At 44.1% G+C, this 144,179-nt stretch overlaps 1 protein-coding gene across 1 annotated transcript; it reads left to right on the forward strand.

Moving 5' to 3' along the window:
- The first annotated feature begins 9,047 nt into the window (after window positions 1–9,047).
- On the forward strand, window positions 9,048–76,836 carry LOC112235337 (melatonin receptor type 1B-B-like). Its single transcript, XM_024403765.2, has 3 exons — window positions 9,048–9,228; window positions 75,128–75,246; window positions 75,774–76,836. Exons 1-3 carry the CDS (start codon window positions 9,048–9,050, stop codon window positions 76,527–76,529), a joined length of 1,056 nt encoding a protein of 351 aa, XP_024259533.2. The 3' UTR covers window positions 76,530–76,836.
- The last annotated feature ends 67,343 nt before the right edge of the window (window positions 76,837–144,179 follow it).

The following is a 144,179-nucleotide window of genomic DNA, read 5'->3' on the forward strand; positions in this document are numbered from 1 at the left end:
TGACTCATCAGACAGTGAGATAGACGGTGACTCATCAGACGGTGAGATAGATGGTGACTCATCAGACGGTGAGATAGACGGTGACTCATCAGACGGTGAGTTAGATGGTGACTCATCAGACAGTGAGATAGACGGTGACTCATCAGACGGTGAGATAGACGGTGACTCATCAGACGGTGAGATAGAAGGTGACTCATCAGACGGTGAGTTAGATGGTGACTCATCAGACAGTGAGATAGACGGTGACTCGTCAGGCGGTGAGATAGACGGTGACTCATCAGACGGTGAGTTAGACAGAGACTCATCAGACGGTAAGTTAGATGGTGACTCATCAGGCGGTGAGATAGACGGTGACTCATCAGATGGTGAGTTAGACGGAGACTCATCAGATGGTAAATTAGATGGTGACTCATCAGGCGGTGAGTTAGACGGTGACTCATCAGGCGATGAGTTAGATGGTGAGTTAGGCGGTGACTCATCAGATGGTGAGTTAGGCGGTGACTCGTCAGGTGGTAACTCATCAATGGTGACTCATCAGACGGTGACTCATCCATCAGGTGGAGACTCATCAGATGGTGAGTTAGGTGGTGACTCATCAGACGCTGACTAATAAAACGGTGACTCATTAGACGGTGAGTTAAGCAGTGACTCATCAGACATCGATTCATCAGACATCGACTTGACTCATCAGACATCGACTCATCAGACAGTGAGTTAGGCGGTGACTCATCAGACAGTGAGTTAGGTTGTGACTCACACAGACAAAAGCTCTTTCCCTGGCATAAATAGTTATCGGTCTTTTGTTTTTGAATGGTTGTTTAAAAAAAATACATATATATATATAAAATAAAAAGAGTTTGAGAGGGGTAGTTGCCACACGGACACGTGTTTAACTATTAATTAATTGGCTAATAGACATGGCTGCCCATCTGTACTGTTGAGTCTGACATTGAGTTGGTAAGGCAGAGGGTCCTTAGCTAGGACAGGCTTGTCTGCCATGCTCCGATTTGGTCTGCTAAACATGGTCTATTTTTACAGACGATTGTGTCTGGGGCATTTGCTGTGCTGAAAAAGGGAGAGGGAGAGAGCAGAATGTATGCCAAAATAGGAGAAAGGAGTCAGGAAAAACAACCCCTCTCCATCTGACATTTACACAAGTGACACAGCTGCATGGAGCACATATGCATTGGGAAGATGACCATTTAGAGGACAAGGAGAGAGCATGTGCATACATACAACGCACATTGTGTGACACACAAACACACAGATAAATACAAGCACATAATGTATGCAACAAACACACTGTATGAACAAACACACACACTCTCACAGAGGGGGGTATGGAGGCAGCCAGGTACATTTGGGGGTTGGCCTAATCCCTCTCCCTGTTTCTCTTTCACACAGGCATACGCATTCCCTCTACTTTGTGAAGCCAGTGAGGCTAACATCAAAGCAGATATACCTTGGCTTTCACTCAGAGACAGAGAGGCAATTACATAACCTGTGAGCTCCTAAAGAGACACGCACTGGAACAATCAAACTCTGCCCCCGTGTGCTCGCCAACACCAGGCAGGCACTGAGAAAACAACTTGTGCCTCAATCCTGTCTCCTGTCAAGGGAAATATTCAATCTGCCATGTTTTTCCCTATAGTTATTAATGCTGATAAAACATAATAATAATCTAGCCTAAAGAATGGTAGTCGTTCTGTTTCATTCCTGGAGCTGGAGGTGGAGGTACACTTCAAGACCAAAAGTATGTGGACACCAACTCGTCAAATATCTCATTCCAAAATGATGGGCATTAATAGGGAGTTGGTCCCCCTTTGCTGCTATAACAGCATCCACTCGTCTGGGAAGGCTTTCCACTAGATGTTTGAACATTGCTGCAGGGACTTACTTCGATTCAGCCACAAGAGCATTAGTGAGGTCGGGCACTGATGTTGGGCGATCAGGCCTGGCTCGGAGTTAGCGTTCCAATTCATCCCAAAGGTGTTTGGTGGGGTGGAGGTCAGGGCTCTGTGCAGGTCAGTCAAGTTCTTCCACAACGATCTCAGTAAATAATTTCTGTATGGATCTCACTTTGTGCACGGGAGCAGGAAAGGGCCTTCCCCAAACTGTTGTCACAAAGTTGGAAGCACAGAATTGTCAAGAATGTCATTGCATGCTGTAGCGTTAAGCTTTCCCTTCACTGGAACTAAGGGGCCTAGCATGACCTATGATAAACAGCCCCAGATAATTATTAATCCTCCAGCGAACTTTACAGTTGGCACTATGCATTAGGGCAGGTAGCATTCTCCTGGCATCCGCCAAACCCAGAATTGTCTGTTGGACTGCCAGATGGTGAAGCGTGACTTATTACTCCAGAGAATGCCTTTACACTGCTCCAGAGTCCAATGGTGGTGAGCTTTACACCACTCTAGCCAATGCTTGGCATTGCACATGGTGATCTTAGGTTTATGTGAGGCTGCTCAGCCAGTTTGGAACTCGTAGTGGGTGTTGCAATTGAGGACTACACGCTACGCGCTTCAGCTGTTCTGTTCTGTGAGCTTTTGTGGCCTACCACTTTGCGGCTGAGCTGTCATTGCTCCTAAACGTTTCCACTTCACATTAACAGCACTTATAATTGACTGGGCAGCTTTTTTACTCCTATTTTGTGACATCCAATCAGTAGTTACAGCCTTGTCCCACCACTGCAACTCCAGTATGGACTCTGGAGAGGCAAAGGTCGGGAGCCTTGAGTCCTCCGAAACACGACCCCGCCAAGCCGCACTGCTTCTTGACACACTGCACACCAATGTGTTGGAGGAAACATCATACAGCTGGCGACCGAAGTCAGCGCGTGTGCTCCCAGCCCACCACAAGGAGTCACCCTCCCCTAACCCGGACGACACTGGGCCAATTGTGCGCCGCCTCACGGGTCTCCCTGGGATCGAACCAGAGTTTGTAGTGACGCCTTTAGCAGTGCAGTGCATTAGACCGCTGCCCCAATTGGGAGGCCCTAGCAGGGTAGAAATTTGACGAATTGACTTCTTGGAAAGGTGGCATCCTACTGCCAATCTCTGTCTATGGAGATTGCATGGCTGTGTGCCTGATTTTATACTGTGCCTGAAATAGCCAAATCTACTAATTTGAAGGGTTGCCAACCTACTTTTGTATATATAGTGTATTTCCTGCACCCTGAGGGTGCTCAGCGTGAGGCTGCTCAGGTCTGGACATTATAGACACGTGATCGTATACAAATGTAAGCAATGTTTGAAATTATGTTTTAGTCAAACATTACATCTGTTTGGGCTTCTTGCTGTCAATTTGCAGTCTACTAATTATTCTACATTTTAGCAGCCACTCTTATATGAGCAATTAGGGTTAAGTACCTTGCTCAAGGGCACATCTACAGATTGGCCCGCGGCTGAATCTAGTTGATGATCCCTACTGTAACGGCTTTCTTCTGTGGACGAAGGATCGGACCAAAGCGCAGCGTGGTTAGTTTTCAACATGTTTAATAAAGACAATAAACGTGAACACTACAAAATACAAAACAACAAATGTGGAAAAACAGAACCAGTCCTCTCTGGTGCATAGACACAAAGACAGAAGACAACCACCCAGAAAACCCAACACAAAACAGGCTACCTAAATATGGTTCCCAATCAGAGACAATGACTAACACCTGCCTCTGATTGAGAACCATATCAGGCCAAACATAGAAACAGGAAAACTAGACACACAACAGAGAATGCCCACCCAGCTCACATCCTGACCAACACTAAAACAAAGAAAACACAAAAGAACTATGGTCAGAACGTGACACCTACCTTAAAATCTACAACCTTTTACATATGATTCATCCAACAGTTTGTTGATGTAGTCTAGGCTTACTTAACGCTCATGAGAAAAAATAGACCTACAGAGAATGTAAACACATGGCGCAAGGCTTCATGCTCCCTTGAGGCTGAAGTAAGGCGGGAAAGTGGGTGGAAGGAGGCGCCCTCGTAAATAACCAAAGAAATGTATAGCCTATGTATGACCCGTCTTCCAGCACAGTCAAACTAGCACACCTCTTTGTGTCCCTAGACAGCAAACTCACATATATACCATGTGGCCCTGCTGATAAGTCAGAAACACACAGCAGGGCAGCCAGTGGTGAGATGAGAAACACTTTATAGCCACCATATAGGAGAAATGGAAAAGAACCCTCTAGAATTCCAGACGTTGAAGTTTAATTTGGTGAGGATCAGCTAGGCTATATCTTGTGGGCAGGCCTGAAAGGATGTCAAGTATCCTGGTTCTAAAATGAAGTGTCCTCATGGTGTGAGGGCTGTAGCTTGTAAACAATGGTGTTGTGACTCTTCAACCTTATCTCCAAATTAATTTGTTCCTTTAAAATCAGTATGGAACAATATATAGTCTCTTATATCCTAGACCTGGGGAGCATCATAAGCTAGGCAACGGCACAAAGTCTGGGGAGGATGTCATGTTGGACATTTCGAAAGGAGAAATACATTTCTCTGGGGAGGGTCCTCTTCAGATAGACAACTCTCCCAACAAATCACAAGTTTGGGTAAAATGCGAGCGGGAAATGTGCTCATGTTTATCATGTTGAGCTAGCTTAACAAGCGGATATGGAAGCTAAGTTACCAGTGATGTGGTTCCCATTTCTGACTTGTCCTCTCTGTCCCAACCAACGACCCAGGGTTCTAGTCTGGAAGCACGCTTTCGACTGTGCCCAGAGGACATTATTGCAGTGCTTATGTCAGCCTCTACTCTGAGCGCGTACTATGTTAGCTGTGATAGGCCGCTACAGGATAGTCGAGCCGTGCCAGTTCGTTTTCACGCCCTGATAACGTTAAATTGATGTTGTGAGAGAAGCATAATCTTTGCCCTCGTTTTCCTCCAATGGTGTTCAAACTGAGATAACGGAGACTTTAACCTGTGAGTGTGTGACAAATGCTGTGGGCCTGTGAGTCTCTTGGGTGAGAAATTAAGCTTCATCTTGTGCTATCTGCAGTTATCCTCGCACAAATTCTCTCTCTGTCTCTCTCTCTGTCTCTGTCTCTGACTCTGTCTCTTTCATATTCAGTACCAGTCAAAAGTTTGTACTATTTTCTACATTGTAGAATAATAGTGAAGACATCAAAACTATGAAATAACACATATGGAATCACGTAGTAACCAAAAAAGTGATAAACAAATCCAACTTTATTTCATATTAGAGATTCTTCAAAGTAGCCACCCTTTGCCTTCTCCACTGAACAGTTGATGTTGAGATGTGGCTGTTACATGAACTCTGTTGAAGCATTTATTTGGGATGCAATTTCAAGAGCTTTGCACACTCTTGGGATTCTCTCAACCAACTTCATGAGGTAGTCACCTGGAATGCGTTTCAATTAACAGGTGTGCTTTACTAAAAGTTCATTTTTGCAATTTCTTTCCTTCTTAATGCGTTTGAGCCAATCAGGGGTGGTATACAGAAGATAGCCCTATTTGGTAAAAGACCAAGTCCATATTATGGCAGGAACAGCTCAAATAATCTAAGAGAAATGATAGTCCATCATTACTTTAAGACATGGAGGTCAGTCAATCAAGTTTCTTCAAGTGCAGTCGCGAAAACCATCAAGCGCTATGATGAAACTAGCTCTCATGAGGACCACCACAGGAATGGAACACACAGAGTTATCTCTGCTGCAGAGGATAAGTTCATTAGAGTTACCAGCCTCAGAAACTGCAGCCCAAATAAATGCTTCACAGAGTTCAAGTAACAGACACATCTCAACATCAACTGTTCAGAGGAGACTGCGTGAATCAGGCCTTCATGGTTGAATTGCTGCAAAGATACCACTACTAAAGGACACCAATATTAAGAAGAGACTTGCTTGGGGCAAGAAACACAAGCAATGGGCATTAGACCAGTGGAAATCTGTCCTTTGGTCTGATGAGTCCAAATTTGAGATTTTTGGTTCCAGCCGGTATGTCTTTGTGAGACGCAGAGTAGGTGAACGGATTATCTCTGCATATGTGGTTCCCACCGTGAAGCATGGAGGAGGATGTGTGATGGTGTGGGGTGCTTTGCTGGTGACACTGTCTTTGATTTATTTGGAATTCAATGCACACTTAACCAGAATGGCTACCACAGCATTCTGTAGCTATATGCCATCCCATCTGGTTTGTGCTTAGTGGGACTATCTATCATTTGTTTTTCAACAGGACAATGACCCCAAAAGTACCTCCAGGCTGTGTAAGGACTATTTGACCAAGGAGAGTGATGCATCAGATGACCTGGCCTCAACAATCATCCAACCGCAACCCAATTGAGATTGTTTGGTGTGAGTTGGACAGCAGAGTGAAGGAAAAGTAGTCAACAAGTGCTCAGCATATGTGGGAACTCCTTCATGACAGTTTGAAAAGCATTCCAGGTGAAGCTGGTTGAGAGAATGCCAAGAGTGTGCAAAGATGTCATCAAGGCAAAGGGTGGCTACTTTGAAGAATCTCAAATATAAAGTATATTTAGATTTGTTTGAGCCAAGACTTTTTTGGTTAGTAAATTATTCCATATTTCTTATTCCTTAGTTGAGATGTCTTTACTATTATTCTACAGTGTAGAAAATATTAAAAATAAAGTAAAGCCCTTGAATGAGTAGGTGTGTCCAAATGTTTGACTGGTACTGTATATATAACTGTGGGGGTGATAATATAGCATGCTGGAACTGGTTGAGGGAGCTCATATTATAGGAGATGGAGCTCCCCATAAGCACAGAGAGGAGGTGCACAATACCCACTGGGTATCGAAGTCTGTTCAACATCTAGGCCTACAGGGAGGAGGTGAGGGCCCTCAGAGTGTGGTGTCAGGAAAATAACCTCACACTCAACGTCAACAAAACTAAGGAGATGATTGTGGACTTCAGGAAACAGCAGAGGGAACACCCCCCTATCCACATCGATGGTAAAGTAGTGGAGAGGGTAGCAAGTTTTAAGTTCCTCGGCATACACATCACAGACAAACTGAATTGGTCCACTCACACAGACAGCATCGTGAAGAAGGCGCAGCAGCGCCTCTTCAACCTCAGGAGGCTGAAGAAATTCGGCTTGTCACCAAAAGCACTCACAAACTTCTACAGATGCACAATCGAGAGCATCTTGGCGGGCTGTATCACCGCCTGGTACGGCAACTGCTCCGCCCTCAACCGTAAGGCTCTCCAGAGGGTAGTGAGGTCTGCACAACGCATCACCGGGGGCAAACTACCTGCCCTCCAGGACACCTACACCACCCGATGTTACAGGAAGGCCATAAAGATCATCAAGGACATCAACCACCCAAGCCACTGCCTGTTCACCCCGCTATCATCCAGAAGGCGAGGTCAGTACAGGTGCATCAAAGCTGGGACTGAGAGACTGAAAAACAGCTTCTATCTCAAGGCCATCAGACTGTTAAACAGCCACCACTAACATTGAGTGGCTGCTGCCAACACACTGACACTGACACTGACTCAACTCCAGCCACTTTAATAATGGGAATTGATGGGAAATGATGTAAATATATCACTAGCCACTTTAAACAATGCTACCTTATATAATGTTTACATACCCTACATTATTCATCTCATATGCATACGTATATACTGTACTCTATATCATCGACTGCATCCTTATGTAATACATGTATCACTAGCCACTTTAACTATGCCACTTTGTTTACATACTCATCTCATATGTATATACTGTACTCGATATCAGCTACTGTATCTTGCCTATGCTGCTCTGTACCATCACTCATTCATATATCCTTATGTACATATTCTTTATCCCCTTACACTGTGTATAAGACAGTAGTTTTGGAATTGTTAGTTAGATTACTTGTTGGTTATTACTGCATTGTCTGAACTAGAAGCACAAGCATTTCGCTACACTCGCATTAACATCTGCTAACCATGTGTATGTGACAAATAAAATTTGATTTGATTTGATTTGAATTACATTTGGTTGAGTTGTCAACTAACGTAAAATCAACATAAAAGTCACAATGTCATTGACAAAATACGAAATTGCCTCATGTAGATAACTTTTTGCGAATTAAATCAGTTTCCCATGTTGTTTCAACATCATTTTTTGATTGAAATGACGTGGAAACAACGTTGATTCAACCAGTTTTTGCCCAGTGGGTCGGACACATTCCGGTCCCTCATATGCAATTCGCTCCCGGTGGTGCTAGCCAGTCTCCTCTTCATACTCGCAACTTCACACTTTTTGTAGTGAAGAGGTTGGACGGAGCAGGCATCTGTTGTCGAATGATAGTCAATTCAATGTAATACAACATTGATTCCAGAAGGCGTAGCGCAGACAGACAGAAATCTCCTTATAATTAATAAACAGAATCAAACCAATCAAAGAATGGCTTGTCACCGCGCCTGAGCAAAACAATACTCATGAAAAGCATTACTGAGCTCGGTTTCGAAGCACGAGTTGATGAATCCGCCTCTCGGATATATCCTCCTTCTGAATACAAGTCTACCGTCTGGCTCTCGCTATCGTGTCTGATTGCGCGGTGGATTCGCAATTCCGAGCAGCTTTGAAAACAAATCATTCAGACCGCAGCCAGACTTTGCCAGAGGTAAGATACAGCAGCTCACAGCACAGCAGGCAAGGTTCGGTCCGACCAGCATAGACGAGAGAAGAGGGTTGAGAGAAAGCGATACGCGCGTTCACACTGGGATAACAGCTGGACTGGATATTCAAATGTACTGCCAGAATGACGGCACTGAGCACCCACGAGCCTTCTCATGTATCTGATCGATAGGGGATATTAGGGCCAGCTGGCCAGAGCGGGCACAGTTATAAACAACTCGATGACGGCGCGGCTCACTCTGAGCAAGTTGAGAAACAGTGTGCATCACAGACTGTCGAAACCAAGCGCCCACCGCGACGTTAAACATATTCAGCTGTCAAATAGGCTACAAGTCTACTTTCGCAACAACATGTCACTGTTTTGCCAGGACAGCGGTGTTTGAATGACTCGGACAGGGAGGACATACGTTGGCAGCCCTAAGGTTTTCGACATGCCAGAGAATGTTTCGTTCTCCAGGAACCGCACGGTTCTGGACACGCGGCCGGGGACGCGTCCCGCATGGGCTATCACGGTACTGGCCAGCGTGCTGATCTTCACCACGGTGGTGGATGTCTTGGGCAACTTGCTGGTTATCATTTCAGTGCTTAGGAACCGGAAACTTAGAAATGCGGGTAAGTGGATAATGCTTGTTTGTGTCTCTTGGTATGTGTGTGTGTGTTCACTCGCGAGAGAGACGGAGGAAGATGGCACCAGTAGTTATACCTTAATATTGTTTAAGGATTTGGCATGACTTTGACATATCAACCAATGCAATAGATATATTCTAAATGCAATTATAAGGAGAGATTCTGAAAATACGATTTCGTTCTCGTGTGTTATCTGAATCCCTGAGCGATCTCATTCACACCAATAAGCCTACACGCAAGACTCCACATATGAATGAGACTGCTGAAAATAGTGAATGTATTCCTCATATGCAGAAGGATTTAGTTCACTTTATGCACATATAAAATTAAGATTGTATCGAATGTTGACGATTTGAGTTTTAATCACTTTTTGTTATGGGAAAATGTTATATCCATTTGCCTGTAATGTGTTTTAATAACCTATGGGAATGCTTTGTCAGTAATTCATCAGCCACTTGTGAGGATTCTGCAGGCAGTTCTCAGATTTTATGGAGCCACTCAATTCCTACCAAAAAATGTACGCATAAATTGCATAGATTATGAATAGGGTAAAAGATTGCAATCCCATGGGATTATTTTGTTTAGTTTACTTTATTCTTGATAGACCTATAGTTTATGCATTAATCGTTTGTTTTATTCAATATTGATCATATTGTTTTTAGATTTATTGTCTTATTTAGTTTAATAAATAAGTAAATAGCCATGTTTTTGTGTGCATAAACCGGGGCCTAAACTTTTATTTCCAGTGTGAGTTTTGCAAACCTTTTTCATATGCCTGCCGAGTCCATACTGGAAATGCAAAAGAGAAGACGGTATAAAAATGATGGATTCCCGCCAGGGGTATCCAAACAGAGCGGCAAGAAATCCACTCCAACACATCGAGAGCCGTGTTATTGTTGCAAACACATGATGTGCCCATACGGGTGACATACAATGGGTCTATTTTGTTTGGCTTTTTCACAGTGGTCTAGTAGCTGTTATCTAGGTTACTGATTAATATTGGAATATATGTTTGAAAACAGAATGCACATTTAGTTGTGATGGTTTGGGGGTTTAAAGCAGGGACCGGGAATAGTTGTAATACTCTTGGTTAATTCCAGTCTGTTTTGCCTAATACTGAGTGCTGAAATCCCGGTGTTTCTTCCTTATGGCATGGTCCAGATGTTGACTGTTGGAGGTTGGAGCCAATGGCCGACCTTCCGTACCCGCTCTCTGTTTCCCTGTCTCTGTCTCGGTCTCTCTGTAGCACGTTATCAGCAGCCCCAGTCGTTATTTATAAGTCCTCGGTTCACTTGCTTTTATTCTTGCTGAGAAGCATCATCTACCAGGGGCGTCATGTACCCTAAAAATCAGAGGGGACAGCTTTTTCCTGCAATTTAGAGCCATAATCATTATGCTTATTTCTATGTAAAAAAAAAGATGCATATCTAAGCATACATCTTGAGATGTCTGTATCCTACTAACTCGTAGTTCTTAAAAAAAACGAAATATGTTTGCCTGCATCTCTGCTAAAATCTGGGTGAAGATTAAAAGTTATGTGAGTCTTATTCAGTACATTTAGTAAGAACAGTGTTAGAGACTCCTCCACCCTCCACTCATTCAAACGTAGGTGTGGATCCTCCAGTCGGACCCCTCTGCTGTCTCTGGCTCCACACCCACCCTGGCCTTGGCCATCTAGATGTGTGAAGGTTAGTACCTTTTATGTAGGGAAGCTAATTAAAAAAATATATATATTACCATAGCATTTTTGTATGTTCTCTATAATTATGCACTTGGAAATGTATCACTTGACCAATTCGGCCACTTGGGTGCTTTTGGGCAAACTTGTGAGGGACTTGATACAAAATATTATGGATATCTCATATTCTTGAATGTATCAGTCTGAAACTGTGCACACACACACACTGCTGCCCTCTTATGGACGACATTTAAATTACACCCAACTTCCTATGTCAATGTATGGCCTTTTTTTGCATTTCAAAGATGATGCAATAAAAATAGAAAGTGCCAGTTGTTTTGTTTTGTTTATCTTTTACCTGATCTAATGTGTTATATTCTCCGACATTCATTTCACATATACACAAACTTAAGTGTTTCCTTTCAAATAGCATGTCCCTGCTTCAGGTCCTGAGCTACAAGCAGTTAGATTTGGGTATGTCATTTGAGGCTGAAATTGAGATGAAGGGTCGATCCTTATTAACTAGCTAACGTTGCCAATGAAAGGAAGGTTAGTTAGCAAGCAACAACAAATGTAAGTGTGTACTGTAGACCGTTTTGCTAACATGAAAGAGAGAAGGATGGCATTGGCGTATCTCTACAAGTAGAATGAATCAACATGTTAGTTCTACTTGAACGAATGCAACTACACACACGAGCGCGGGCACGCACACAAAAACCAGAACCATGGACAGCCACATCATATTGAGCTTACATTGATTGTACAAAATTATTTTGGGGTATCTTTTAGTTGTCACTGTATTAGACTAAGCATAGATGATTTGATGATGTCGAGCTAAATCAATAGTTGTTTAATAGTCCGAAAATGTCGGAAACATTAACTGTTTGTTACATGCGATATGCTTTGTGCTCTTCTGTTTTGCGATGAAACAAAGGTGTGGTTGAATTTATTCTGCCACTGTGTCTTCTTATTGTCTCAGTTTTAGGCCTACATACCACGGTCCCAAGGTATTTGAACTCCGAGTGTATGGAGAAAACAACGCAATTATCACAACACATAGGTTGTAATATGTTGTTTTTTTCCTGGCTTGGCTTCCCCAGTGATTTTACCCACGCACCAATACTGCACAACACACACATAAACATAATTGATTGTGGATGTGAGTAATCCCATGACTGTATCAAAAGGTTGCGTGTTTGATACCAGTTGTGGAGAGTGTTTTTTATTTTTCGTTTGAACCCTATCCCAAACTTTAACCCTTAGAAAAGTAACGTTATTTATAACAATGGTTACATGGAGAAAATCGGACCTCTGAAATGAAAAATATATATTTTACCCGAACCCTTCCTGAACCCTTGAAAAAAACAACATAAAGTGCATAGCAGGGAACATGTCTACCGTTTACCTTCACTTTTTTTGGAAAGAACAGCGCCTTTTTATAAGCATTTTTAGAAACTGTTCATTGTCCTGTAAGCATTGCATGGCAACGCAGGAATTTTGCCCACGGAGCTGGGGGCCAGAATGTTGTGGTTTTTCGCAGACGACCGTGGACAAAAGTAGAAGTGGAAAGATCTCCTTTATAGTAAAAGAAAGTATTGCATGACTCTATTGTACTGTATCATCGTATTTGCCGAGAAAAAATTGTGTTTTATAAACATTTCATGCAATTCTACGACATTTTACATATTAGCAGAATATGTTATAATACCACACAAATTACCGAAATTACAGACTAAGAATGGACAGGCCTACGTGTTCATCTCATCACATTTATCCAATGCCGAATCAGTGTGTATTGTTTGCAACGAAACTGTCCCTGTTTGCAAATAACATATCTGAGACATCATTAGGAATCTGAGCAAGGTACTTTCAAAAGTTAGGCCTATAGCTTTCCACCCCAGACAGAGTAGGCCTACTGACGCAGAAAAATGTAAGCCGGCTGGCTACTCTTCTTCCACGGCTTAACCCAACGAGAGGTCACAAGTGTTTTCTTAAAAGCCTTCTGGGTTTAAACCTCTTCTATTGTACAGAAAGTGAATAGTTTAATCAATTGATAGTGACATAATTAGATTACTTCCCAAGCAAAGTACATGTTTTGTCTCCTCGGCTACAGAAGGTTGTAGCTCAGTCTCTGAATGTCAAAGAAACGAAACAATGATATCGCCATATACATCGTCATAGTCACGTATTTCCTGTTTTTTTACAGCTTGTTTCTAGCACGGACCAAAGCGCCATTATAGATCACTTTATATAATGGTTCAGTTTCATTTAAAACAAATCTTAAGCGAACAAAGGCCTGTGCTTTTTGCCATTTTCCCTAATAAAAGGTAGGGCTATGGCATACCCTCTCACACCCCCTACATTCGAGTCTTGGTTTTAACTTACCTGCACTTCACTGACACGGAGGCATGCTATTCAAAGAGTGCATGGTGGGTGAAGGAATTTACTGACAAATCTATGGATATAGCAGCCTATAGCCACATTTAGTCTGTCAAACAGGTAGGCCTGCCTATTATTTCGAAATAGGAAGAAATCGGCTCCAACACAAAGCCCTCTTGTTTTTAGTAAAGTCTAATTAAAATGAAGATGTTTGAAATGAATTATGCCTACTCGAATGTGCCTACTTTCCGCACAGTGAGCTGTCGATTTCTGATTGAATGTGCTGCGGCTGCTGCTTCAAGTTTCAGCACCACAATGTAAATTACTCGAATCTGTCTTATTGTTGTCTTACTCTGATCACGGGCAAGAAACATATTATTTTAAATAAAAGCAATTATAGCAAGCTATCAAAGTTGACCTCTGGTCCTGCCTCTTTCATTACAATAGGCTATAGGTAGTCGCGCGCAACATTTTTTGGACTACACTTAATTAATCGACAATTATTTTCGGAAGAAGCCTTTGACTCTCCTGAACTTCCACCATAGGCGTACACAGCACAGCCATTAGATAGGCAGCACAAACAACGTTTTTGATCAGCAAGAGCAGAGCAGGGCTCAGGGTTGGAATAGCAATTGCAGTGTAATGCCTGGTTGTATTTGCACCATCCCAACATCTATCTTACAAATGTAGCTTTGCTCTGAGCTTCTCCAAGTATGCACTTCGTAGTCTATAGCCTATAGGCCATGGATCATTTGATTGAGACCACACTAAATAGCCTGTTGTCGCAATTGATATTGTGTGCCCATCGAAGAATCAGAGATTAGGAACGGCATCGGGCGCACATCGATATATAACCTAATATTGACATTTCATAAATTACAAATTACATGACCCTCCCCTGGACTAGATTTAAAAAAAATAATACTAAACCCTCCATTGACTGAAATTGAAAAAGCATTTCCCTCCCCCATTTTCCTCCAGGTACCAATTCAATTAATGTTTATCCATCCCTTACCTTAACCATTCAGAATGCGTAATGCCATGATGCTGGATCAGAAGGTTGCGTGTTTGATCCTGTTTTTTGTTGTTGTTGGTTGTTTTAACCCCCCTAGAGACGATGTCAGCACCCCACCGGAAATCTAATTAGCATAATACACATCTGTCCGTTTAAGATAGAGATCTGTTGTTTTGCTCTGGATGTGTCTCAATCCACCTCATCTGCCGATGTGGAACACATCTGCGGTGAAAGGTGACAAAACAACAGATCTCTATCACAAAATTGTCTGTAGCATAGGAAGCCCCACAAGTGTCTCGGTATAGTGGATGTTCCAACCTCTTTCTGTAGCGTATGATCAGTTTGGGCTACACACTAATATGACCCCTCTTTGGAAAGGTGAGACTCTCACGAACAGGTACATGATAGTCTGCTCTAGGATGCCCACAGGCCTGACAAGACTCGTCTGAATGTCCCCGGAGCAGTTAAAAAAATGAAAGTATATATGGAGATTGTTTAGTGCCAAAAGTAACGGGTTAAATACATGTAAAAAAAAAAATCTGCAAAAGGTTTCCTAATATTTCTAATATCTCTCAAATATAGGACAAACACTTCAGAACAAACTTCCTTTAGATTTTTTTTTGGGGGGACTATCTATTGTTCCATGTAATTAATCTGTTATTCAATGCATTTGTATGACCAAATAGCAGTAAGGCCAAATGTAATTTTCCGGCTAATTTGTAAATATATTTTATTGATACTTCAAGGGGTCTTAAAATTCAAAATCAAATAACTAATGACCTTCTTAAAGCAATTCCATATAGCTTAGAGGAACCCGGATGGTGTATCAAATCACCAGTCACTACAAAGATACAGTGTCCTTCCTAATCCAGTTGCCGGAGAGGAAGGAAACCGCTCAGGGATATCACCATGAATCCAATGGTGACATTTAAACAGTTACAGAGTTTAATGGCTGTGATAGGAGAACTGAGGATGGATCAATAACATTGTACTTACGCCACAATACTAACCTAAATGACAGAGTGAAAAGAAGGAAGCCTGTACAGAATACAAATATTCCAAAACATGCGTACTGTTTCAACAAGGCACTAAAGAAATACTGCAACAACAAAAAAATGTAGCAAAGCAAAACACTTTTTGTCCTGAATACAAAGTGTTATGTTTGGGTTAAATCCAACACAACACATTACTGAGTACCACTCTCCAAATTTTCCAGCATAGTGGTGGCTGCATCATGTTATGTGTATGCTTGGTTCAGTCTGCTTTCCACCAGACACTGGGAGATTAATTCACCTTTCAGCAGGACAATAACCCAGGGGCGCACCTTTCACTGGGGAATGTGATACAAAATGAGGCAACAGTGTGTTTTAGAACCATGCATACGCTTTCAAGCGGTCGGGTAGGCTGTTTGGAGTGTTTATCCGACTGGATAAAAAGTTATATATAAAAATAAATATGTCCCCCCCACTTCTAAAACCAATGTTGCACCCCTGCAATAACCTAAAACACAATCTACACTGGAGTTACTAACCAAGAAGACAGTGAATGTTCCCGAGGGGCTGAGTTACAGTTTTGACTTAAATCTGGTTGAAAGTCTATGACAAGAACTAGAAATGGTTTTCTAGCAATGATCAACACCCAATTTGACAAAGCTTGAAGAATTTTGAAAATAATCATGGGCAAATGTTGCACAATTCAGGTATGGAAGGCTCTTAAAGACTTACCCAGAAAGACTCATAGCTGTAATTGCCGCAAAAGGTGCTTCTACAAAGTATGGACTCGGGTGTGAATAGTTATAAAAATTCATATTTCTGTACTTCATTTTCAATACATTTGCAAAATGTCTAAAAACATGTTAGACATTTAAAAAAAATGTTGACTCCATTTTGAATTCAGGCTGTAACACAACAAAATGTGGAATGAGTCAAAGCGTATGAATACTTTCTGAAGGCACTGTATCCCCTAACCTTAACTCTTATCTTACCAGAATGAGTGCCTTAATGAACGATACAGAGTAGCAGGAGCAACTAAAACAGAATGTGTGCCTTACCTTTAGAACGAGTGCCTTACCTTCAGAATGAGTGCCTTACCTTCAGAATGAGTGCCTTACCTTCAGAATGAGTGCCTTACCTTCAGAACGAGTGCCTTACCTTCAGAACGAGTGCCTTACCTTCAGAACGAGTGCCTTACCTTCAGAACGAGTGCCTTACCTTCAGAACGAGTGCCTTACCTTCAGAATGAGTGCCTTACCTTCAGAATGAGTGCCTTACCTTCAGAACGAGTGCCTTACCTTCAGAATGAGTGCCTTACCTTCAGAATGAGTGCCTTACCTTCAGAACGAGTGCCTTACCTTCAGAACGAGTGCCTTACCTTCAGAACGAGTGCCTTACCTTCAGAACGAGTGCCTTACCTTCAGAACGAGTGCCTTACCTTCAGAGTAGCAGGAGCAACCAAAACACTTAAACATTTGACGTGTGGAGCAACTTTGAAATTTGGCATTTGGAGTGCGTGGATGAACGTTTCATTCTGCAGAGAGACTGTTGCGTGGTGGCCCAACGCCCTATTAAGACAATTTATGTTGTTGTTTCCTTTATTTTGTCAGTATATCATAAAGGGAATTTGTTCTGTCAAAAAGTCTAACCACCCATGCTGCTTGTGGAGTTAAGCTTAAGACGGATCAAAAAAAGTTCTTTGAATTTGATTTGAATGAAGGAGTTCTGATGATGTTGACTCAGGTGATGTGTGGGGCAGGAAGGGTACACCTATCACCTGGGTCTCTGCCTGCATCTCTGCTCTGTTTCCATCAGGGTCATCTCTCCATCTATCCTGTCCTCCCTCTTGTTGCCTCTCCCTTTCTCTCTGTGGGACTCCATGCCTAGAGTTCTGCATGTGTGTTGAGAGTCGGAGTAGAGACAGAACACAGGTTCTCTTACATGGTGCACAGTATAATAATTAGGGTGAGTTTGAGTTGATTGATTCTTGCTCACAAATCAAACTGGGGAAAAAAGCTACATTTATATAAATAAACCCACTTAAAATACCTAATACATTGCATTAATAGAATAGAGGACACTTAAAACATCACAGGACATGTTTTCATGATAGAAACGGAAATGTTAATAATAAGAGCCAACTGCAGATAGTGGTCAAAAGTCATGCATGGGGCAGCAGCTCCCTGCTTCTGAATTGGATCACTTGATATTTACTTGACAACTTATCATTGTGCACACAGACGTCATTCTTATTTCACTCTATGACGTAGTTCTCTCAGTTTCAATCCTTTCAAGGAATCAGCGCCTGTGTGTGTATTGACCTATAGGAGAACAAATACAATGTTTTATTGCCACATACACCAGATAGGTGCAGTGAAATGTGTTGTTTTACAGGGTCAGACATAGTAGTACAGTGCCCAAGAGTAAATTAGGGTTAAGTGCCTTGCTCAAGGGCAAATCGACAGATAGTTGACCTTGGGTATTTAAACCAGCAACCTTTCGTTTACTGACCCAACACTCTAACTGCTAGGCTACCTGAGACCCCCATAGAAGGTGTGGATGAGGGGGGATCCGTGGGTGACCCTCTCATGGACCCCATTAATATGCTTGGCTCGTTAACACGTCCCAGAGCTCTCCTCTTCCCCACTCTTAACGAACAGGAGCCTCTCTCTCTCTCTCTCTCTCTCTCTCTCTCTCTCTCTCTCTCTCTCTCTCTCTCTCTCTCTCTCTCTCTCTGTATTTAAACTATTTTGGTTTGGGAAATGCTTCAGATTATTATCTGTCTGTTCCGACAGTCACTTTCTCTCTTTGTTACACCTTCCTCTTCCTCCCCTTCCCGTTCCTCTACCTATTTCCCACTCTGTAACTCTCACCCCCCCCTCTCTGTCTGTTCACTCCTCCTTCTCTACCTCCCACCCTCTTTGTCTCTCCTCTATCTCTCCCTCTATCTCTCCTCCATCTCTGTCTCTCCTCCATCTCTGTCTCTCCCTCCTCAATCTCTGTCTCTCCTCCATCCCTGTCTCTCCTCCATCTCTCCCTACATCTCTGTCTCTCCTCCATCTCTCCCTCCATCTCTGTCTCTCCTCCATCTGTCCTCCATCTGTCTCTCCTCCATCTCTGTCTCTCCTCCATCTCTGTCTCTCCTCTATCTCTCTCTCCTCCATCTCTCACTCCATCTCTCCCTACATCTTTGTCTCTCCTCCATCTGTCTCTCCTCCATCTCTGTCTCTCCTCCATCTCTGTCTCTCCTCCATCTCTTCCTCGGTCTCTCCTCCATCTCTGTCTCTCCTTTATCTCTGTCTCTCACTCCATCTCTCACTCCATCTCTCCCTACATCTCTGTCTCTCCTCCATCTCTGTCTCTCATCCATCTCTGTCTCTCCCTCTCTCTACCTCTAAGTGTGGTCTTAAAACTAACCTCCAGACAGTGATCTGAACACATTGGGTCGGACTATGGCCATCTCTTGAAGTGCTATGCCAGTTGGTTGCAGTTAGAGATAGGGAGGAGAGAGGCAGGGAGGTCAGTAAAGGAAGAGGGAGTTAGAGAAAGATAGGGAAAGACGGAGGGAGTGTGTCTGTTTCTTTGTATTACAGTGTGTGGTTTGAGTGTGGCCAGTGGTGTTAAGCTGGTTGACAATTCTGAGAAAACCATGGGGGACAGGCTTTGATCTATAAGGCTCCTCTCCTTTGCTCCAAAGCACAAACTGGTTTTCTGACTGGTTTCTGAGTGCACTAATACTCTTTTCTGATTGGTTTCTGAGTGCACTAATACTCTTTTCTGGTTGGTTTCTGAGTGCACTAATACTCCTTTCTGATTGGTTTCTGAGTGCACTAGTACTCTTTTCTGATTGGTTTCTGAGTGCACTAGTACTCTTTTCTGATTGGTTTCTGAGTGCACTAATACTCTTTTCTGATTGGTTTCTGAGTGCACTGATACTATTTTTGATTGGTTTCTGATTGCACTAATACTATTTTCTGATTGGTTTCTGAGTGCACTAATACTATTTTCTGATTGGTTTCTGAGTGCACTAATACTATTTTCTGATTGGTTTCTGAGTGCACTGATACTATTTTCTGATTGGTTTCTGATTGCACTAATACTCTTTTCTGAGAGAGTGACAGAAGGATTCAGACAGCAGGTTCAAGTGCTGTATCACCAAGAAGTCACTCAAAACAGGCTTTCGGCTCACGTGTCTCGTAATGAAGCCCCAGTGGACGTGTACAGTATGTCCATTTGTGTTTGGGGATTTTTGATCTATAGTGTGTGTGTTTTGACTCATAATGAGTGTGTCTTCTTGTGTACGGAGAGCGCGAGTGTGATGAGACAGAAACAGAGCCAGTGCTGGTGCTGGTATCACTCTCTCACGCCGCTGAGCTCTTCACTTATGTAAAGTGATTTGGTGATTTCCCATGACATTTAGCTATCTGAAAGAGTGCAGGCTCTGTCCCTTCACAGCCGCGTGTGGATATTTTCCGCCAAAAGCCACCTCCTCGTCCTCACCCACCAAACCACAGAGAGACGCTGGGTGGCTAAGGCTTCTGGCTGCTCCACTCCACAGACCCCAATATACATTATTATATGTGACTCACCACTTGGATTCGGTCTTATGTAGCCAAATGTTTTATTTATTTCCTTTTTACATTGGATAAAAGTAAAGACTCAGAGCTACAAAATGGTATACCATACACTACATTTGAGGAACAATGGGAAAGTAATTCTGCTTTGAAAGTTGTTCAACTTGTAAACTCACTTTTGAGAAAATTGCCTTTGAATGTTTTGGTATCTAGTGAAGAGCTCTTCTTTGTCTACACACATTCAGCATCGTTCACACCCTTTTAAGCTTTAGCCCCACCCATCTCGTTTCGCTATTGGAGCATTCTAAGTGCACACCTGACGCTCTGGCCGATGATTTGTTTACCCCTGGATAACATGAAAACTGCCTAACCAGCTCTGCTGGCAACAATTTCATTGTGCTTTTTTGCAGACGTTTACTGACACCAGCCATATTCAACGGGTGTTGTGCACACATCACGTAACATTACCTAACGAGCCAGCCAACTAACGTTAGATAGTTAAACAACAATGAACAGTGCCAACAATGCCACAGTGCTGGGAGATAACCAACCAGGTTCAATGTTAGCTAGCTAACATTAGGCACTAACTAGAAAAGCAAACACCTCTGGGAAATTAATAATAAAGTCAGTTGTTATTGTTTTCTCCATCTCTTCAGCTATCATACTCTAATTCAAACTGATTTCAAAACTTGATCCTCCAGAAAGTGGAGAGCAACACTTATGCAGCTCCACTACACAAGTTTCCTGAATCGGGTCACAAATTCATGAAGTGTACCCAATGGAACCTCTCCAGAGCTCACTACAGAGAGACTGAGAAAGTAGGCATGCAGCGGCCGAGAAGATGACTGCAACGTCCCCCATCCTCCCCGTTATAGAACTATGTGAAAGAGAGAAATTAGACAGTGAGAGAGTATTAGATCATGACTGTATTGGGACTAGAACTGTAATGGGACTAGTGGTAGTAATGGGAAACATAGCTGTACTGGGACTAGTGAATGTATAGGGACTGGTGACTGTATTGGGACTAGAGGTTGTATTGGGACTAGTGGCTGTATTGGGACTGGATGCTGTTTATGGACTATGGGAATTATTGGGACAGGTAAAGTATTGGGACAGGTGCCTGTATTGGGACAAGGGAAAGTAATGGGACTAGTGGAAGTAATGGGACGAGTAGCTGTATTGGGACTAGAGGCTGTATATGGACTGGTGACTGTATTGGGACTAGATGCTGTATTGGTAGTAGTGGCTGTAATGGGACTAGTTGCTGTTTTGGGAATAGTGCCTGTTTTGGGACTAGTGTCTGTTTTGGGACTGGTGGCTGTACTGGGATTGGTGGCTGTATTTGGACTGGTGGCTGTTTTGGGACCAGTGGCTGTTTTGGGACTAGTGGATGTATTGGGAATAGTAGCTCTATTGGGACTAGTGGTTGTATTGGGACAGGCAACTTTATTTGGGCTTGTGTGGCTGTTTTGGGACTAGTGACTATATTGGGAGTAGTAGCTGTATTGGGACTAGTAGCTGTATTGGGACTTTTGGATGTTTTGGAACTAGTGGCTGTATTGGTATCGGTGACTGTTCTTGGACTAGTGTGGCTGTGTTGGGACTAGTTGCTATTTTGGGACTTGTAGCTGTGTTTGGACTAGAATCTGTTTTGGGACTAGTGGCTGTAATTAGACGAGTGGGGCTGTATTTTGACTGGTGGCTGTATTGGGACTAGTACCTGTATTGGGACTAGTTGCTGTAATGGGACAAGTAGCTGTATTGAGACTATAGGCCTCAATGGGACACCTGGCTGTATAGGGACTAGCTGCTGTAATGGGACTAGTGGCTTTATTGGGACTTGAGGCTGAATTTGCACTACTGGATGCAATGTTACTAGTGGCTGTTTTGGGACTAGTTTCTCTATTGGGACTAGATGCCGTATTTGGAGTAGTGGCTGTATTGGGGCGAGTGGATTATTGGGACTAGTGGCTGTATTATTGACTAGTGACTGTAATGGTGACTGGTGGCTGTATTGGGACGAGTGGATTATTGGGACTAGTGGCTGTATTATTGACTAGTGACTGTAATGGTGACTGGTGGCTGTGTTGGGACTAGTGGATGTTTTGGGACTAGTGGTGGTATTGGGAATAGTTGCTCTATTGGGACTAGTGGATGTATTGGGACAGGCAATTTTATTTGGGCTTGTGTGGCTGTTGTGGGACTAGTGGATATATTGGGACCAGTAACTGTATTTGGGACTAGATGCTGTATTGGGACTAGTGTCTGTATTGGGACTAGTGCCTTATTTGGACTAGTGGCTGTATTATTGACTAGTGACTGTAATGGTGACTGGTGGCTGTACTGGACTAGTGGCTGTAATGGACTAGTGGCTGTACTGGACTAGTGGCTGTATTGGGACTAGTGGCTGTATTGAGACAGGTGACTGTGTTTGGAATAGTTTGGCTGTATTGGGACTAGTGTGGCTGTATTGGGACGAGTATCTATGTTGGGACTTGTTGCTGTTTTGGGACTAGTATATGTTTTGGGACTAGAGGCTGTATTGGTAATAGTGGCTGTATTGTGACTGGTGGCTATACTGGGACTAATGGCTGCATTGGGACTAGTAGCTGTATTGAGACTAGTGGCTGTATTGGGACAGGTGTATATATATTTGGGCTTGTGTGGCTGTTTTGGGACTAGTGGCTATATTGGTTGTAGTAGCTGTATTGGGACTAGTGTGGCTGTATTTGGACTAGTGTGGCTGTTTTGGGACTAGTGGATATATATTCAGACCATTCTCTGTATTGGCACTGGTTACTATATTGGGAAAAGTGGCTGCTTTGGAACTGGTGGCTGTTTTGGGACTGGTGTCTGTAATGGGACTAGTGGCTGTATTGGACTAGTGGCTGTAATGGACTAGTGGCTGTATTGGACTAGTGGCTGTATTGGGACTAGTGGCTGTCTTGGACTAGTGGCTGTAATGGACTAGTGGCTGTATTGGACTAGTGGCTGTATTGGGACTAGTGGCTGTATTGGGACTAGTGGCTGTATTGGACTAGTAGCTGTATTGGGACTAGTAGCTGTACTGGGAGTAGTAGCTGTATTGGGACTAGTGGCTGTATTGGGACTAGTAGCTGTACTGGGAGTAGTAGCTGTATTTGGACTAGTGTGGCTGTTTTGGGACTAGTGGATATTTTCAGACTATTCTCTGTATTGGCACTGGTTACTATATTGGGACTAGTGGCTCTAATGGGACTAGTGGCTGTAATGGGACTAGTGACTGTATTGGGACTAGAGGCTGTACTGAACTAGTGGCTGTATTGGGACTAGTGGATGTATTGGGAATAGTTGCTGTATTGGGACTACTGGCTGTATTTGGACTACTGGCTGTATTTGGACTACTGGCTGCAATGTTACCGGTGGCTGCAATGGGATAAGTGGCTGTTTTGGGACTAGTACCTTTTGGGACTAGTACCTTTTGGGAATGGTGGCTGTATTGGGACTAGTGCCTGTTTTGGGACTAGCGGCTGTGTTGGGACGAGTGGCTATGGTTGGACAAGAGGCTGTATTTGGAGTTGTGGCTTTATTGGGAATAGCTGCTGTAATGGGACTTGCGGCTGTATTTCGACTACTGGCTGCAATGTTACTACTGTCTGTAATGGGACATGTAGCTGTTTTGGGACTAGTAGCTGTTTTGGGACTGGTAGCTATATTGGGACAAGCGGATGTATTGGGACTGGTGACTGTATTGGGACTAGTGGCTGTATTGGAACTAGAGCTGTTTTGGGACTAATGGCTGTTTTGCGGCCAAGGGCGGTATTGGGACTAGTGGCTCTATTGGGACTAATGACTGTATTGGGACTAGGTACTGTATTTGGACAGGTGCCTATTTAAGGCAAGTGTGGCTGTTTTGGGACTAGTAACTGTATTTGGGACTAGATGCTGTATTGGTAGTGGTGGCTGTTTTAGGACTAGTAGCTGTTTTGGGAATAGTGCCTGTTTTGGGACTAGTGAATGTTTTGGGTCTGGTGCCTGTATTGGGACTAGTAGCTGTATTGGGACTAGTGGCTGTATTGGGACTTTTGACTGTATTGGGAGTAGTGGCTGTATTGGGACTAGAGGCTATATTGGGACAAGCGGATGTATTGGGACTGGTGACTGTGATGGGACTAGTGGGTGTATTGGAACTAGAGCTGTATTGGGCTCTTATGGCTCTTATGACGAGTGGCTGTATTGAGACTGGAGGCTCTATTGGGACTAATGGCTGTTTTGGGGCCGGGGGAGGTATTGGGACTAATAGCTCTATTGGGACTGGAGGCTCTATTGGGACTAATGGCTGTTTTGGGGCTGGGGGAGGTATTGGGACTAGTGGCTCTATTGGGACTGGAGGCTCTATTGGGACTAATGACTGTATTGAGACTAGTGGTTGTATTGGGAATAGTAGCTGTATTGGGACTAGTGACTGTATTGGGACAGGTGAATTTATTTGGGATAGTGTGGCTGTTTTGGGACTAGTGGATATATTGGGACTAGTAACTGTATTTGGGACTAGATGCTGTATTGGGACTAGTGTCTGTATTGGGACTAGTGCCTTATTTGGACTAGTGGCTGTATTATTGACTAGTGACTGTAATGGTGACTGGTGGCTGTGTTGGGACTAGTGGCTGTATTATTGACTAGTGACTGTAATGGTGACTGGTGGCTGTGTTGGGACTAGTGGCTGTTTTGGGACTAGTTGATGTATTGGGAATAGTAGCTGTATTGGGACTAGTGTCTGTATTGAGACAGGTGACTGTGTTTGGAATAGTTTGGCTGTATTGGGACTAGTGTGGCTGTATTGGGATGAGTATCTATGTTGGGACTTGTTGCTGTTTTGGGACTAGTATATGTTTTGGGACTAGAGGCTGTATTGGTAATAGTGGCTGTATTGTGACTGGTGGCTATACTGGGACTAATGGCTGCATTGGGACTAGTGGCTGTATTGAGACTAGTGGCTGTATTGGGACAGGTGTATATATTTGGGCTTGTGTGGCTGTTTTGGGACTAGTGGCTATATTGGTTGTAGTAGCTGTATTGGGACTAGTGTGGCTGTATTTGGACTAGTGTGGCTGTTTTGGGACTAGTGGATATATTCAGACCATTCTCTGTATTGGCACTGGTTACTATATTGGGAAAAGTGGATGCTTTGGAACTGGTGGCTGTTTTGGGACTGGTGTCTGTAATGGGACTAGTGGCTGTAATGGGAATAGTGGCTGTATTGGACTAGTGGCTGTAATGAGACTCGTGGCTGTATTGGGACTAGTGGCTGTATTGGACTAGTGGCTGTATTGGGACTAGTGGCTGTAATGGGACTAGTGGCTGTAATGGGACTAGTGGCTGTACTGGAATAGTGGCTGTATTCGGAATAGTGGCTGTACTGGACTAGTGGCTGTAATGGACTAGTGGCTGTACTGGACTAGTGGCTGTATTGGGACTAGTGGCTGTAATGGGACTAGTGGCTGTACTGGACTAGTGGCTGTATTGGGACTAGTGGCTGTATTTGGGACTAGTGGCTGTATTGGACTAGTAGCTGTATTGGGACTAGTGCTGTCTGTATTGGACTAGTAGCTGTAATGGGACTTGTGGCTGTAATGGGACTAGTGGCTGTAATGGGACTAGTGGCTGTAATGGGACTAGTAGCTGTAATGAGACTAGTGGCTGTATTGGGACTAGTGGCTGTTTTGGTACAGGTGACTGTTTTTGGACTAGTGTGGCTGTATTGGGACTCGTGGCTGTGTTGGAACTAGTGGCTGTGTTGGGACGAGTGGCTGTGGTTGGACAATAGGCTGTATTTGGACTAGAGGCTGTATTGCGACTAGTGGCTGTATTGGGACAGGTAACTGTGTTTGGAATAATTTGGCTGTATTGGGACTAGTGTGGCTGTATTGGGACGAGTATCTATGTTGGGACTTGTTGCTGTTTTGGGACTAGTATATGTTTTGGGACTAGAGGCTGTATTGGTAATAGTGGCTGTATTGTGACTGGTGGCTATACTGGGACTAATGGCTGCATTGGGACTAGTAGCTGTATTGAGACTAGTGGCTGTATTGGGACAGGTGTGTATATTTGGGCTTGTGTGGCTGTTTTGGGACTAGTGACTATATTGGTTGTAGTAGCTGTATTGGGACTAGTGTGGCTGTATTTGGACTAGTGTGGCTGTTTTGGGACTAGTGGATATATTCAGACCATTCTCTGTATTGGCACTGGTTACTATATTGGGAAAAGTGGATGCTTTGGAACTGGTGGCTGTTTTGGGACTGGTGTCTGTAATGGGAATAGTGGCTGTATTGGACTAGTGGCTGTAATGAGACTCGTGGCTGTATTGGACTAGTGGCTGTATTGGGACTAGTGGCTATAATGGGACTAGTGCCTGTAATGGGACTAGTGGCTGTACTGGAATAGTGGCTGTATTCGGACTAGTGGCTGTACTGGACTAGTGGCTGTACTGGACTAGTGGCTGTAATGGACTAGTGGCTGTACTGGACTAGTGGCTGTATTGGGACTAGTGGCTGTAATGGGACTAGTGGCTGTATTGGACTAGTAGCTGTATTGGGACTAGTGGCTGTACTGGACTAGTGGCTGTTTTGGGACTAGTAGCTGTATTTGGGACTAGTGGCTGTAATGGGACTAGTGGCTATATTGGGACTAGTGGCTGTTTTGGTACAGGTGACTGTTTTTGGACTAGTGTGGCTGTATTGGGACTCGTGGCTGTGTTGGAACTAGTGGCTGTGTTGGGACGAGTGGCTGTGGTTGGACAATAGGCTGTATTGAGACTAGTGGCTGTATTGGAACAGGTGTATATATTTGGGCTTGTGTGGCTGTTTTGGGACTAGTGGCTATATTGGTTGTAGTAGCTGTATTGGGACTAGTGTGGCTGTATTTGGACTAGTGTGGCTGTTTTGGGACTAGTGGATATATTCAGACCATTCTCTGTATTGGCACTGGTTACTATATTGGGAAAAGTGGCTGCTTTGGAACTGGTGGCTGTATTGGACTAGTGGCTGTAATGGACTAGTGCCTGTAATGGGAATAGTGGCTGTATTGGACTAGTGGCTGTAATGAGACTCGTGGCTGTAATGGGACTAGTGGCTATACTGGAATAGTGGCTGTATTCGGACTAGTGGCTGTATTGGGACTAGTGGCTGTACTGGAATAGTGGCTGTATTCGGACTAGTGGCTGTATTGGACTAGTGGCTGTATTGGGACTAGTGGCTGTAATGGACTAGTGGCTGTAATGGGACTAGTGGCTGTTTTGGGACTAGTAGCTGTATTTGGGACTAGTGGCTGTAATGGGACTAGTGGCTGTAATGGGACTAGTGGCTGTAATGGGACTAGTGGCTGTAATGGGACTAGTGGCTGTAATGGGACTAGTAGCTGTAATGAGACTAGTGGCTGTAATGGGACTAGTGGCTGTATTGGGACTAGTTGCTGTTTTGGTACAGGTGACTGTTTTTGGACTAGTGTGGCTGTATTGGGACTCGTGGCTGTGTTGGAACTAGTGGCTGTGTTGGGACGAGTGGCTGTGGTTGGACAATAGGCTGTATTTGGACTAGAGGCTGTATTGCGACTAGTGGCTGTATTGGGACAGGTAACTCTGTTTGGAATAATTTGGCTGTATTGGGACTAGTGTGGCTGTATTGGGACGAGTATCTATGTTGGGACTTGTTGCTGTTTTGGGACTAGTATATGTTTTGGGACTAGAGGCTGTATTGGTAATAGTGGCTGTATTGTGACTGGTGGCTATACTGGGACTAATGGCTGCATTGGGACTAGTAGCTGTATTGAGACTAGTGGCTGTATTGGGACAGGTGTGTATATTTGGGCTTGTGTGGCTGTTTTGGGACTAGTGGCTATATTGGTTGTAGTAGCTGTATTGGGACTAGTGTGGCTCCATTTGGACTTGTGTGGCTGTTTTGGGACTAGTGGATATATTCAGACCATTCTCTGTATTGGCACTGGTTACTATATTAGGAAAAGTGGATGCTTTGGAACTGGTGGCTGTTTTGGGACTGGTGTCTGTAATGGGACTAGTGGCTGTAATGGGAATAGTGGCTGTAATGAGACTCGTGGCTGTATTGGGACTAGTGGCTGTATTGGGACTAGTGACTGTAATGGGACTAGTAGCTGTAATGGGATTAGTGGCTGTACTGGAATAGTGGCTGTATTCGGACTAGTGGAGTATTGGACTAGTGGCTGTAATGGACTAGTGGCTGTAATGGGACTAGTGGCTGTAATGGGACTAGTGGCTGTATTGGGACTAGTGGCTGTATTGGGACTAGTGGCTGTATTGGGACTAGTGGCTGTAATGGGACTAGTGCCTGTAATGGACTAGTGCCTGTAATGGGACTAGTGGCTGTATTGGGACTAGTGGCTGTATTGGACTAGAAGCTGTATTGGGACTAGTGGCTGTGCTGGACTAGTGGCTGTTTTGGGACTAGTAGCTGTAATGGGACTAGTGGCTGTAATGGGACTAGTGGCTGTAATGGGACTAGTAGCTGTAATGAGACTAGTGGCTGTATTGGGACTAGTGGCTGTTTTGGTACAGGTGACTGTTTTTGGACTAGTGTGGCTGTATTGGGACTCGTGGCTGCGTTGGAACTAGTGGCTGTGTTGGGACGAGTGGCTGTGGTTGGACAATAGGCTGTATTTGGACAATAGGCTGTATTTGGACAATAGGCTGTATTTGGACTAGAGGCTGTATTTGGACAATAGGCTGTATTTGGACAATAGGCTGTATTTGGACTAGAGGCTGTATTTGGACAATAGGCTGTATTTGGACTAGAGGCTGTATTGGGACTAGAGGCTCCATTGGGACTAGTGGCTGTTTTGGGTCCAGGGATGTATTGGGACTAGTGACTGTATTGGGAGTAGTGACTGTATTGGGAGTAGTGGCTGTATTGGGAGTAGTGGCTGTATAGGGACTAGTTGCTGTAATGGGACTAGTGGCTTTATTGGGACTAGAGGATGTATTTGCCCTACTGGAGGCAATGTTACGAGTGGTTGTTTTGGGACTAGTGGCTGTATTTGGACTAGAGGCTCTAATGGGACTAATGGCTGTATTGGGACTAGTGATTGTATGTGGACTAGTGCTGTAATGGGACTAGTGGCTGTATTGGGACTAGTAGCTGTATTGGACTAGTGGTTGGATTGGACTAGTGGCTGTAATGGGACTAGAGGCTGTATTTGGACTAGAGGCTGTATTTGGAATGGATGCTGTATTTGGAATAGAGGCTGTATTTGGAGTTTTGGGTGTATTGGGAATAGTCGCTGTAATGGAACTTGTGGCTGTATTGGTATCGGTGACTGTATTTTGACTGGTGGCTGTATTGGGACTAGTTGCTTTAATGGGACAAGTAGCTGTATTGGGACTATAGGCTGTAATGTGACACCTGGCTGTATAGGGACTAGTTACTGTAATGGGACTAGTAGCTTTATTGGGACTTATTGGGACTGAATTTGCACTACTGGATGCAATGTTACTAGTGGCTGTTTTGGGACTAGTTTCTCTATTAGGAGTTGATGCTGCATTGGGAGTAGTGGCTGTATTGGGACTAGAGGCTATATTGGGACAAGCGGATGTATTGGGACTAGAGGTTGTATTGGGACTAGTGGGTGTATTGTAACTAGAGCTGTATTGGTCCTAGAGGCTCTTATGATGAGTGGCTGTATTGGGACTGGAGGCTCTATTGGGACTAATGGCTGTTTTGGGGCCAGGGTAGGTATTGGGACTTGTAGCTCTATTGGGACTTGAGGCTCTATTGGGACAAGCAGATGTATTGGGACTAGTGGCTGTATTGGGACAAGCAACTTTATTTGGGCTAGTGTGGCTGTTTTTGGACTAGTGGCTATATTGGGACTAGTAGCTGTATTTGGGACTTTAGGCTGTATTGGGACTAGTAGATGTTTTGGGACTAGTGGCTGTTTTGGGACTGGTGACTGTATTGGGACTGACTGGTGGCTGTTTTGGAACTAGTGGCTGTATTTAGACTAGTGTGGCTGAATTGGGACAAGTGGGTGTGTTGGGACTATTGGCTTTTATGGCTCTAGAGGCTGTATTGGGACTAGTTTGCTGTAATGGGACTTGTTGCTATATTGGGACTAGTAGCTGTATTGGGATTGGAAGCTGTTTTGTGATTTTGGGCTGTATTTAGACGAGTGTGGATGTACTGGGACTAGTGGCTGTATTGGGACTAGTTACTGTATTAGGACTAGTTGCTGTCATGGGACAAGTGACCATATTGTCACTATAGGCAGTAATGGGACCTCTGGCTGTTTTGGGACAAGTACCTGTATTGGGACTTGTGGCTGTATTGTGACTAGTTGCTGTAATGGGACTAGAGGCTGTATTTGGACTAGTGACTGTATTGGGACAAGTAACTGTATTGGGACTTGTTGTTGTTTTGGGACTAGTATGTGTATTGGGACAAGTAACAGTATTGGGACTTGTGGCTGTATTTGGACTGGTGGCTGTTTTGGGACTGGTGGCTGTTTTGGGACTAATAACTGTTTTGGGACTAGTGGCTGTTTTGGGACTAATAACTGTTTTGGGACTAGTGGCTGTGAACAGTGGGTTAACTGCCTGTTTGGGCAGAAGGCTGTATTGGGACTGGGGGGTTTGAACTTGCAACCTTCCGGTTACTAGTCCAACGCTCTAACCACTAGGCTACCCTGCCGTCCCTATATTGGGACTAATAGCTGTATTGGGACTAGCTGCTATATTGGGACTAATAGCTGTTTTTGAATTAGTGGCTGTATTGGTACAGGTGACTGTATTTGCACTAGTGTGTATTTGGACTAGTGGCTGTTTTGGGACTAGCTGCTATATTGGGAATAATAACTGTATTGGGACTAGCTGCTATATTGGGACTAATAGCTGTATTGGGACTAGTTGCTATATTGGGACTAGTAGCTGTATTTTGACTAGTGGCTTTGTTTTGGACGAGTGGCTATTTTTGGACTAGAGACTGTATTTGGACAAGAGGCTGTATTTGGACTAGAGGCTGTATTTGGACTAGAGGCTGTATTTGGACTAGAGGCTGTATTTGGACTAGAGGCTGTATTTGGACTAGCTGCTATATTGGAACTAATAGCTGTATTGGGACTAGCTGCTATATTGGAACTAATAGCTGTATTGGGACTAGCTGCTTTGTTTTGGACTAGTGGCTATTTTTGGACTAGTGGCTGTATTGGTGTACAAGGGGCTGTATTTGGACAAGTTCAAGCTGTGACAAGGGACTGGAGGCTGTGAACAGGCAGTTAACCCACTGTTCCTAGGCCGTCATTGAAAATAAGAATTTGTTCTTAACTGACTTGCCTGGTTAAATAAAGGTAAACATTTTTTTTAAAGAAATTGGTACAGGTGACTGTATTTGGACTAGTGTGGCTTTATTGGAACTACTTGATTTTTTGGGACTAGTAGCTGTATTTTGACTAGTGGCTTTGTTTTGGACTAGAGGCTGTATTTGGACTAGAGGCTGTATTTGGACTAGAGGCTGTATTTTGACTAGAGGCTGTATTTGGACTAGAGGCTGTATTTGGACTAGAGGCTGTATTTGTACTAGAGGCTGTATTTGACTAGAGGCTGTTTTGGACTAGAGGCTGTATTTTGACTAGAGGCTGTATTTGGACTAGAGGCTGTATTTGGACTAGAGGCTGTAAATGGGACTGGAGGCTGTAATCGGACTAGTGGCTGTATTGGTACTAGTGGCTATATTTGGACTAGAGGCTGTAGTGGGACTAGTTGCTATATTGGTGCTAGTGGCTTTTTCGACTGGTGTCTGTAATGTGACTAGAGGCTTTATTGGGACTATAGGCTGTATTGGAACTAGTGGCTCTAATGCTAGAATAATGTGAACATTTGTCAGAATTTATCTTTAACTGAGAATGAATGTGAGGTGTTTTCTTTTTCAGGATTTAGGGAGGATGAGATTTCAAGATATGGCCATACAAGCCTGTAAAAGAACCAGATCAACACCATCTGTCACTTCCTGAAGGCATATCAACTGTCACCTCTACCCTCTAGCACTATCTTTCACTACCTGATGGTATATCACCTATCACCTCTACCCCCTAGCACCATCTATCACTACCTGATGGTATATCACCTGTCACCTCTATCTACCCCCTAGCACCATCTATCACTACCTGATGGTATATCACCTGTCACCTCTACCCTCTAGCACCATCTATCACTACCTGATGGTATATCACCTGTCACCTCTACCCCCTAGCACCATCTATCACTACCTGATGGTATATCACCTGTCACCTCTACCCTCTAGCACCATCTATCACTACCTGATGGTATATCACCTGTCACCTCTACCCCTAGCACCATCTATCACTACCTGATGGTACAGTGCCTTGCGAAAGTATTCGGCCCCCTTGAACTTTGCGACCTTTTGCCACATTTCAGGCTTCAAACATAAAGATATAAAACTGTATTTTTTTGTGAAGAATCAACAACAAGTGGGACACAATCATGAAGTGGAACGACATTTATTGGATATTTCAAACTTTTTAACAAATCAAAAACTGAAAAATTGGGCGTGCAAAATTATTCAGCCCCCTTAAGTTAATACTTTGTAGCGCCACCTTTTGCTGCGATTACAGCTGTAAGTCGCTTGGGGTATGTCTCTATCAGTTTTGCACATCGAGAGACTGACATTTTTTCCCATTCCTCCTTGCAAAACAGCTCGAGCTCAGTGAGGTTGGATGGAGAGCATTTGTGAACAGCAGTTTTCAGTTCTTTCCACAGATTCTCGATTGGATTCAGGTCTGGACTTTGACTTGGCCATTCTAACACCTGGATATGTTTATTTTTGAACCATTCCATTGTAGATTTTGCTTTATGTTTTGGATCATTGTCTTGTTGGAAGACAAATCTCAGTCTCAGGTCTTTTGCAGACTCCATCAGGTTTTCTTCCAGAATGGTCCTGTATTTGGCTCCATCCATCTTCCCATCAATTTTAACCATCTTCCCTGTCCCTGCTGAAGAAAAGCAGGCCCAAACCATGATGCTGCCACCACCATGTTTGACAGTGGGGATGGTGTGTTCAGGGTGATGAGCTGTGTTGCTTTTACGCCAAACATAACGTTTTGCATTGTTGCCAAAAAGTTCCATTTTGGTTTCATCTGACCAGAGCACCTTCTTCCACATGTTTGGTGTGTCTCCCAGGTGGCTTGTGGCAAACTTTAAATGACACTTTTTATGGATATCTTTAAGAAATGGCTTTCTTCTTGCCACTCTTCCATAAAGGCCAGATTTGTGCAATATACGACTGATTGTTGTCCTATGGACAGAGTCTCCCACCTCAGCTGTAGATCTCTGCAGTTCATCCAGAGTGATCATGGGCCTCTTGGCTGCATCTCTGATCAGTCTTCTCCTTGTATGAGCTGAAAGTTTAGAGGGACGGCCAGGTCTTGGTAGATTTGCAGTGGTCTGATACTCCTTCCATTTCAATATTATCGCTTGCACAGTGCTCCTTGGGATGTTTAAAGCTTGGGAAATATTTTTGTATCCAAATCCGGCTTTAAACTTCTTCACAACAGTATCTCGGACCTGCCTGGTGTGTTCCTTGCTCTTCATGTTGCTCTCTGCGCTTTTAACGGACCTCTGAGACTATCACAGTGCAGGTGCATTTATACGGAGACTTGATTACACACAGGTGGATTGTATTTATCATCATTAGTCATTTAGGTCAACATTGGATCATTCAGAGATCCTCACTGAACTTCTGGAGAGAGTTTGCTGCACTGAAAGTAAAGGGGCTGAATAATTTTGCACGCCCAATTTTTCAGTTTTTGATTTGTTAAAAAGTTTGAAATATCCAATAAATGTCGTTCCACTTCATGATTGTGTCCCACTTGTTGTTGATTCTTCACAAAAAATACAGTTTTATATCTTTATGTTTGAAGCCTGAAATGTGGCAAAAGGTCGCAAAGTTCAAGGGGGCCGAATACTTTGCAAGGCACTGTATATCACCTCTACCCTCTAGCACCATCTATCACTACCTGATGGTATATCACCTGTCACCTCTACCCCCTAGCACCATCTATCACTACCTGATGGTATATCACCTGTCACCTCTACCCCTAGCACCATCTATCACTACCTGATGGTATATCACCTGTCACCTCACCTCTAGCACCATCTATCACTACCTGATGGTATATCACCTGTCACCTCTACCCCCTAGCACCATCTATCACTACCTGATGGTATATCACCTGTCACCTCTAGCACCATCTATCACTACCTGATGGTATATCACCTGTCACCTCTAGCACATCCATCTATCACTACCTGATGGTATATCACCTCTCACCTCTAGCACCATCTATCACTACCTGATGGTATATCACCCTAGCACCATCTATCACTACCTGATGGTATATCACCTGTCACCTCTAGCACCATCTATCACTACCTGATGGTATATCACCTGTCACCTCTAGCACCATCTATCACTACCTGATGGTATATCACCTGTCACCTCTAGCACCATCTATCACTACCTGATGGTATATCACCTGTCACCTCTACCCCTAGCACCATCTATCACTACCTGATGGTATATCACCTGTCACCTCTACCCCCTAGCACCATCTATCACTACCTGATGGTATATCACCTGTCATCTAGCACCATCTATCACTACCTGATGGTATATCACCTGTCACCTCTAGCACCATCTATCACTACCTGATGGTATATCACCTGTCACCTCTAGCACCATCTATCACTACCTGATGGTATATCACCTGTCACCTCTACCCCCTAGCACCATCTATCACTACCTGATGGTATATCACCTGTCACCTCTACCCTCTAGCACTATCTATCACTACCTGATGGTATATCACCTGTCACCTCTACCCCTAGTACCATCTATCACTACCTGATGGTATATCACCTGTCACCTCTACCCTCTAGCACCATCTATCACTACCTGATGGTATATCACCTGTCACCTCTACCCCCTAGCACCATCTATCACTACCTGATGGTATATCACCTGTCACCTCTACCCCCTAGCACCATCTATCACTACCTGATGGTATATCACCTGTCACCTCTACCCTCTAGCACCATCTATCACTACCTGATGGTATATCACCTGTCACCTCTACCCCCTAGCACCATCTATCACTACCTGATGGTATATCACCTGTCACCTCTACCCTCTAGCACTATCTTTCACTACCTGATGGTATATCACCTCTACCCTCTAGCACTATCTATCACTACCTGATGGTCTATCACCTGTCACCTCTACCCCCTAGCACCATCTATCACTACCTGATGGTATATCACCTGTCACCTCTACCCTCTAGCACCATCTGTCACTACCTGATGGTATATCACCTCTACCCTCTAGCACCATCTATCACTACCTGATGGTCTATCACCTGTCACCTCTACCCCCTAGCACCATCTATCACTACCTGATGGTATATCACCTGTCACCTCTACCCCCTAGCACCATCTATCACTACCTGATGGTATATCACCTGTCACCTCTACCCCCTAGCACCATCTATGCTAGGGAGTAGATGGTATATTAACTGTCATCTCTACCCCACTTCCCCTCCCTGGGCTTTTCTCAGGACCTGTCTTGGCTAAATAAATCAATACACTCTCACATCTATCGGTTACAATCCCCCTCCCATGACTCTGTACCATGTCCTCTGTATGTGGACGATTGTCGGTTCAGAAATGTCCTTTGTGTGTGTTGGGGTTTGCTTTCCCTGGAAGGTCGCCTTGTGGCCTACTCTCATTCCCTTTCTCATTCTATGAGGTCATTGCAGAGGGGCTCTAGAGGGTTGGGGGAAGTGGTCTTATAATACACCTGATGAGGGTGGAAATGAATTGAAATAGGAAATTGTCAGTGGCCTTCATGCTAAGAGTCTCTCTCTCTCTCACACACACACACACACACACACACACACACACACACACAGGACAGGGTGTGGGGCATCAGCGCTCTGTCACCTCCGCTAGTGCTAGCGCTCAGCTCCGTTTTCCATGTTGTCAGCAAACAGCCTACACACAACACACACACACACATACATACACATACAGACACACACATACATACACGCAAACACACACACTACACTCACATGCCATGGGCCACAAACACTCAGCCTGCGAGGGGTGCAAGGTGACTTTGAAATGTCAGCTTCATTTTCATGACATGATGACTACGGAGTGCTGACTCTGGTTTCAGACAATGTGAAGCGTTAGCGTAACCCAACACGAAGCCCCGCATCCCTCCACCTCGTCTCTCGTCTCCCCATAATTGGTCTGATAGAGCTGAACGTGGCCGGCCCAGCAAGGCCCAAATAAGAACCCAGCAGTCTCAGTGTTACTGTCCTGAGCTGAGCTGGGTGTCGGATGCTGGGGTGCTTGACCAGCTGACTCATTGGCTGTTTTGAAGGGGATGACTGGACTAGACTGGACTGGACTGGATGGCTCTCCCTCTCCTTTCCGTGGGTGGAGTGGATGCTTTGTCAACAAGTTGAACAGAGGCTCAATATGCTCAACTCTTGTTATGCCTGAGAGTCCATTTACTGTATAGTTAAGAGCTTGCTGTGTGTGAAAATATATTTAGTTTGGTGGATTTTCTCATTCCTAAAAGAGGGCTTCTGTTTGTTGCAACCTCTGTACTACCCAGGCTTACCCATTAGGAAACTGTAACAGGGATACCTGTGCTCCGGTGGCCATTGCGGTTCCACAGTGGCCATTGCATGAGAATGATAGATGGCTTATGTAACTGTCTCCCGCAAAGGACAGGCACGGGGGAGGAGTGTGTGTGTGTGTTTTGTATTTGTGTCAGGGTGGGTGGTTGGAGGTTATATAGGCTTTTATGTGGACCCAACGTTTCCATGAGCCTTTTAAAATAACAAAAATCATTAGTGCACATTACACCAGCCACGGTATACACACTGTACGTACACACCCTGTACACAAACATACACTGTACGCACACACAAACATACACACATGTACTCTCCCTCAACCGTCATCTTTATTCAACAGCACGCTTTGTCACAGTTAAACCTCCCTGAAGGCATGGTATAAAACTGAAGGAGCGTCTCTCCCAGACAAGTGGCTCAAATTTCAACGAGATGAACCCTCTGCACTCCAGATGAAGAGTGGAGGAGGGGGAAGAAGGGCAGAGTGGAAGAAGGGAGAGGAGAGGGAAGAATGGAGAGGGGTTAGAAGAGGAGAGGGAATGGGGCTAATTACGAGTAGACAAGAGAAGATGAGAAAGTAAAGGAGAGAGCAGAGATAAAGATGAGGAGAAAGTAAAGGAGAGAGCAGAGATAAAGTAGAGGAGAAAGTAAAGGAGAGAGCAGAGAAAGATGAGGAGAAAGTAAAGGAGAGAGCAGAGATAAAGATGAGGAGAAAGTAAATGAGAGAGCAGAGATAAAGATGAGGAGAAAGTAAATGAGAGAGCAGAGATAAAGATGAGGAGAATGTAAATGAGAGAGCAGAGATAAAGATGAGGAGAATGTAAAGGAGAGAGCAGAGAAAGATGAGGAGAATGTAAAGGAGAGAGCAGAGAAAGATGAGGAGAAAGTAAAGGAGAGAGCAGAGATAAAGATGAGGAGAAAGTAAAGGAGAGAGCAGAGATAAAGATGAGGAGAAAGTAAATGAGAGAGCAGAGATAAAGATGAGGAGAATGTAAATGAGAGAGCAGAGAAAGATGAGGAGAATGTAAAGGAGAGAGCAGAGAAAGATGAGGAGAATGTAAAGGAGAGAGCAGAGAAAGATGAGGAGAATGTAAAGGAGAGAGCAGAGAAAGATGAGGAGAAAGTAAAGGAGAGAGCAGAGAAAGATGAGGAGAAAGTAAAGGAGAGAGCAGAGATAAAGATGAGGAGAAAGTAAAGGAGAGAGCAGAGATAAAGATGAGGAGAAAGTAAAGGAGAGAGCAGAGATAAAGATGAGGAGAATGTAAAGGAGAGAGCAGAGATAAAGATGAGGAGAAAGTAAAGGAGAGAGCAGAGATAAAGATGAGGAGAAAGTAAAGGAGAGAGCAGAGATAAAGATGAGGAGAGAGCAGAGGTAAAGATGAGGAGAAAGTAAAGGAGAGAGCAGAGATAAAGATGAGGAGAATGTAAATGAGAGAGCAGAGAAAGATGAGGAGAATGTAAAGGAGAGAGCAGAGAAAGATGAGGAGAATGTAAAGGAGAGAGCAGAGAAAGATGAGGAGAAAGTAAAGGAGAGCAGAGATAAAGATGAGGAGAAAGTAAAGGAGAGAGCAGAGATAAAGATGAGGAGAAAGTAAAGGAGAGAGCAGAGATAAAGATGAGGAGAAGTAAAGGAGAGAGCAGAGAAAGATGAGGAGAAAGTAAAGGAGAGAGCAGAGATAAAGATGAGGAGAATGTAAAGGAGAGAGCAGAGATAAAGATGAGGAGAAAGTAAAGGAGAGAGCAGAGATAAAGATGAGGAGAATGTAAAGGAGAGAGCAGAGATAAAGATGAGGAGAATGTAAAGGAGAGAGCAGAGATAAAGATGAGGAGAAAGTAAAGGAGAGAGCAGAGATAAAGATGAGGAGAGAGCAGAGATAAAGATGAGGAGAAAGTAAAGGAGAGAGCAGAGATAAAGATGAGGAGAAAGTAAAGGAGAGAGCAGAGATAAAGATGAGGAGAGAGCAGAGATAAAGATGAGGAGAATGTAAAGGAGAGAGCAGAGATAAAGATGAGGAGAAAGTAAAGGAGAGAGCAGAGATAAAGATGAGGAGAGGGAATGAAAGGAGACATCAGAGAGAATATGAAGGGGAAGTTTAGGACATCAAGAGAGGAGGAGTGGAGAGAAGGGAGGGAGGAGGGGAGGAGAGTGGATGAAAGTGGAGGAGGGTGAAGAGATGAGAAGGGAAAAAGAGAGAAGGATAAGAGGGATAGAGGAGAGGAAAGGACATCGGAGTAGAGAAAAGAACAGCGAGTTAACTGACACCAAGTAACTCTAGGGGGTATAGTGAGCTGATAGTAACCCAGTTCACGTTCCTGTGTGTTCCTCCAAATCCCCTGTGTTATTTTGGTAGGGAGCCATGGCCCGGAGCATATGCTAGCATGCACTAAAATCATGTTAGCTTCCAGTGATGTATGATTAATTTTAATGACTTTGGCACCTTGGCCATCCTCTCTAATAAATGATTTCCGTTAAACCTGCTCTATCCAGTAAAACACACTCTAAACACACACTATGCTAATGCTAACACTTACCATTAAATTACACACTAAAATACATGCAATGCTAATGGTAACTTTAGCCATTAAAACACATTCTAAACAAACTCCCTGTAACTATCTCCAGCCCTAGTAGAGCAGCTCATATGTTTTTTTTTATTCCAAAAAGCTGTTTCTGACTTTATAGTGTTAACTCAACAAAATACAATTTCACCTGGGGTTTTCTATCCCTCTAAATAGTGAGTGTTTTCTATTTAGAAAGCCTAATATTGTGCTCTTGAATTTGTTTGTTTTCTTTGCCGACTTCACAAAGAAAGCACATTTCCATTCTACAAAAAATATTATATATTTTTAGCAGAGAGACTATTGCAGGGTCTTTTCCTCAGATTCTCAGCAACAATGAGTCTGACTTAGGAATTTGTATTTTCTTCTCAGTGCCTCGCTTGCCTGAGGGGCAGTTGCGTGCAGACATAGAGGCTCTAACATTTATATTGATTAACTCCATGGAACCTTGAAATGTGCTTTACATTGTGGCGTGTGGAGAAGGCGTCTGCAGGCACGTATTGCATGTAGGTTGTCCAAGGTAGACCAAGGCCTAGGAGATGAGCTTGGTTGTGCCGTGATTGCAGTCTTTGTAAGAAGTCATGTATGTCTCTTTCACTCTGTCACTTGGGCACATAGCAACCGGCTCTGTCTCATTCTACTATGGAGCAGCTGTGTGTGTGTGTGTGTGTGTGTGTGTGTGTGTGTGTGTGTTTGTGTCTTACTCTTGGATGAAGTGGTGTTTCTATGAATATCTTATAGCACACTGTGTTTCACTGTTTCTCTTTCTGTCTGTCTGTCTCTCTCTGTCTCTCTCTCTCTCTCTCTCTCTCTCTCTTTGTGACAGTTGTGTATGGTAATCTCTGATGGGTGGCGTTTTATTGGTGGGTCCTTCAGATAATACAATGCTGTAAGAGACCTGTTTACCTCCTCTGCGGGAGCGAACCACTTCTTTTCCTCTACACACAGTTTCATAGAGAACCTGAATCCGGCTGGTTGGTTTTTATGTAATAATTAGGATCATCCAGGTAACTGTCGCGCTTATTAACTCACAGCAGTGATGTCACCCTTAACACTGTCCTGATGTCAACACTGTAGAGTTACATAAACGCTATGTTATGCAATGTCAATGAAAATATAATAACTGCCATAGGCTTGTGTTCTCACAGGCACGGCATGTACACTGAGTGGATAAAACATTAGGAACACCAGCTTTTTCCATCATGTAGACTGACCAGGTGAATCCAGGTGAAAGCTATGATTCCTTATTGATGTCACTTGTTAAATCCACTTCAATCAGTGTAGATGAAGGGGAGGAGACAGGCTAAAGAAGGATTTTTATGTCTTGAGACAATTGAGACGGAATGCTTATGTGTGCCATTCAGAGGGTGAATGGGCAAGACAAAATATTTAAGTGCCTTTAAATTAGGTATGGTAGTAGGTGCCAGCCGCACCGGTTTGTGTGTGTCAAGAACTGCAACGCTGCTGAGTTTTTCACGCTCAACAGTTTCCCATATGTATCAAGAATGGTCCACCACCAAAAGGACATTCAGCCAACTTGACAAAACTGTGGGAAGCTTTGGAGTCAATGTGGGCCAGCATCCCTGTGGAATGCATTCAACACTTTGTAGAGTCCATATACCGACGAATTGAGGCTGTTCTGAGGGCAAAAGGGGGTGGAACTCAATATTAGGAAGGTGTTCCTAATGTTTGTACACTCAGTGTGTGTGGAGCCATAATTGTATCATCTGGCGTAGACAACCACAAGGTGAACTTTAGCAGCGTCACACTTGAAACCCATTTCAAAGCTAACATGCTGTAGTTACAGTTAACCTCCTTTTGTAACACTGACTAACTGACCAACTTACTAACAAACAGTCAGTTGAGAAGCACCCTAGCTGGAGAGGAAGGGTCAGACATGTTGCATTATTAAGTTGAAGCCTCGTGACCGGAGCCTAGCTATTGGTTACTAACATTACCTGGCCGGGGCCTAGCTATTGGTTACTAACATTACCCGGCCGGGGCCTAGCTATTGGTTACTAACATTACCTGGCCGGGGCCTAGCTATTGGTTACTAACATTACCTGGCCGGGGCCTAGCTATTGGTTACTAACATTACCTGGCCGGGGCCTAGCTATTGGTTACTAACAGTACCTGGCCGGGGCCTAGCTATTGGTTACTAACAGTACCTGGCCGGGGCCTAGCTATTGGTTACTAACATTACCTGGCCGGGGCCTAGCTATTGGTTACTAACATTACCTGGCCGGGGCCTAGCTATTGGTTACTAACACTACCTGGCCGGGGCCTAGCTATTGGTTACTAACATTACCTGGCCGGGGCCTAGCTATTGGTTACTAACATTACCTGGCCTAGGGCCTAGCTATTGGTTACTAACATTACCTAGCCGGGGCCTAGCTATTGGTTACTAACATTACCTGGCCAGGGCCTAGCTATTGGTTACTAACAGTACCTGGCCGGGTAGTAGCTATTGGTTACTAACAGTACCTGGCCGGGTACTAGCTATTGGTTACTAACAGTACCTGGCCGGGTACTAGCTATTGGTTACTAACAGTACCAGTGAAGCAGGTAGAGAGAGAGTTGCTGGTGTTCCCTGAAAAGTTAAGATATCCTACATCACAGACTACCTGATTTAACTGACTCGCAGACAGTGTGTTGATGTGTGGGAGAGTCAAACATGTTGCATTATGAAGACGTGGCCCCTGAGGGAAGATGGTTAGTACTATATTTGCTGAAGTCCACTGAGCTGGACTCAGACTAATGGGCTATGATAGTTAAAAGCTGAATCCAAAGCTGAAGAACCAGCCGGCCCCAGAATAGGGGAACCTCATAATATCCCCATCCACAACTTCAAGAGATCCGTTCATTTCCAGAACACTTAGGGGAATATTCCTAACATTCACCAAATTCAACGCTGTTCAAAAAAGTCAATATGTTTCTGTTCTTTCATCAACAACACTTTCAGTGGATTAGGGGACATGCCGAGAAGGGAACTTTGCATTTTAAAATGGCAGTGATCAAAGACAGTTGGTTGCTTTGAGTAGTGTCGAAACCTTTCAAAGCTTAACGTTTCTTTCTGTAATTCGTTAAAAAGTTTTGACGTTGGTGAAAGTGTTGGGTTTACTTTGTCTTTCATTACTTCTATGAGTTGTCAGCAAGGGAATGTACCAACATTCACTGACTTAGTTCACTCACAGGTAAAAAGAAAGAGTTATCTTCATGGATTGGCTCTTTTAAGGGTTTAAATGAGCTCTGCCAACATTCTTCTGATATTTGAGACCAACACTATAACAATACACGTCGTATAAATACAAGGCCACAAATACAGACCGCAATACAATATACAATTACTCACAAACAAACATTGGGGAACAGAGGGTTAAATAATGAACAAGTATTTGGGGAATTGAAACCAGGTGTGTAAGACAAAGACAAAACAAATGGAAAATGAAAAGTGGATCGGTGATGGCTAGAAGGCCAGTGACGTCGACCACCGAACACCGCCTGAACAAGGAGAGGGACCGACTTCGGCGGAAGTCGTGACAAATTGACTGGAAATTGATGATTAGGATTATGCAATTGACTGGAAATTGATAGACCATGGTAATAATGTTGATGATGATCATGCAACTTACAGAACATTGATGATGATGAAAATGCTGACTGCTAGTGACTATTACATACAGTACCAATCAAAAGCTGGGACACACCTACTCATTCTAGTTTTTTTTCTTTTTTTCTCACTATTATCTACATTCTAGAATAATAGTGAAGACATAGTGAAGACATCAAAACTATGAAATAACACATGGAATAATGTAGTAACCAAAAAAGTGTTAAACAAATCAAATATATTTTATATTTGAGATTCTTCAAAGTAGCCACCCTTTGCCTTGATGACAGCTTTGCACATGACAGCTTTGCACAAATAAAAATGTATTTATTTGTTTAACTTTTTTTTTTGTTACTACATGATTCTATATGTGTTATTTGTTAGTTTTAATGTCTTAACTGTTATTCTACAATGTAGAACATAGTAAAAATAAGGAAGAACCCTGGAATGAGTAGGTGTGTCCAAACTTTTGACTGGTACTGTACCTTTTGATAAAAGACAGCTGGGATGGGGATGACTATGACAGTAATGATGGGGATGACTATGACAGTAATGATGGGGATGACTAAGACGACGGCAAAGAGTAAAGGGATAACAACAATGACACTCCTACGCTACACTGTAATTGTGTTGTCTGTTACCTCAACAACGCTTGAACACACGCTTAGTTCTGTGTCTAGACGTGTACTATACACCTTTGCCTAATGCCCACCGGTTTGTACAGTGTATTAGGTCTCAAGGAAATCTGAGGAAAACGCTACCAAAATTCTAGCATCACAAGCTCTTGATCATTGCTACTCTCCCTTCTGGGACAGTGAACAAGGCCTTCCCCGCCTTCCCTTCGGCAAATCAGATCATATCTCCATTCGGCTTCACCCCACCTACAGGCAGAAACTTAAACAGGAAGCAGCCGTGGTAAGGATTGTTCAACGTTGGTCTGACCAGTCAGAATCTATGCTTCAAGATTGGCCACGAGGAATGGGAAATATTCCAGGTCGCCTCTGAGAATAGTTTTGACGTATACACTGACTCGGTGACTGAGTTCATCAGGAAGTGCATAGAGGATGTTGTTCCCACTGTGATGATTAGAATGTATCCACCCCAAAAACCGTGGATAGATGCCAGCCTTTGCACAAAATCAAAAGCATGAACCACCGCATTTAACCATGGCAAGGTGACGGGGAAGATGGATGAGTACAAACAGACCAGCCATGACACCTACAGTGGGGCAAAAAAAAGTATTTAGTCAGCCACCAATTGTGCAAATTTTCCCACTTAAAGGTACACTTCAACTATGACAGACAAAATGAGAAAAAAAATATCCAGAAAATCACATTGTAGGATTTTTAAAGAATTTATTTGCAAATTATGGTGGAAAATAAGTATTTGGTCACCTACAAACAAGCAAGATTTCTGCCTCTCACAGACCTGTAACTTCTTCTTTAAGAAGCTCCTCTGTCCTCCACTCGTTACCTGTATAAATGGCACCTGTTTGAACTTGTTATCAGTATAAAAGACACCTGACCACAACCTCAAACAGTCACACTCCAAACTCCACTATGGCCAAGACCAAAGAGCTGTCAAAGGACACCAGAAACAAAATTGTAGACCTGCACCAGGCTGGGAAGACTGAATCTGCAATAGGTAAGCAGCTTGGTTTGAAGAAATCAACTGTGGGAGCAATTATTAGGAAATGGAAGACATACAAGACCACTGATAATCTCCCTCGATCTGGGGCTCCACGCAAGATCTCACCCCGTGGGGTCAAAATGATCACAAGAATGGTGAGCAAAAAGAACCACACGGAGGGACCTAGTGAATGACCTGCAGAGAGCTGGGACCAAAGTAATAAAGCCTACCATCAGCAAGGGCATTGAAGATGAAACGTGGCTGGGTCTTTCAGCATGACAATGATCCAAAACATACCGTCCGGGCAATGAAGGAGTGGCTTCGTAAGAAGCATTTCAAGGTCCTGGAGTGGCCTACCCAGTCTCCAGATCTCAACCCCAGAGAAAATCTTTTGGAGGGAGTTGAAAGTCTGTGTTGCCCAGCAACAGCCCCAAAACATCACTGCTCTAGAGGAGATCTGCATGGAGGAATTGGCCAAAATACCAGCAACAGTGTGTGAAAGAAAACCTCGTGAAGACTTACAGAAAACGTTTGACCTCTGTCATTGCCAACAAAGGGTATATAACAAAGTATTGAGATAAACTTTTGTTATTGACCAAATACTTATTTTCCACCATAATTTGCAAATAAATTCATTGAAAATCCTACAATGTGATTTTCTGGATTTTTTTTCCTCATTTTGTCTGTCATAGTTGAAGTGTACCTATGATGAAAATTACAGGCCTCATCTTTTTAAGTGGGAGAACTTGCACAATTGGTGGCTGACTAAATACTTTTTTGCCCCACTGTATATACTGTGTGACAGATCATGTGACACTTAGATTGCACACAGGTCGACTTTATTTAACTAATTATGTGACTTCTGAAGGTAAATGGTTGCACCAGATCTTATTCAGGGGCTTCATAGCCCCCCCAAAAAAAAAAAATAGATTTTTTAAATTTCACTTCACCAATTCGTACTATTTTGTGTATGTCCATTACATGAAATCCAAATAAAAATCTATTTCAATTCCAGGTTGTAATGCAACAAAATAGGAAAAATGCAGAGGGGGATGAATACTTTTGCAAGGCTCTGTATATACATCACAGAAGACTGACATGTAATATAACTGTGTGGCATAGAAACACTAGATATTTGGCATTCATTTTTTTGAGTGTTTATTAATTATGAGAAATATGAATAACATTCCACCCATGAGGCCACTAGGTCATTTGACTGCAGGAAATGACTAGCATGTTAACCCTTTCAAGACTGCCGGCCCAGATGGCATCCCAAGCCGCGTCCTCAGAGCATGTGCAGACCAGCTGACTGGAGTGTTCACGGACATATTCAATCTCTCCTGTACCCAAGAAAAAACAAATGTAATTGAACTAAATGGCTATCTCCCCATAGCACTCACTTTTGTCATCATGAAGTGCTTTGAGAGGCTGGTTAAGGACCATATCTCCTCCACCTTACCTGTCACCCTAGACCCACTACAATTTTCATACCGTCCCAATAGATCCACGGACGATGCAATCGCCGTGGATTGCATCGACAAGAGAAATACCTATGTAAGAATGCTGTTTATCGACTACAGTTCAGCCTTCAACACCATAGTGCCCTCCAAGCTCCTCAGGACCCTGGCTTTGAACTCCTTCTTGTGCAAATGGGTCCTGGACTTCCAGATGGGTCGACCCCAAGAAGTGAAGGTATGCAAAACCCCCTCTGCCATGCTGATCCTGAACACAGGGGCCCCACAGGGTCCGTGCTCAGCCCCCTCCTGTACTCCTTGTTCACACATGACTGCATGGCCATGCACGTCTCCAACTCAATCATCAAGTTTGCTGACGACAAAACAGTGTATGGCCTGATTACCAAAAGTTACGAGACAGCTTACAGGGAGGAGACGAGTGCCCTGGTGGAGTGGTGCCATGAAAATAACCTCTCCCTCAACATCAACAAAATGAAGGAGCTGATCATGGACTACAGGAGACAGCAGAGAGAGCACGCCCCCATCTACATCGACTGGGCCGCAATGGAGAGGGTCAAAAGCTTCAGATTCCTCGGCATGCGCATAACTGAGGACCTGAAATGGTCTCTTCACACAGACAGTGTGGTGAAGAAGGTGCAAGAGCTGTGTACATGACCAATAAACTTTGATTTGATTTGATATCCTATCAATCCCAAGTCATTATTATCATTATCCCTGACTGACTGTCGCACTGCGTTAGCCAGCCCATGCCTTGATGTCCTGTAGAGTCATCATCCATCCACCTGTGCTACTCTTCCCCTATTAAGTCCCTGTTTACGTCCTTCCCGGGGAGGTGCTGTGCTGTATTTGCTGAGTCTTGACTACAGTCTAATCACCCCCATCTCGGCTATGCTCTCTGTCAAAGGGCCATAGATACATGTTCTTTTCATGGGAATGTGGACAATTTCTGCAATCCGTTTTCCACTCGTCTGTCTGTCACATAACCCAGCTAATGCCCTAAATGGACCCAGCTAATGCACTCCCCCCCACCCATGGAAACAAAATGACAAATTACATTTCCTCAGTTTCCGTAACACAAAATCACCATAACTACAATCTGCTAAAGAGAGGAAATATCCCATGGTGAGGAGTAGAACCGGGACCCTTTATGGCTCTTAAACCCTGACAGTGGGAAGCTTGTGGCCGAGGTCAGACCACTGAAGAGGGGGAAGACTACATAACACCACAGTTGGTGGGCAAGCGGTATCTCCACCTGTTACAAAAGGAACACTCCTCTCTTCTCCTCTTCTCCTCTCGTCCCAGCCTGTCTGCCCACCTGAAGCGACCCGAGCTGACCCTCTTTCATTCTATCTGTTCTTTTACATAAGCCTGTTTTTAAGCTTGATTTATTTCCAGACAATATTCTTCTTCTCTTTCACCTGTTCCAACTCCTCCACGGTCTTCCCTCCTACTCCCAGTGGTGTACTGTGTAAATTAGAACAAGCTGTAACTTTAGTACCCCATCAAAACGAATGATTGCAACATAGGCCTGGATTCAATCAGAACAAGCGTTAACTGGCAATAGCCCACAGCCGCATAGCTGATGTTTTGGGGGTGTCGCAGGTGTAACTGTGATGGAGCTGTCAAATCGGTGAGCAGCTGTTCATGACACATGCCAGTGTTCAAACTTGTAAACAAGGCTGAATGGGATTTCTCTTAATGCGACTCCGTGTGGCCAATTGGAATGTCTGCTTTAGGTATAATGCCAGGAGCCGCCTGTGGATTTGGCAGGTTGACGTTTGTTGTCATGAGTCTTGAATTGGAGGCAGAACTGAGCGATTTCCCCTTAGGCCAGCTGCAAAGTCAAATTTGGCTATATTGTAAAAATGATTGTAAAACAAACATTTGCTTTTTGGTCTTAATTTAAGGTTAGGGTTAGGCATTAGGTTTAGCAACGTGGTTAAGTTTTGGGTTAAGGTTAGGTTTAAAATCAGATTTTATTAGTTTGTGCCTGTGCCAGCAAGTGACCACTCTGCAGAGCTACCTCTAGAACAAAATGTGTGACGAAAATCGCAACCTGCGTGGATTTAACAGTTCTCCCCCTTTCCCTAACACAGTTCCACCTCTGACACCGCCAAAACAACCGCTATGCAGATTTCAGCGAAAGCGGATCTGATTGAACAGAGCCAATAATCTGTAAATAAACTGTCTGTAAGAATGACCCACTGTTCCAATTAATGAATCACGTTCCACGGGATGAGATTAATTTAGAGACGTCTCTGCATTCAGCAGTTTGGCACGTGTTTTTATCCAGAACATTTATTTTTAATTTCTTATTAAGGATTAACAGCGTTGGCAGGAATGATGAGGGGAAGAACATGCAGAGCTAAAAGGTCAAAAGTTGAGGGATTTTAAGCGGTGTCAGAGAATACGCAATGCTTGGCCTCATGCGTAGGGATTTTGATTGGCTCCCTGGAACTAAAGGGATGAAAGGCGGAGCGAGGGTGTCCTTTGGCTGCTGGCTGACTCAGGGAGACTGCTCTGTGTCAGATATTGCTTTGTGTGTGTTTGTGTGTGTATGCGTACAAACGAACGTTCCTGCGTGCGCGTGCGCGTGTGTCCCTGTCTAGAGGATTCTCACAGTGTTAGCCAATTCCTTTGTTCAGAGCCTACTTTCACAACTCCTATTTCACTGATTATCCATTAACTCATGGAGCAAAACAAGCAAAGTGCTGTTTGTTTCGAGCCAGGCTGGCTGTAAAGATGTCCTTGGTAGACATTTTGTTAGAGCCAATGTCAATGGTCATAGGGGACTAGTTCATTCTATCACCCTATTGTTGCAGTTAATTTCCTGTAAGGTTTAAAAAGGCTTCTAAAGTTTGTAATGTCCACACAAAAAAATGTTAGACTTGATTTCCACTAACTAAAAATGTATCAACCCCTACACAAATCTCCATTAATTATAATCCACACAATAATCAGTTGCTACAGGTTTATTTTATGATCCTACATCTTTAGAGGTTAAGTTTATATTGGTCTAAGATCTGAGAAACTGGGAGGTAATACAGTTTATTGAATGGTCCAGAATCCTGTCTGCCAGTGTCACCTTGCAGAGTGATGCAGTCAGCGCATACACCTCAGTAATATGATTAGGTGTTCATGAAGGGGAAATTGCTGGGTTACAGAGTGCTGCCCTGCACAGTGGTTTGTTATTTATTCAGTCAGTCAGTCAGTCTCTCTCTGTCAGTCTCTCTCTGTCTGTCTCTCTCTGTCTGTCTCTCTCTGTCTGTCTCTCTCTGTCTGTCTGTCTCTGTCTGTCTCTGTCTGTCTGTCTGTCTGTCTGTCTGTCTGTCTGTCTGTCTGTCTGTCTGTCTGTCTGTCTGTCTCTCTCTCTCTCTCTGTCTGTCTCTCTCTCTCTGTCTCTCTCTCTCTGTCTCTCTCTCTGTCTCTCTCTCTGTCTGTCTCTCTCTCTCTGTCTGTCTCTCTCTGTCACTCTGTCGCTGCACACAACTTGGACATGGGGCTGTGGTCCTGTGCATGTGGTGTGTGTGTTGGATCCAGACAGTGGAAGGTGGTCAGGACGTCATCATTAGGCCAGATGTTGATGCTAACCCTAATTTCATAAAGATCCACTAATCCTCCCTGCCTTTGCTGGGGCTGAAGGAAGACACACTCACACGCACACACGCACAGAGAAACACTGCCTTGTAAACACACACGTGCACACACGCACTCACACACATTTATCTCTCTTCAGCGCGGCATGATTGATTGGGAAGCCCTGCCGCAGTCCAGGGGAGGATTTCATTATTTGCACAGTAAATGGCTTGTTTGTTTATTCATTGCCTTAAGAGGGACAGGAGTGGCACGTCTGTCTGTCACTCTCATTCAGATCGCTAGGCGCGTGTGTGTGTGCGCACGTGTGTGTGTGTGCTCTTTTTGTCAATTGTTTTGTGTGAGATTGGGAGTAATGTACCCATCCTTCCAAAATAGTCCACTGCTCCAGGAAGTAATATAACCATCCTTCCAGAAAAGTCCACTGCTCCAGGAAGTAATATAACCATCCTTCCAGAAAAGTCCACTGCTCCAGGGAAGTAATATAACCATCCTTCCAGAAAAGTCCACTGCTCCAGGGAAGTAATGTTCAGTCAACTTGAGATAAGTGCACGTCGTTTTTAAGTCAAGTACATACTCTTTTTAAATGTATGTCATGATCCAAAAAAACAATTCCAACTTTTACCAGTATATTACTAATACCATTGTACTTTTCAGGAGTTAATTGCACTTTTGGTTGAAATTGCTATTTTATATGAAATGGTTCTGCAGGAAAATCCGTATTAGGCCTTGTAGTAAAAATGCACCTGTTTTCTTATCACTGTCTTTTTGATTGAAACCACTGACATAATGATGTCTTCGTCCCAGAACGGTTCAAAAGTGGAAACGATTTGTTGTTTCAGTTTGGTTTTGAAGTGTAGACAGACAGAAGGCCCATTGGATCCTTGCCCTTCCCGACTCGATGCCATTGAATCAGAGAGAATGTTTAATTCTGGCCAAACCTCGATCTCTTGCTCTTTTCTCTCCACCAGTCCAACTATAATTGGTGGATTTGGACCAAACCCTCCATGTCTCACAAATACAATTTCCCTCCCTCCCTCCCTCCCTCCCTCCCTCCCTCCCTCCCTCCCTCCCTCCCTCCCTCCCTCCCTCCCTCCCTCCCTCCCTCCCTCCCTCCCTCCCTCCCTCCCTCCCTCCCTCCCTCCCTCCCTCCCTCCCTCCCTCCCTCCCTCCCTCCCTCTTCTATGTCTTCTTTCACTTTTCTATCTTTCTAAACTCCCTCTAGCTCTCTCTTGATCTCTCCCACCCCTCCCCCAACTCTCTCTCTCTGTCTGGCTGTGGCACAAGCTACTATATGTGGTGCCACCACATCACCCAATATATTGTCTCTTCAACCTTCCCACAGCCACCACATCACCCAATATATTATTTCTTCAACATGCCTGTCCACCCGTGTCCACCCGTAGTCTCTCAAACACAATTCATTCATGGTCTTAGTTAGTGTCACAGTTCTCCATCACAAACCTGCCTTCTACTCAGGCCCTTGGCTCCTAGCGATCGATCGACAACTGGGGAGAGGGCTCTGAGAGAAAGATGTGAATGAGGAGGAGGGAAAAAAAGAGGGAGGTGATGGATGGAGGGAGGGAGGGATGGAAGGATGGATGGATGAGAGGAACAGTGGGAGTTTATCAGGGAGTCCTCTGTGGAAGTTACACTCAAGCAGAAATGATCCGTCTTCATCTGGACAGCCAGGGAGCGCCAGAGACAGGAAAGGAGATGAGGGATGAGACAGAGATGGAGAGAGCGAAAGAAGGGAGGGGGTAAGATAGAGAGGAATACGTGGTACGGCAACCACTTCTCCTCCTCCTCCTCAATCCCTCTCTCTTTCACTATCCCTTCCTATACCACTCTCTTCGTGTCAACTCTCCAACGACACCTCCCCTCTGCTACCACCCACCATTTGACCTTGTCATCTACGCTCTGTGACCCTTCTTGTCTTGTCTCCTCTTCGCTCTGCCACCCTCTTCCTATAGCAAGTCCCTTCGTAGAAAAAACAGTATTATCTCTGGGTGCTGCAGACTGAATCAGAATTCACTCAGTGCTCCTGCATCTACCCCTTACTTCCATCTGCCCCCACCTCCCGCTGGCAGATCACCAGGCTCACTAGCTTCTATCACCTCACCCCATCGCAGCGCAGCCGTCTCCACTACAGGAGGCTAGCGAGGGGAGGAAGGCTCATAATAATGGCTGGAATAGAGTGAATGTTTGTTAATATTCAACTTATTCCATACTATGAGGCCCTCCTCCCCAATTAAGGTGCCCCCTGCTGCCTGTGGTCTCCATGGTTACTCAGCGTGAACTCGATTAGGTGAGAGTTGGTACCTCTTACAAGAGTGCTCTCTCCCTCAATTTTCATTTTTCCACCTCCACCTCTCTCCTTCTCGCTTCTTCTTTAGCTCCCACCTCCACCTCTCTTCTTCACTCTTCTTCTTTAGCTCCCACCTCAACCTCTCTCCTTCTCTCTTCTTCTTTAGCTCCAACCTCCACCTCTCTTCTTCTTTAGCTCCCACCTCCACCTCTCTCCTTCTCTCTTCTTCTTTAGCTCCCACCTCCACCTCTCTCCTTTTCTCTTCTTCTTTAGCTCCCACCTCCACCTCTCTCCTTTTCTCTTCTTCTTTAGCTCCCACCTCCACCTCTCTCCTTTTCTCTTCTTCTTTAGCTCCCACCTCCACCTCTCCTTTTCTCTTCTTCTTTAGCTCCCACCTCCACCTCTCTCCTTTTCTCTTCTTCTTTAGCTCCCACCTCCACATCTCTCCTTTTCTCTTCTTCTTTAGCTCCCACCTCCACCTCTCTCCTTTTCTCTTCTTCTTTAGCTCCCACCTCCACCTCTCTCCTTTTCTCTTCTTCTTTAGCTCCCACCTCCACCTCTCTTCTTCTTTAGCTCCCACCTCCACCTCTCTCCTTTTCTCTTCTTCTTTAGCTCCCACCTCCACCTCTCCTTTTTCTTCTTCTTTAGCTCCCACCTCCACCTCTCTTTTCTCTTTAGCTCCCACCCTTTCCTTTCTCTTCTTCTTTAGCTCCCACCTCCAGCCTCTCCTTTTCTCTTCTTTCTCCCTTCCATCTCTCTTATTTTCTCTTCTTCTTTAGCTCCCACCTCCACCTCTCTCCTCTCTTTCTTTCTCCCACCTTCTCTTCTTCTTTAGCTCCCACCTCCACTCTCTCCTTTCTCTTCTTCTTTAGCTCCCACCTCCACCTCTCTCCTTTTCTCTTCTTCTTTAGCTCCCACCTCCACCTCTCATTTTCTCTTCCTCCACCTTTCTCTCTTCTTCTTTAGCTCCCACCTCCACCTCTCTCCTTTTCTCTTCTTCTTTAGCTCCCACCTCCACCTCTCTCCTTTTCTCTTCTTCTTTAGCTCCCACCTCCACCTCTCTCCTTTTCTCTTCTTCTTTAGCTCCCACCTCCACCTCTCTCCTTTTCTCTTCTTCTTTAGCTCCCACCTCCACCTCTCTCCTTTTCTCTTCTTCTTTAGCTCCCACCTCCACCTCTTTCTCTTCTTTAGCTCCCACCTCCACCTCTCTCTTTTTCTTCTTCTTTAGCTCCCACCTCCACTCTCTCTCCTTTAGCTCCCACCTCTCTCTTCTTCTTTAGCTCCCACCTCCACCTCTCTTCTTCTTTAGCTCCCACCTCCACTCCTCCTTTTCTCTTCTTCTTTAGCTCCCACCTTTCTCTCCTTTTCTTCTTCTTTAGCTCCCACCTCCACCTCTCTCATTTTCTCTTCTTTAGCTCCCACCTCCACCTCTCTCATCTTTTCTCTTCTTCTTTAGCTCCCACCTCCACCTCTCTCCTTTTCTCTTCTTCTTTAGCTCCCACCTCCACCTCTCTCCTTTTCTCTTCTTCTTTAGCTCCCACCTCCACCTCTCTCCTTTTCTCTTCTTCTTTAGCTCCCACCTCCACCTCTCTCCTTCTCTCTTCTTCTTTAGCTCCCACCTCCACCTCTCTTCTTCTTTAGCTCCCACCTCCACCTCTCTCCCCTTCTCTTCTTCTTTAGCTCCCACCTCCACCTCTCTCCTTTTCTCTTCTTTAGCTCCCACCTCCACCTCTCTCCTTTTCTCTTCTTCTTTAGCTCCCACCTCCACCTCTCTCCTTTTCTCTTCTTCTTTAGCTCCCACCTCCACCTCTCTCCTTTTCTCTTCTTCTTTAGCTCCCACCTCCACCTCTCTTCTTCTTTAGCTCCCACCTCCACCTCTCTCCTTTTCTCTTCTTCTTTAGCTCCCACCTCCACATCTCTCCTTTTCTCTTCTTCTTTAGCTCCCACCTCCACCTCTCTTCTTCTTTAGCTCCCACCTCCACCTCTCTCATTTTCTCTTCTTTAGCTCCCACCTCCACCTCTCTCCTTTTCTCTTCTTCTTTAGCTCCCACCTCCACCTCTCTCCTTTTCTCTTCTTCTTTAGCTCCCACCTCCACCACTCTTCTTCTTTAGCTCTCCACCTCCACCTCCACCTCTCTCCTTTTCTCTTCTTCTTTAGCTCTCCACCTCCACCTCTCTCCTTTTCTCTTCTTCTTTAGCTCACCTCCACCTCCACCTCCACCTCCTCTCCCTTTCTCTTCTTCTTTAGCTCCCACCTCACCTCCACCTCTCTCATTTTCTCTTCTTTAGCTCCCACCTCCATCTCTCTCCTTTTCTCTTCTTCTTTAGCTCCCACCTCCACCTCCCTCTCTCCTTTCTCTTCTTCTTTAGCTCCCACCTCCACCTCTCTCATTTTCTCTTCTTCTTTAGCTCCCACCTCCACCTCTCTCCTTTTCTCTTCTTCTTTAGCTCCCACCTCCACCTCTTTTCTTCTTAAGCTCTCCACCTCCACCTCTCTCCTTTTCTCTTCTTCTTTAGCTCCCACCTCCACCTCTCTCCTTTTCTCTTCTTCTTTAGCTCCCACCTCCACCTTTCCTCCCTCTCTCCTTTATCTTCTTCTTTAGCTCCCACCTCCACCTCTCTCCTTTTCTCTTCTTCTTTAGCTCCCACCTCCACCTCTCTCATTTTCTCTTCTTCTTTAGCTCCCACCTCCACCTCTCTCCTTTTCTCTTCTTCTTTAGCTCCCACCTCCACCTCTCTCCTTTTCTCTTCTTCTTTAGCTCCCACCTTTAGCTCCCACCTCCACCTCTCTCTTCTTTAGCTCCCATCTCCACCTCTCTCCTTTTCTCTTCTTCTTTAGCTCCCACCTCCACCTCTCTCCTTTTCTCTTCTTCTTTAGCTCCCACCTCCTCCTCCTTTTCTCTTCTTCTTTAGCTCCCACCTCCACCTCTCTCCCTTCTCTTCTTCTTTAGCTCCCACCTCCACCCTCTCTCCCTTTTCTCTTCTTCTTTAGCTCCCACCTCCACCTCTCTCCTTTTCTCTTCTTCTTTAGCTCCCACCTCCACCTCTCCTCTCCTTTTCTCTTCTTCTTTAGCTCCCACCTCCACCTCTCTCCTTTTCTCTTCTTCTTTAGCTCCCACCTTCTCTCTCTTCTTCTTTAGCTCCACCTCCACCTCTCTCTTCTTCTTTAGCTCCCACCTCCACCTCTCTCCTTTTCTCTTCTTCTTTAGCTCCCACCTCCACCTCTCTCCTTTTCTCTTCTTCTTTAGCTCCCACCTCCACCTCTCTCCCTTTTCTCTTCTTCTTTAGCTCCACCTCCACCTCTCTCCTTTTTCTTCTTCTTTAGCTCCCACCTCCACCTCTCTCCTTTTCTCTTCTTCTTTAGCTCCCACCTCCACCTCTCTCCTTTCTCTTCTTCTTTAGCTCCCACCTCCACCTCTCTCTTTTCTCTTCTTCTTTAGCTCCCACCTCCACCTCTCTCTTTTCTCTTCTTCTTTAGCTCCCACCTCCACATCTCTCCTCTCTCTTTCTCTTCTTCTTTAGCTCCCACCTCCACCTCTCTCCTTTTCTCTTCTTCTTTAGCTCCCACCTCCACCTCTCTCCTTTTCTCTTCTTCTTTAGCTCCCACCCCACCTCTCTCCTTTTCTCTTCTTCCTCCACCTCCACCTCTCTCTTTTCTCTTCTTCTTTAGCTCCCACCTGCACCTCTCCTTCTTTAGCTCCCACCTCCACCTCTCTCTTTAGCTCACCTCCACCTCTCTCCTTTTCTCTTCTTCTTTAGCTTCCACCTTTCTTCTTCTTTAGCTCCCACCTCCACCTCTCTCCTTTTCTCTTCTTCTTTAGCTCCACCTCCACCTCTCTCCTTTCTCTTCTTCTTTAGCTCCCACCTCCACCTCTCTCCTTTTCTCTTCTTCTTTAGCTCCCACCTCCACCTCTCTCCTTTTCTCTTCTTCTTTAGCTCCCACCTCCACCTCTCTCCCTCTCTCCTTTCTCTCTTCTTCTTTAGCTCCCACCTCCACCTCTCTCCTTTTCTCTTCTTCTTTAGCTCCCACCTCCACCTCTCTCTCCTTTTCTCTTCTTCTTTAGCTCCCTCCTCCACCTCTCTCCTTTTCTCTTCTTCTTTAGCTCCCACCTCCACCTCTCTCCTTTTCTCTTTCCCAGCTCTCCACCTCCACCTTCTCTTCTTCTTTAGCTCCCACCTCCTCTCTTTAGCTCTTCTTCTTCTTTAGCTCCCACCTCCACCTCTCTCCTTTTCTCTTCTTCTTTAGCTCCCACCTCCACCTCTCTCTTCTTTTTCTCTTCTTCTTTAGCTCCCACCTCCACCTCTCTCCTTTTCTCTTCTTCTTTAGCTCCCACCTCCACCTCTCTCCTCTCTCTCTCCCACCTTCTTCTTTAGCTCCCACCTCCACCTCTCTTCTTCTTTAGCTCCACCTCCACTTTTCTCTTCTTCTTTAGCTCCCACCTTTCCTTTTCTCTTCTTCTTTAGCTCCCACCTCCACCTCTCTCTTCTTTAGCTCTTCTTCTTTAGCTCCCACCTCCACCTCTCTCTCTTTTTCTTTAGCTCTTCTTTATTCTCCCACCTCCACCTCTCTCCTTTTCTCTTCTTCTTTAGCTCCCACCTCCACTCTCTCCTTTTCTCTTCTTCTTTAGCTCTCACCTCCACCTCCACCTCTCTCTCCTTTAGCTTTCTCTTCTTCTTTAGCTCCCACCTCCACCTCTCTCCTTTTCTCTTCTTCTTTAGCTCCCACCTCCACTCTCCTTTTCTCTTCTTCTTTAGCTCCCACCTCCACCTCTCTCCTTTCTCTTCTTCTTTAGCTCCCACCTCCACCTCTCTCCTTTCTCTTCTTCTTTAGCTCCCACCTCCACCTCTCTCATTTTCTTCTTCTTTAGCTCCCACCTCCACCTCTCTCCTTTTCTCTTCTTCTTTAGCTCCCACCTCCACCTCTCTCTTTTTCTCTTCTTCTTTAGCTCCCACCTCCACCTCTCTTCTTCTCTCCCACCTCCACCTCTCTCCTCTTCTTCTTTAGCTCCCACCTCCACCTCTCTCCTTTTCTCTTCTTCTTTAGCTCCCACCTCCACCCTCTCCCTTTCTCTTCTTCTTTAGCTCCCACCTCCACCTCTCTCCTTTTCTCTTCTTCTTTAGCTCCCACCTCCACCTCTCTTCTTCTTTAGCTCCCACCTCCACCTCTCTCCTTCTCTCTTCTTCTTTAGCTCCTCCTTCTTTAGCTCCCACCTCCACTCTCTCCTTTTCTCTTCTTCTTTAGCTCCCACCCTCTCTTCTTCTTTAGCTCCCACCTCCACCTCTCTCCTTTTCTCTTCTTCTTTAGCTCCCACCTCCACCTCTCTCCTTTTCTCTTCTTCTTTAGCTCCCACCTCCACCTCTCTCCTTTTCTCTTCTTCTTTAGCTCCCACCTCCACCTCTTCTTCTTTAGCTCCCACCTCCACCTCTCTCTTTAGCTCACACCTCCACTCTCTCCTTTTCTCTTCTTCTTTAGCTCCCACCTCCACCTTTCTTCTTCTTTAGCTCCCACCTCCACCTCCACCTTTTCTCTTCTTCTTTAGCTCCCACCTCCACCCTTTCTCTTCTTCTTTAGCTCCCACCTCCACCTCTCTTCTTTTCTCTTCTTCTTTAGCTCCCACCTCCACCTCTCTCCTTTTCTCTTCTTCTTTAGCTCCCACCTCCACCTCTCTCCTCTCTTCTTTAGCTTCTCTTCTTCTTTAGCTCCCACCTCCACCTCTCTCCTTTTCTCTTCTTCTTTAGCTCCCACCTCCACCTCTCTCCTTTTCTCTTCTTCTTTAGCTCCCACCTCCACCTCTCTCCTTTTCTCTTCTTCTTTAGCTCCCACCTCCACCTCTCTCCCTTTCTCTTCTTCTTTAGCTCCCACCTCCACCTCTCTCATTTTCTCTTCTTTAGCTCCCACCTCCACCTCTCTTCTTTTCTCTTCTTCTTTAGCTCCCACCTCCATCTCTCTCCTTTTCTCTTCTTCTTTAGCTCCCACCTCCACCTCTCTCCTTTTCTCTTCTTCTTTAGCTCCCACCTCCACCTCTCTCCTTTTCTCTTCTTCTTTAGCTCCCACCTCCACCTCTCTCCTTTTCTCTTCTTCTTTAGCTCCCACCTCCACCTCTCTCCTTTTCTCTTCTTCTTTAGCTCCCACCTCCACCTCTCTCCTTTTCTCTTCTTCTTTAGCTCCCACCTCCACCTCTCTTCTTCTTTAGCTCCCACCTCCACCTCTCTCCTTTTCTCTTCTTCTTTAGCTCCCACCTCCACCTCTCTCCTTTTCTCTTCTTCTTTAGCTCCCACCTCCACCTCTCTCCCTTTCTCTTCTTCTTTAGCTCCCACCTCCACCTCTCTCCTTTTCTCTTCTTCTTTAGCTCCCACCTCCACCTCTCTCCCTTTCTCTTCTTCTTTAGCTCCCACCTCCACCTCTCTTCTTTTCTCTTCTTCTTTAGCTCCCACCTCCACCTCTCTCCTTTTCTCTTCTTCTTTAGCTCCCACCTCCACCTCTCTCCTTTTCTCTTCTTCTTTAGCTCCCACCTTCTTCTTCTTTAGCTCCCACCTCCACCTCTCTCCTTTAGCTCACACCTCCACCTCTCTCCTTTTCTCTTCTTCTCTTCTTCTTTAGCTCCCACCTCCACCTCTCTCCCTTTCTCTTCTTCTTTAGCTCCCACCTCCACCTCTCTTCTTTTCTCTTCTTCTTTAGCTCCCACCTCCACCTCTCTCCTTTTCTCTTCTTCTTTAGCTCCCACCTCCACCTCTCTCCTTTTCTCTTCTTCTTTAGCTCCCACCTGCAAGCTCCCACCTCCACCTCTCTCCTTTAGCTCACACCTCCACCTCTCTCCTTTTCTCTTCTTCTTTAGCTCCCACCTCCAAGCTCCCACCTCCACCTCTCTTCTTTTCTCTTCTTCTTTAGCTCCCACCTCCACCCTCTTCTTTTCTTTTCTCTTCTTCTTTAGCTCCCACCTCCACCTCTCTCCTTTTCTTCTTCTTCTTTAGCTCCCACCTCCACCTCTCTCCTTTTCTCTTCTTCTTTAGCTCCCACCTCCACCTCTCTCCTTCTTCTTCTTTAGCTCCCACCTCCACCTCTCTCCTTTTCTCTTCTTCTTTGCTTCCATCTCTCCTTTTCTCTTCTTCTTTAGCTCCCACCTCCACCTCTCTCCTTTCTCTTCTTCTTTAGCTCCCACCTCCACCTCTCTCCTTTTCTCTTCTTCTTTAGCTCCCACCTCCACCTCTCTCCATTTCTGTCCTTCTTTATCTCCCTATTTTTTCTCTTATTATTTTACTCCAACCCTGCAATAAATCTGCCTGGGCATTAAGACAGACACCTTTAATTAAAGTGGAATGGTACATGCACCCTCTGTTAATGGGACTTCAATCTATAGCTGTTAATGGGACTTCCCTGTATAGCTGTTGATGTGTTCTCTCTGTATAGCTGTTATGGGACCTCTCTTTATAGCTGTTAATGGGATCTCTGTTTAGCTGTTATGGGACCTCTCTTTGTAGCTGTGGGACTTCTCTGTATAGCTGTTAATGGGATCTCTGTATAGCGTTAATGGGACCTCTCTGTATAGCTGTTAATGGGACCTCTTTGTATATTTGTTAATGGGACCTCTGTATAGCTGTTAATAGACTTCTCTGTATAGCTGTTAATGTGACCATTTCTATAGCTGTTAATGGGACCTCTCTGTATAGCTGTTAATGGGACCTCTCTGTATATTTGTTAATGGGTCCTCTGTATATTTGTTAATGGGACCTCTCAGTATATTTGTTAATGGGACCTCTCTGTATATTTGTTAATGGGACCTCTCTGTACATTTGTTAATGGGACCTCTCTGTATATTTGTTAATGAGAACTCTCTGTATATTTGTTAATGAGAACTCTCTGTATATTTGTTAATGAGACCTCTCTGTATATTTGTTAATGGGACCTCTCTGTATATTTGTTAATGAGACCTCTCTCTATAGATGTTAATAGACTTCTCTGTACAGCTGTTAATGTGACCACTTCTATACCTGTTAATGGGAACTCTTTGTATATTTGTTAATGGGACCTCTCTGTATAGCTGTTAATTGGACTTTTCTGTATAGCTGTTAATGGGACTTTTCTGTATAGCTGTTAATAATGGGACCTCCCTGTGTAGCTGTTAATAATCGTAATCCTGGCACAAGCAAGTCTCTGCATTCTTAGCAATAGTAAAAATAAAGAAAAACACTCAAATTAGTAGGTGTGTCCAAACTTTTGACTAACTGTACATTTTACAATAGTTCTTTTTTGTTTGTTTTTAGTCCCATCCTTCAGGTCCACTCAACCCCTCCCATCTATCTCTGAACACCATCCAGTTTTGATTCTATTTACCATATATTTTTCAACTGTGCTGTGATGTTTCACAAAATTGCTGAACCTGAAATTTCCGATGCTCATAGATTCTACAAGTAAATGTTATAATTATTCCACCATTGCTGAACCTGCAACCCACAACAAACTACATATGGACAGTCCCAAAACAAATGATCCAATGATTTTGTCTCTTTGCAGGAAAATTTGCAGAGCTAGGATGGTTGTATTCCCCACATACAGCTGAAGTCAGAAGTTTACAAACACTTAGGTTGGAGTCTTTAAACATTTTTCAACCACTCCACAAATTTCTTGTTAACAAACTATAGTTTTGCAAGTCTGTTAGGACATCTACTTTGTGCATGACACAAGTCGGTTAGGACATCTACTTTGTGCATGACACAAGTCCTTTTTCCAAAAATAGTTTACCGACAGATTATTTCACTTATAATTCACAGTATCACTATTCCAGTGGGTCAGAAATGTACATACACTATGTTGACTGTGCCTTTAAACAGCTTGGAAAATTCCAGAAAATTATGTCATGGCTTTAGAAGCTTCTGATTGGCTAATTGACATCATTTCAGTCAATTGGAGGTGTAAATGTGGATGTATTTCAAGGCCTACCTTCAAACTCAGTGCCTCTTTGCTTGACATCATGGGGAAATCAAAAGAAATAAGACAAAAAATGTTTTAAATCTCCACAAGTCTGGTTCATCCTTGGAAGCAATTTCCAAATGCCTGAAGGTACCACGTTCATCTGTACAAACAATAGTACGCAAGTATAAACACCATGGGGAACATGCAGCCGTCATATCGCTCAGGAAGGAGAGGCATTCTGTCTCCTAGAGATGAACGTACTTTGGTGCGAAAAGTGCAAATCAATCCCAGAAAAACAGTAAAGGACCTTGTGAAGATACTGGAGGAAACAGGTGCAAAAGTATCTATATCCACAGTAAAAATAGTCCTATATCGACATAACCTGAAAGGCCACTCAGCAAGGAAGAAGCCACTGCTCAAAAACTGCCATAAAAAAGCCAGACTACGGTTTGCAACTGTGCATGGGACAAAGATCGTACTTTTTGAGAAATGTCCTCTGGTCTGATTAAACATAAAGAGAACTGTTTGGCCATAATGACCATCGTTATCTTTGAAGGAAAAAGGGGGAGGCTTGCAGGCCGAAGAACACCATCCCAACCGTGAAACACGGGGGTGGCAGCATCATGTTGTGCGGGTGCTTTGCTGCAGGAGGGACTGGTGCACTTCACTGGTGCACTGACTCAGTTACACCAGCTCTGTCAGGAGGAATGGGCCAAAATCCACCCAAATTATTGTGGGAAGCTTGTGGAAGGCTTCCCGAAACGTTTGACCCAAGTTAAACAATTTAATGGCAATGCTACCAAATACTAATTGAGTGGATGTAAACTTCTGACCCACTGGGAATGTGATTAAAGAAATTAAAGCTGAAATAAATCATTCTCAGTACTATTATTCTGACATTTCACATTCTTAAAATAAAGTGGTGATCCTAACTGACAACAGGAACAACAATCCTTACAATTAACTTTGGTTGGGGAAGATGGAGGAGACTGAAACAAAGACATACTTTTATATTTTTATTTCACCATTATTTAACCAGGTAGTCTAGTTTAGAACAAGTTCTCATTTACAATTGCGACCTGGCCAAGATGAAGCAAAGCAGTGCGATACAAACAGCAACAGAGTTACACATGGAATAAACAAACATACAGTCAATAATAAAATACAAAAAGTATATATACAGTGTGTGCAAGTGAGGTAGGATAAGGGAGGTAAGGCAATAAATAGGCCATCGTGGCGAAATAAATACAATATAGCAATTAAAAACTGGAGTGATAGATGTGCAGAAGATGAGTGTGCAAGTAGAGATACAGGGTTGCAAAGGAGCAAAATAAATAAAATAAATAATTGTATGGGGATGTGGTAGTTGGATGGGCTATGTACAGTTGCAGTGATCTGTGAGCTGATCTGACAGCTGTTGCTTAAAGCTAGTGAGGGAGATATCAGTCTCCAGCTTCAGTGATTTTTGCAGTTCGTTCCAGTCATTGGCAGTAGAGAACTGGAAGGAAAGGTGGCCTAAGAAGGAATTGGCTTTGGGGGTGACCAGAGAAATATACCTGAAGGAGCCCATGCTATGGGTGGATGCTGCTATGGTGACCAGTGAGCTGAAATAAGGCGGGGCTTTACCTAGCAAAGACTTACAGATGACCTGGAGCCAGTGGGTTTGGCGATGAATATGAAGCGAGGGCCAGCCAACGAGAGCATACAGGTCGCAGTGGTGGGTAGTATATGGGGCTTTGGTGACAAAACGGATGACACTGTGATAGACTGCATCCAATTTGCTGAGTAGAGTGTTGGAGGCTATTTTGTAAATGACATCGCCGAAGTCAAGGATCTGTAGGATAGTCAGTTTTACAAGGGTATGTTTGGCAGCATGAGTGAAGGATACTTTGTTGCGAAATAGGAAGCCGATTCTAGATTTAATTTTGGATTGGAGATGCTTATTAATGTGAGTCTGGAAAGAGAGTTTACAGTCTAGCCAGACACCTAGTTATTTGTAGTTGTCCACATATTCTAAGTCAGAACCGCCCAGAGTAGTGATGCTGGACGGCGGGCAGGTGTGGGCAGCGGTCATTTGAAGAGCATGCATTTAGTTTTACTTGCATTTAAGAGCAGTTGGAAAGAGAGTTGTATGGCACTGAAGCTCATCTGGAGGTTAGTTAACACAGTGTCCAAAGATGGACCCGAAGTATAGGGAATGGTGTCGTCTGCATAGAGGTTGATCAGAGAATCACCAGTGCAAGAGCGACATCATTGATGTATACAGAGAAAAGAGTCGGCCCGAGGATTGAACCCTGTGGCACCCCCATAGAGACTGCCAGAGGTCCGGACAACAGACCCTCCGATTTGACACACTGAACTCTGTCTGATAAGTAGGTGAACCAGGCGAGGCAGTCATTTGAGAATCCAAGGCTGTTGAGTCTGCCGATAAGAATGTGGTGATTGACAGAGTCGAAAGCCTTGGCCAGGTCAATGAATACAGCTGCACAGTAATGTCTCTTATCGATGGTGGTTATCATATCATTTAGGACCTTGAGCGTGGCTGAGGTGCACCCATGACCAGCTCGGAAACCAGATTGCATAGCAGAAAGGGTACGGTGGGATTCGAAATGGTCGGTGATCTGTTTGTTAACTTGGCTTTCATAGACCTTAGAAAGGTAGGGTAGGATAGATATAGGTCTATAGGAGTTTGGGTCTAGAGTGTCTCCCCCTTTTGAAGAGGAGGATGACCGTGGCAGCTTTCCAATCTTTGAGGATCTCAGACGATACGAGAGGTTGAACAGGCTAGTAATTGGGGTTACAACAATTTCGGCTGATAATTTTAGAAAGAGAGGGTCCAGATTGTCTAACCCGGCTGATTTGTAGGGGTCCAGATTTTGCCGCTCTTTCAGAACATCAGCTATCTGGATTTGGGTGAACGAGAATTGGGGAGACTTGGGCAAGTTGCTGTTGGGGGTGCAGGGATATTGACTGGGGTAGGGGTATTCAGGTGGAAAGCATGTCCAGCCGTTGAAAAATATTTATTGAAATTCTAAATTATCGCAGATTTATTGGTGGTGACAGTGTTTCCTAGCCTCAGTGCAATGGACAGCTAGGAGGAGGTGCTCTTATTCTCCATGGACTTTACAGTGTCCCAGAACTTTTTGGAGTTTGTGCTTCAGGATGAAAATTTCTGTTCGAAAAAGATGGCCTTTGCTTTCCTAATTGCCTGTGTATATTGGTTCCTAACTTCCCTGAAAAGTTGCATAGTGCGGGGGCCATTTGATGCTAATGCAGTATCCCACAGGATGTTTTTGTGCTGGTCAAGGGCAGTCAGGTCTGGAGTCAACCAAGGACTATATCTGTTCCTGGTTCTACATTTTTTGAATGGGACATCCTTATTTAAGATAGCGAGGAAAGCACATTTAAAGAATAACCAGGCATCCTCTACTGATGGAATGAGGTCAATATCCTTCCGGGATACCCGGGCCAGGTCGATTAGAAAGGCCTGCTTACTGAAGTGTTTTAGGAGTGTGATGGGAGGTGGTCGTTTGACCACAGACCCATCACGGACGCAGGCAATGAGGCAGTGATCTCTGAGATCCTGGTCGAAAACAGCAGAGGTGTATTTGGAGGACAGGTTGGTTAGGATGATATCTATGAGGGTGCCCGTATTTACGGATTTGGGGTTGTACCTGGTAGGTTCATTGATAATTTGTGTGAGATTGAGGGCATCAACCTTAGATTGTAGGATGGCCGGGGTGTTAACAATGTCCCAGTTTAGGTCCCCTAACAGCATGAGCTCTGAAGATAGATGGGGGGCAATCAACTCACATATGGTGTCCAGGGCACAGCTGGGGGACTTGTTTCTGGAAAGGTGGATTTTTAAAAGTAGAATCTCATTGTTTGGGCACAGACCTGGATAGTAAGACAGAACTCTGCAGGCTATGTCTGCAGTAGATTGCAACTCCACCCCCTTTGGCAGTTCTATCTTGTTGGAAAATGTTATAGTTAGGGATGGAAATTTCAGGGTTTTTGGTGGTCTTCCTAAGCCAGGATTCAGACACGGCTAGGACATCCGGGTTGGCAGAGTGTGCTAAAGCAGTGAATAACTAAACTTAGGGAGGAGGCTTCTAATGTTAACATGCATGAAACCAAGTCTTTTACAGTTACAGAAGTCAACAAATGAGAGAGCCTGGGGAATGGGAGTGGAGCTAGGCACTGCAGGGCTTGGATTAACCTCTACATCACCAGAGGAACAGAGGAGGAGTAGGATAGGGGTAAGGCTAATAGAACTGGTCGCCTAGAACGTTCAGAACAGAGTAAAAGGAGCAGGTTTCTGGGCACGTTAGAAAAGATTCAATGCATAATGTACAGACAAAGGTACGGTAGGATGTGAATACAGTAGAGGTAGACCTATGCATTGAGTGACGATGAGATAGGTATTGTCTCTAACATAATTTAAACCAGGTGACGTCACCGCATATGTTGGAGGTGGAACTAAAGGGTTAACTAAGGCGTATTGAGCAGGGCTTGATGCTCTACAGTGAAATAAGTCAATCATTACTTACCAAAACAGCAATGGACAAGGCATATTGACATTAGGCAGATGCATGCATAGCCAAGTGATTATAGGGGTCCAGTGAGTAGCTCGGTGGGCCGGAGACACGGCGATTGACAGCTAGCGGGCCGGAAACAAGTTTGTTATTAAGGCACATGAAAGTTCACATGTTCCAGAAGGCATTTCTGACAAAAAACACATTTTGATTGAAAAAAAGTTTACACTCAAATGGCTCTCCTGTGAAGTAGTGGCGCACGACATACACCTAGCTTCCTGAAACGAGTCACATTTAAGCCTCCTTATATCCACTAGTTCCATTATATCCATGATATTCGTGATTTCCTTAAGCCTCTCTTTCTAGATCCTTAGTTATCCTGATTAACCTAGGTGTTGTTAACACTGACCCCTATAAAAACAAAGAGAGTTGCACACTCCATATGTATAACTTCCCAGTATAGAGGTGTAGAGGTGCTGACTAACGGATAATAAAACTGTAAGCTATAAAAACAGAGTCGCACACTCCATATGTATAACCTCCTGGTCATTTATTGGGTAAAAAAACACCAACGTTTCGGCATCACTTTGCTTTCTTGAACCTGAAGGCACAGTGTTGCCGAAACGTTAGTGTTTTTTTTACCCAATAAATGACCAGGAGGTTATACATATGGAGTGTGCGACTCTGTTTTTATAGCTTACAGTTTTATTATCCGTTAGTCAGCACCTCTACACTAAATAATTATCTCTGGGTGTGCGCCAGCTTGCGCTTTTTGTTAACACTGATCCCAACACTCCCCATCCATCCACTAGTGCTGCCCTACCCGCTCTCTGCTCCCAACACTCCCCATCCAGCCACTAGTGCTGCCCTACCCGCTCTCTGCTCCCAACACTCCCCATCCAGCCACTAGTGCTGCCCTACCCACTCTCTGCTCCCAACACTCCCCATCCATCCACTAGTGCTGCCCTACCCGCTCTCTGCTCCCAACACTCCCCATCCATCCACTAGTGCTGCCCTACCCGCTCTCTGCTCCCAACACTCCCCATCCAGCCACTAGTGCTGCCCTACCCACTCTCTGCTCCCAACACTCCCCATCCAGCCACTAGTGCTGCCCTACCCGCTCTCTGCTCCCAACACTCCCCATCCAGCCACTAGTGCTGCCCTACCCGCTCTCTGCTCCCAACACTCCCCATCCAGCCACTAGTGCTGCCCTACCCGCTCTCTGCTCCCAACACTCCCCATCCAGCCACTAGTGCTTCTCTAGCTTTCCCCATATGAAAAGCATTTTTCTCTGTGGAAAGAGTTCTTCATGGAACCCAAACAGGTTTTACCTGGAACCAAAAGGATTCTACCTGGAACCAATAAGGGTTCTTCAAATGGTTCTCCTATGGGGATAGCCAAAGAACCTTTTAGGTTCTAGATAGCACCTTTTTTCTAAGAGTGTAGTCAGACACCCTGGGGGTTTCTCTAGGCATAGTCCTGCGAACAGAAACCTTTTCGGTGTCTCACAAAAAGTGAGGTTGGAGATGAAAGTTCAGGTGTCTGATGATGCTATTAGAGAAGATGTGTAAGGTGACACGGTGTCAAATGTATCACACCACAGGGCTTCAAGGGATCAGATTAACCATGACCCAGAGGTTATCCTTCAGCAGTGTTTGTGTGTGTGTGTGCTGTGTGTGAGTGAGTGAGTGATTCAACTAGGAATAAAGTAAAATTGTGTTTGATGTGTAAAGTTCAGAACACTCAAGGCTGTCAGTTAAAATACAAAGCCAATCTATTCTGCAGCACTTCACAGCACAATTACACAACAAGGCCAGCAGTGAAGGATCATAGTATGTTATTTAGCTTTTATTTTTGAAGAGCCAACAGCAGTAGCTACTTCCCCTCTATATGGCTCAACCTTGCATAATCCTTCTGTTTTGTCTTTCATCTAATACACAATTGTTAAATGCAGTAGGACAGGGGAAGATGGCCATTCTCCACTTGACTTCAGGACTGACAGAGTGGCATTGGCCCCACGACAGGTACAGGATGGAAAATGGATGACACTCAGAGCTCCAGCTGGGTAGAAATGATCAGGCACAGTTATGGCCAGCCGACGACCCTGCCATATGCCAGTGGATGGAGGCTGCTGGAAGGTGGCAGTTGGGGTTGTCCTGTCCTGCATTGGCATTGCCCAACTTGAAAATGAAGGAGATATGGATGAGGGAATTAGTATAGGAATGGACATCACTATGGCTACCTTTTTCCCATTAAAAACCACTAGGCCTGCCTAGGGGACACAGACAGAAAAGTGGTGAATTTATGGCTTGGCAGTTTGGAATGTCCTTGGCCTTGTCTGACCATAATGATGGATGAAGAAAGTTAGTGTATGAACAGGCTCTTCTATGGCCATATTTTCCAGTGACAATCCTAGGAGAATTGGAAACTGTAGCGGGGGCAAGTAGGGTTAGTTTGGTCTGGCCTTACCTAACCACAAGACTTGTTTGGTCTGGCCTTGTCTCACCTAACCACAAAACAAGGTGTGATGAATGACAGAATCAACACCTTTATATCAATAAATGTATATCTAATGCCACTCCCCTTAGAAATGTATAGATGAGTTACATGCCAGAGATACTGGAGACTCTAGCAGAGCAGTTGGGATGCGTAGCTTGTGGCTACTAGAGATCAATACAGGATATACAGAGAGAGAGACATAAAGCAAAGAGTGTGAGAGGCAGATAAGTGCCAGAGGGACCACACAGTGCCAATGTGGTTGGGGAATGCCAAAGGGGGTGGTAGGATGAAATTGCATTGGCAGATGAGGGTGTATTAGATCATGTTAAATCAACAACAAAGCACAGTTTTCCTCATCAGCCAATGCAAATTTTGAATTAACATTGCATTCTGGGTTAGGCCAACTGAGACGAGTGTGTTTCTGTGTGGATTGGATTGTATAATTGCTGTTTGATGGAACACAACATTGCAAAAGTGTGTGTGTTTGTATCTCTCGGAGGGAGCATTCTCAGATCGTGGATTGCCTTGGCCCCGCTCGTGCTTGCGTGGAGAAGGACATCAAAGAAGGCCTGCAGCAGCCCTCTTCTCACTCCCTCACCCTCTCTCTTTCCATCTTTCTCTACCACGCCACTCTACATCAGTATGCAACTGGATAATCTCTCATATTCCCTTGCTCCCACCCAAGGGTCTGAAGGTTTACTCTCCAAAGCAAATGTTTGTTTTGTTGTGTGTTTTCTTTCTTCTTGTGGGTTTTTACATCTCTGACCTCCAGTAGACTGTTTTGGTGCCAAGGATTGTAACTACCCCTCAAACATGTCCACACTGGCATCAGGGCTGTAAATAATGTCACTGGAATTGTGTTTAGAAATTTTACAAATTAATAAAAAGCTGAAATGTCTTGAGTCCATAAGTACTCAACTCCTTTGTTATGGCAAGCCTAAATAAGTTCAGGAGTAGAACATTGCTTAACAAGTCACGTAATAAGTTGCATCGACTGTGTGCAATAGTGTTAAACATGATTTCTATCTGTAAGGTCCCTCAATTAAGCAGGGAATTTCAAACAGAGTCAACCACAAAGACCAGGGAGGTTTTCCAATGCCTCACAAAGAAGTGCACCTACTGGTAGATGGGTAACAAAAAAACTAAACAAACATTGAATATCTCTTCGAGCATGGTGAAGTTATTACACTTTGGATGGTGTATCAATACAGCCAGTCGCTACTAAGATACAGGCGTCCTTCCAAACTTAGTTGCCGGAGGGGAAGGAAACCGCTCAGGGATTTCACCATGAGGCCAATGGTGACTTTAAAACAGTGAGTTTGATGACTGATTGGAGAAAACTGAGGATGGAACAACATTGTAGTTACTCTACAATACTAACCAGAGTAAAAATAAAATATTCCAAATCATGCATCTTGTTTTTAACAAGGCACTAAATTAATACTGCAAAAAAAGTGGCAAAGCAGTTAACTTTGTCCTGAATAAAAAGTGTTATGTTTGGGGCAAAAACCAATACATTACTGACTCTCCATATTTATAAGTATAGTGGGGCGGCATCATGTTATGGGTAAGCTTTTACTTGTGAAGGACTGGGGTATTTTCCAGGATAAAAAAATAACATTTGGAGCTAAGCGTGCGCAAAATTCTTGAGGAAAACCTGGTTGTTTGCTTTTCACCAGACGCTAGGAGATGAATACACCTTTCATCAGGACAATAACCTAAAACACAAGGCCCAATCAATGTACACTGGAGTTGCTTGCCAAGACGACAGAAAATGTTGAATTAGCGAGTTACAGTTTGGACTTAAATCTACTTGAAAATCTATGGCAAGACCTGCAAATGGTTGTCTAGCAATGAACAACCAATTTGAATAATTTTTCAATACATTTGCAAAAATGTCCAAAAACATGTTTTCATTTGGTTATTTTAGGGTGTTGTGTGTACATGTGTAAGAAAAAACATCTATTTAATCCATTTTGTTTGACAGCAAAATTTGGAATAAGTCATGGGGTATGAATACTTTGAGGGCACTTTATGTCTTTCCTCTAACTAAACAGTGTTTACTATTTACCATCGGATGTGGTAGCAACATTTGAAATGGTGTTTTTTACATTGGATAAATGTAGAGACTCAGAGCTAGAAAATTATATTTCATACACTGCAGTTGAGGAACAATGGGAAAGCAATTCTGCTTTGAAAGTTGATAATCTTTGAACCTCACTTTTGAGAAAATGGCCCTTGAATGTTTTAGTACCTACTGGAAAGCTCTTCTTTGTCTACACCCATTCAGCATCATTCACACCCTTTTAAGCTTTAGCCCCACCCATCTCTTTAAGGATTCACATGTGAGGCTATGTACTAATCAACCAAAGATTTCAAGACTAAAGGCTGTTTATACTAGGGGTGAGTTCATAAATTTAATCAGGAGTGCCAGAGTGCCAGAGTGCGCTCTGGGCATTCGTAAACTGAGAGCGTTGTCAGATTGGCTGTTCATAATTGACCGTTCAGAGCGCACACTGGAAACTCAAAATTTTGGACACACCTACCCATTCAAGGGTTTTTCTTCATTTTTAATATTCTCTACCTTTTAGAATAATAGTGAATACATCAAAACTATGAAATAACACATATGGAATCATGTAGTAACCAAAAAAGTGAAGGAGTCTTAAAAGTAGCCACCCTTTGCCTTGATGACAGCTTTGCACACGTTTGGCATTCTCTCAACCAGCTTAATGAGGAATGCTTTTCCAACAGTCTTGAAGGAGACCCCACATATGTTGAGTACTTACTTGTTGGTTGCTTTTCCTTCACTCTGTGGTCCAACTCATCCCAAACCACCACATTTGGGTTGAGGCTGGGTGATTGTGGAGGCTATGTCATCTGTTGCAGCACTCCATCACTCTCATTATTGGTCAAATAGCCCTTACACAGCCTCAAGGTGTGTTGGGTCATTGTCATGTTGAAAAACAAATGATAGTCCAACTAAGCGCAAACCAGATGGGATGGCGTATTGCTGCAGAATGCTGTGGTAGCCATGCTGGTTAAGTGTGCCTTGAATTCTAAATAAATCACAGACAGTGTCACAAGCAAAGCACCCCCCACCATCCCACCTCCTCCTCCATGCTTCACGGTGGGAACCACACATGTGGAGATCATCCGTTCACCTACTCTGCGTCTCACAAAGACATGGCAGTTGGAACCAAAAATCTCATATTAGACTCGTCAGATCAAAAGACAGATTTCCACCAGTCTGATGTCCATTGCTCGTGTTTCTTGGCCCAAGCAAGTATCTTCTTATTATTGGTGTCCTTTAGTATTGGTTTCTTTGCAGCAATTCGACCATGAAGGCCTTATTCACACAGTCTCATCTCAACAGTTGATGTTGAGATGTGTCTGTTACTTGAACTCTGTGAAGCATTTATTTGAGCTGCAATTGCTGAGGCTGGTACCTCTAACGAACATATCTTCTGCAGCAGAGATATCTCTGGGTTTTCCTTTCCTGTGGCGGTCCTCTGAGAGCCAGGTTAATCATAGCGCTTGATGGTTTTTGGGACTGCACTTGAAGAAACGTTCAAAGTTCCTGATTGACTGTCATTTCTCTCTGCTTATTTGAGCTATTCTTGCTATAATATTTACTTGGTATTTTACCAAATAGGGCTATCTTCTGTATATCACCCCTACCTTGTCACATTACAACTGATTGGCTCAAACACATTAAGAAGGAAAGAAATTGACCAGACACAACTGTTAATTGAAATGCATTCCAGGTGATTACCTCATGAAGCTGGTTGAGTGAATGCCAAGAATGTGCAAAGCTGCCATCAAAAAGAAAGAAAAACCCTTGAATGAGTAGGTGTCCAAGCTTTCGACTGGTACAGTATATTTGTATTATTATTATTATTATTATTATTATTATTATAATGCATAATTTTTTAGAATCGAGGTCCGGACCTCAGTGTCCTTATTTGGCATAATTTGGGCCCAGGGCTAAAATAATGTCCCCACGTAGTCTGACCACATTGGGCCGATGCTCCTTTGCTCATTGGCTTCACATTGTGCCCAAGGCAGGTTTCCCCAAGGGTAGCCCTCACTTTGCCCGAAATAACTCCACCCTTTGGATTGACTGCCCTTATTTGGAATTTTGGGGCCCAATATGAGCTGATGTTATTGGCCTTCTGTGTTTTACACATCCTGTGCCAGTTTATGCATACATCCATAGCTCTGTCTATGATTTCCAGGGTGGTGACATTTTTCCGGCCTCATCCCTCAGCTTTTTACAAAAACACTTGGGGTACAGCTTTGTTATTGTTTGAACTGCAGATTGCCTCTGAGGTATGTAGTTTAGCACCTATTATGGTTTCGCAACTGTATTTATTTTTATTTTACCCTTATTTTACCAGGTAGGTTGACTGAGAACACATTCTCATTTACAGCAACGACCTCGGAATAGTTACAGGAGAGAGGAGGGGGGATGCATGAGCCAGCGTAGAAAGGTGAAGAAAGTAGAGCAATCGAGATGAGGAAGTAGAAATGACAGAGAGTGATAGAGATGGGGAAAAGGACACGCACAGGGGAATAGTGAACAGAGCAGAGATGGAAGCAGAGAAGTGGAATAGCCTGAAGGAGAAAAATGTCTTTGAAGTGGCAGGAAATGTTTTAAAATTATTTTTGCATGAAGCATAGTTCTCTCTTCCTTCCTTCCTTAGCCATTTGACCGGAGTGGCAATCAATTTTATGAGGCAAATGGAAGATATCATTCAATTTAATACTTGTAATACTAACTGGAGGAGACAGTAATAGGCAATTCCACGGTAACAGAATTGCGCTGAGACTCACTTAAAAATTTTCACTTAAAATTTATGCTAAACAAAACACATTGATTTGAAAGTTTATCAAACGTAAAACTCCATGCACAAGGACTACCTTTAACAATTTACACTGAAAATGTTGCAAAACACATTCACTGGAAGAATTGTGCAGTAACGGAATTCGTTTTTTATGTGACCACATTTTCCAAAAACTTTGAAATATCTGCTCTGAATTAAGATTCAAAGACATCTGCAGAAAGAATGGGGTGTCAGCTATGACATGACACACTGACTTTGAAAACATCTATTTTGGTTATTGAAGTACAGTAAGTGAAGTGGAATTACACCCGGTAACGGAATTGCGGTAACGGAATTTCATCATGGGTCTAATCTGTACCACACAGAAATAATTATGGATATTCATGTAATTCTCTTCATGGTGATGTATCCTATATCGGTACACAAAGGTATAAATATGAAATATCCTCTCCTGCATATTTGGGGTATTATTCTACACACTGGCGATTATTTGAATTAGCTCTGCCCCCAAACAAGACCAAATCTGAACCAATCATAAATGTCTATGTTTCATAAGTTTGCACAGTAGAGCTCAGTAGAGTACAACAGAGTACAGTACAGTACAGTATATTAGAGTAGAGTACAGCACAGTAGAGTTCAGTACAGTACATTAGAGTACAGTACTGTACAGTACAGTAGTACAGCAGGGCACAGTAGAGTACAGTACAGTAGAGTAGAGTTCAGTACTGCAAGGTACTGTAGAGTAGAGTACAATACAGTACATTATAGAGGGAAAATGGCTGGTCTGAGGTAAGGCCTAGCATTGGAACAATTTAGACTTGACGAATATGAATATTAGTACACAGGCTGAGGTGGAAATTAATTTCCATTCAAAATGAGGAGCAAATCGAGGGGAATGTAAAGTACATGGGGCATGCTAATATGCTAACGCTAACAATCTTCTGCCCCGTGGCCACTGCACAGTACAGACACATATTTATTTTGTCTTGGCAAAGCGGGGGTGATTTGACACAATGATTGTTTTCACAAGCCGATTAGGAGCTGTGCACCTTTTCTCATCCAATTAGCTGGGTGACGAGCGATTGGGTGAGGCAGCTCTGAGACTGCATGGTTTAACATCCTGCATGCTAACGACACAGCAGATCAGTCTGGGAAATTCTGCTCCCATCATTCTAGTAAATACACTGCTCAAAAAAATAAAGGGAACACTTAAACAACACAATGTAACTCCAAGTCAATCACACTTCTGTGAAATCAAACTGTCCACTTAGGAAGCAACACTGATTGACAATAAATTTCACATGCTGTTGTGCAAATGTAATAGACAATAGGTGGAAATTATAGGCAATTAGCAAGACACCCCCAATAAAGGAGTGGTCTGCAGGTGATAACCACAGACCACTTCTCAGTTTCTATGCTTCCTGGCTGATGTTTTGGTCACTTTTGAATGCTGGCGGTGCTTTCACTCTAGTGGTAGCATGAGACGGAGTCTACAACCCACACAAGTGGCTCAGGTAGTGCAGCTCATCCAGGATGGCACATCAATGCGAGCTGTGGCAAGAAGGTTTGCTGTGTCTGGCAGCGTAGTGTCCAGAGCATGGAGGCGCTACCAGGAGACAGGCCAGTACATCAGGAGACGTGGAGGAGGCCATAGGAGGGCAACAACCCAGCAGCAGGACCGCTACCTCCACCTTTGTGCAAAGAGGAGCAGGAGGAGCACTGCCAGAGCCCTGCAAAATGACCTCCAGCAGGCCACAAATGTGCATGTGTCTGCTCAAACGGTCAGAAACAGACTCCGACGTCCACAGGTGGGGGTTGGGCTTACAGCCCAACACCGTGCATTACGTTTGGCATTTGCCAGAATACACCAAGATTGGCAAATTCGCCACTTGCGCCCTGTGTTCTTCACAGATGAAAGCAGGTTCACACTGAGCACATGTGACAGACGTGACAGGGTCTGGAGACGCCGTGGAGAACGTTCTGCTGCCTACAACATCCTCTCTGCTACCGCACGTCAAGCCATACCGGAGCGCCAAGTCTAGGACCAAAAGGCTCCTTTAACAGCTTCTACCCCCAAGCCATAAGACTGCTGTACAATTCATGAAATGGCCACCGGACTATTACATTGACTTTTACATTGACCATTTGTTTTGTACACTGCTGCTACTCACTGTTTATTATCTATGCATAGTCACTTCACCCCTACCTACATGCACAAATTACATTTTACCTGTACCCCTGCACACTCGGTACCAGTACTTCCTGTATATAGCCTAGTTACTGTTATGTTATTGTCTTCCTTTTTATTATTTTTTACTTTAGCTTATTTGGTAAATATTCTCTTAATCTCTTCTTGAACTGCACTGTTGTTTAAGGGCTTGTAAGTAAGCATTTCAAGGTAAGGTCTATACTTGTTGTATTCGGCGCATTTGACAAATAAAGTTTGATTGATTTGATTTGAACCCTAGCCTCAATCTTAACCCTTAGCTCTAGCTCGAACCCTTTCCCTTGATAAAGGACCAATAATCTAATGTGTTGTTGTCTCTCTCCCCTGTAGGGAACGTGTTTCTGGTGAGCCTGGCCTTTGCTGACCTGGTGGTGGCCTTCTACCCCTACCCCCTGGTGCTCTACGCCATCTTCCATGACGGCTGGTCGCTGGGAGAGACACAATGCAAAGTGACTAAGACCTGTCTGTCTGTATGCTGTCTGTCTGTCTCTCTAGCCCTGTTTATACCTGGTTCTAACATGTTTCCTTTGTCCTGATATTGTCCACATTCTGATTGTGCCCACATTTTTAGACAGGTGTATATGATTAAAACTCAGATTATGATCTGACTGTGATCTGATCTTCCTGACCACCTCTGGAGGTAGTCAGGCACACATTGCATATATAATGTGTGAGTTATATGTATGTTTGTGTGTGTGTATAAGGATGACAATCTTATTTGGACAAGATCAGGACAAGGCTTCTGTCTGCTTTCTTTATTTTATTCTGTCTTTCCTTTTTTCTTTCTCAATGTATCTATGCTCGCCTCTTATCTGTCTAGCCCTGATTATACCTGCCTTTAACATCTGCTTACACTTATAAGATCTGATCATAATCAGATCACAATGCATCTTTTAATAGTCTACACTAAAAATGTGTGTCAGAACCAGGTATAAACAGGGCTTCTGCCCCCCCCTCTCTCTCCCTCCCTCTCTAGGTCAGTGGATTCCTGATGGGCCTGAGCGTCATCGGCTCCATCTTCAACATCACCGGCATCGCCATCAACCGCTACTGCTACATCTGTCACAGCTTTGCTTATGATAAGCTCTACAGCTACCGCAACACCCTCCTACTGGTGGGGCTCATCTGGCTCCTCACCATCCTGGCCATCATACCAAACTTTTTCGTAGGCTCACTCCAGTACGACCCCAGGGTGTATTCGTGTACCTTTGCTCAGGCCGTCAGTACATCGTACACCATCACTGTGGTGGTGATTCATTTCTTCGTGCCCATCGCCGTGGTTACCTTCTGCTACCTGAGGATCTGGATCCTGGTCATCCAGGTGAGGAGGAAGGTGAAGTCAGAGGTGAAGTCTCGACTCAAACCCAGCGACATGCGCAACTTCATCACCATGTTTGTGGTATTCGTGCTCTTCGCCATCTGCTGGGCGCCGCTCAACTTCATTGGGCTGGCCGTGGCCATTGACCCGGAGACGGTGGCGCCACGGATCCCCGAGTGGCTGTTCGTGGTCAGCTACTTCATGGCGTACTTCAACAGTTGCCTTAACGCCATCATCTACGGCCTTCTCAACCAGAACTTCCGTAAGGAATACAAACGGATTATCATGGCCATGTGGATGCCTGGTCTGTTCTTCCAGGAGGCGTCACAAGGGGGTACAGAGGGTATGAGGAGCAAGCACTCACCCAGACTGGGACTCAACAACAACGATCACGTCAAAGGAGAGGCTTTGTGACGTTGACGTCAAGGTTCTCTACTCCTTTCCCATGTGTTTTGTTTATTTTTTCAGTCGTGGAGTGCCATTTCTCTATTATATCTCACTGACTGCACAGTTGTGCTGTTACCAAAGCCTCAATGAACTCTCGGAATGGTGCGGATTAAAGAGAGAGAGCGAGACATACACAAGAAAAGAGAGAAAGAGAGAGGTGTTGACTGATGATAACTGACTCAGTTATTCACAATTCAAAGAGTGCCATTCATGAAGCATACAGTATACACTACATTACCAAAGTATGTGGACACCTGCTCATCAAACATCTCAATCCAAAATCATGGGCATTAATAGAGATTTGGTCTCACCTTTGCTGCTATAACAGCCTCCACTCTGATGGGAAAGCTTTCCACTAGATGTTGGCACATTGCTGCGGGGACTTGCTTCCATTCAGCAACAAGAGCATTAGTTAGGTCGGGCACTGATGTCGGGCGATTAGACCTGGTTCACAGTCGGAGTTCCAATTAATCCCAAAAATGTTTGATGGGGTTGAGGTGAAAACCAGTCCCAGATCATTATTGTTCCTCCACCAAAGTTTACAGTTGGCACTATGCATTGGAGAAGGTAGTGTTCTCCTGACATCTACCAAACCCAGATTCCTCTGTTGGACTGCCAGATGGTGAAGAGTAATTCATCACTCCAGTGAACTTGTTTCCACTGCTCCAGAGTCCAATGTCGGCAAGCTTTACACCACTCCAGCCGGTGCTTTGCATTACGGATTGGTAATTTTATGCTTGTGTGCTGCTGCTTGGCCATGGATGAACAGTTATTGTGCTGACGTTGCTTCCAGAGGCCATTTGGAACTGGGTAGTGAGTGTTGCAACCGAGGACAGGCGATTGTTCCACACTACGCTCTTCAGCACTCGGTAGTCCCGTTCTGTGAGCTTGCCTATCACTTTGCGGCTGAGCCGTTGTTGCTCCTAGATGTTTTCACTAAAACAGCACTAACAGTTGACCGGGGAAGCTCAAGCAAGGCAGAAATTTGACTTGATGGAAAGTTTGGTATCCTATGATGGTGCCACGTTTAAAGTCACTTAGCTCTTCAGTAAAGCCATTCTACTGCCAATGTTTGTCTTTGGAGATTGCATTGCTGTGTGCTCGATTTTATTTGCCTGTCAGCAACGGGTGTGGCTGAAATAGCCGAATCCACTGATTTGAAGGGGTGTCCACATACTTTTGTATATATAATGTATGTTCTAACTTATTATGTATCATACTCTTATGTACCCCTCAGGCTGTCTGCCTGTTCTCTGCTGCTGTAACAATATGCATTTTAAAGTGGAAGCTCCAAAATTATTATTACATTTTTTTTACACCATTACATCCATTGCATTTTTATATAGGACAGTGTATTTAAAGACATGTGTTATCTTCACAGTTTCCTCTGTAAGAAAGTTATTTATCACACTTTTTAATTGATTTTCTATATCTATATATTGTTATAATTATGACAATCATTATGACCAGCATACATTAGCGTAGATCACAATTTGTAAAAATCCTTTTGGTTGTAAATAACAAATAAGTGATGGATCATGCCAACGTTAGGAGCTCACAAGGTCCTACTACTAACGAGGCAATTGGATTGTCAAAAGGTGCCTGATTTTATGCTCATGATCTCAAACAGGAGATTTGCCAAAAACAACCCCTTTTACGATTTAACCCAGTTAGTATGGGTTAACTCATTAGGGTTACAGTCAGCATATAGCATTAGGCTTAGAGTTACACAAGGATATAAGACTGAGTAGTCAACTACATTAGATACGTCAGCAGATTTTGTCATTTCTGTTGACACAGGAATGGGGTGCTATGATGCCCCACGGCAGTGTCCTGAAAAACCCTTGCTGGTACATTATAAGCACAACAAAGCTGTTTTAACTCGGATGACATTGTACTTATGCTGTTTACAGGTTTAAACTGTACTCTTAGTAATGCATGAAGACTTATTCTATGCATTTTACACTTCATGTCATTACCTTAGAACACTACAGAAAACCAACTTACTCAATACCAGGGGCGCAACTTTCACTGGGGACGGGGGAGACATGACCTCCTAAATTCTGAAATTGCATTTTTGTCCCCCCCAGTTTCATCATTACACTGTGATAATAAATGCTGCACAGGTTTGCTTTAGGAACATGCGGACGCCTCAGAGTGGTCGGTTAAGCTGTTTTCTGGTTTTCACCCGGCTGGATTTAGGACCGCACAGACACCACAGAGTGTGCAGACAGGCTGTGTGAACAGAGGCATCTGCTGTCTGTGTTGTGTTTTTTCTCAGAGTTGTAAAAGCAAACAGAGCAGAAACTGGCTACTCTTTAGTTGACTGATCTAGCTGGCAAGGTAACTGCTGTTTGACAGAAAACAAGTATTTACTCCCAGTGCTGAGCTAGTAGTGTAACTGACATGTTACTTTAGCTAATGTTTCATCCTATCTCGACTGAAGTGTATGAACCACTAGCGGCTAGTTAGCTAGCTGGTAACTACCACAGCCAGTTCAGCTCTCGATAGCTCTAGTTAGCTATATGTCACCTAGCAGTTGTGTGTATGGAAATGTTTTGTATCCTTTGTTTTGTCCCATTTCAACAGAAGTAAATTTGATAATGTACCATTGTACCTTTTAGCTAGAGCTAGCCAAAAGTTGGCTAAGATTAGCTAGCTAGCTCACTAACTTAACCTATTATTTTTGCCTCAATCACACCATACCTGAATCAAATGATGAAACCAGTGGCCAAACGACTGAAGACTAGGGCTGTCCATGACCCCAAAAAATATTGGTCGAGAGTCATCCTGTTCTTTCGCCAATGGATTGGTCAAAATGTTCAAATTTATTTTTACATATATAGACACACACCCAATGTTTGAATAAAACCAATTACATATGCACTGAGCTTGTCTGGTTCTATAAGCAGACTGTTTGATTAAATAATTAAGACACACATCTGACTTAAGAAATAGCCTGATGGTCACACTGTTTAAAAAGATGACAGCGAGTGTCTGTGTGACTGGTGCACATTGTCTTGCTCTTCTCATTGCTGCAGCGAAAAGGCACCAAAGCACAGCAAGTGTTTATTGCACAGTCCATGCTGAGGCTGAAACATAATTTCATCCATTTAGTTTCTTACTTGTTTCGGACTGGAAAGATCTGTTACCAAAGTCCCTAATTTGTTTAGGGCAATCATTCCCTATTCCCTCAACCCTTGTGCTATTTATGTGAAACATGTAATCATCGCATGCATCTGACCAATAGGGTTATAAATTGGTTCTAACAAACGCCGAACACAGTAACACGTGACAGCAAAATGGATGTGGAGAACATGAAAAAGAAACTGGAAACATGCAAATGTTTACAAGTTGCTCAGGAAGGAAAGGCGAAATCTGACCAGTTTAAGACATTTGACTTAGTTGTGGAAACTACTGGAGATAAAAGTAAAAGAGGGTGTAGTATTATGTGTGCCAAACTGTTGCTGTTAGATTCTAATATAATACTCCCACACTACCGGTGCCACCAGGCAGAAGGCGGGGAGTATGGGAGTGTGATCCATGGGCCGCTCCTCTGTGTCATACAGCCGGGACAATGCGTCTGCCTTCACGTTCTGGGAGCCTGGTCTGAGGATAGGGTAGACACAAAATGGGTGAAAAACATGGCCCACCTTGCCTGGCGAGGGTTCTGTCTCCTCGCTGCCCGGATGTACTACAGATTACGGTGGTCAGTCCAGATGAGAAAAAGGTGTCTAGTCCCCTCAAGCCAATGTTTCCTCGCCTTCAAGGCCTTGACAACAGCCAACAGCTCCCGGTCCCCCACGTCATAGTTTCACTCCGCCGGGCTGAGCTTCTTCGAGAAGAAGGCACAGGGGCGGAGCTTCGGTGGCGTACCCGAGCGCTGAAAGAGCACAGCTCCTATCCCAGCCTCGGACGCGTCCATCTCCACTATGAACGCCAAAGAGGGATCCGGATGGGCCAGCACGGAAGCCGAGGTAAACAGAGCCTGCAAGCGTACCGGGCGACCCTTCAGTAGTGAGGTAATGGGAGCCGCTACCTGACCAAAACCCTGTATAAAACTCTGGTAGTAGTAGTCCCTAAGAACCGCGGCACCTCTTTTACTGTGGTGGGATGGTGGGAGTCGACCAATCCACCCCTAGGAAGGAGATGGACTGTTGAGAGAACAGGCATTTCTCAGCCTTGACGCACAGGTCATGCTCCAACAGGCAACCAAGCACCCTGCACACCAGGGACACATGCTTGGAGCGTGTAGCGGAGTAAATCAAAATGTCATCAATAAACCACTAGACCCTGCCCGTGCAGGTCCCTGGAAATCTTGTCTACAAACGCTTTGAAGACTGATGGCGCATTCATCAACCCGTATGGCATGACGAGGTACTCATAGTGCCCTGAGGTGGTACTGAAAGCCGTCTTCCACTCGTCTCCCTCGCGAGTACGCACCAGGTTGTAAGCGCTCCTGAGATCTAGTTTGGTGAAGAAGCACGCCCTGTGCATTGACTCAATCGCTGTGGCTATGAGCGGTAGCGGGTAACTATACCTCACAGTGGTCTGATTTAGACCCCGATAGTCAATACACGGGAGCAGACCCCCTCCTTCTTCTTCACAAAAAGGAAACTCGAGGAGGCGGGTGAAGTGGAGGACCGAATATACCCCTGATGCAGGGATTCAGAAACATATGTTTCCATAGCCTCTGTCTCCGCCTGTGAGAGGGGATACACGTGACTCCTGGGAAGAGCAGCGTCTACCAGGAAATTTAAGTCGCCTTCTTTTTGGAGAAGGTGAGAGCCAACTCGGCATGTTCAGGGGGAATGCGCACGGTGGAGACCTGGTCTGGAATCTCCACCGTAGTAGCACCAATGGAAACCCCTTAACACCTACCTGAGCACCCTCGCGACCACCCCGTGAGAACCCTCTGTGGCCAAGAAACAGTGGGGTTATGACAAGCTAACCAGGGTAGGCCCAGGACCATGGGAAACGCAGGAGAGTCAATAAGGAAGAGACTAATTCTCATCCTTGTGACCCCCCTGCGTCACCATACTCAAAGGAGCGGTGACCTCTCTAATTAACCCTGACCCTAATGGTCGACTATCTAAGGTGTGAATGGGGAAGGGCACAGCCACAGGAACAATGGGTATTCTTAAACTATGGGCTAACACTCTATTACTACAATTCCCAGCCTCGCCTGAATCGACGAGCGCCTTTTGCTGGGAATGGGGGGAAAACTCAGGGAAAGTGACATACACAAACATATGTGCAACAGAGGACTCTGAGTGAGAATGGTGCCGGCTCACCTGAGGTGACGCCAGAGCGCCCTGCCTGTTGCCTCGATCCCCAGAGGAACCAACCCGGCACCGACCGGCAGTATGAACTCTGCGGCCACAGATGGTACACGAGCTGGAACCCCCTCCAGTCTTCCTGCGCACTGCCCCTCCCAGCTCCATGGGTATCGGAGAGGGGGTGCGGGAGGATGGAACCACCAGACCCCGATCTGACAACCAGCAGGTTGTCTGGACATCCAGCAGGTTGTCCAGCCGGATGGACAGGTCCACCAGCTGGTCGAATGTAAGGGTAGTGTCTCTGCAGGCCAACTCCCGACGGACGTCCTCGCGCAGACTGCAGTGATAATGGTCAATCAGGACCCTGTCGTTCCATCCCACGCCGGCAGCCAGGTTCCTAAACTCCAGGGTGCTCCTCGTCTCCTTTTTTTATTTGATTTTTTATTTAACCAGGAAGGGCTCATTGAGATGGACAAGATAGGCAGCACGAAGTCATTACAAAAAAATTGCAGACAGACAACGTGAAAAACTACCGTAATCTAGTAAAAACCATTGAATTCACAAGAGTATAAAACAGCAAATTAAAAACATTGACAGGTCAGGGAACCAGCCTCAAAAACCTTCATCAGTGATTTAAAAACACCAATCGGGACACGTTCTTCCAGTTTAAAAGGATTTTGTAAGGTGTTCCAAAATTAATCCCTTTTACCAAATTTAGTTCAGACATTTGGAACAGTTAGCAGGATAAAGTCCAGCGAACGAAGAGAGTACCCACCACATTTCTGAACAATAAAAATGCCCAAATAAAAAGGTAGTAAACCCAAAATGGCTTTGTAAATAAAAGTATACCAGTGACTGAGCCTACCCAGCCAACCCTGATATACAAAGTGCAGTGGTGCGTAAGGGTTTTGCAGTTTAAAATAAATCTCAAAGTGCCATGGTAAAGAGTGTCAATTGATCTCAAACACTGAGCAGAAGCATTCATATATGAAATATCTCCATATTCTAGTAAAGGCATGAATGTAGCTGATACTAGCCTCCTTCTTGCTTCAAAAGAAAAACAGGCCTTATTCCTAAAATAAAATCCCCAATTTCATCTTCAATTTTTTTGTAAGTTGTTGAATATGCAATTTAAAAGAGAGGCCGTCATCAATTAAAATTCCAAGATATTTATGAGGTTACAACATCAATCACCTTGCCCTGACAGGTAGTAATAGGTGAAAGGTTCAGAGGTCTATTTCTTGCATTAGAAAACACCATTAGTTTAGTTTTGTCAGTACTGAGGATAAGCTTCAATTGATAAGCTCCTGCCTCAGATGGAAGAGGCGTTCATCCGCTGCTCTACCCTCGGGCGGATGGTCGAAAACTGCCTGGAAATGGTCCAACTCAAACTGTTCCAACGCTGCATCACCCTCTCCACACGGCGTTGGCCCACTCCGGGGCTTTCCTGGTGAGGCACGAGACAAGGGCGGACACCCTCTCACGGTCCGACAGAGCCGGGTGGACTGTGGCCAGGTATAGGTCCAGTTGTCAAAGGAACCCCTGGCAGTTCGCAGCCTTTCCATCGTATTCCTGGGGCAGGGAGAGACAAATCCCACTGGGACCAGGAGTAAAAGGGGTGCTCAGGGGAGACCCGGGTTGTGCTGGTGGAGGCGGCTGGAAGAACTCCGTCTCTCCCAGCGGTCCATTGTCTGGACAACGCGGTCCATGGCGGTGCTAAGATGTTGGAACATTGCTGCGTGCTCCCGGACGCGCTCCTCCACCCCTATACCCGGAGTACGTGCTCCTGCTGACTCCATAGTTTTGGTCAGTAGTTCTGTAGTGAGGTGCGTACTGGCGGCAGAGAAGTCAGGCGCAGGAGAGCAAAAACTGATTTACAACGGTGTGGTTTAATATCCATAAACCACCGTCAACAGAACAATACAATAAATGGGTCAAACAAAACCTGGTAAAAAGCAGCATACCGCGCATAAGCACTACAAGAAGCAATTACCGACAAGGACATGGGGGGGAACAGAGGGTTAAATACACAACATGTAATTGATGGAATTGGAACCAGGTGTGATGGAAGACGAGACAAAACCAATGGAAAATGAAGAGTGGATCAGCGAAGGCTAGAAGGACGGTGACTTCGACCGCAGAACATTTTTTTATTGTGACTGCTCGACTTAAGAAATCTGTCGACCAACAGCCTATAAACCAAACAACCGACCAGTTAACGAAATGGGGTCAGCCCTACTGAAGACTGATATTCTGATGTTTTTCAGCGCAATGTGAGTTTTTATTAGTCAGTATCACAAATGTAACGTTATTGATCTGTCAGTTTCCCTAGTTAATTCCCTACTTTTCACACTGACATGGTATAAACAGGCTTCACTTTCATGGTGCACTGTCAGTAGACAACGCTATGCCTAACATGTCTTAGCAGGATCAGATGGCAGACCAGTCTACGGAGCTCAGGTGAACTTTTCAGTATATTATAACAATCAGTGAATGATACAAAGATCCATCTTGAGTTGATAGGTAGGTTACAGTCTGGGATCTGTGAATAATGGTCATTTCAATTATTGAACCATTGATTCTATTCTTGGTTAATATGTATAAATGTACACCAAGGTAAATCTTTGTCATGCCTCTGAGTAGGATCATATGGTGTAATGGGTCTCATCAGGGCCAGACACTCAGGGAAGGCCAGTCAGCATTGGCGCAGAGGTTAACTTTAGCAGATACAACACTTTATTCTCTCTGTGCAGCAATGACTGGAAAAACAAGAAGCTTCAAAGATGTAAACTATTTTAAGGCAGTCTGACAAACCTCTGAAGTTGATTTCCAAACTGTATCACGGGTTGATAGAGGCTTTTCCCGATGACACAGAACATATAAAACAAAAATGTGAAGAAGACCTGGGAGACACTACTGATGATGATGAATGCATACAGATATGTTGAATACCCAGTCATGTTCTTTTAATCTGAGACATAAACGACTGCAGTTTAAGACCATCCATAGAATGTTCTATATGCCAAGGCAACTGAATATCACGCACTCAGAAATATAATTATTCTGCTCAAGATGTAAAGCACAAAAAGGAACATATTTGCATATGTTATGGTCTTGTGAAGGCTGGCTGAGTTCTGGCAAAGAGTATGTTATTTCAGCTCAGCATTTCTACAGATTCTCCCTTCTCCCTGTTTGGAAATGTTGATACTGGAGATTGTTGTCCGAAGAACATTTATAGCGGCTAAGAAATGCATTGCCTTTAATTAGAAGGTTGGTTATCCTCCCACAATGGACGGAATAAATGTTATATACAACTAGATTTGATTTATTACCAGATTAAGGGTATACTGTGCAACTTTCAAAAAGTCTGGATGCCTTATATGGAATACTGTATGACAAAAGGAGTCTGTATTGAAAACATGCCCAAATCAGGGGAGATATTTATTTAGGCAATCCCTAGCTTCTGGGCTGCTCAGTCTTGGCCCTTGGGGTCTGCTGTACTATTGGTTGTCACTCTGGCCCTGCCCTAACACACCTGAAACTAATAATGAATGTTTCACTAAGATCCTACAGCTGAGTGGGGTCTGTTGGGTTGGGGCACTGCAGGGCCATGGACCCCTAGGAGCAGGGAGGGGTGACCCAGCTATATTGTGTGCAGGTAAAAAGAGCTCTACAGTACTTTTAGACCTATGATATGGATTATATGGATGGTGTACTGTTTCTGTGTGTTAATATGTAGGTGTATGTGTGTTTTTATTTAACTTGTGTTTTCCAAACCTTTCCCTTGAGACATAAAAACAAGAACAAAAAAGATGGGAAGAAGTTGTGCTGGGCAGAGAGTTGAGTTATTGACTAGACTGCTAGGGGTCGGGTGTGCAGGTGGCTCGGGCTGCCTGGGCGGTCCGGCTGAAATTTGATACAGAGGATGTCTTAATAAAGACAATCAAAAGTCTTTGTACTTTATTTGTAAGAGTTGTTAGGCTATTGGTTGAAGGTGCAACACAATATGTATTATTGAATTATCATTGATCTAGTTCAGTCTTGTCAATAACTTAAACATATTTAATAATGATCTCTGACCTAGCTTGATGACTGTGGGCCTTTTTGCTTACTTTTTGTTGTTCTAAATAGAGACGGCAACAAGAGGGGTCATATTAGATTGTGTAGAAATGCATGAAATAAGCTTTAGATGCCCCCAAAAATGGGAGGACGCCCAGACCCCGTGCCAAGTTATGTCCTCCCCATGTATAAAATCAAAGTTGCGCCCCTGCTCAATACTTTATCTATGTGAATAATGACAATACTGTTTTTATGAAGAAGTTAATCTTAGTACAAATCAGTTGAATTAATTCAGGCCATAATGACGCTGAATACCGTTGTTGTGATACTCTGTTCCATGATGACGCTGAATACCAATGTTGTGATACTGTGTTCCATAATGACGCTGAATACCGTTGTTGTGATACTGTGTTCCATGATGATGCAGAATGTGCATGATAAACTTTGATGCTTTGTATATTTTTTGGGTTGCTTGTTCTTTTTGCTTTGCTTTAGTTTTGAAGAGACTAGGATCTCTATTCAATCCGTATCGCAGAAGTGCAGTGTTGCAGTGTGATTGAAAATTTAAAGGCAATGTTCGCGCGTTAGCATTCACGGTATTCACTGCATATGTCGGCTCAATCGTAAATTACTTTTACATTTATATCATGCAATCTGATTTATGAACTGATACACAAAACGACTGGATTCAAAACATAGTTTTTAAATTTAAATTATTATACAAAATTCTAGCAACTAATAGAATGTTTTATATATGGGGGATACAACCATCCCAGCTCTGCAGATTTTGCTGCGAAGAGACAGAATCATTAGATAATTTGTTTTGGTACTGTCTATATGTAGCTTGTTTTTGGTCGCAGGTTCAGGAATAGCTGAAGAATTGCAACATATACCTGGAGCTAACTCTGCAAATTGCACGGCTGGGTGATTTGAAAAGGCATAGTCAATCGATCAATAATATAATAATACTCTTAGCAAAAATTGTTATCTTTAATTTACAATCTGTAGAAACTATGAGAATATAAAGATTCAGAACTTTTGTGAAACATCACAGCACAGTTGAAAAATGTGGTGTTCAGAGATAGATGGAAGGGGTTGAGTGGAACTGAAGTGTGGGACTTAAAATACCAAGATAACTCATGTATAAAATATACTGTGTCCGTAAAATGTATATAGGTACAAAACCTTTGTGAAACAGCACAGTTGAAAGATATAGAAATCAATACTGGGTGGTTTTCAGAGATCGATGGGAGGGGTTGAGGGTAGCTGAAAGATGGGACTAAAAACAAACAAAAGACAACTATTGTAAAATATGCTGTGTCAGTAAAATGTATATAGAATGTATAAGCTGGAAGTAGAAGCCTAAGTGTTGTTGTCCATTAGTTTACTCCATTTAGGGAATGGGGTGGTTAGGGTTAGGGGAACATAATAAAGACAAACACTTCAGCGATACAGATTCAACAGAGTCCTAGCTTGATTTCTGAAGACCTTGTGAAAACTACAGCTGAAGATAGATGATGTTGGCAAAGATTATATGATGATGATAATGTTGGTGAAAGGAAGATGCTTCTTATTAGACATGTATGCATGTGGATGAAAACGGAAAAGGAGTGTACTGGTCAAGCTACAAGATTTGTGCTTTTGTAATTAAGTGAAATACATTGTATTTATTAGTATGAAAAACATGATTTTGAAGGGTTGTCGATGTAAAAGTTTAGATGTTAATAAAAGCCTTTATTTTTAATAACTTTTCTCAGTTAATTACTGATATTCAGACACATTGGTGATACTGTAAATCAGAACTGAGATGGCTAAGACAATTCATTTCAGAGGCAGATGCCCTTTTTGATATTGCTGGGTTTGTAAAACACATGTTTTTCTGTGCAGTGATTGATGTGAAAACGACAGCTGCTGAAGATAAGTCTCTCTTCCTCTCCCTCTTTTGTTCTCTCTCACCCACCGTCATCTCACCCTCTTTCTCTTTGATCTCTCTTCCTCCATTTCTCTCGCCTTCTCCCTCTCGTTCTCTCATTATTTCCTGTCTGCTCTTAGCTATTCCTTCTCTGTTCACTCCACTGCTTGCCCCATGATTCTGCATGTGCTCAGTACTTGAGGCTGCCTTCTGTGAGCACTGCTTAGTGGTGGATGGGAGAATAATGCATACAAATTGCCTCAGTCAGCCCAAACATTGCTGAAGTTCCAGAGCACCCATCATCTCTATGCTTGTTGTTTATTTGTATTCCCATTAGCTTTTGCAGAAGCAACTCTTCCTGTGATCTTGTGTGTGTGTGTGTGTGCGTGTGCGTGAGAAACCTGTTCCTTCTGCCATAACCAGGTCAGCTCTGCACTTTCTCCTGGAGCATCTCACAGTAGGTGGAGACCACACAAATTCTGACAGACAGTACTGCAGCACTGGCCCAGATAGTATAGACACTTTAGGGTGTGTTCGGAGGCGCACACTTGTCACCTTTATTTGGTTTGTTCACATATGACATCAACATGTTAACACACATGCTAAGAATCTCCAGGCGAAGTCTCTTCCCTCTTAGTTACTCCACACACTCATGCACACCCACACGCACCTACCCACACTCACACACACCCACACACTTTTCACAAAAGGTGGTGTAAAACAGAGGTGTTTAAATGATCTCTCAGCGAGAGGCCGGCAGATTGCCTTCGCTGAAAGGCAAATGACAAAGTCATGATAAAGCATCTGAACAGTAAAAACGCGTGTCGTCGCTCAGCCCCCCTCCTCCCCTCTCCCTCCCTGGGCGTGTGTGCAAGGTTGGGGAGTAACGGATTACATGTAACTAGTGATTCAACCTTTCTGTTGCTGGCCCAACCACCAGGCTACCACTATGTTGCTGGCTTCTAACCACTAGGCTACCACTAGGTTTCTGGCTTCTAACCACTAGGTTGCTGGCTTCTAACCACTAGGCTACCACTAGGTTGAAGGCTTCTAACCACTAGGCTACCACTAGGTTGCTGGCTTCTAAGCACTAGGCTACAGATAGGTTGCTGGCTTCTAAGCACTAGGCTACCACTAGGTTGCTGGCCCAACCACTAGGCTACCACTAGGTTGCTGGCTTCTAACCACTAGGCTACCACAAGGTTGGGGAGTAACGGATTACATGTAACTAGGGATTCAACCTTTCTGTTGCTGGCCCAACCACTAGGCTACCACTAGGTTGCTGGCGTCTAACCACTAGGCTACCACTAGGTTGCTGGCTTCTAACCACTAGGTTGCTGGCTTCTAACCACTAGGCTACCACTAGGTTGCTGGCTTCTAACCACTAGGCTACCACTAGGTTGCTGGCTTCTAAGCACTAGGCTACCACTACGTTGCTGGCCCAACCACTAGGCTAAATCAAATCAAATGTATTTATATAGCCCTTCGTACATCAGCTGATATCTCAAAGTGCTGTACAGTAACCCAGCCTAAAACCCCAAACAGCAAGCAATGCAGGTGTAGAAGCGCGGTGGCTAGGAAAAACTCCCTAGAAAGGCCAAAACCTAGGAAGAAACCTAGAGAGGAACCAGGCTATGTGGGGTGGCCAGTCCTCTTCTGGCTGTGCCGGGTGGAGATTATAACAGAACATGGCCAAGATGTTCAAATGTTCATAAAATGACCAGCATGGTCGAATAATAATAAGGCAGAACAGTTGAAACTGGAGCAGCAGCACGGTCAGGTGGACTGGGGACAGCAAGGAGTCATCATGTCAGGTTGTCCTGGGACATGGTCCTAGGGCTCAGGTCCTCAGAGAGAGAGAAAGAAAGAGAGAAGGAGAGAATTAGAGAACGCACACTTAGATTCATACAGGACACCGAATAGGACAGGAGAAGTACTCCAGATATAACAAACTGACCCTAGCCCCCCGACACATAAACTACTGCAGCATAAATACTGGAGGCTGAGACAGGAGGGGTCAGGAGACACTGTGGCCCCATCCGAGGACACCCCCGGACAGGGCCAAACAGGAAGGATATAACCCCACCCACTTTGCCAAAGCACAGCCCCCACACCACTAGAGGGATAACTTCAACCACCAACTTACCATCCTGAGACAAGGCTGAGTATAGCCCACAAAGATCTCCGCCATGGCACAACCCAAGGGGGGGCGCCAACCCAGACAGGATGACCACATCAGTGAATCAACCCACTCAGGTGACGCACCCCTTCCAGGGACGGCATGAGAGAGCCCCAGTAGGCTAGTGACTCAGCCCCTGTAATAGGGTTAGAGGCAGAGAATCCCAGTGGAAAGAGTGGAACCGGCCAGGCAGAGGCAGCGAGGGCGGTTCGTTGCTCCAGAGCCTTTCCGTTCACCTTCCCACCCCTGGGCCAGACTACACTCAATCATATGACGCACTGAAGAGATGAGTCTTCAGTGAAGACTTAAAGGTTAAGACCGAGTTTGCGTCTCTGACATGGGTAGGCCGTTCCATAAAAATGGAGCTCTATAGGAGAAAGCCCTGCCTCCAGCTGTTTACTTAGAAATTCTAGGGACAATTAGGAGGCCTGCGTCTTGTGACCGTAGCGTACGTGTAGGTATGTACGGCAGGACCAAATCAGAGAGATAGGTAGGCGCAAGCCCATGTAATGCTTTGTAGGTTAGCAGTAAAACCTTGAAATCAGCCCTTGCTTTGACAGGAAACCAGTGTAGAGAGGCTAGCACTGGAGTAATATGATCAAATTTTTGGGTTCTAGTCAGGATTCTAGCAGCCGTATTTAGCACTAACTGAAGTTTATTTAGTGCTTTATCCGGGTAGCCGGAAAGTGGAGCATTGCAGTAGTCTAACCTAGAAGTGACAAAAGCATGGATTAATTTTTCTGCATCATTTTTGGACAGAAAGTTTCTGATTTTTGCAATGTTACGTAGATGGAAAAAAGCTGTCCTTTAAATGGTCTTGAAATGTTCTTCAAAAGAGAGATCAGGGTCCAGAGTAACGCCGAGGTCCTTCACAGTTTTATTTGAGACGACTGTACAACCATTAAGATTAATTGTCAGATTCAACAGAAGATCTCTTTGTTTCTTGGGACCTAGAACAAGCATCTCTGTTTTGTCCGAGTTTAAAAGTAGAAAGTTTGCAGCCATCCACTTCCTTATGTCTGAAACACATGCTTCTAGCAAGGGCAATTTTGGGGCTTCACCATGTTTCATTGAAATGTACAGCTGTGTGTCATCCGCATAGCAGTGAAAGTTAACATTGTGTTTCGAATAACATCCCCAAGATGTAAAATATATAGTGAAAACAATAGTGGTCCTAAAACGGAACCTTGAGGAACACCGAAATTTACACGTGATTTGTCAGAGGACAAAACATTCACAGAGACAAACTGATATCTTTCCTACCACTAGGTTGCTGGCTTCTAACCACTAGGCTACCACTAGGTTGCTGGCTTCTAACCACTAGGCTACATGCCACCCCAATTCTGTGACTGCTGTCGGCATCCAAAGATTATCCAACGCATGGATGTAAGGATGACAGCAGTGGTGTAGTCTACGACGATACGGATATCACTTATATCTACATACTGTATTGATGTACTGTACTGTACTGATGATGATGACGCATTGATGTGAATCACACTGCTGCTCTCTCATTTAGCTATTTGCGCCTTACGGATTGTGTTTGTTGTGGATGGCTGTTCACAAATCTAAACGTGCATTTGACCCCAATAATGGTATCATGACACTAGGCGAGACCCAAATGCAGACACAGGAGGCAGATGGTTGGAGTTTAAGATGTTTAATGAATCCAAAAGGAGTAGGCAAGTGAATGGTCGTGGACAGGCAAAAGGTCATAACCAGATCAGAGTCCAGGAGGTAAAGACTGGCAGGTAGGCTGGAGGTCAGGCCGGCAGGTACAGAGTCCAGAAAAGGCATGGGTCAAAATTGGGAGGACTAGAAGAAGGCGAAAAGTCAAAGCAGGAAAACTTGAAAAACCGCTGGTAGGCTTGGACATATAAGACAAACTGGCACAGAGAGACAGGAAACACAGGGATAAATACACTGGGGAGAACAAGTGACACCTGTAGGGGGTGGAGACAATAACGAGGACAGGTGAAACAGATCAGTGAAATGGTTGAATTCAAGAAGATTAAGCTGCCTATCAAGCATTGTTTTTACAGCTGCATAGTGCGGACCCAAGCCTATGGAATAAAAACGTTGCTTGTATTGCTCATTCTAATTCAAACAGATAAAAAATGATATATATATAATCCATTGATTCTTGAAGAATATAATTTATAAATGCCTGAACAATTTATAAATGTTAAACTGTCACACTCCACAAGAACCCAAAATATAAACTTGTTTTTCTCCAATGTTTGTAAACATTGTAAATGTAAACAAACACTGTATAGCCTCATAACATGGTTAAAACAATCATTTTGATATCATGGATGGTCAGTCCTTGCATCCATAGCTCTGTCTATTAATCTGAGTGGTTACATTTCTCCAGGCCCATCCCTCAGCTTTTTACCAAAACAGAGGCGGGCGACCATTTTGTTATTGCTTCATCTGTGGATTTGCCCTTTAAAACAGCTGCATATTATCAAGATATCAAAGTGTCACCAATTAAAAGGTAAACAATAGGCCTATAGCAATGCAGCATATGACATTCATTTTTCACATTTAAATATCAAAAATAAATATCATTTAAATCAATGAGCCCAATCAGTCCTCCATGACAACAAAATCATAAACAACAGAGTAGGGCTGGCTAATTAGTCCTCAGTTTTGGGGTTATGCTCAGGTAAAACAATGTGGCTAATTTATTTCTAAGTCCTGTTCTTGAAGATCAAGGGGTGTAACATTTATTGGAATGACTGGAATTCTGATAGACTTTGGTTTTTAATGTAAAGATATAAATGAACAGTATTATTATTTGTAGTAGAAAGCGATGGGTTAGAAGAAGCCTACATAACCAACACATAAAGTACCATTTTAAAGTTCATATATGGTCAGCTATGTAAACTTTAAAATTGATTTATCCTGCAATAGATGTCATTCTGTTGGTAACATACCTTTTTGTCTTCTTCTAATGCCTCTTAAGGGGAAAGTAGTCTAAAAGTAACGGAATGTAATCAGATTACGTTACTGAGTTTGGGTAATGCAAAAGTTACGTTACTGATCACAATTTTGGCCAGGTAACTAGTAACTAGCAGATTACATTTAGAAAGTAACCTACACAACCCTGTCTGTGTGTGTTATTGTCTCTGAATGATGAGGAGAGATGTGGGCCTGCCCGCATTACAGCAGCCTGAGATTTATGTCCTGACGTATCGGAACAGACTTAACAATGGCAGGATTACATTTCTCTGACAGAAGTTACACCTGGCATGGACCATGGAAGGGTGGGTGGTGAGGTAGTTAGGGGAAAAGGTTGAAGCAAGGAATGTAGGATGGCATAGAGTAATCCACTGAAGTATGAAATTATAGAAAATTGTATTGGTCGTGTACACAGTTTAGCAGGTGTTATGGCGGGTGCAGCGAAATGCTTCTGTTCCTAGTTCCTATCAATCAATTCAGTAAATGTCAACAAGCACACAATAATCCAAAATATTTAAAATTATTCACAAAAATGTGTACAGCAGTAGAAATATAAATAGTATGTAAACATTATTAAAGTGTCCTGTGTTCAATGACTATGTACATAGGTGTCACGCCCTGACCATAGTAAGCTGTTTATTCTCTGTCATCTAGGTGTTTTGTATTTCTATGGTGGCCGGATATGCAGGTGTTTATCTTTGTCTCTGATTGGGGATCTTATTTAGGTAGCCATTTCCTCATTTGTTAGTTGTGGGATCTTGTCTACGGATAGTTGCCTGTGTGCACCAGTAGCGTCATGTTTCGTTTGTGCTGGTTTGTTTTGCTGAGTTTCGGTTTATTAAAAATATGTGGAACTCTACTCACGCTGCGCCTTGGTCTACTAATTACGACAATAGGGCAGCAGTCCCTAAGGTGCAGGGTTGTGTACCTACAGTACCTGTTGGTAGCCAGATGGTGACGATGACTGACGGGCAGAGTAGGGCACTGGGCAGAGGGTACGGTACTGGGCGGAGGCTGTCTAGTGGTGGCTGATAAACAACTTCTATCACCAGGCCATCAGACTGTTAATCAGTCTCTCTGTCCCAGCTTTGATGCAGCTCTACTGTCTCCGCCTTCTAGATGGAAGTGGGTTACACAGGCTGCTGTCGGATCTGACAATGAATCTCAATTAATGTACAGTCGTCTCCAATAAAACTGAAGGACCTCTGCGTAACTCCGGACCCTGATCTCTCTTTTAACAAACATATAACAAATATTTCAACAGCAGCCTTTTGCCATCTTTGTAACAATGCTCAAATCTGAAATGGTTTTTTTTGTCCAAAAATACTTTTGTTACTTCAAGATTAGACTTCTGCACTGTTCTACTCTCCGGCTACTCGGATAAAGCACTAAATCAACTTCAGCTAGTGCTAAATACGTCTGCTAGAATCTTGACTAGAACCACACAATTCAATCATATTAATCCAAGGGTTTACTGCTAACCTACTGCCGTACATACCAACACATATGCTATGGTCAAAAGACGCAGGCCTCCTTATTGTTCCTAGAATTTCTAAGCAAACAGCTGGAGGCAGGGCTTTCTCCTACAGTGCTACATTTTTTATAGAATAGTCTGCTGATCTATTTGAGATATGCTGACTCGAACTCAACCTTTAATTCTTTACTGGAGACTCATCTTTTCAGCAGGTCCTATGATTGAATGTAGTTTGGCCCAGGAGTGCGAATGTGAACGCCAAGGAACTGGAGTGAAGAACCGCCCTTGCAGCCTCTGCCTGGTTGGCTCACCTCTCTCCACTGGGATTCTCTGCATCTGACCCTATTACGGGGGCCGAGTCACTGGCTTACTTGTGCTGTTCCATGCCGTCCCTAGGAGGAGTGCATCATGCTATACTCAACATTATTGGGTTGTGTCACTGACGAGTCCTTTCCTGTCCTCAGGCTCATGTGGTGGGGAATACATTTGTGGGCTATACTCGGCGTTGTCTCAGGGTAATAAGATAGTGGTCTGTTGATATCCCTTTGGTGGTGTGGGCACTGTGTTTTGGCAAAGTGGGTGAGGTTACAGTGCATATGGATATTTTGCGCATTTTGTTACGTTACAGACTTATTCTAAAATATATTACATTGTTTCCCTCATCGACCTACACACAATATCCCATAATGACAAAGCATAAACAGGTTTTTAGAAATGTTTTCAAATGAATAAAAAAATAGAATCATCACATTTACATAAGTATTCAGACCCTTTACTCAGTACTTTTTTGAAGCCCCTTTGACAGTGATTACACCCTTAAGTCTTCTTGGGTATCATGCTACAAGCTTGGCACACCTGTATTTGGGGAGTTTCTCCCATTATTCTCTGCAGATCCTCTCAAGCTCTGTCAGATTGGATGAGGAGTGTTGCTGCACAGCTATTTTCAGGTTTCTCCAGATATGTTCGATTGGGTTCAGGTCTGGGCTCCGGCTGGGCCACTCAAGGATATTCTGAGACTTGTCATGAAGACACTCCTGCTTTGTCTTGGCTGTGTGCTTAGGGTTGTTGTCCTGTTGTAAGGTGAACCTTCGACCCGCTCTGGAGCAGGTTTTCATCAAAAATCTCTGAAATTTCTTCTGTTCATCTTTCCCTCGATCCTAACTAGTTTCCCAGTCCCTGCCACTGAAAAACATCCCCACAGGATGATGCTGCCACCAGCATGCTTCACTGTAGGGAAGCATGCTAAGCGTCACGTCCTCCAGCTTTCAGGCCAAAGAGTTCAATCTTTGTTTCATCAGACCAGAGTATCTTGTTTCTCATGATCTGAAAGTCCTTCAGGTGCCTTTTGGCAAACTCCAAGAGGGCTGTGATGTGCATTTTACTGAGGAGTGGCTTCCGACTGGCCACTCTACAATAAAGGTCTGATTGGTGGAGTGTTACAGAGATGGTTATTACATACAGCCAGGAAGAACTATTGTATATCAGAGAGATATCAACTCACCAGCACAACCAGCACTACGACCAGGAATACAACTTTCCCAAAGCGTATCCTTTTGTCTGCACCTCCCAGGGCATTTGATCTGATTCCAGAGGCAGACCCAAAACAACACTGTCGGAGGAGAGAGGGCCAGAGCGGTCTTCTAGTGAGGCTTCGTATGCACGCACACCACCCACCGCTTCTGAGTATATTACTCACTAATGTCCAGTCCCTAGTTAATAACAAAGTCGACTAAATTAGGGCAAGAGTTGCTTTCCAAAGAGATATTCGGGATTGTAACATGGCTTGCTGGGGACATGCTGTCGGAGTCCGTACAGCCAAAGGGATTTTCAGTGCAATGTGCCGACAGGAACAAACATCTCTCTGGTAAAAGAAGGGCGGGGTTGTGTGTTTTATGATTAACGACTCATGGTGTAATTGTAACACACAAGAACTAAAGTCCTTTTGTTCACCTGACTTAGAAGTTCTCACAATCAAATTCTGACCGTATTATCTGCCAAGAGAACTCTCCTCTGTTATCGTCACAGCCATGTATATACCCCCGCAAGCGGATATATCAAGGAACTTCACTGGACTTTATGCAAACTGGAAACCATATATCCTGAGGCTGCGTTTATTGTAGCTGGGGATTTTAACAAAGCTAATATGAGAACAAGGCTACCTAAATTCTATGAGAATTGATTGCAGTACATGAGCGAATAACAAACTCGACCACTACTACTCTAACTTTCCGTGATGCATACAAGGCCCTCCCCCACCCTCCTTTTGTCAAATCTGACCATAACTCCATTTGTTGCTCCCCTCCTATAGACAGAAATTAAAACAGGAAGCTTGCGTGCTTAGGACTATCCAACGCTGGTCTGACCAATCGGATTCCACGCTTCAAGATTGCTTCGATCACGTGGACTGGGATATGTTCCGGGTAGCCTCAGACAATAACATTGACGTATTTGCTGACTTGGTGAGCGAGTTTATAAGAAAGTGTATAGGCGATGTTGTACCCACTGTGACTATTAAAACCTTCCCTAACCAGAAACCGTGGATTGATGGCAGCATTCGCGCAAAACTAAAAGCAGACACCACCGCATTTAATCATGGCAAGGAGACTGGAAACATGGCCGAATATAAACAGTGTAGTTATTCCCTCGGTAAGGCAATCAAACAATGGCTCAAACACGAGACATATGTGTCAGAGTCTACAGACAATCATGGATTACAAAAAGAAAACCAGCCCCGTCGCGGACATTGTCGTCTTTCTCCCAGACAAATTAAACAACTTCTTTGCGTGTGTCATGACTGACCTGACCAGGTCAGGTTACAGGAGACCACAACCCTACAGATTATCTCTCAACCCCAACAGAGGAGCAGAAATCTAGGGATCTGAAGATGTGGGGGGGGTTTTATGACCCCTCACGCCCCTGGTAAATCTCAGGCCACAGACAAATTCCTTTGTCCTGTTACTATCGAGAACCAGCCTCAGAACATTAAACATGAAATAAAGGGACTTTGGAACAATGGTTTCCGTCAGCCTATAATGGTGGTCATGACGATAGATTGAATATGAAAATATATGTCATTTTTGTTTTGTTATTAAAGGTTAATAGATGACGTTATTACGAAAACATTGTACCGTGAAGAGTTTTCCTAGTAGATGTTTCATGTTTATAGATGGTACGTTGAATGGAAAATATCCAAATCAAAGAGAATGTTTTGGGGAAGATGAAAAGTTAAGTTAGTTGTCTAAAATTGGATTTGAATAAAATCTAGACCATGCCTCATTAACTTGGTACGCCCAGAGAATTGCCCTAAAGGCAGTTACGCCCACTTCTGACCCAAGGGTATAAAACCTGTGAGTATAGAATTTACAAGGGGACTACGTGACCCCAGCTGCAGCAAGGTCTAAAAAGTTAACAAACCCAGAACGCAAAGCAAGTTTGAGGACAAAGAAATACTTTTCTACCCAAGCTACGGATGAGCAGCTGTGTCTAAGCGGGTGAATTCAAGTCGAACCACCTAGCCTCCATCTCCCATCGAATCGTGGTATCTAAAGGGTTTCATTCCTATGCCGTGAGCTCTGAGCTACAGAGCTGTCTATCCTCAGAAGACCCCTTCCAGAGCAAAGGGTGGGGAAACAGACTCCTAAGCCAAAAAGGATACTGAAATCGGGAGGACGGTCAGAGAGGTGCGCCGGAGTAGTTCGTCATCGAACAGCTGACGGTCCACGCAGAGAATCCTCTGAGAACATCCCCACATAATTACATCATTATATTCTGACCCATAAGAGCGACAGTTTGGGGCAAGGCTAGGGTTAGAATAGCATAGCTGACAAATTCACCCAAATGTATATTTCTCTTGTGTACTTTCTTTTTTTTCTCTCTCTTTTAAATCCCCATTTTGGGTAACACACGCCATAGTGTGTTGGCTCATTATACTCAGTTCTAATCAATAGCCTATAATGTGTTTTGTCTATGTGTATATTTTATCATCATTTTAGCTTTTTAGTAAATAAATATTAAACTAAGATTGGTGTGGTACGAATTCATTGGTGGGACCCGGGTCCATGCAGATTCACGGGCTATACGACGTTCAGAACGAGATTGGTAGAGGCAACTGGTTAATTAGCGGCCGTTGTAAAATTGATATTCTGATATTCTTTGAGTTAATTTGGGAAATAGAAACTCAATAAAAACTAGTTTTCCCATGGTGCCCCAGGTTAATGAGTTAAAAATTGCTTGATTCAGTTAATCACGCAATTAGAAACTTTAATCATTCGATGAACAACAGTCGTCACATTAACTAATACAACGTTACGACAAGCTTTGAGGACAATGCAGTGCCACATACACGGCCCGCTACAAAAGACTGTGGGCTCTCTGTGGCTGACGTGAGCAAAACATTTAAAAGTGTTAACCTTCGCAAGGCTGCCCAAATGACATCCCTAGCCGCGTCCTCAGAGCATGCTCGGACCAGCTGGCTGGTGTGTTTACGGACATTTTCAATAAATCCCTATCCCAGTCTGCTGTCCACACATGCTTCAAGATGGCCACCATTGTTCCTGTTCCCAAGAAAACTAAGGTAACTGAACTAAATGACTATCGCCCGGTAGCACTCACTTCTGTCATCATGAAGTGCTTTGAGAGACTAGTCAAGGATCATATCACCTCCACCCTACCTGTCACCCCAAACCCACTCCAATTTGCTTATTGCCCCAATAGGTCCACAGACGATGCAATCGCCATCACACTGCCCTATCCTATCTGGACAAGAGGAATACCTACAGTTGAAGTCGGAAGTTTACATACACCTTAGCCAAATACATCTAAACTCAATTTTCACAATTCCTGACATTTAATCCTAGTAAAAACTCCCTATCTTAGGTCAGTTAGGATCACCACTTTATTTTAAGAATGTGAAATGTCAGAATAGTAGAGAGAATAGTAGAGAGATTGATTTATTTCAGCTTTTATTTGTTTCATCACATTCTCAGTGGGTCAGAAGTTTACGTACACTCCATTGGTATTTGGTAGCATTGCTTTTAAATTGTTTAGCTTGGGTCAAACATATTGGGAAGCCTTCCACAAGCTTCCCACAATAAGTTGGGTGAATTTGGCTCATTCCTCCTGACAGAGCTTGTGTAACTGAATTAGGTTTGTAGACCTCCTTGCTCGCACACGCCTTTTCAGTTCAGGCCGTACATTTTCTATAGGATTGAGGTCAGGGCTTTGTGATGGCCACTCCAATACCTTGACTTTGTTGTCCTTAAGCCATTTTGCCATAACTTTGGAAGTATGCTTGGGGTCATTGTCCATTTGGAAGGCCCATTTGCGACCAAGCTTTAACTTCCTGACTGATGTCTTGAGATGTTGCTTCAATATATCCACCTAATTGTCCTACCTCATGATGCCATCTATTTTGTGAAGTGCACCAGTCCCTCTTGCAGCATAGCACCCCCGCAACATGATGCTGCCACCCCCGTGCTTCACGGTTGGGATGGTATTCTTTGGCTTGCAAGCCTCCAACCTTTTTCCTCCAAACATAACGATGGTCATTATGGCCAAACAGTTCTATTTTTGTTACATCAGACCAGCGGACATTTCTCCAAAAAGTACGATCTTTGTCCAGTTGCAAACCGTAGTCTGGCTTCTATATGGTGGTTTTGGAACAGTGGCTTCTTCCTTGCTGAGTGGCCTTTCAGGTTATGTTGATATAGAACTCGTTTTACTGTGGATACACATACTTTTGTATCTATTTCCTGCAGCATCTTCACAAGGTCCTTTGCTGTTGTTCTGGGATTGATTTGCACTTTTCGCACCAAAGTACATTAATCTCTAGGAGATTGAATGCGTCTTCTTCCTGAGCGTTATGATGGCTGTGTGGTTCCATGGTGTTTCCACTTGCATATTATTGTTTGTACAGATGAACATGGTACCTTCAATCATGAACCAGACTTATGGAGGTCTACAATTTTTTTCTGAGGCCGTGGCTGATTTCTTTTGATTTTCCCATGATGTCAAGCAGAGAGGTACTGAGTTTGAAGGTAGGCCTTGAAATATATCCACAGGTACACTTCCAATTGACTCAAATCATGTCAGTTAGCCTATCAGAAGCTTCTAAAGCAATGCCATCATTTTCCGGGAATTTTCCAAGCTGTTTACAGGCACAGTCAACTTAGTGTATGTAAACGTCTGACCCACTGGAATTGTGATACAGTGAATTATAAGTGAAATAATCCGTCTGTAAACAATTGTTGGACAAAGTAGATATCCTAACCGACTTGCCAAAACTATAGTTTGTTATTAAGATATTTGTGGAGTGATTGAAGAATTAGTTTTAATGACTCCAACCTAAGTGTTTGTAAACTTCCGAATTCAACTGTATGTAAGAATGCTGTTGATTGACTACAGCTCATTATTCAACACTATAGTACCCTCTAAACTCATCATTAAGCTTGAAACCCTGGGTCTCAACCCCGCCCTGTGCAACTTGGTCCTGGACTTCCTGACAGGCCGCCCCCAGGTGGTGAAGGTAGGAAACAACATCTCCACTCTACTGATATTCAACACTGGGGCCCCACAAGGGTGTGTTATCAGCCCTCTCCTGTTCTCCCTGTTCACCCACGGCTGCGTGGCCATGCACGCCTTCAACTCAATCATCACGTTTGCAGACAACAGTACAGTGGTAGGCTTGATTACCAACAACGACGAGACGGCCTACAGGGATGAGGTGAGGGCCCTCGGAGTGTGGTGTCAGGAAAATGGCCTCTCACTCAATGTCAGCAAAACAAAAGATATGATTGTGTACTTCAAGAAACAGCAAAGGGAGCACCCCCCTATCCACATCGACAGGACAGCAGTGGAGAAGGTGGAACGTTTTTGTACATATCACTGAAGATCTGAAATGGTCCTCGTACACAGACATTACCTGAAGGCGCAAAAGCGTCTCTTCAACCTCAGGAGGCTGAAAAAATGTGGCTTGTCACCGAAAGTCCTCACTAACTTTTACAGGTGCACAATTGAGAGCATCCTGTCGGGCTGTATCACCGCCTGGTACGGAAACTGCACCGCCCACAACCGCAGGGCTCTCCAGATGGTGGTGCAAAACGCATCACCGGGGGCAAACTGCATGCCCTCCAGGACACCTACAACACCCAATGTCACAGGAAAGCAAAAAAGATCAAGGACAATAACCAACCGAGCCACTAGCTGTTCACCCCATTTCCATCCAGAAGGCGGGATCAGTTCAGGTGCATCATTGCTGGGACAGAGATTGAAAAACACATATTGTTAAACAGCCACCACTAGCACTGAGAGGCGGCTGCCTACCTACAGACTTGATATCATTGGCCACTTTAATAAATGGAACGCTAGTCACTTTAATAATGTCACTGTAAGAATGTTTACATACGTCACATTCTTCTTCTCATATGTATATACTGTATATCTATATATACTGTATATCCTTCACTATCTATTATTTACAATCTATTCCATCTTAGCCGCTCTGTCACTTTTCATCCATATATTCCTGACTGTTTGGGGCGGCAGGTAGCCTAGTGGTTAGAGTGTTGGGCCAGTAACCGAAAAGTTGCTAGATCGTATCCCCGTCCTAACAAAGTCAAAATCTAAGGCAATCTAAGGCACTGTTCCTAGGCTGTGATTGTTAATAAGAATTTGTTCTTAACTGACATGCCTAGTTAAATAAAATGTTTCTACTTATATATTCTCATCCCACTCCTTTACTAGATTGTGTGTATTAGGTTTTGTTATGGAATTTGTTAGACATTACCTGGAAGCGTTTTGCTCCACTTGCAATAAAATCTGCTAACCATGTGTTTGTGACCAATAAAATTTGATTTGATTCTCCCATCTCCACAGAGTAACTCTGGAGCTCTGTCAGAGTGACCATCTGGTCCTTAGTCACCTCCCTGACCAAGGCCCTTCTCCCTTGATTGCTGAGTTTGGCCGGGCTGCCAGCTCTAGGAAGAGTCTTGGTGATTCCAAACTTCTTCTATTTAAGAATGATGGAGGCCATTGTGTTCTTGTGGACCTTCAATGCTGCAGAAAATGTTTGGTACCCTTCCCCAGGTCTGTGCCGAGACACAATCCTATCTTGGAACTCCATGGACAATTCCTTAGACCTCATGGCTTTGTTTTTTTTCTGACATACACTGTCAACTGTGGGAACTTAAATAGACTGGTGTATGCCTTTCCAAGTCATGTCTAATCAATTGAATTTACCACAGGTGGGCTCCAATCAAGTTGTAGAAACAGCTCAAGGATGGTCAATGGAAACAGGATACACCTGAGCTCAGTTTCGAGTCTCATAGCAAAGGGTCTGAAATTTGCAAAAATGTCTAAATAACTATTTTTGCTTTGTCATTATGAGTTATTGTGTGAAGATTGATGAGGAAAACAATTTATTTAATCAATTTTAGAATAAGGCTGTAACATAACAACATATGGAAAATGTCAAGGGATCTGAATACTTTCCAAATGCAATGCATATCCTGTATGGTTGGCCCTGTCTGGGGGAAACTTTGGACGGGGCACCAGTGTCCACCAACCCCCCCTGTCTCAGTCACCAGTATCTATGCTGCTATAGTCTGTGTGCTGGGAGTCTAGGGTCAATCTGGCATATCTGGTGTAATTATTCTGTTTTATCTGGTGTCTCCCGGAGGACCTGAGCCCTTGCACCATGCCTCAGAATTACCTGGGCTGACGACTCCAGGCTGTCCCAGTCACCAGTCCACCTGGTTGTGCTGCTGACCCACTTTCTTCTGTTCTGTCCCGCACCTGCTGTTTCGATTATCCCTCTCTATCCCTCACCTGCTGTCTCAACGTTTGAATTCTCGGCTATGAAAAGCCAACTGAAATTGACTCCTGTGTTGCTGACCTGTTGCCCCCTCTATAACCACTGTCATTATTCTTTGACCCTGTGGTCATCTATGAACGTTTGAACATCTTGAAGAACCATCTGGCCTTATTGGCTATATACTCTTAAAATCTCCACCTGGCAGATTCAGACGAGGACTGGCCACCCCTCAAAACCTGGTTCATCTCTAGGTTTCTTCTTAAGTTCCATTCTATCCACCGGGCTTCTACATCTGCATTGTTTGCTCTCTGGGATTTTAGGCTCGGTTTCTGTATAAGCATTTTGTGATAACTGCTGATTTAAAAAGGGCTTTCGAAATACATTTAGATTTATTGATGATCTTCTTGGCCTTCCTGTGACACCGGGTGCTATAGATGTCCTGGAAGGCAAGCCCCTGTTGGTGAGTTGGGTTGACCGCACCACCCTCTGGAGAGACCTGCAATTGCCAAACCAGGCGGTGATACTGCTCGACAGAATGCTCTCAAAGGTGCATCTAATGGTTTACGAGGGACTTAGGGGCCAAGCCGGAATTCTTCAACCTCCTGATGTTGAAGAGGCACTTTTGCGCCTTATTCACCAAGCTGTCTGTATGATGGGGCCATTTCAGATCCTCAGCGATGTGAATGCCGAGGACCTTCTCGTCTCCCAGCGTCTGTCCTCACAGAATGCTGGCACCAATAATGGAATAATCAGGGAGTTTTTTGTTTTGGTTGGTGACATCGGGTGCCGCTTCCGAAGGAACCGGGGATGCCTCAGCTGGTTCGTCAGGCTTCCATGCCTTAGCTGGCTCGAGACGTTTTCTTGTCTCGGTTGGCTCAGCCGGCTCGTCGGGCTCCCACGCCACGCCTCAGCCGGCTCGTCGGGCTCCCACGCCACGCCTCAGCCGGCTCGTCGGGCTCCCACGCCACGCCTCAGCCGGCTCGTCGGGCTCCCACGCCACGCCTCAGCCGGCTCGTCGGGCTCCCACGCCACGCCACGCCTCAGCCGGCTCGTCGGGCTCCCACGCCACGCCACGCCTCAGCGGCTCGTCGGGCTCCCACGCCACGCCTCAGCCGGCTCGTCGGGCTCCCACGCCACGCCTCAGCCGGCTCGTCGGGCTCCCACGCCTCAGCCGGCTCGTCGGGCTCCCACGCCTCAGCCGGCTCGTCGGCTTCACCCAGGTGGCACGCCGAGTGGCGCCCCTGGGGGGGGGTACTGTCTCTGGCGCTGAGGGCACCAGGCTGTCCATCATTACACACACCTGTCACCATCGTTACGCACATCAGCGCTTCATTGGACTCACCTGGACTCAATCACTTTATTGATTGCCTCCCTTATATCTGTATATTCCTCCGTTTTGTCTGCATTAATGACGTTATGTTTCCCTTGTCCAGACGCTGTCCTTGTTTTGTTTTATGTCTGTTCAACCATTAAACATTCCCTCCCTGGACTTGCTTCTCGTCTCCCAGCGTCTGTCCTCACACATACATAGGTATTCCTCATGTCCAGGTGGGATAGGGCAGTGTGCAGTGGAATTTGCGTCGCCTTGAATCTTTTGGGGCGTTATGCAAATTGTAGTGTGTCTAGGGTGTCAGTTAAGATGGTGGTATGGTCTTTAACTATCCTCTCAAAACACTTCATGATTACAGAAGCAAATGCTATGGGTGAAAATCATTCATTTCTATTGCTTTCACTTTCTTAGGTACAGCAACATTGGTGGATATCTGAAGCAAGTGGGGACAACAGACTGGGATAGTGATAGATTGAATATGTCCGTAAACACTCCAGCCAGCTGATTTGCGCATGCTCTGAGGACGTGGCTTGGGATGCCGTCTGAGTGGCGTCATTTTATGCGGTCTGCATTTGATGGTGAGGTAGTCCAGACCGGGAGAACAAAATGTGTTATTTTTTGTTCCTGTCCACGCAATGAATGTTACAAATCGCTTATGTCTCTCTGGAAGGAGATTCTTAATCTGAGCTCGCCTACTTTATTGTCCAGGGACTGAACATTACCCAGTAATATACTTGGGATGGTTTGTTCGTTGCCTGAGTCTGACTAGAACCAACCCCTCTTCTCCGACGGCAACGTTTTGGAATATCACCCAGTATGAATGGGGCTGCCTCGGGCAGTTCAAACAAACCATCCAGGTCCAGCAAATCCCATTTCTGGTCAAGTATGTCGCAGAATATGTTTTTTCAGACTCACCATCCTTTTCTTTTTTTTACCCTAAAGCAGTGTTCTTCACTTATTTTCCTGGAGGGCCACAGGGCTAGGATTAGGGTAAGGATTGTGGTTAAGGTTAGGTTAAGGTGGTGGTTAAGGTTAGGGTTGTGGTTTAGGCTAGGAATAGGGTTGAACCGGGATGTGGGCATGAAGCTATGATCAGGGTTGTTGTTGAGGCTATGGTAAGGGTTGAATTGGGATGTGGACATGAAGCTAGGGTTATGGTTCAGGGTTAGGGTTGTGGTTGAGGGTTGAACCGGGTTGTGGACATGAAGCTAGGATTAGGGTTCGGGCAAGGACTGAACTTGGCTATAACCTGTTTTTGCATCGACACCGAGTGCTTCCACCACTTTAAAGTAGTCATCTGGATGAGGATTCCTATTGGTTGGGAACAATCAGCCAATCATCAGAGCATTGTCTTCTTCAAATTGGGTAATATGGTTTGTAAATGGCTTTAAGCTATATCACCGCCATCTAGTGGTCACAATAAAGGACTGACACTCAAGATTTGGTTCAGGACTCCAACACTGCTGGTGGATGTAAATCACCAATATTACCTTTACACTTTTTCAAACACAAAATATGAAACATTTTTACTAATTTAATGGCACAGATGCAAAGTGGAAACCTCTTTCCATCTCTATGGGTTAGGATTATGACTTTACTGTTTTCTCTATGCCACTAACCAGTCTAATTGGGGCGTACAGACCCAGTGATGCCTCCTTTCACAGTTCAGTTATGAATAATTGAGCCGCTAGCACTGTTCTGTCTGGTGCTTATTTGGCTTTGCTGTCTGTTTTCACCCTGTTTCTTTAGCAGAGGCACAGTACGTTTGCAGCACTCTGGTACATTTCCAGCACATAATTAAGACCCAACATGGTCAGGCAGACATGAATGCCACACACACACACCAGTGGTGGTCAGTGCCGTTTAAGATTAGGAAGCATTCTTTCTTTTTCATGAGCATAGCCTTATTTCTATTACAGCATATTAGAATACTCTCATTCATATTCTATTCACCAATTTCAATGTAATAACAATAGGTTTAGGCTACTACATGATAGCCTGAACCTATCGAGAGTTTCAAGTTCCTTGGTGTCCACATCACCAACAAACTATCATGGCCCAAACATGCCAAGAAAGTCTTAAAGAGGGCACGACAATGCCTATTCCCCCTCAGGAGACTGAAAATATTTGACATGGGACCCCAGATCCTCAAAAAGGTATACAACTGCACCATTGAGAGCATCCTGACCGGTTGCATCACCGCCTGGTATGGCAACTGCTCGGCATCCGACCGCAAGGCGCTACAGAGGGTAGTGTGTAAGGCCCAGTAAATTACTGGGGCCAAGCTTCCTGCCATCTAGGATCTATATATTAGGCAGTGTCAGAGGAAGGCCCAAAAAATTGTCAAAGACTCCAGTCACCCAAGTCATAGACTGTTCTCTCTGCTACCACATGGCAAGCGGTACCAGAGCACCAAGTCTAGGTCCAAAAGGCTCCTTAACAGCTTCTACCTCCAAGCCATAAGACTGCTGAACAGTTCATCAAATGGCTACCTGGACTATTTACATTGCCCCTCCCCCCCTTTGTTTTTACACTGCTGCTACTCGCTGTTTATTATCTATGCATAGTCACATTACCCCTACCTAATGTACAAATTCTCTCGATTAACCTGTACCCCCGCACATTGACTCGGTACTGGTATCCCCTGTATATAGCCACATTATTGATATTTTATTGTGTTACTTTTTACATTTAGTAAATATTTTCTTAACTCTATTTGCTGAATGCCATTGTTGGTTAAACAACTTCTTTGGGATCGGTGTCCCTTCCACAGGACTGTCACGCCCTGACCTCAGTTATCTTTGTTTTCTTTATTATTTTGGTTAGGTCAGGGTGTGACGAGGGTGGTATGTGTGATTTTGTCTTGTCTAGGTTTTTTTGTATATCTATGGGATTTTGGTATTGTCTAGGTAAATGTAAATGGTGGCCTGAATTGGTTCCCAATCAGAGACAGCTGTTTATCGTTGTCTCTGATTGGGGATCGTTTTTAGGTTGCCATTTCCATTTTGGTTTTGTGGGTTGTTGTCTATGTGTAGTTGCATGTCAGCACTCGTGTTATAGCGCCACGTTCATTTTGTTATTTTGTTTACTATTCTTCGTTTAAATAAAGAAGAATGTATTCATATCACGCTGTGCCTTGGTCTCCTCGTTATGACGAACGTGACGGGGACGGTTGAGCTAACGTAGGCTAATGCGATTAGCTTGAGGTTGTAAATAACAATAACTTTTCCCAGGACATAGACATATCTGATATTGTCAGAAAGCTTAAATTCTTGTTAATCTAACTGCACTGTCCAATTTACAGTAGCTATTACAGTGAAATAATACAATGCTATTGTTTGAGGAGAGTGCATAATTTTGAACATGAAAAGTTATTAATAAACATATTAGGCACATTTGGGCAGTCTTGATAAAACATTTTTTACAGACATGCAATGGTTCATTGGATCAGTCTCAAACTTTGCACTTGCACTGCTGCCATCTAGTGGACAAGGTCTATATTGCACCTGCAATTTTTTTTTAAAGGGGCATATCCAAAACCTGTTAGGGAGGCTGCGAATTTTCGCAGCTTTTTGTTAAATATCGCGCAACATTTCAGCGCCCTGCTACTCATGCCAGGAATATAGTATATGCATATGATTAGTATGTGTGGATAGAAAACACTCAGACGTTTCTAAAACTGGTTAAATCACGGCTGTGACTATAACAGAACGTGCGTTTCATCGAAAAGTGCAGGAAAATCTGATCACTGAAAATGGAAATAAATATCCATGCGCCACTTCCAGGATTTGTTAAAGGTGAACCGTATTAAATGAGGCCGAGGTTGCAGTACCTACAGCTTCCACAGGATGTCTAGAGTCTTGTCATTTGCTTAGGCTTTGATTCTTGGTCAAACCGACCCAAGGGAACCGATTCCCTCCGGCCTCAAACAGGATGTTTTGGTTGAGTTTTTTCCGGGCATTTTTTCCAGACGGTCACCTATAGAATTTACATCGCCTCCTGATGAATGTTATCGCTTATTAACGTGTACTAATACCTAAAGTTGCATTACAAAAGTATTTCGAAGTGTTTTGTGAAAGTTTATCGTCGACTTTTTTAATTTTTAAAAATGACGTTGCGTTATCAAACTCAGTTTTTTCCTTGATTACACAGTCTTCATAGATCGATATCTAGGCTATATATGGACCGATTTAATCGAAAAAAAGACCCAAATAAATGTTTATGGGACATCTAGGAGTGCCAAGAAAGAAGCTCGTCAAAGGTAATGAATGTTTTATATTTTATTTCTGCGTTTTGGGTAGCGCCGGCTACCGCAAAATCTGTCGTGTTAGGTGACGTTGCAGTATTTTGGGGGTACATGCTATCAGATAATAGCTTCTCATGCTTTCGCCGAAAAGCATTTTACAAATCTGACTTGGTGGATAGATTCACAACGAGTGTAGCTTTAATTCACTACCTTGAATGTGTATTTTAATGAAAGTTTAATGAAATTATGAGTTTTGTCAAAAACTATAGGTGGCGCTCTGAAATCCGCTGAGTGTTGTTCCTGCATGGGAACAGTATTCTGCTTGTAAGTAAGCATTTCACGGTAAGGTCTATACTTGTTGTATTTGGCGCATGTGACAAATAACATTTGATTTGATATTCAAATTTCCCCATATCCATCATGAGGTTGCTACAACCTAGCCTATGAATGAACATTTACAATGTAGGCGCACACAGGTTGAGATACAAATTTGAGGTGACAGACAGTGTAATCATTAGTCTAGATATTGCAAACAAGAGTTTCTATTGGACAAATTCAGGTATGTTTATCCTCGTTTTGTTCCGTTAGCTTCCTTTTATGATACATTTTTCAAGAGAATCGACAGAATGAATACACTCCTGATCACGCAGAAACACAGTTCACCTTCATAGCAGTGTTTGTGTTTCTTATTGTGTTACTTTTTATTATTACTTTTTATTTTAGTCTAATTGTTAAATCTTTTCTACTTCTTGAACTGCACTGTTGGTTAAGGGCTTGTAATTAAGCATTTCACGGTAATGTTTACACTTGTATTCGGCTCATGTAACAAATAAAGTTGGATTTGATTTGCAAAATACCAAATTCGATAAAAGTCTGTCAGTCATTTGTGCACGACGCAGTATGATCCCACCATGGCTGAAGACATGCTCCACCGGAGAACTGGAGGCAGGCACTGCCAAGACCCTGATGGCCACTCGGGACAGTGAAAGAAGAGCCTTCATGTTTATTGCCCAGTACAAGAGGGCATTCTGTCCTTCGCATATGTCAAGGTAGTGACTTAGCTGTAGTGCTGGAGGGATCCCAACAGCTTTCTTCTGCCTCTTACAGTATGATGCAAACAGCCCTTCTTCTTGTCCAAGACTATGGTCCTCTCGCTCTTCCTCATCAACAAGAGGCACAGCTTGCTCACTCCGTACACCATCTTGCAGATCAGTTCTGGCAAAACATGTAAAAGTATAGCAGAAACAAAAAGGACGATGTAGGCTTGTACACAATGGCCCAACCTTAACACAAACACACACTCTCTCTGTGAGGATCGGTAGGATGGTCAGTTTTACAAGGGTATGTTAGGCAGCATGAGTGAAGGATGCTTTGTTGCGAAATAGGAAGCCGATTCTAGATTTAATTTTGGAATGGAGATGCTTATTAACGTGAGTCTGGAAGGAGAGTTTACAGTCTAACCAGACACCTAGGTATTTGTAGTTGTCCACATATTCAAAGTCAGAACCGTCCAGAGTAGTGATGTTGGACGGGCGGGCAGGTGTGGGCAGCGATCGGCTGAAGAGTAAGCATTTAGTTTTACTTGCATTTAAGAGCAGTTGGAGGCCACGGAAGGAGAGTTGTATGGCATTGAAGCTCGTTCGGAGTTTAATTAACACAGTGTCCAAAGAAGGGCCAGAGGTATACAGAATGGTGTCGTCTGTGTAGAGGTGGATCAGAGAATCACCAGCAGCAAGAGCGACATCATTGATGTATACAGAGAAGAGAGTCGGCCCGAGAATTTAACCCTGTGGCACCCACCGGCGAGACTGCCAGAGGTTCCGGACAACAGGCCCTCCGATTTGACACACTGAACTCTATCAGAGAAGTGGTTGGTGAACCAGGCGGGGCAGTCATTTGAGAATCAACGGCTGTTGAGTCTGCCGATAAGAATGTGGTGATTGACAGCAGAGTCGATGAATACGGCTGCACAGTAATGTCTCTTATCGATATCGGTTATGATATAGTTTAGGACCTTGAGCGTGGCTGAGGTGCACCCATGACCAGCTCTGAAACCAGATTGCATAACGAAGGTACAGTGGTATTCGAAATGTTCAGTATTCTGTTTGTAAGCTTGGCTTTCGAAGACCTTAGAAAGGCAGGGTAGCATAGATATAGGTCTGAAGCAGTTTGGGACTTGAGTGTCTCCCCCTTTGAAGAGGGGGATGACCGTGGCAGCTTTCCAATCTTTGGAAATCTCAGACGATACGAAAGAGAGGTTGAACAGGCTAGTAATAGGGGTTGCAAGAATTTCGCCAGATCATTTTAGAAAGAGAGGGTCCAGATTGTCTAGCCCGGCTGATTTGTAGGGGTCCAGACTTTGCAGCTCTTTCTGAACATCAACTATCTGGATTTGGGTGAAGGAAAAAAGGGGGAGGCTTGGGCGAGTTGCTGTGGGGGGTGCAGGGCTGTTGATCGTGGTAAGGGTAGCCAGGTGGAAAACATGGCCAGCCGTAGAAAAATGCTTATTGAAATTCTAAATTATCGCAGATTTTTCCTCCGTGGCAGTGGTTCTTAGCCTCAGTGCAGTGGGCAGCTGGGAGGAGGTGCTCTTATTCTCCATGGAGAATAAGGTCCCAAGGTCCCCGACCTTTTTTGAGTTTGTGCTACAGGATGAAAACTTCTGTTAGAAAAAGCTAGCCATCGCTTTCCTAACTGCCTGTGTATATTGGTTCCGAACTTCCCTGAAAAGTTGCATATCACGGGGGCTATTTGATGCTAATGCAGAACACCACAGGATGTTTTTGTGCTGGTCAAGGACAGTCAGGTCTGGAGAGAATCAAGGGTTTTTCTGTTCCTGGTTCTACATTTTTGGAATGGGGCAGGCTTATTTAAGATGGTGTGGAATGCACTTTTAAAGAATAACCAGGCATCCTCTACTGACGGGACAAATTGTTTGTGTACAGACCTGGATAGTAAGACATAACTCTGCAGGCTATCTCTGCAGTAGATTGCAACACCTCCCACCTTGGCAGTTCTACCTTGTCGGAACATGTTATAGTTAGGGATGAAAATGTCAGGGTTTTTGGTGTTCTTCCTATGCCAAGATTCAGACATCCGGGTTGGCAGAGTGTGCTAAAGCAGTGAATAAAACAAACTTAGGGAGGAGGCTTCTGATGTTAATATGCATGAAACCAAGGCTTTTACGGTTACAGAAGTTAACAAATGAGAGCACCTGGGGAGCAGGAGTGGAACTAGGCACTGCAGGGCCTGGATTAACCTCTACATCACCAGAAGAACAGAGGAGGAGTAAAATAAGGGTACGGCTAAAGGCTATCAGAACTGATTGTCTAGTTAGTTCAGAACAGAGAGTAAAAGGAGTAGGTTTCTGGGCACGATAGAATAGATTTAATGCATAATGTACAGACAAAGGTATGGTAGGATGTGAGTACATTGGAGGTAAACCTAGGCATTGAGTAATGATGAGAGAGATATTGTCTCTAGAGACAATTAAACCAGGTGATGTCACCGCATATGTGGGAGGTTGAACTAAAGTGTTGGTTAAGGCATATTGAGCAGGGCTAGAGGTTCTACAGTGAAATAAGACAATAATCACTAACCAGGACAGTAATGGACAAGGCATATTGATATTAGGTAGAGGCATGTGTAGCCGGGTGATCATAGGGGTCCAGTGAGTGGTTGGGCTGGCTGGAGACACGGCGATTCAGACAGCTAGCGGGTCGGGGATAGCAAGCTAGCAGAAGGGCCTTAGAGGGACGTCTCGACGGAGGAAAGTCTGTTTTTGCCTCGTCTTGCGGTGACGTCGATAGACCAGTCGTGATGGATTAGTAGGTTTCCGAGTAGCAAAGTGGTCCAAGTCCAATTGGCAAAATAGGTATAGTGGACCAAGAAATTGGCCGATGGATGTATTCAGCTAACAGTCCAATATGCTCTAGACAGCTAGCAGGCCGCGTCTAGCAGCTAGCGGGCCGTGGCTAGCAGGCCAGCAGATGGGCATTCAGGGGACGTCGTGACGTAGGGGCCAGATGAGTAACCCCTCGAGCACATTACGTCGTAGTCCAGTCTTGAAGGATCCGTGGGGTTCCGTGCCTCGTACCGGCAGTAGAAGTGCTCCGGGTATTGTAGCCCAGGAGTGGCTGATGGGCCTCTTCAGCTATGGGCCTAGCATGGGCTAGCTCCAGGCTAATTGGTGCTTGCTTCGGGACAGCCGTTAGCTAGGAGTAGTCACTTGGATAGCAGCTGGCTAGCTGCGATGATACAGGTGAAAAGGTTCAGAGCTTGCGGAAGGAATCCAGGGATATGGAGAGAAAATATGTCCGGTATGCTCTGGTTTGAGTCGCATTGTACAAACTGGCAAGAGCTTTCCGAGCTAAAGGTTAGCTGATGACCGCTAGCAGTGGTTAGTTGACTACTAGCTAGTAGCTAGTGAGCTGGCTAGCTTCTGTTGGGGGATTCCAGTTCTGAGGTAAATAAAAATACTTTAGAGAAAACAGATCCACACCACATTGGGTGAGGCGGGTTGCAGAAGAATATTTTGAAGTTGAGGTTTAGAAAAATATAAAAAAGATTTGCGAAGAAAAATATATAAAAAAATATATACATGGGACACGACAAGACGAAGGACAAAGACATCTGACTGCTACGCCATCTTGGATAAGCTGAATGTAGATGCCAATGTACCCAGAGGAGGACGGAAGCTAGCTGTACTCCGGCTATACCATGGTGCTACACTACAGAGTGCTGTTGAGGCTCCTGTAGACCTTCTTTGCAAAATAGTGTGTTTTAATAAATTATTTGGTGACGTGATTATATTTAGTATATTTTCCTCTAAAAAGGATAACTTTTTAAAATGTTTTACAATTAACATTTTTATGAAATTCACTGAGGAGGAAGGTCCTCCCCTTCCTCCTCTGAGGTGCCTCAACTGACACACACACACACGCACACACATCCACACACACACACACTAAAACTTTGAGCAGCAGAGAATAATGTGGTAAATCTTCACTGTATGTTTACAGTAGTGCCTCGTGCCATTGAGATTTGTCAAGACTTCATTGTACCCTCTTCTCTTTGCTTTGAGGATGCTCTTCAATAGAATATCTGATGTACGATCCGCAGCTAGCTAGTGTATGTTCCTGGGACAGCGGCGACAACAGATATATTCATTCAGTATTTAATAGAGCTGGGGCCAACTGAAGACCAGCACAAAGGACATATTGTTATTCACTAAGGGGAATTTAAGCCTTTCCTACGCACACCTTTCCTCCGTACTTATCAGCATTTGGTATTCAGACTTACCTTATTCAGTTGCATAACACGCTCTGCAGGTGTGGCTACCTTGCGTGCTCTTGAATAAATTTCATTCAACAGCTGAAAACCCTCCCCCTTGCTGGCCAACAGATTTTCTCATTGAGTTTCCATTCAACAGGGTTTTCAGTACGTTTATCTGAAGCTGTCCCTTTAAATACAGTGCACCTTTTAGTTAGAATTATGTTGAAAGACTCACTAGAATATATTGAGAGAACGGGTTCAGAATGTTAGGGATCAGGAAGATATCTAAATATATGCATATTCTAATCTGCAAGCATCAAACAGCATCAAACAGTAGATTTAAAAATACTCTGATCTTGTAGATTATTTAGGTTTATAAAAGTATTTCTAAATCAAAAAAAGGTTAGGAGAGTACACACGAAAGAAAACAGTGGTTTGATTCATAAAAACATTGCCACATTCAGTTCTTCAACCCATGGTAATGTTGGAAGATAAATGTACATATAATTATATGGATGGTTATGACACTACATGAGTGTCAAAACCCACATTTATTCAAATGAGTTTTTTCCTGCCAAGAAGTTTCCTTTTGTTTGAACGTTTGTTTCTTAAGTCCTTTGTTGTTGTTGTAATAAATTATTTACAGTCATGTTTTTTAAATCATATTTTAAGTAACTTGCAGAAAGGACACTTTATGACACTGTCATGAAGCATTATGTCCATCCTGTGTCACTTTACTTGGACTAAGAACATGCACTTCATGACACTGTCATAAAGCATTATGACCATCATAATCATATAAGCCAATAAAGACAGATAGTCCCATCACGTACATGCCGTTATGTCAATCATCAGTCAAAAAGAGGGTGTCTTGTCCTGCTCCTGAAATCTTCTCCTGCATTCATCCAGTCATCAGCAACAGAGCATTGGAGTAAGTGCATGTCTGACAATGTGTGCGCAATTACAATGATAATTTAATATGGTTAATTTCAGAAAATGTTATATAACATAAAAATACTGTTGACAAGTAGGTTATGCTGTAATGGAATGTTTTGCCTTCTGTGGTAGATTTTGTGGGTGTCATAACTAACCATAAAGTAACTACCGTGGTAGGTTTTGTGGGTGTCATAACTAACCATAAAGTAACTACCCATGTAGGTTTTGTGGGTGTCATAACTAACCATAAAGTAACTACCCATGTAGGTTTTGTGGGTGTCATAACTAACCATAAAGTAACTACCCATGTAGGTTTTGTGGGTGTCATAACTAACCATAAAGTAACTACCCATGTAGGTTTTGTGGGTGGTAACTACCCATGTAGGTTTTGTGGGTGTCATTTGTAGGTTTTGTGGGTGTCATAACTAACCATAAAGTAACTACCCATGTAGGTTTTGTGGGTGTCATAACTAACCATAAAGTAACTACCCATGTAGGTTTTGTGGATGTCATAACTAACCATAAAGTAACTACCGTGGTAGGTTTTGTGGGTGTCATAACTAACCATAAAGTAACTACCCATGTAGGTTTTGTGGGTGTCATAACTAACCATAAAGTAACTACCCATGTAGGGTTAGTGGGATTTGACACTCTGATGTAGGTGTCATAACCAGCCATAAAGTATTGCAATATATGTCACATCAGGTCTAAAAAAAAGTGTCATGACAGTGTTATGACCATATTATAAGAAGTTATGTCAACTGTTATGACCGTGTCATAATGTGTTATGACGTTGGGTGTTAAGTAAGGTATTACCGAATTATATTAAGTATAGTGTACAATAATAGGCTATAGCCTCATCTATTGTATGCACTAACCATGGAACTATGTGATTGCGTGATGGGTAGGGATCAAACTGCTATTGCTTGGTCTGCACTCTGCCCCATAATGATTTAATTTGCCTACTGTACATGTCCAACTGTTACTTGTATTTATGAGAGGTATTGACATGTTGAATGCACCAAACTGTCTGTTTGAACTACTGGCGCACAGCTTGGACACCCGAGCATACATACCCCACAAGACATGCCATCAGAGGTCTCTTCACAGTCCCCAAATCCAGAACAGAGGATGGGAGGCGCACAACGAGATAATTGAGACATGGTTTGTGTATGTGTGTCATTCAGAGCGTAAATGGGCAAGACAACATTTTTAAGTGCCTTTGAACGGGGTATGGTATGGTGCCAGGAGCACAGGTTTGTGTCAAGAGCCATGACTACATTTTTTATTTATTTTACCTTTATTTAACTGGGCAAGTCAGTTAAGAACAAATTCTTATTTTCAATGACGGCCTAGGAACAGTGGGTTAACTGCCTGTTCAGGGGCAGAACGACAGGTTTGTACCTTGTCAGCACGGGGGTTTGAACTTGCAACTTTCCGGTTACTAGTCCAACACTCTAACCACTAGGCTACTCTGCCGCCCATGGAACTCTATTCCACATCAGATAACTCATGCAAGCAGTAAAATCAGATTTGAAAAAATTGATAAAAATACATCTTATGTCACGCCCTGACCGTATAGAGCGTTTTATGTCTCTATTTTGGTTTGGTCAGGGTGTGATTTGGGTGGGCAGTCTATGTTCTATGATTTTCTATTTCTAGGTGTTTGGCCAGGTGTGGTTCTCAATCAGAGGCAGCTGTCTATCGTTGTCTCTGATTGAGAACCATACTTAGGCACCCTTTTCCCCCACCTGTTTTGTGGGAAGTTAACTTTGTCTTTGTTCAGGGCACATAGCCCAAAGCTTCACAGTTTGGTTTCTTGTTCTTTGTTTTGTCGGTGTCGTTTTTTAAATAAAGTTAAAATGTATGCTTACCATGCTGCACCTTGGTCCAGTCCTTCAGCCAGCCGTGACAGAACTTCCCACCACCAACGGACCAAGCAGCATGGTAAGGTGGACTCCTGGGCATGGGAGGACGTTCTGGACGGCAAGGGAGTCTACAGAGATCCTGGCGGGAAGGGATCGCGGCTGGCAAGGAAGCCCGAGAGGCAGCCCCAAATATTTTTGGGGGGAGGCACACGGGGGGTGTGGCAGAGTCAGGAAGCAGACCTGAGCCAACTCCCCGTGCTTACTGTGGCAAGCATGGGCCTGGTCAGGCCCCGTGCTATGGGGTGATGCACACGGTACCGAGGCGGAGTATTCACAGGCCGGTATGCTCGGTGCCAGCGTGCCGCATTTGCCGGGGGAAGCTGGCATCCAGCCAGAATGGGTGGGGCCAGCTCTGTGCTTGAGACCGCCAGTGTGCCTCCATGGCCCTGTGTATCCGGTGCCTCAACTATGCACCAGGCCTCCGGTGGCAGTCCTACACACCAGGCTGTCTCTCTGTCTCCTCCCTCCAGGTGCTCCCGCCTGTCCAGCGCTGCCAGAGTCTCCCTCCTGTCTGGAGATGCCAGAGTCTCCCTCCTGCATGGGGCCCGCTACAAGTGTCCCCAGTCCGGGGTCGGCGGTGAGGGTCACCTAAGTGGGCCGAGCCAGAGATGGAGCAGGGTCTACGTCCCTCGCCAGAGCCACCACCGAGGAGAAATGCCCACCCAGACCCTCCCCTATAGGTTCAGGTTTTGCGGCCGGAGTCCGCACCTTTGGGGGGGGGATACTGTCAAGCCCTGACCATATAGAGCGTTTATGTCTCTATTTTGGTTTGGTCAGGGTGTGTTTTGGGTGGGCAGTCTATGTTCTATGTTCTATGATTTTCTATTTCTAGGTGTAAATGTACGCTTACCATGCTGCACCTTGGTCCAGTCCTTCAGCCAGCCGTGACACCTTATGGAACAGCGGGGACTGTGAAGAGGCACAGACACATGCATACGAACACTATACACACACGTACACAAGGATTTTGTGTTGTAGACATTTGGTAATATAGTGGGCTTACGGCACACAATTAACTTGATTTGTAATGTGAATGTAATTTGTAATGTGAAAGTGAATTGTAATGTTTTTAAAATTGTATAACTGCCTTAATTTAGCTGGCCCCAGGAAAAGTAGCTGTTGTCTTGGCAGGAAGTAATGAGGATCCATAATAAATACAAACACATTTACAATTACCAGGTGCATTGCTGATTAATCTAATCTGTATTGCAACGTAGAATCAATAGAATATACCTGTACTTAATTAACATCAAAAGGATGAATGATTCAGAGGTCTGGCAGAATGCCTTGAGCTCGTGATGCTCGTTCACGTGACCGTTAGCTTGAGTTCCATTGCATTTCTGAGGACAAAGGAATTCTTAGAAAACATTATTGAAGATTTATGTTAAAAACATCCCAAAGATTGATTCTATACATCGTTTGACATGTTTCTATGCACTGTAACTGAACTTTCTGACTTTGTCTGCTCCTAGTAAACGCAATTTGTGAGTTTGGATTTATTTACCAAACACGCTAACAAAAGAACAAAACAAACATTTATTGTGGAACTGGGATTCCTGGGAGTGCATTCTGATGAAGATCATCAAAGGTAAGTGAATATTTATAATTTTATTTATGACTTCTGTTGACTGCACAATATGGCGGATATCTTTTGGGCTTGTTTGGGCTCTGAGCACCGTACTCAGATTATTGCATGGTTTGCTTTTTCCATAAAGCTTTTTTGAAATTTGACACAGCAGTTGCATACAGGTGAAGTGTATCTAAAGTTTCATGTATAACACTTGTATTTTTATCAACATTTATAATGAGTATTTCTGTAAACTGATGTGGCTCTCTGCAAAATCACCGGATGTTTTTGGAACTACTGAACATAACTCGCCAATGTATTCTGAGATTTTTTTATATGAACCTCATCGAACAAAACATACATGTATTGTGTAACATGAAGTCCTATGAGTGTCATCTGATGAAGATCATCAAAGGTTAGTGATTAATTCTCTCTATTTCTGATTTTTGTGACTCCTCTCTTTGGCTGGAAAAATGGCTGTGTTTTTCTGTGACTTGGCTCTGACCTAACATAATCGTGGTGCTTTCGTCGTAAAGCCTATTTGAAGTCGGACACTGTGGTGGGATTAACAAGAAGTGTATCTTTAAAATGGTGTGAAATACTTGTATGTTTGAGGAATTTTAATTATGGGATATCTGTTTTGAATTTGGCGCCCTGCACTTTCACTGGCTGTTGTCATATCTATCCCGTTAGCGGGATCTCAGCCCTAAGAAGATAATTATTAAATCCAATGCTACCAAATTCTAATTGAGTGTATGTGAACTTCTGATCCCCTGAACTGAACCGCGAATTCACTTGCAGGTGATTGTAAGACCGTTAGTGGGCTACCTCCACCAATGGAATTATACTCTGTTGCGCCTCAAACGAAAGCACAGAATCAATCTTGCAAAGTTAGATTTGGTTTGGTTTATTGCATTGAAAAGGGGATAATATAATGCCGATTCGATCACAGAAAAAACATTGATTTATATAGTGCAAACTAATGGGGCAAACATCTCTGTGAGACCTGGCATTTCCTCTGCACTGCAGTCCTGGAGAAGGTGCGCAACTGAGAATGCGGGCAGCGTAGAGGGACAATTGGGTGCAATTAGGGCTGTGGCAGTCAAAATAACATCTTCAGCTGGTGATTGTCAGGAAAATAACTGTCGGTCTCACAGTAATTAACCGTTAATTAAAATAAACACATTTACCGTCTCCTTGCTTCCACACATAGCCTACAAGCCACTGATGCTGACCTTTGGAACATCTACATTTTAAAAAGTCTAGTAAATTCATGTAATATAGCCTACACCTCCACAATAAATCCATTATTTATTTTAGACAGGTCTAAAGAAGCATGATATGAAAAAAATCCAGTCTATTTCAGAAGAACAGAATAGCATACTCTGAATTGTCCTAATGTTAGGTCCTGATCTGGCTATGCCAAATGGCTGTGGGCTACACTAGTTCATTTAGCAGACAAGATTTGCTTTGAATTTTGTGGCATTATTTTTGGTATGACGAATACAATTGAACAAAGATGATTAAAACGGTTTGAGGGAGTGCGCACATGTGGCTATTCTTAATTTTGTGTTATTAACCTTTTGTGATCCCGGTTCCGGGAGCGTAATCATAGCCTCAAAGAAATTAGCATAACGCAGCGGACATAAATACCCCTAGAAAATATTCCTATTCATGAAAATCGCAAATGAAATATATTGAAACACAAGCTTAGCCTTTTGTTAATCAAACTGTCATCTCAAATTTTCAAAATATGCTTTACAGCCAACGCTAGACAAGCATTTGTGTAAGTTTATCATGGCATAATGCTATGCAAGGCTCTGCTGGCAGCAGGCAACATTTTCACGGAAATGAGAAAAGCAATCAAATTAAATCATTTACATTTGAAGAACTTCGAATGTTTTCACTCAGGAGACTCCCAGTTAGATAGCAAATGTTCCTTTTGTCCAAAAATATTATTTTTGTAGGTGAAATAGCTCCCGTTTGTTCATCATACTTGGCTGAGAAATCGACCGGAAAATGCTATCACTACAACGCCAAACTTTTTTCCAAATTAGCTCCATAATATCGACAGAAACATGGCAAACGTTGACTAGAATCAATCCTCAAGGTGTTTTTAACATATATATTCGATAATATATCCATCGAGGCAATTGGTTTCTCATAAGAAGCGATTGGAAAAATGGCTACCTCAGTATTTTACGCAAGATTTTCTGCGGGAGACACCATGTGACCACTTGCTAAATGTGGTCCCTTACGGCTATTCTTCAACAGAAATGCGTAAAAAGATGTCACAATGCTGTAGACACCCCGGGGAAGACGTAGAAAATGTAAGCTCATTCGTAGCTCATTCACAGCCATATAAGGAGTCATTGGCATGAGGCGGTTTCAAAAAATGCGGCACTTCCTGATTTGATTTTTATCTGGGTTTCGCCTGTAACATCAGTTCTGTTGCACTCACAGACAATATCTTTGCAGTTTTGGAAGCGTCAGAGTGTTTCCTATCCAAAGCTGTCAATTATATGCATAGTCGAGCATCTTTTCATGACAAAATATCTTGTTTAAAACGGGAACGTTTTTTATCCAAAAATTAAAATATATGTTTAGAATTTTAATACATTGTAAGGCTGCATGATGCGACTGATGATTTGAAAAAAGTCGCTGGAAAGGCTAGAGCTCTGCTTTCTTTTTTTGTGCAGGCTGTACACACTTCATCAGTCTCTCATTCACCATTTGACAAGCACTTGATAATGTTTAGAATTTCACGGCAGCATCCCCTTTGTGTGGCCGTAATGCACCCTAAAGAAATCCATGCCTTTTGCGGCTAGTGGCCGTTGTGCCCTTCTCTCTTCTTTGCATGCTGTGCGCCCATCACGTGAACAGTTCTTTCTCAAAGGCTACAAGTGAAGACAGACACATCAGGACGCAACTGCCCCATCCTTATCCAATTCCGAGGTGAATATTGAGGATATTGGAAAAACTGTCCACATTTTATTTTCGTCAGCCAACAAGATGAGTAGGCCTAACAAACAGCAAAAGCACGAGCCTATGTCAATCTACTATCCCCCATAGTACAAAAATTGACCTATTCTGTGTGAGAAATAAATATTCCAAACATAGTCTGGGAAAGTTGTGTGTTGCGATAGATCCCAAACTACTACAACCACTTGTTATGGCTTTCTTCCGTCGAAGGAGAGTCGGACCAAAATGCAGCGTGGTTAATAATATACATCTTTAATGAATATGAATACGAATGATACAAAAACAACAAACGGAACGTGAAAACCTATACAGCCTATCTGGTGAACACAAAACACTGAGACAGGAACAATCACCCACAAACACACAGTGAAACCCGGGCTACCTAAATATGGTTCCCAATCAGAGACAACGAGAATCACCTGACTCTGATTGAGAACCGCCTCAGGCAGCCATAGACTCTCCTAGACAACCCTACTCAGCCACAATCCCAATACCTACTAAAACCCCAATACAAAAACACACCACAAAATAAATGCATGTCACACCCTGGCCTGACCAAAAAATAAAGAAAACACAAAATACTAAGACCAAGGCGTGACACCACTACCACCACCATCATCAAAAAAATGTTTTTCGCAATGTGGCTGACGCAACAGATCAGAACATTTAGTTTAAAATGTTGACAAACAATTTTGCAATTTCTTTACATTACAAGCGCAGCAATGCACACATCGTAGTAGGCCAAAAGCGCGAATGTTCAATTAGTGGAAAACACCATTATCAAATGTGACCACAAACGCAGTTATGTATGTAATGCTTTTATTATAAGGTGCGTTTCTATGGTGAAAAATATCTCCCACCAACTTGAAAATAACGCGCTGCTTATGTATGCCAGTTAGGCTATACACCTCTTCTAAAGCAGATTAATGTGCTTCTTTTTAAGAAGTTATTTGGCCATTTTAGTTGTGATTACAAACCTTATTAAAACATATATACCTATGAGCTAGGCTACATGAAGTGTGCAAATATGATCAGAAAAAGTCACAAAAAAATGCATTGTTTCTGATGCTGGGCATCATTCACAAGTGATAATATATAACTCACAGGTGATAGTATCACGTTTCAGGAAAGACCCAGATGCAGACAAAGTTGACGTAACAGTGTATTAATCGAACAGGGGCAGGCAAAAAGCAGGTCAAGGGCAGGCAGAGGTTGGTAATCCAGATAGGTGGGGCAAAGGTACAGGACGACAGGCTGGCAGAATGGTCAACACCGGGAAAACTAGGAAACAGGAACAATCGAGAGACAAGAGCAGAGGGAAAACCGCTGGTAGGCTTGACGAAACAAAACCAACTGGCAACAGACAAACAGAGAACACATGTATAAATACACAGGGGATAATGGGGAAGATGGGCGACACCTGGAGGGGCGTGGAGACAATGACAAAGACAGGTGAAACAGATCAGGGTGTGACAGACTAATATTGTCACCCATCAGACTATTCTTGATTTAAAATTGTCTCTACGTATACAAAATAATATATGTGTGAAATTTGTTTTGATTTAGAATGGACCATTCTCATGCACCTGATTCGAAACAGGGGCAGGGGGGAAAAATACATGTCAACTATGCACTTAAATAGGGAATGGAGAATGTGTTTCCCCGTGGTTTCTTTTTGTGCCAGCCAGGTAGGCTATACTCCTGTTGTAAATATAAGCAATGTGCTTAATATTAGGAAAGTTGAGAATTAAATGTAGCAGGCCTAGCCTATAGAAATCTGATCCTTCTCTTTTTAGTAGAGGAGATGCAATTGCATAGCCTATTGAAATATCATTCAACATGAGCTCATGGATTCTCATGAAGTGTTTGATTAGATTTTTTGATCAAATTAGCTTTTATGTCAGAGTGATTAGAGGGACAATAGAGTGCTGAGTACCAGGCAGTTAGCAAGTTTTGTAGGTCCTAATGACCATTAGCAGCATCAGAGCTTGGAGAAGCTTAATTACCATGACTAAACGGTCACGTGGAATTTCACTGCCTTCTTGTCTCTTGACCGCAACAGCCCTAGGTGCAATTCAATATTAGGAAGGTGTTCCTAATGTTTGGTATACTCAGTGTATATGATAGGATGATGACTGTTATTCTGGACATATCTGATTGCATTTGTGTTCTGCCTTTGAGTGTGGTCTATGAATGTTTACGTGTGTCTTTGTGATCTAAAGTGTGTGAGATTCTGTGTGTGTGTGCGTGTCAATTGGGACAATGCCTGTTTGTGTTCTAAATACATCTCTGACTATATTTGTGAGTAAGTGTCTTGCGATGGAGTCTGTGTGTGTTTTAAAGACGACTGTGTGTGTGCGTGTGCGTGTGTGCGTGTGCGTGTGCGTGTGCATCTGTGAGTGTATTTCTGCCTTAAGGTCTCAGTGAAGATAAGGGATGCCCATCAGTCAAGCAGTCATTGGGGAGGACAGGCCTGGGGTAGTGGTTGGCTGTCACCCTCCCTTTCATCTCTTTCCAGAGAGAGTTTGGTGCTCAACTTCACAGGGCAAGGTGAAACTCCTCTAAAGTACTGTCTGTAGCTCCCAGGGCAAGGTGAAACTACTACTACTGTCTGTCTGTAGCTCCTGAAACTACTACTACTGTCTGTAGCTCCTGAAACTACCACTACTGTCTGTCTGTAGCTCCTGAAACTACCACTACTGTCTGTCTGTAGCTCCTGAAACTACCACTACTGTCTGTCTGTAGCTCCTGAAACTACTACTACTGTCTGTCTGTAGCTCCTGAAACTACTACTACTAATACTTTATGTAGCTCCCAGGTCAAGGTGAAACTACTACTAATACTTTATGTAGCTCCCAGGTCAAGGTGAAACTACTACTAATACTTTATGTAGCTCCCAGGTCAAGGTGAAACTACTACTAATACTTTATGTAGCTCCCAGGTCAAGGTGAAACTACTACTACTATTGTCTGCTTTTTGTTGTTCCTTTTGCATTTACTTCTCTTCAGATTTTTAATGTTCATTATTTAATTTTACCAATGTACTGACTGAATGTTACAGTATTTGTCAGGTTATGTTCAAATAGAGTTGCAAATGTCTTACTTTATCTCTCTCCCAAAAAATGAAATCATTTTTGGATTATGTTTTTTAATGTCTCTCCCTCTCAGTGTATCAGTCAGTTGAGATGCTGTGGAAAATTACAAACAGTAGAGGAGACACACAGGGCATTATGAGGGCAGCCTGCCTGTCATGCCAAATACTAATTTTCCTCCACAAGTTCCTGTGTGGAAAATCCCATTTCTAGCATGGTCTGTCTTCTCCCTATTCTTTTCTCCAATGCTCCATCACTCCATTACTTTTTACCTCTCTCGCTCTCTCTCTATCTCACTCTCTCTCGCTCTCTCTCGCTCTCTCTCTCGCTCTCTCGCTCTAATCTTCCTCTATCTTCTCTCAGTCTCTCATTTTTTCCCCTGTGCACTCTCTCAATTTTTTCCTTCTCTCTTTGGCACGCACTAGAATTTCATCCTTTCCTGACATAAAAAAAAACAGAAAATGTCAAAAAGAGCAAGATTTTAGAAAAAAAGAGACTGAATGAACAGAAATCATAGATTAAATCTACCCAAAAGTCACGGCGAAAGGCCATAATTGCCTCCCCCCCGATCCCCCACCACACTGAGCTGGAAATCAATATTTAGCCCTCAGACAGGATATGGAATCCTGTGGGGGTATTCAGACAGCTGTTGGAATGTGGTCTATCATTTCAAGCAGCTGGAAACCACCAATATAGCATCATCACTGCGCTGCGTTCTCTCAATGAGGTTGCATAATGATTACTCTCCACAGGAGTCATTTGATCCTCATACCCGTCACAGATGGTTGCAAAGCTCATTCATGTTTTTTGTGTGCAATTCAAACACAACTCATTGGTTGACCAAATACGCTGCCCTTCAGCTCTTGTTGCCACTCCAAACACTGTTTGAGTAATAGCAGGGCTGTAGAATGGACACCATGGCAGTTACATGAAACAGCAAGATTCAATCAGTGCTCACCGCAGGACACATTTTCCAGAATGCTGTGTCTGGATGACCACAGGTGAGTGGGCGGAATCCAAGATCCAACAGCTAGCCTGGAAGTGTAGTCTGTCTGGATGTAATAATATTTGATATGATATATTTTGAGGATAAATAATATATGGTGAAATTATTTGGGAGATTGAAGAGGCCAGACCTTCCCTGCTAGTGACTGAGAGGAGGAGACTATAGGACAGAGAGACCAAAGCCTCGCCCACGGCTCCTTCTGATTGAAGAAGGGAGGAGGAGGTTAAAGGAGAAGTGAGAGGAGTGTGAGCCCTATTTTTGATCCCCTGCTAATCCTGCATCATAGCCTCTTTTCTACAATGTTATGAGAAGGACTTTGCCCCCCCCCCAGGAAATGACACCTGGGGAGGGACGGTTTAAGGGGTGTGAGGGTTGCCAGGTTCAGGCCGACAGGCAGGGAACAGAACACTCTCCATGGCTGCAGGTGGCGTGTGTTAATGCAACTTGGGAGGAGGAAAATGTTTCTTCTTTATGAACATGTAAACCGGGCCTGTCATATTAATATATACAGATCAGACAAGAAGCAAATATCTGATCTCTCAAGTACAGGAGATGTAAGCTCGATGGAGATTCTCAATGGAATGAAGATATGAACCCATCCACTGCTAACGATCATCACCCCTTGATCAGGTCTAACAAGCCCCAGACTGTGTTGATACAAAGGTCACCAAAAGGTAAACGCAGCACCAGAACTGTCAGTCCCAACCTTCAGACTCAACCAGACGTGGAACCCAACCCCTTAATTTAGCAGACGCTTTCATCCAAAGTGACTTAGTCATGCGTGCATACATTTTACATTAGGAATCGAACTCACAATCTGGCGTCCTCTCTCACATATCCCTCTCATACGCCCTCTATGTTCATGCCACCGTCAACAAAAATGCCTCGAGAATGATGCACTTTCCACCATTATTTTGAGAAGTTCTTCCAGGTAATGAGAACATAATTGCCCTGATTGAAATGACACCAGTTGGCTGAGCACGGTGCGGTGCAGAGCAGGCCTGGTGTGATCACAGAGAGTTATTTGGAGGCTGAAGCAGCCTGCTATCCGTCTGTCACTGTGGCAAAGCCCCCTGGAGGCATCTCAGTACCACTACTCTGTCTGTCTAGCCCTCCTTCTAGCCTCCAGCCAGTTGCTGTATGTGGGAAACCTGTTATTTCAGCTTTTTAGTTATGCCCCTGTAAAGCGGGGAAAGCAGGAAAGTATATGGATGGATCTCCAAACACTCAGTGCGGCCTCCATCTGATGCATAGTCTCTCTAGACAGACGGGTTGTCTCCCACGATGTACTAATGTTAGTCTCTCTAGACAGACGGGTTGTCTCCCACAATGTACCAATGTTAGTCTCTCTAGACAGACGGGTTGTCTCCCACGATGTACCAATGTTAGTCTCTTTAGACAGACGGGTTGTCTCCCACAATGTACCAATGTTAGTCTCTCTAGACAGACGGGTTGTCTCCCACGATGTACCAATGTTAGTCTCTTTAGACAGACGGGTTGTCTCCCACAATGTACCAATGTTAGTCTCTCTAGACAGAAGGGTTGTCTCCCACAATGTACCAATGTTAGTCTCTTTAGACAGACGGGTTGTCTCCCACGATGTACCAATGTTAGTCTCTCTAGACAGACGGGTTGTCTCCCACGATGTACTAATGTTAGTCTCTCTAGACAGACGGGTTGTCTCCCACAATGTACCAATGTTAGTCTCTCTAGACAGACGGGTTGTCTCCCACAATGTACCAATGTTAGTCTCTCTAGACAGACGGGTTGTCTCCCACAATGTACCAATGTTAGTCTCTCTAGACAGACGGGTTGTCTCCCACGATGTACCAATGTTAGTCTCTTTAGACAGACGGGTTGTCTCCCACAATGTACCAATGTTAGTCTCTCTAGACAGACGGGTTGTCTCCCACAATGTACCAATGTTAGTCTCTTTAGACAGACGGGTTGTCTCCCACGATGTACCAATGTTAGTCTCTCTAGACAGACGGGTTGTCTCCCACGATGTACCAATGTTAGTCTCTCTAGACAGACGGGTTGCTTCCCACGATGTACCAATGTTAGTCTCTCTAGACAGACGGGTTGTCTCCCACAATGTACCAATGTTAGTCTCTCTAGACAGACGGGTTGTCTCCCACAATGTACCAATGTTAGTCTCTCTAGACAGACGGGTTGTCTCCCACAATGTACCAATGTTAGTCTCTCTAGACAGACGGGTTGTCTCCCACAATGTACCAATGTTAGTCTCTTTAGACAGACGGGTTGTCTCCCACAATGTACAATTTTTCAATGTACTGAAAAATTAAAAGTAATTGTAAATACTTATGACGATGCACGAGCACACTCTTCAACAAAATCGTTGTCTCCAAGAACAACTCGATTTAGCCGAAACTAAATATGATGTAGTCCACCTCAAACTAGATAAATCTGTCGAGTTAACTACAAACAGGAGCGCGCAATTTGATAACATGCAGGCAGTTTTGTTGGACGTTACTCAAAGTAACACAGTTCTACTCTAAATTCTGCAGACCAAAGACGATCAGTTAATGAACACAATGACTAATTTGGATGACAAATCAGCAGAACTCATTGAAGCCGCTGACCAAATGAATGATGAGAGAACTCAGGTGATGAAGATGGAAATATTGATTTCTAAGCAAGTGGAGGAAATCTCATCACTGAATCTCATGCTCAGTACTCAAGACCTCTATCTGCAAACCATGACAGATAAGTCTGAGACCGAAAGGAGCAAGTGCGACACTCACGTGTCCAAGATCAGTACTCTAAGCTCTCAAGTGGACTCTGCAATGCAGCAGAATGCCATCCTTAGGTACAACCTGGTGGAATTCCAGATCGGTCACACGCTACAGTGTGACTACCCAACCAAGCAACTGGAGTCCTGTACTCAAAGGAGTAAAGATGATAGGTTTCAGACTTTGCCTCCCTCATGTGTCCCTCAGTCTTCTTTGGGCCATTTGGCACGGAGTAATATGGCGCCCCTTCGCCAACAAAGCCAAAGCTTGGCTTCTCCTCTTGGCCCTTCTCCCCCAACTTCCCCACAGGATGAATGAAGCCAACCCTCTCTGCCCGCTTGATGCGGTATACCTTGACAAACTCGTCAAGAATCCCTTGACCTGCGCGCTTGTGTAAGCATAAACGCACATGTACAATGGAACATCCAATTAGGATTTGTGCTAGGATCACTTAAGGGTTCCGAGCAAAATACAAGCCTTAGTAAAGTTGAACATTTGCCTTTGACTCTACAGCTACAGTACTCAGCAGTTATCTTCCCAGAAGTCCATCGTCCTGTAGACTGCCCAAAACTAGTGCCTTACAGCTGTAGACTTATGATGTATTTATCAACTTAGGATAGAGCCCTAAGCAACAAACCGTAAATTAGGAAAGCCCTAGATATGACATTAGACAATGCCATGATAGGGTCATTTTGCCAAGACCATGTACGTAGATAGAATACAGTCCAGTTAGATGATTAAGGTGCAATAACTATATTTTGTTTTGTTTATGCTTTCCTTTTGTTTAATTTTCTTTGAGACTTAGAAAGTGACAGAGCCATAACCAACTTCCCCATACAACCATCAGTAAGTGCTGCTCATTTGGGAGGAAATGTAATGATATATTTCATGAGTGTGTGTGTGTGTTGTTAACATCTGCCTAAGTTACTGCCCAGATCTTCCAGTCTGGACGACCAGACACCTGGTCCGGAACGACGAGCCCAATCCAGACATCCACTGCCCAGCCTTGGAGCGGACTTCTTCATTTGCAGAAGTCCTACCCGGGTCGACCACCAGAGGGGGACTGCAACGGCAATTGATTAAACTAATCAATTAATTAATTAAACTAATTACTAGTCTCTCTAGACAGACAGGTTGCTTCTCACAATGTACCAATGTCACTCTCTCTAGACAGACGGGTTGCTTCTCACAATGTACCAATGTTAGTCTCTCTAGACAGACGGGTTGCTTCCCACAATGTACCAATGTTAGTCTCTTTAGACAGACGGGTTGCCTCCCACATTGTACCAATGTTAGTCTCTTTAGGCAGACGGGTTGCCTCCCACAATGTACCAATGTTAGTCTCTTTAGGCAGACGGGTTGCCTCCCACAATGTACCAATGTTAGTCTCTTTAGGCAGACGGGTTGCCTCCCACAATGTACCAATGTTAGTCTCTTTAGGCAGACGGATTGCCTCCCACAATGTACCAATGTTAGTCTCTTTAGGCAGACGGGTTGCATCCCACAATGTACCAATGTTAGTCTCTTTAGGCAGACGGGTTGCCTCCCACAATGTACCAATGTTAGTCTCTTTAGGCAGACGTACCAATGTTGCCTCCCACAATGTACCAATGTTAGTCTCTTTAGGCAGACGGGTTGCCTCCCACAATGTACCAATGTTAGTCTCTTTAGGCAGACGGGTTGCCTCCCACAATGTACCAATGTTAGTCTCTTTAGGCAGACGGGTTGCCTCCCACAATGTACCAATGTTAGTCTCTTTAGGCAGATGGATTGCCTCCCACAATGTACCAATGTTCCTGCAAACACGTCTGTAGAAGTTCCAATGTCAGTAAACACAAAGTAGTAGCTCTCTAACAAGACGGAGATCACAGATGTTCATTTAAATTAGTGCGTTTCGCAAGTGCCTAGTTTGCATCCTCTACCTTCACTAAAATCGCCTGCAAACTTTTGTTTTGAAACGCAACATTTTGGCATGTCTGCCTACAGGCTACAGAAAGCGTTTTTAGGCATGGCCCACCTACCCACACTTGTTATTTGTTTGGACAGTTGTTCCCCCCCCAAAAATGTCCCCCTTTCAAAATGTCGAAGTGAATCGAATGCTGCTGTCTGGGTATAGGATTCACGAGACTATCCCACTGGGCACAAAGTCAATTCAACGTCTATTCCACTTCATTTCATTGAAATGACGTGGAAACAGTGTTGATTCAACCAGTTTGTGCCCAGTCGGATGTAATTCGTGGTACTGTACCAGTCAGAGCTTTCTTTAGTAACTAAAGTGTCCCAGTGTGGTCACTTGTTTACGGGCTGGGGGGAGTGGATGATGACAGCTTATGGCTGAGAATGACCGTGCCAGGAGTTACAGCTCTGACCGGAAGACCTCAGAGTTTTGCTGCTGTCGCTCCCTGGCTGTTTGTGTGTGTCTGTGCACACACGTATATATCTGTGTGCCTGTGCCTGTACGTTAGTGCTGCATGCGTGTGTATGTAAATACTCAAGCATCTGCATCAGAAATCCAAGAGTGTGAAATTTGCATTAACATTCTCGTATCTTGGTGGGCTGTTTTACAGGCAAGGCATCACTTTGATGTCACTGCCCTCTGCATCTAAAGGGGAATGTAATTGAGTTTGGTGCATCATATAAATGCCTTGCTCTGACTTAGCTTGGCTTCCCTTCGCATGCCTGTCAATCAGGCAGTGTTTTAGAGTCAGAGAGAAACCTTGTCAGTCACACCTTACGATGCATTCATCACCTGATCTAACAGACCACCCTTTCTTCTCCACTAGATAATGTAATTAAATTCACTCCCGCTCTGTTCTGAGGAGCCTGGCATGCCATTCTACCCGCAGGGGTAATTACTTTGGCCTGAGCCGAGACGCCTGCCATCCTTTTTGTGATCTATGGTGAAGGAAGTCACACGTAAAATAAAGTTAATGAAATCATTCAGGTATTCAGAGGCATGCAGAGAGAGAGAAATACAGTGAACTGTGAGGGAGAGAGAACGAGAGAAAGAGAAAAAGAGAATGAGAGTATAAGAGCACAAGGCGAGACCCAGATGCAGACACGGGAAGCAGATGGTTTGAGTCTTTGATAGTTATGAATAATCCAAAAGGGGCAGGCAAGAGAACAGTCATGGACAGGTGAAAGGTCAAAACCAGGTCAGAGTCCAGGAGGTACAGTGTGGCAGGCAGGCTTGAGGTCAGGGCAGGCAGAATGGTCAGGCAGGCGGGCACAGAGTCCAGAAAACAGGCAAGGGTCAAAATCAGGAGGACTAGCAAAAGAGAATAGAAATGGTAGGCGCACAGAAAAACACACTGGTTGACTTGGAACATACAAGACACACTGGTACAGACAGAAAACACAGGTTTAAATACCCAGGGCGTAATGGGTGACACCTGGAGGGGGGTGGAGACAAGCACAAGGACAGGTGAAACAGATCAGGGTGTGACAGAGAGAGAAAAATATAGCAGGAAAGATGGAAGTGAAAAGCATTGGAGCGATAGAGACACCAACACTAAAGCGCTGCCCGCTACCCATCTGAATTGACTTATAAAATGTATTTCTTAGGAGTTTTAAATAGCAAGTAAATTGCTCTGAATGCAACAATTGTGTCTATAAAAGAGATTATTTTCATACCAAGGCATCTTGTCTATGTATTATGTTTTGGCTGTTTAATATTGTCATTTTAACTTCAGGGGACCCAATTCACCCGAATTGCATTTGAAGTACCCATTCATTATTCAGTGATTTGCATCTAGCAGAACAAGGTTTGTATCAGTTCAATGGAATAAACCAGCCATACTAGCCATACAGCAACACATTACCTTGTGCCAGTAATGTCAATAACACATAACCTCAGGTATATTCAATAAATGAATTGTCATCCAATAAACTATTACATTCTGCTCTAGAACCATGGCCATTAAACTAAAACTGATGAATACACTTTGATTGATTTGATTTGAGAACCCATGCGGAAGCTTGAATTCAAGAGACGTAATGGTTGGATTCCACCAATTGCGACTACTGGCTTCAACTGGAAGGATAGATCTTGCTTTTGGGTTTGATGGAGAATTGCTTATGTTTCAGTGGAGCCCAACTTAAACTAGATATCAGCCAAGGGTGGAGTTGATTGGGTTTTTGGCCCAGTAGATCTGTCAGGTGGCCAGGTGTCTGTCAGGTGGACATGTGTCTGTCAGGAGCCAGTTGTCTGTCAGGTGGCCAGGTGTCTGTCAGTTGTCTATGTGTCTGTAAAGTGGCCAGATGTCTGGCATGTGGCCTGTTGTCTGTCAGGTGGCCAGGTGTCTGTCAGGTGGACATGTGTCTGTCAGGAGCCAGTTGTCTGTCTGGTGGCCAGTTGTCTGTCAGGTGGCCTGTTGTCTGTCAGGTGGCCAGTTGTCTGTCAAGTGGACATGTGTCTGTCAGGTGGCGAGGATCTGTCAGGTGGCGAGGTGTCTGTCAGGTGGCAAAGTGTCTGTCAGGTGGACATGTGTCTGTCAGGTGGCTAGGTGTCTGTCAGGTGGCCAGGTGTCTGTCAGGTATCCAGGTGTCTGTCAAATGGCCAGGTGTCTGTCAGGTGAACAGGTGTCTGTTTGGTGGTCAGGTGTCTGTCAGGTATCCAGGTGTCTGTCAAGTGTCCAGGTATCCAGGTGTCTGTCAGGTAGACAGGGTCTGTCAGGGTGCCAGGGTCTGTCAGGTGGCCAGATGTCTTTCAGGTGTCCAGGTGTCTTTCAGGTGGCTAGATGTCTGTCAGGTGGACATGTGTCTGTCATGTGTCCAGGTGTCTGTCAGGTGGCCAGGTGTCTGTCAGGTGGACATGTGACTGTCAGGTGGACATGTGTCTGTCAAGTGAACAGGTGTCTGTTAGGTGGCCAGGTGTCTGTCAGGTGGCCAGCTGTCTTTCAGGTGGCCAGGTGTCTGTCATTTGGCCATGTGTCTGTCAGGTGGCCAGGTGTCTGTGAGTTGTCCGTGTGTTTGTCAAGTGGCCAGGATTCTGTCAGGTGGGCAGGGTCTGTCATGTAGCCAGGATTCTGTCAGGTGGCCAGGGTCTGTCATGTGGCCAGGATTCTGTCAGGTGGGCAGGGTCTGTCATGTGGCCAGGATTCTGTCAGGTGGCCAGGATTCTGTCAGGTGGCCAGGGTCTGTCATGTGGCCAGGTGTCTGTCAAGTGGCTAGGTGTCTGTCAAGTGGCCAGGTGTCTGTCAGGTGGCCAGGTGTTTGTCAGGTGGACATGTGTCTATCAAGTGGCCAGGTGTCTGTCAGGTGGCCAGGTGTTTGTCAGGTGGACATGTGTCTGTCAGGTGGCCAGGTGTATGTCAGGTGTCCAGGTGTCTGTAAAGTGGCCAGATGTCTGTCATGTGGCCAGGTGTCTGTCAGGTGGCTAGGTGTCTGTCAGGTGGACATGTGCCTGTCAGGTGGCCAGGTGTCTGTCAGTTGTCCATGTGTCTGTCACGTAGCCTGGTGTCTGCCAGGTGGCCTGTTGTCTGTCAGGTGGCCAGGTGTCTGTCTGGTGGACATGTGTCTGTCAGGTGGCCAGGTGTCTGTCAGGTGGCTAGGTGTCTGTCAGGTGGCCAGGTGTCTGTCAGGTGGCTAGGTGTCTGTCAGGTGGACATGTGTCTGTCAGGTGGCCAGGTGTCTGTCAGGTGGCTAGGTGTCTGTCAGGTGGACATGTGTCTGTCAGGTGGCCAGGTGTCTGTTCGGTGGCCAGTTGGCCAGGTGTATGTCAGGTGTCCAGGTGTCTGTCAGGTGGCTAGGTGTCTGTCAGGTGGACATGTGTCTGTCAGGTGGCCAGTTGGCCAGGTGTATGTCAGGTGTCCAGGTGTCTGTCAGGTGGCTAGGTGTCTGTCAGGTGGACATGTGTCTGTCACGTAGCCTGGTGTCTGTCAGGTGGCTAGGTGTCTGTCAGGTGGCCAGGTGTCTGTCAGGTGGCCAGGTGTCTGTCAGGTGGCTAGGTGTCTGTCAGGTGGACATGTGTCTGTCACGTAGCCTGGTGTCTGTCAGGTGGCTAGGTGTCTGTCAGGTGGCCAGGTGTCTGGCAGGTGGCCAGGTGTATGTCAGGTGTCCAGGTGTCTGTCAGGTGGACAGGTGTCTTTCAGGTGGCCAGGTGTCTGTTCGGTGGCCAGGTGGCCAGGTGTCTGTCTGGTGGACATGTGTCTGTCAGGTGGCCAGGTGTCTGTTCGGTGGCCAGTTGGCCAGGTGTCTGTCAGGTGGCTAGGTGTCTGTCAGGTGTCCAGGTGTCTCTCAGGTGGCCAGGTGTCTGTCAGGTGGCCAGGTGTCTGGTGTGGCCAGGTGTTCAGGTGGCCAGTTGGCCAGGTGTCTGTCAGGTGGCCAGTTGGCCAGGTGTCTGTCAGGTGGCCAGGTGTCTCAGGTGGCCAGGTGTCTGTTCAGGTGGCCAGGGTGTCAGGTGTCAGGTGGCCAGGTGTCTGTTCAGTGGCCAGTTGGCCAGGTGTCTGTCAGGTGGCCAGGTGCCAGGTGTCTGTTCGGTGGCCAGTTGGCCAGTGGCCAGTTGGCCAGGTGTCTGTTCGGTGGCCAGTTGGCCAGTGTGTCTGTGTTCGGTGGCCAGCCAGTGGCCAGGTGTGTCTGTCAGGGCCAGGTGTCTGTTCGGTGGGTGGCCAGGTGTCTGTGGCCAGGTGGCCAGTTGGGTGTCTGTTGGCCAGGTGTCTGCGGTGGCCAGTGGCCAGGTGGCCAGGTGTGTCTGTTCAGGTGGCCAGTTGGGTGTCTGTTCGGTGGCCAGTTGGCCAGGTGTCTGTTCGGTGGCCAGTTTGGCCAGGTGTCTGTTCGGTGGCCAGTTGGCCAGGTGTCTGTTCGGTGGCCAGTTGGCCAGGTGTCTGTTGGCCAGGTGTCTGTTGTGGCCAGGTGGCCAGGTGTCTGTTCGGTGGCCAGTTGGCCAGGTGTGTCTGTGGCCAGGTGGCCAGGTGTCTGTTCGGTGGCCAGTCGGTGGCCAGGTGTGGCCTGTCTCAGGTGGCCAGTTGGCCAGGTGTCTGTTCGGTGGCCAGTTGGCCAGGTGTGTTCGGTGTTGGCCAGGTGTCTGTTCGGTAGCCAGTTGGCCAGGTGTCTGTTCGGTAGCCAGTTGGCCAGGTGTCTGTTCGGTGGCCAGTTGGCCAGGTGTCTGTTCGGTGGCCAGTTGGCCAGGTGTCTGTTCGGTAGCCAGTTGGCCAGGTGTCTGTTCGGTGGCCAGTTGGCCAGGTGTTTGCTTGGGCCTCTTGTCTTCAAGCTGTCTGCTTTCTCCTGACTCCTGTCTCTCATGGAACGCTGCCATTCCTTGGTTTGATGGTCACACACATTCCTGAGGGACGCTGTTGGGGACATTGTGATGGAGATTTATCATTGTGTGTGTGTAATAGCATGCATCGAAGGTCAACATAAATCTGTCTGTTTGTCGAGCTGGGAGTCTGATGAGTCTGACACACACACACACCATCCCGGACTTTGCAGGAGCTGACTTGTTGCCTGGTTTTAATTAGGCTTGGCTAACTGCATTTTAGCGCCCATAATGACATGGAGAAGACTAGTTTGACATGAACAATAAATACATCACTATCACAAGATGTCAAATGCTTGCAAGTGGATTCACACATACAGAAGCCTCGTTTATACCTAGCTCTAACATGCGTCCTTTGTTCTGATCTTGTCCACATTAATATTGTTCCCACATTTTCAGAAATATGTCTTCACATGGTATTAAAATGTGTCTCGTATCTATCCACTGTGTCCGCTTTGTGACCAGATTTCCTCGTCTCTCCCTGTACGGCAGCTATTCTTTCAAAAATAATATTTATTTATTTATTTTAAGACACATATTGATGCCATAAGTCAATGGTGCCATCTGTCAATGATTTTAGAAGGCGTGATCATGATGATTTAAATGGTTTCACTGTGCTGATCCATCTACATTTTGTTAAGTTACAGCCTTATTTTAAACTTGATTAAATCTTTTTTTTCTCCTCAATCTACACACAATACCCCATAATGATGAAGCAAAAACAGGTTTTTATCAAATTTTACAAATGGAAAAAACTAAAAACTGAAATCCTAGATTTAAATAAGTACTGTGTGTGCCTCTCTGTGTGCATGCATAGCAGCATGCATGTGCGTTCGTACATGCGTGTGTCTATAATTATTTCAATATTTTGGTATTCTATTAGGTTCCCCATTAGCTGTTGCAAAAGCTACACTTCCTGGAGTCGACACAAAACATGAAACATCAAAATACAGAACAGAATATAAGAACAGCTCAAGGACAAAACTACATACAGTACATTTAAAAACGGCCTACATAACCTACATATCAACACACAACGTAAAGGGACTTAATTCAGTGTAAGTGTGTGCGTGTGTGTATACAGTATATACCTATGTGGTTTCATAACATGCTGTTGTCGGTGCCCCAGGAGGGTCCCAGTGGTGTCAGCCTGCTGACGTTCTGGTCTCTGTACTGGTCTCTCCACCTTCAAACGTGCTAATCAGTGTCGGACATCCATCTCTGTGCCCTTGTTGCCGAACAGGGGCCCCCGCACCCATCCTGCAGACCCATCTCTCTCTCTCTCTCTCTCTCTCTCTCTCTCTCTCTCTCTCTCTCTCTCTCTCTCTCTCTCTCTCTCTCTCTCACTCTCTCTCTCTCTCACTGTCTCTCTCTCTCACTGTCTCTCTCTCTCACTGTCTCTCTCTCTCTCTCTCTCTCTCTCTCTCTCTCTCTCACTGTCTCTCTCTCTCTCTCTCTCTCTCCTCTCTCTCTCTCTCTCTCTCTCTCTCTCACTGTCTCTCTCTCTCTCTCTCTCTCTCTCTCTCTCTCTCTCTCACTGTCTCTCTCTCTCTCTCTCTCTCTCTCTCTCTCTCTCTCTCTCTCTCTCTCTCTCTCTCACTGTCTCTCTCTCTCTCACTCTCTCTCTCTCTCTCTCTCTCTCTCTCTCTCTCTCTCTCTCTCTCTCTCTCTCTCACTGCTCTCTTTCTCTCTCTCTCTCTCTCTCTCTCTCTCTCACTGTCTCTCTTTCTCTCTCTCTCTCTCCCTCTCTCTCTCTCACTGTCTCTCTCTCTCGCAGACATGGAAATCAGACACTGAACATTAAGTATCATCTGTCTCTGTCATACAGACATGGAAATCAGACACTGAACATTAAGTATCATCTGTCTCTGTCACATACATGTCTTTAGATTTTCACAGCACTATTTCAATTTGCAAGGGGCTTGGCTGCTGCATGGAATTTAATCTGACTGTGACAAAATTAACAAGGTTCCTGTAAATCTTTTGTTTTGTGTGGATGTCATATGCTCAGAAATTCGCTCCCTCACACCCTCATCAGGAAAAGGGTGAATGGGGCTCCACCTCTCCTGCATTTGCATAATTCATCTCATTATTCATGGGCATGAGGTAATTAAACTAATTTATAGAGGGCCAATGTTCTAATTGGAACAATCTTTCTGCTGTCACTCATGGCCGTGCGCAGAGCGAGGACGGACATGAACGCAGTGTATGAAAAAATGCGATGGAAAAAGGAAAACATGGTTGTTGGTAGTTAAGTTTTTTATTGTCACGTGCAGAAGTACAGTGAATTGCCTTTCTTACTTTTTCCAGTGCATTAATCAATATCAGAAGTAATATACAAAATAAATAAAGAGAGGCAGTTTCTGGGTCTGTTCCAATACCATATTTACAATGTGTAGGGATACTGGAGTAGAAGGGTGAGATATGTATAGGGGTAACGGAAAAAAGCATCAGGATATATGATAAACAGACTAGCAGCATCGTATATGAAGATTGTATGTGTGTGTGTGTAGAGTCAGTATGAATGTGTGTACATGTTGTGTATGTGAGCAAATGAAGTGTGTCTTTGTGTGTCTGCGTGTGTGTTGGAGCTTACAGTTGAAGTTGGAAGTTTACATACACTTAGGTTGGAGTCATTAAAACTAATTTTTCAACCAGTCCACAAATTTCTTGTTAACAAACTATAGTTTTGGCAAGTCGGTTAGGACATCTACTTTGTACATGACACAAGTCATTTTTCCAACAATTGTTACAGACAGATTATTTCACTTATAATTCACTGTATCACAATTCCAGTGGGTCAGAAGTTTACATACACTAAGTCGACTGTGCCTTTAATTAAACAGCTTGGAATATTCCAGAAAATGATGTCATGGTTTTAGAAGCTTCTGACAGGCTAATTTACATTATTTGAGTCAATTGGAGGTGTATCTGTGGATGTAATTCAAGGCCTACGTTCAAACTCCGTGCCTCTTTGCTTGACATCATGGGAAAATCAAAAGAAATCAGCCAAGACCTCAGAAAACAGAAAAACAAGTCTGGTTCATCCTTGGGAGCAATTTCCAAACGCCTGAATGTACCACATTCATCTGTACAAACAATAGTACGCAAGTATAAACCCAATGGGACCACTCAGCCATCATACCGCTCTGGAAGGAGATGCCTTCTGTCTCCTAGAGACAACGTACTTTGGTTCGAAAAGTGCAAATCAATACCAGAACAACAGCAAACCTTGACCTTGTGAAGATGCTGGAGGAAACAGGTACAAAAATATTGATATCCACAGTAAAACGAGTCCTATATTGACATAGCCTGAAGCCACTGCTCCAAAACCGCCATAAAAAAGCCAAACTACGTTTTGCAACTGCACATGGTGACAAAGATCATACTTTTTGGAGAAATGTCCTCTGGTCTGATGAAACAAAATTAGAACTGTTTGGCCATAATGACCATCGTTATGTTTCGAGGAAAAAGGGGGAGGCTTGCAAGCCGGAGAACACCATCCAAACCGGAAGCACGGGGGTGGCAGCATCATGTTGCGGGGGTGCTTTGCTGCAGGAGGGACTGGTGCACTTAACAAAATAAATGGCATCATGAGGGAGGAAAATTATGTGAATATATTGAAGCAACATCTCAAGACATCAGTCAGGAAGTTAAATCTTGGCCGCAAATGGGTCTTCCAAATGGACAATGACCCCAAGCATACTTCCAAAGTTGTGGCAAAATGGCTTAAGTACAACAAAGTCAAGTGTGTGCGAGCAAGGAGGCCTACAAACCTGACTCAGTTGCATCAGTTCTGTCAGGAGGAATGTGCCAAAATTCTCCCAAATTATTGTGGGAAGCTTGTGGAAGGCTACCTGAAATTGTTGACCCAAGTTAAACAATTATAAGGCAATGCTACCAAATACTAATTGAGTGTATGTAATCTTCTGACCTACTGGGAAAGTAATGAATGAAATAAAAGCTGAAATTAATAATTCTCTCTACTATTATTCTGACATTTCACATTCTTAGAATAAAGTGGTGACCTAGCTGACCTAAAACAGGGAATTTTTGCGAGGATTAAATGTCAGGAATTGTGAAAAACTAAGTTTAAATGTATTTGGCTAAGGTGTATGTAAACTTCCGACTTCAACTGCATATCCTTGTGTGGACCTAAGTCCTCTGTCCTGTGAGGACAAAGGCTATTTTAAATGTGGAGGTTATGTTTAGGGTTAGGGTTACAATTCGGATTAGGGTTACAATTGTGGTTAGAGTACAGGGTTAGTGGTTAGGGTTAGGATTTAGGTTTAGGGTTTAGGTTAGGGTTACGGTTTAAGGTTAGGGTCGTGGTAAGGGTTAGGGTTATAGTCACGTTTAGGGGTTAGGAAAAAGGGAATTACATGTTAGATCCCCATTAGGATAGAAGAACATAACATGTGTGTGCATGTGTGCTGGAGTGTGATTGTGTGTGAAATAACAGAGAGAAGACAGTAAGACTGCACAGGACCCTGCTCGGAATGAAATGTCACCTTGTGATTGGATGGGATCCATTAATGAAATCAAAGTTTGCTCTGTTTTTGACTCTTTATTGTGATTGGATGGCTCAGTTTACAACTCTTGTTTGAATTGGATGAATATCATCCCTTGGTGGATGAACCTGACATGAAAGGGGTGAAACGGCACATATAGAAGTAAAAAGTAATGCGCTGCAGTCAGGTTCGTTTAAGATGAATTAAAAGATGAATTGTAAATGCCATGGCTTGTTGTCAAATGTTTTGGTATACAGTGACTGTAAACAGTATGCCTAGCTACAGTATGGCATCGTTAAAAATACTGTGAGCTGCTTGGTGTGGAGGAGTGAGAGCAAATCATCTCTCTCACTCTCCCCATTTCTCAGAACATAGTAATGTATCACTACCACCAGCCACCATATGTGTTTCAGAACTCACGGAGCTCTGTTTGTCTCTTCTCAAACAGTGGTAAGAGAATTGAATTGTGATTATGTAACTGGGCTTGCGCAGAATGCAGTTTGATGGGACAACATGTACTCATAGTATGCTACACTGTCTCTTTACTCAAGTTACTTTCAAGTCTCAATTCAAAGGGCTTTTGTCACGCCCTGATCTGTTTCACCTGTCCTTGTGCTTGTCTCCACCCCCTCCATGTGTCGCCCATCTTCCCCACTTATCCCCTGGGTATTTATACCTGTCAGTCTGTGACAGTTCATCTTGTTTGTCAAGTCAACCAGCGGTTTGTCTCAGCTCCTGCTTTCCCCGGTCGCTCTTTTCCTCGCTCTCCTGGTTTTGACCATTGCCTGTCCTGAGTCAGAGCCCACCTGGCTGACCTTTCTGCCTGCCCCTGAGCCTGCCTGCCGTCCTGTGCCTTTGCCCTTACTCTTGATTACCGACCTCTACCTGACCTGACCCTGAATCTGCCTGCCGTCCTGTGCCTTTGCCCTTACTCTTGATTACCGACCTCTACCTGACCTGACCCTGAACCTGCCTGCATTCCTGTGCCTTTGCCACTACTCTGGGTTATCGACTCCTGCCTGCCTTGACCTGTCACTTGCCTGCCCCTGTTGCTGTAATAAACAATGTTACTTCAACACAGTCTGCATTTAGGTCTTACCTGAAACGTGATGGCTTTATTGGCATGGGAAACATGTTTCCAATGCCGAAGCAAGTGAAATAGATAAACAAAAGTGAAAGAAATCATATAAAATGAACAGTTAACATCACACGCAAAAAAGTTACAAAGGAATAAAGACATTTCAAATGTCATGTAATGGCTTGACACAATGTTGTAACGATGTGCAATTAGTTACAGGACAAAAGGGACAATAAATCAACATCAATATGGGTTGTATTTACCAGAGTGTTTATTCACTGGTTGCCCGTTTCTTGTGGCAACAGGTCACACATCTTGCTGCTGTGATGCACACTTTGGTTTGTCACCCAGTAGATATAGGAGTTTATCAAAATTGGATTTGTTTTCAAATTCTTTGTGGGTCTGTGTAAACTGAGGGAAATATGTGTCTCTATGGTCATATATTTTGCAGGAGGTTAGGAAGAGCAGCTCAGTTTCCACCTAATTTTGTGGGCAATGTACACACAGCCTGTCGTTTGAGAGTCAAGTCTGCCTACGGCAGGCTATGCTCACTGAGTCTGTACATAATCAAAGCTTTCCTTCATTTTATGTCAGTCGCACTGGTCAGGTATTCCAACACTGCCTGCTCTCTGTTAAGGGCCAAATGGCATTCTAGTTTGCTCTATACTTTTGTTAATTCATTCCAATGTCTGAAGTTATGATCTTTCTCGTGATTTAGTTGGGTCTAATTTTGTTGCTGTCCTGTGGCTCTGTGGGGTCTGTTTGTGTTTGTGAACAGAGCCCCAGGACCAGCTTGCTTACGGGCTCTGTGTAATTTTATGTGGCTGGGTGACCCTACTGGTCCTTGAAAAATAATATATGGTAGTAGGAATCCTTCCAGAATCCTTGTCCAAAATCCAGTTGAATGTTTGGAGTTTGGATTTGGAGTGAAGGTCATGTTGTGGAGGGTAGTATCCTGTATATGTCCTGGTGACATAGTGTTGTGGAGGGTAGTATCCTGTATATGTCCTGGTGACATAGTGTTGTGGAGGGTAGTATCCTGTATATGTCCTGGTGACATAGTGTTATGGAAGGTAGTATCCTGTATATGTCCTGGTGACATAGTGTTGTGGAGGGTAGTATTCTGTATATGTCCTGGTGACATAGTGTTATGGAGGGTAGTATCCTGTATATGTCCTGGTGACATAGTGTTGTGGAGGGTAGTATTCTGTATATGTCCTGGTGACATAGTGTTGTGGAGGGTAGTATTCTGTTTATGTCCTGGTGACATAGTGTTATGGAGGGTAGTATCCTGTATATGTCCTGGTGACATAGTGTTGTGGAGGGTAGTATTCTGTATATGTCCTGGTGACATAGTGTTGTGGAGGGTAGTATTCTGTATATGTCCTGGTGACATAGTGTTATGGAGGGTAGTATCCTGTATATGTCCTGGTGACATAGTGTTGTGGAGGGTAGTATCCTGTATATGTCCTGGTGACATAGTGTTGTGGAGGGTAGTATCCTGTATATGTCCTGGTGACATAGTGTTGTGGAGGGTCGTATCCTGTATATGTCCTGGTGACATAGTGTTGTGGAGGGTAGTATCCTGTATATGTCCTGGTGACATAGTGTTGTGGAGGGTAGTATCCTGTATATGTCCTGGTGACATAGTGTTGTGGAGGGTCATATCCTGTATATGTCCTGGTGACATAGTGTTGTGGAGGGTAGTATCCTGTATATGTCCTGGTGACATAGTGTTGTGGAGGGTAGTATCCTGTATATGTCCTGGTGACATAGTGTTGTGGAGGGTCGTATCCTGTATATGTCCTGGTGACATAGTGTTGTGGAGGGTAGTATTCTGTATATGTCCTGGTGACATAGTGTTGTGGAGGGTAGTATTCTGTATATGTCCTGGTGACATAGTGTTGTGGAGGGTAGTATCCTGTATATGTCCTGGTGACATAGTGTTGTGGAGGGTAGTATCCTGTATATGTCCTGGTGACATAGTGTTGTGGAGGGTAGTATTCTGTATCTGTCCTGGTGACATAGTGTTGTGGAGGGTAGTATCCTGTATATGTCCTGGTGACATAGTGTTGTGGAGGGTAGTATCCTGTATATGTCCTGGTGACATAGTGTTGTGGAGGGTAGTATTCTGTATCTGTCCTGGTGACATAGTGTTGTGGAGGGTCGTATCCTGTATATGTCCTGGTGACATAGTGTTGTGGAGGGTAGTATTCTGTATATGTCCTGGTGACATAGTGTTGTGGAGGGTAGTATCCTGTATATGTCCTGGTGACATAGTGTTGTGGAGGGTAGTATCCTGTATATGTCCTGGTGACATAGTGTTGTGGAGGGTAGTATTCTGTATATGTCCTGGTGACATAGTGTTGTGGAGGGTCGTATCCTGTATATGTCCTGGTGACATAGTGTTGTGGAGGGTAGTATTCTGTATATGTCCTGGTGACATAGTGTTGTGGAGGGTAGTATTCTGTATATGTCCTGGTGACATAGTGTTGTGGAGGGTAGTATCCTGTATATGTCCTGGTGACATAGTGTTGTGGAGGGTAGTATCCTGTATATGTCCTGGTGACATAGTGTTGTGGAGGGTAGTATTCTGTATCTGTCCTGGTGACATAGTGTTGTGGAGGGTAGTATTCTGTATATGTCCTGGTGACATAGTGTTGTGGAGGGTAGTATCCTGTATATGTCCTGGTGACATAGTGTTGTGGAGGGTAGTATCCTGTATATGTCCTGGTGACATAGTGTTGTGGAGGGTAGTATTCTGTATCTGTCCTGGTGACATAGTGTTGTGGAGGGTAGTATCCTGTATATGTCCTGGTGACATAGTGTTGTGGAGGGTAGTATTCTGTATATGTCCTGGTGACATAGTGTTGTGGAGGGTAGTATCCTGTATATGTCCTGGTGACATAGTGTTGTGGAGGGTAGTATTCTGTATATGTCCTGGTGACATAGTGTTGTGGAGGGTAGTATTCTGTATCTGT

The sequence above is a fragment of the Oncorhynchus tshawytscha genome, linkage group LG14, assembly GCF_018296145.1.
Source record: "Oncorhynchus tshawytscha isolate Ot180627B linkage group LG14, Otsh_v2.0, whole genome shotgun sequence".
Taxonomy (NCBI): domain Eukaryota; kingdom Metazoa; phylum Chordata; class Actinopteri; order Salmoniformes; family Salmonidae; genus Oncorhynchus; species Oncorhynchus tshawytscha.

What these genes read in the sequence shown, in the direction of transcription:
- LOC112235337 (XM_024403765.2), top strand. Translation starts at nt 9,048, where the DNA reads ATGCCAGAGAATGTTTCGTTCTCCAGGAACCGCACGGTTCTGGACACG. An exon ending in CCGGAAACTTAGAAATGCGG is followed by an intron (nt 9,229 to 75,127) that starts GTAAGTGGATAA and finishes TCTCCCCTGTAG; the next exon opens with GGAACGTGTTTCTGGTGAGC. An exon ending in TGGGAGAGACACAATGCAAA is followed by an intron (nt 75,247 to 75,773) that starts GTGACTAAGACC and finishes CTCCCTCTCTAG; the next exon opens with GTCAGTGGATTCCTGATGGG.